The following is a 144,179-nucleotide window of genomic DNA, read 5'->3' on the forward strand; positions in this document are numbered from 1 at the left end:
GAGGTTATAATAATCAAAGTAAATAATAGTAGCTATTACTGTGTAGTCTGTGTAGTTCATTTATGTTTGTCTCTTTGTTTTGGCTGCCAGTGCCATGTCCTGTCTTTTGTTTGTCTTCATAACCTTTTATTTTCTGCTCTGTTCAATTATTAAATGCTGAGCGAAAACAATCGCTCAGCTTCACCAAACTCCACCTCTCTGTTTATTCTGTGTTGGTTCCTGGTTCTGGTCTGACATCACCCACTACAGCCATCTTTGTGACAGTTGGTCAGAATACTCCCTCAGCAAATAAGATTCTTGATTAAGAATTTTGCTGATTCACAACAGTTTCCTTTTCCTAATTTTTCTAAGTAAGACAAAATTGATAACCTGCATACCCCAAAAAGGTATAGTAGAACATATTTTTTGTTGGCAATACCTTTCCAGAATCTTCTTTGAAAGGTTTCTATTTTAGATGTATTGACATTGTTTTTAAATAATAGTGGAGTGTTTTTCAATGACACAAGGATGGGTTGTGTATTATTTCACAATATTCCTCATTTATATTATAAATACATTTTTGCTATAAATGCATTTTGTTATAAATGAACATTGATATATTGTTATTTCAAAATAATTAATTTGGCATTTATCTGGAATTCAATTTAAAAGTTTTTTAATGCAAATAATTTTGAATTTGGACTATTAGCAGTTTTGGTCTGAAGTAATGCTCAGAGATCACTAATGACGGAAGTTTAATAAGGTAGGGAAAACAAGTGAGAAAACATATTCCCAGACTGTTTTGGGTTCAATCCACAGAATGTAAACTGACTAGATTAGTCAATGACTGCAACAGCACCTTCAAGTTGCATTGTTATGTGCTTTTCATAACAGTTGTGCAAAGCAATTAGGTGACTTTACAATTACCCTATATAGTGTGATTTGGGGAATGAGGGATGGTAAGGTATACAGTTTTTTCATTGACTCTCTTGAAAAGCTGAGCACATTCACCCAGTCCCTGTACAGGAAAAACTGATTAACTGACTTACATGAATCACAACATTTGAGGCAAACATGCTCAGTGTAAGGCATCTTCCATTAGGGTGGGTAATCTGAAAAGGGTCTTACATTTTGCTTATAAAAGAACCAGTCCAAAATCACAATTACCTGTAAGCATAGCCACATATGCCCTCCATTCCTCCAGCTGGTATATATTATCTACTCTGGGTTTCAGGGCTGGATTAAGCTATATTCAAACTGCAGTATCGCGTAGGGCCCCTAGCAGAATTGGGGCCCCCAGCAGAATTGGGGCCCCACAAGGTCGTCGTTTGTTTGGGACAGTTTACAAAAACTGTGTGTTGGTGTACTGTCCCACACACACAGGAGGAGAGGCATACCTCTGCTTGCTCTGTGTTTTGTTATGGCGGCTAACTTTTTTTATGTCTGTGCTCTATATTGCATTGTTTTGTGTTCTATATTCCCACAGATGTTTGAATGTTAATTAAAATGATCATTAACAACAGTGTGATTTAATTATTATCACTAGCATGTGATTTCTATCATATGGTACAAGGCATTGAGGCATACACAGTTTAACAAGCCTCATGCCCAGCTATGATCAGCAGAGAAACAACCCTACATAAAGTGCTTCTATAAGTTATCTCCATCAATTCAAAGACGCTCTCTCATTGTATTTATTTGTACTGAAAAAATGCATAAATTGAAAAAAAGTAAAAGTTAGGAAATATCATCTTGCATTAAAACATATTTTTCACAGGCTCCTAAGATGTTGTGTACAGTGTCTCACATATTTCAAACTTTGCATATGATTCATATCAAATTAGCTTTTTACTGGGCTTGTTTGTATCTGACTATCTCATTTGGAGCTCAAAGAAACCCACAAACACATGAGTGAGTCTCAACGGGCTAACGGACCACCCTGTAGTGTATGAACTATCCTTAACTGTGCAGAAAATATAAACCGTGATCACAGCGCTGTATTGGGGCATAATTGTGGAACTGTATAAGAACAATATAGGCTATGTAATAACCTCAGACAGACGGACACACTGATGAAGTTTCTCTTATTTTTATATAGCAGCTCCACAATTGGGAAAATATATATATTTCCCCTCCATAATAATTTATAAAGTGCAATTCTCAAATCTGCAAAATATAGAAGTCCCTAATTTTGATTTAAAACTGGGAAATTAATGGTTACCATGCACAGGCATGATGAGAAATACTGTAAAACGACTGCATCTATATTTGTCACCTTCTTAGTTTGAATTTTTTTGTGCAAACTTCATGGCCTAACATGTATTTAAGAAAAAATAAAACCATGCTCAGTTCTACTCAGTGTTGTGAAAGAGCGGGCTGGAAATGTCCCCCTCTCCATTGGCTCACTCCACTCCCTGCTGTCTCACTCTGGAGACACACTCTGTCTCCAACGCGGGCCAGATTAACCAATATGCCAATAACACCTTTTGCCATAATATGCATAGGACCCCCAGAATAAGGTCAGTGTAGGACCCCACATCCTGTAATGCGGCCCTGGTTTGATTTCCTACCCTAGAAGGCTGTCATGTGTTCAGTTGAAATAAAACATAGCCTTTGATGCCCTTAACATGATTTATTATCGTACAGGACATTTATGAGGAGGCTATAAAGAAAAGGCAGCACAAGTGATTTTTTCCCCCTTCATACAATTTCAGTCCAAGACCTCACAGCCTTCTATTTGGTGCCTGGCTGTTAATTACACTTTACTCAAAGTGTGAAAAATATGTATTAATATCACATATTAGAGGATGTGAATCAGAGATTATAGCTATGGATCTGATTAAAAGTGTTAGAGTACCCTTGCTCTGAATTCAAGTGCTTCTGAAGCTTTACATGTAGAAACTACACAGAATGCTGATTGTGAAATGGCACTTAGCTGCTTCATGTTGCTAGAGGTATTAATAAAGCCCATTGAATAAAAGCACCTTCCTTCCCTTTTCCAAAGAGAAGACCTAAAGAGTCCTCTTGCAGGCATTTAGACTTGCAATTGTCCATCAACTTCACGATTCCAATGGGATGGCCCCTCCTAAATGGATCTGCTAAGCCACTGTAGACAGGAATAGATCTGTAACCCTGAAGCAGCCTCAGGGTCTCCCTGACTGATTCCTCCATCAAAGCACACAACCACAGACACATGGACATTTTTTTTCAGTAGATTTTGTCTTTGTTTTAAGTATCATTTTAACGGCTTGTTTATATCATGTCCCTTTTACAATGTTTTTAAATCATTCTGAGTGGTTCCTGGTTCGATTGCTTCAATATTATCATTTGTTTTTCATTAAATCTACCGTTACCTGGCTTGGACCTTGTCTGAAGAACCCTAACTCCTGGGACTGAACAGATTTCCTTATTTCATCATTACTGTGACCTTTCAACTCTGACAGACCCTCTAGTGTAGACATTTTCTTTACATAGTTGTGGCTGCATAACGAATAGATCAACAGGTAACTGTACTCAGTAATTTCAGGTTTCATTATATCATAGCTGACGATGTCTGTCAGCTGTACACTCATATAAAATTCAGGATACTTCTGCTTGACTAAGGCTACCCTCTAGAGACAAGCCACACAACACCCACAGATGAAACAATAATTATTCTTCGTTCATAAAGACGCATGAAGAATTGATATTTTCAAACCACAATCCTAACATATAACTTAGCTACAAACTAAATGGTAGTTTATTGATTTTATAGGTACCAGGGTTTGATCTGCTGTACTGGCATTGGATTTCTGTTGGACCTTAACTGTAATATTATAAATGACTATAGAAGGGAAAGTCATCCTTCAACAAATGATGTGTGTTATATTTCTACAAAAGTCTTTCAGTCTGCAGTAAATAGTTGAGATGCAGCCCTACCTATGTTTTATATCAAGCACTTTCCCTGAATACAAACCAGCCTCACAGATAATCACGTTTAACTCTAGAGGGATGAATCAGGAGTAAACGAGCCTGTCAGTGCTGCAAAATGGAATATGAGGGTATATATATAGATCTAGATCTAGATCTAGATCTAGATATAGATATACATACAGTCTTCTTTTCATTCACTGTGGTTCCGGGACTTTTTTTGTTTAAAAAAATAAATTTGTTAATAAATAAATAATGTTTTCAGGTTGCATAGATACTCTCACAGCATTGAGTCCTATCATATATCTTTTTTTCACAGAAGTAGTCAGTAATGGAATAAAAGTGCTCTACAAGTAACCTATTTTGTAATACGACGGAAAAAGTTTGACAAATCAGACACAGATCCCTCCTCTATCAATCACTAAATAAGGGTACGTCGGTCTCATGACTTTTAGGATTCTGCACGTGTAACGTAAAGTAAGTAAGTATATATATATATATAGTATAATAATCTATATATATAGAGTATATATATTATATATATATATATATATATATATATACAATATCCATACCGATGGGACGACAATGCTTTTGCAGAGAGCCTTTTAAAAAAGTGGATACTCAGCAAAACTGTTGACTGGTACAACAAAAGCACAGTTAAGTGGAGGTCTTTGGGGTCACAGAACAGATTACCAAGTTTAACAGGAATGTATTTCCTGGAGAACTGCATAATTGCTTTAACAAACAAATACTCTGTTTCTGCATGCATAACATTAATAGAGATACTAGAATGAGAATTTGTACAGGACTGCAGCTTTGTGATCTTGGACTAGTGAACTCATGATCAACGGTCAATCTCTGTTCCATCTTTTCTCCCATCAAACAATGAATGTAACTGAGATTCTGAACCCCAGTGGAAAAGACCCAGCCTGACAAATCTCTGCCTGCCCAGTAGAGGTCAATGACACATGGTGAGGCAGACTAGACCAACCTGATTTTCCTATCTAGCGCAGAAAGAACATAAAGGCCAGTGCTCCCTGTTGATCCCCAGCCAGGATGGGAAACCTTGGATGGAATAGGATTTGAACCATGCTTTCATAACTTCCCCCTGCACTGCACTGCAAGTGCTTTGGTAAAGTGAGCTACTGGGGACCATTTTTCCCATAGTTTGTTTTTTGCCTTGCAATTTATCATCAATCAACAATATTATTTTCTGCAATTGTCATGCAAACAATGGAAAATACTTAATATTTAAAAAATCTAAATTTTGTAAAAAAATATAATTAGGGTCACAGTTAAATATTACAACGCTGCCAAATCACTCCGTCATCAATACAAGATCTCGATTGTCAGATGCTGCTTAGATTGGGTCAGTATAACATTTATTTTTATTTTTATTTTTTTAATTCTAAATTAAATTGTGTTTTAAGCTTTATAGATTATTTGGACAGATGGAGACGCAGATTGCAGTAGATACTTTTCTGAATGTGTCTTGCCCCCTTCTGAAATAATTCTAAGGGATTATAGGGATCCAAAGATGGTTTGCTGCTTAGGACTGCTTGTCATTATGTGAGTAGCAGCCTGACAGCAGGTGAAACTCAGTTCTAACAAACATAATAGAATGGACACTGACGAGTTATCTGACTAAAACATGGTGAATTTGTCACACACTCATTGAGTTTACCTCTTTGCCACAGTTTATTGTTTAATTCTTCACCCAAGACAGGCCAGCACACATGTCACATCTTGTTAGTCCTGAACAGTTATATTTAAATAAAGGTAGGGTATTGCAGCAGTCCCCCGGTATCACACATCAATATGCTGAACTGCAATTGGAATTAGTCTGCACAAACCTCAGTTAAAAGCAGAAGACTTATCTTGTCAAGGTTAAATATTTGATCATGTTGGCAAGAGGTGTTTGTGAAATACTTCTTTCCATTAAAGGGCAAAGATAGACAATGTGCTCAAATGTGAGCCCACAATGCAAAAACCCCAGCCGCACTTGTCAGGTCAAAACAAACACCATAGGCCATGGTGAAAATAGAATGAAACACCTGTCAAAGTCTCCAGTCAAAAGAGGTAGACTCCCTGATCATTGAGCCTGGTGATAGCTGGATTACTGGTAAAAATGACTTAATTTTATACCTTTGATAACTGATTAGTTTGTGTCATTCTCTCCCATAAATTCAATGTTAGCTTATCAATGAAGTATTAACGCAGAGCAAATCACTCTCTATAAACTATGCCTTTAGGACAAAAAAAAAAGACATACGCATTTTGCGAATGAAACCTGGTAAATAATATTATGCTAATATATTGAATTACATACTGTTTTGTAGTTTTTCATATGCTTAATGAAGAATGGACAAAAATGTAAAAATTTGACCTTTCAGAATCTAACATGAAATACTGTACTACTAGTATGGCTTTGTAAATGTAATATATATATATATATATATATATATATATATATATATATATATATATAATAACTACTGAAAAGTCATCCCAGTTTCATTGAGTCCTAAGATCCACTATGTACTTTTTTTTGAAAAAGCTATACGGCCACTAACATCACGGTTGGTGATGCAAAACTTTTGGCCATATCTGTATGTCACTTTCAATAGCAATACAGAAAAAAAAAATGCAATTCTGAAAAGAGACATTCCATAAGCACAAGCTGCCTTTGAAACAAAGGAAAAAACTTCAAGTGCTTTTATATCACCCACTAGCAAATAATGATTAATCGCCTGTAGGTTTAGTGCCATGTCAAGTTGATGCGCTCCCAGCGTGAGCAGTATGAAATGAAGCTGTAGCGCCTATGAAAGAGCACACGTTTCAAGGTGTACACATCATGAAAGCCATAAACACCACTCTACTTGCAGTAGGTTACCTATTTTCTGGGTTATCCAAGCAAAAATAAATGCAGGTCAGCCTCTAACAAATTTTCTGCATCTTACTAGCGAGGATAGCTAGAGGTGTTTCGTCTGTACAAGCACATTTGTTAAACTAACTTTCCTGCAACTTCGCAATAGTAGCTTACAGGACGTCTAAGTTTATTGCAAATGATTAACCCTTTTGTACCCTCTTTGTTTCCTGTACTGTATATGTAAGGGGACAATAGTTAATATTTGACTTGTGTAATATTACACAATCATGTACAGTAAAAAAAAAAAAAAGAATAATAAAATAAATAAAATGATAACCTGAGAATGCTATTTAAAAACATTTATTTAAATTTAAATTTCTTACCTATAGGGTAGCCTGATTAGTACTATATCATAAGAGACCAGCATAACAGGATTAACAACTTGTACATCTGACCTGTCTAATAACCAGATCTCAGTTCAAGGCACTACAGTAAAACCTTTCTCTTACAAGACATGACCACATGTTGTGTCAGTATGTGACTTCATCACATAGACCCCTACATGTTCTCTTTCCTTTTCCATGTGCAGGTATAGCGGTTATTAAACTATTAGCTGGCTGTCTCCCACACAGTCATAGCGGTTATGTGTCACACTTGTGTTGTGGATATTTATTTATTTATTTATTTTGAATTCTTAATCAAGGCCATGGTCCAGCCTTAACTGATAGATCATTGCTGTTACGATACATGGTCTTCAAGATGCTAGGTGTAAAAAGTTAGATACTTTCCTGTTGTTATCATTAGCCAGCAGCACTCTGCAGCACGCCATCTATGTTAGCGGCCACATGTTGGAGACACAGAGAGAAGCATGCAGCATTAAGACAAGCCTCTTAATAATAAAGCTTATTGGTTCATGTCACAGGGGGGGGGGGGGGGGGCGGGGGGGGGGGAGGGGGGGGAGACGGCCGAAGTGGGCGGCGTCAGAACCAGGAAAGGTAATGCAATACACAGAACACAGGACGGATGAAATGAAATGATGAAGACGCCTGTTGGCGCCGGTTTAATGCAAAATAAAAGGTTTAACAAACACGAAACACACAGGACACGGCACTCTACGCCAAAATAAATAGACAAACGAAAACAGACTAAACTTAACACAACGGTGCACGGACAGACACTGACAAACACGGTGAGCAGATACTTTCTGTTATTATTATTATTACTACTACTACTTACTTATTTCCTCCGTCTCCAATCCCGTTCTCCGCTCACCGAACACCCAACCGCCAGTATGTGCCAACGTGCATCTATATATACTATTGTGCTGGGATTCAATTACCAATTAATTATTCACTTGAATCCCAGCACGTGAATTAATAAAGTGCAATTCCCCGTGCTCACATATTACTACATTTTACTTGCACGTGAAGTGCTGTGCAATCCTCGTGCCTAAATACAAATATACATTTTTAAACACTCGTGTTACACAGACCCGTTTATATCCCGTGTACCAATGTCTATACACCAACATTTAACACACCACACGCAACACATAACAGATAATATACACAGGGGCGGGCACTTTGTTACATATACCCCCTCCTGTGCAAAGCACACATGGCCTCAATGGCCACCTCCCCCCTTAAAAGCCCAAAAGTCCCGCCCAAAGTCCTTGGCCAGGACCAGAGGCTTCCAGGGGCCCACAGGTCGTAATGCTGTCAGCAGGGTAGCATTCTCCTGCCAGGGTAGTCCTAGCAGCGGAAAGGCTGCTTGGGGTGTGGTCTCCTGACCTTCCCCCTCCTTCGGCGCCGGCAGCTCCCCTTGGTGGGGCTTCAACCACCGTTCTTCCTGCAGGGAAGAAACTGCAGAGGGAGCAGGTCTCCGGACCTCCCCCACGATCTCCGGCGGAGAAACTGCTGCTGGGGTTGGCGGTCTCCAGACCTCCTCCCCCTTCTCCGGCAGCGAAACTGCTGCTGGGGTTGGCGGTCTCCAGACCTCCTCCCCCTCCTCCGGCAGCGAAACTGCTGCTGGGGTTGGCGGTCTCCAGACCTCCTCCCCCTTCTTCGTGGCCGGCAGCTCCCCTTCGTGGGGTTCCGGCCACAGTACTTCCGGCTGTGATGCGGAGCGGCGGGCAACCCCAGGCGATGCAGAGCGGCGGGCAACCCCAGGCGATGCAGAGCGGCGGGCAACCCCAGGCGATGCAGAGCGGCGGGCAACCCCAGGCGATGCAGAGCGGCGGGCAACCCCAGGCGATGCAGAGCGGCGGGCAACCCCAGGCGATGCAGAGCGGCGGGCAACCCCAGGCGATGCAGAGGCATCCTTGGGCGAAGCGAGGCTGGCATCCTTGGGCGAAGCGAGGCTGGCATCCTTGGGCGAAGCGAGGCTGGCATCCTTGGGCGAAGCGAGGCTGGCATCCTTGGGCGAAGCGAGGCTGGCATCCTTGGGCGAAGCGAGGCTGGCATCCTTGGGCGAAGCGAGGCTGGCATCCTTGGGCGAAGCGAGGCTGGCAGTCAGGACAAGCTGGGGTGCGGGTGTTGGCCCTCTTTTCGGCCACTGCAGCCGGGAGGTTCTTCCCCGTGCTTCCCTCAGCAGCCTATGCAAGGGCTGCTGAGGACCGCCAGCATCTAGTCCTGGTCCTTCTGGTGCAGGGAGAGGCAGCTCCTGCTCCTCTCCCCCTGATGGAGGTGGAGGCAGAGGAAGCTCCAGCTCCTCTCCTCGTGATGGTGGGGGAAGTGATACCAGCAGGCATTCACCCTCTGCTGGTGGGGGAAGTGATACCAGCAGGCATTCACCCTCTGCTGGTGGGGGAAGTGATACCAGCAGGCATTCACCCTCTGCTGGTGGGGGAAGTGATACCAGCAGGCATTCACCCTCTGCTGGTGGACAGGGACCCAGCAGGCATTCACCCTCTGCTGGTGGACAGGGACCCAGCAGGCATTCACCCTCTGCTGGTGGGGGAAGTGATACCAGCAGGCATTCACCCTCTGCTGGTGGGGGAAGTGATACCAGCAGGCATTCACCCTCTGCTGGTGGACAGGGACCCAGCAGGCATTCACCTCTGCTGGTGGACAGGGACCCAGCAGGCATTCACCCTCTGCTGGTGGCGGAGGCAGAGGCAGCTCCTGCTGCTCTCCCCCTGCCGGTGGAGGTGGCGGAGGCAGAGGCAGCTCCTGCTGCTCTGCTCCTGCCGGTGGAGGTGGCGGAGGCAGAGCTCCTGCTGCTCCTGCCTGCCTCTGAGGTGGCGGAGGCAGAGGCAGCTCCTGCTGCTCTGCGCCTGCCGGTGGAGGTGGCGGAGGCAGAGGCAGCTCCTGCTGCTCTGCTCCTGCCGGTGGAGGTGGCGGAGGCAGAGGCAGCTCCTGCTGCTCTGCCCCTGCCGGTGGAGGTGGCGGAGGCAGAGGCAGCTCCTGCTGCTCTGCGCCTGCCGGTGGAGGTGGCGGAGGCAGAGGCAGCTCCTGCTGCTCTGCTCCTGCCGGTGGAGGTGGCGGAGGCAGATGCTCTCCCCCTGCCGGTGGAGGTGGCGGAGGCAGAGGCAGCTCCTGCTGCTCTCCGCCTGCCGGTGGAGGTGGCGGAGGCAGAGGCAGCTCCTGCTGCTCTCCGCCTGCCGGTGGAGGTGGCGGAGGCAGAGGCAGCTCCTGCTGCTCTGCGCCTGCCCATGGAGGTAGGAGCGGCGTGTAGTGCTCCTGGTGGTGGAGGTGGGAGCGGTGTGTAGTCTCCTGGTGGTGGAGGTGGGACTGGTGTGTAGTCTCCCTCCTTGCAGGGGACTGGTGCGGCTCTCCCTCCCTTGCAGGAGACTGGTGCGGCTGTGGAGACAGCGGTGGGACCTCTGCCTTCCTCTTCCCCTTTCCCCTTCTCTGCCACCTCCTCACCTTCCTCTCCTGCGGCAGTTCCTCCTCTCCCTCCTGGTAGGGGCAACGGAAGGGACAATTGGCAAAGAGATGGTCCTGGTTGCAGAGGAGGCACCCCGGCAAGGACTGGTTACATCGCCGGGGATGTCTGGCCCTTAGGCGGCACTCCTCCTCCCTGTCCCTCACCTCTTTATCCTCTTTCCTGCTTCTCCCCATTTACTTTTTTTTTTTTTTTTGTAATCCAAAAACGCCCCTTTTTTTTTTTTTTTTCTCCCACACAAAAAAAACCTCTCCTGGTCTGACGCTTGGAGGCGCTGTTATCCCACGCAGGACACCACGTGTCACAGAGACGGCCGAAGTGGGCGGCGTCAGAACCAGGAAAGGTAATGCAATACACAGAACACAGGACGGATGAAATGAAATGATGAAGACGCCTGTTGGCGCCGGTTTAATGCAAAATAAAAGGTTTAACAAACACGAAAACACAGGACACGGCACTCTACGCCAAAATAAATAGACAAACGAAAACAGACTAAACTTAACACAACGGTGCACGGACAGACACTGACAAACACGGTGAGCAGATACTTTGTTGTTGTTATTATTATTATTACTACTACTACTTTCCTTATTTCCTCCGTCTCCAATCCCGTTCTCCGCTCACCGAACACCCAACCACCAGTATGTGCCAACGTGCATCTATATATACTATTGTGCTGGGATTCAATTACCAATTAATTATTCACTTGAATCCCAGCACGTGAATTAATAAAGTGCAATTCCCCGTGCTCACATATTACTACATTTTACTTGCACGTGAAGTGCTGTGCAATCCTCGTGCCTAAATACACATATACATTTTTAAACACTCGTGTTACACAGACCCGTTTATATCCCGTGTACCAATGTCTATACACCAACATTTAAACACACCACACGCAACACATAACAGATAATATACACAGGGGCGGGCACTTTGTTACAGTTCACCAAAGAAGTTGTCTTCATTGTTCCCAATCCACATCAAAACATGGTATCAGAAGTGTGAACTTGGAAGGTATGTACTAAAACCAGTGAAGGTAAAAGCAAATAAGTAGTACTTACTAAAACAAGTACCTGTGTAGGGAAAAAAGATGCCTGCAATTGCGACAGGCCTAGACGGTAAAGATGCAAAAATTAGAGTCATAACACTACTGACTGTAATGGGGAAAGACTGCCACATGTTACAGTGGCACTTAGACATGTCAGAAGTTAATATAACAAATCCTCAAAAAATACTAGATGCACATTGTTTATATGAAAGATGTAAGAACAAAGCCAGTCTGAAACAACAGACCAGTACATTGCTAAAATGGTCAGCTCGTGAATATGGGGCACTGAAATAAGACATGATCGGAGACAGGCTAGTCATAAAAACGAAAGACCCTGGAGTAAGACATAGACATGTGTAAAGCAAGTGAGCAATTATACCTACAACTAAAAAAAGCTAAATTCAGCAGAGCCTGAGACAATGCACCATGCAGTGCACAAGAAGCATGCAGAACATAAAACACAAAGCTACGTCGCAACATACAACAAAGCAAAAAGCATTAAGCAAAGCAGCTGCCATTGCTGAAGCGCAGTGTATGCCAAAGCACCTGCAAACACTGCAGCAAAAGAAATCGCTCTGTGAAAGTCTGCTAGCAAAAAATAGAAACAAAACAACTGTACCTAGTCAAAAACAAATCAGATGAAGAAGCAGACACAGAAACGCTCTACATTTTGATTAAATTAAATTAATTTCATAAAATATAGTATGAACAAATGATACGTCAATCAACAGCTATTGCCAGACAGCAACAAGCAGAAAGACTATGATGCCAGCTGCAACATTGAATGCAAGCTAGACAGCAGATCTACAGTCAGTGTTACGAGCTACTAGAATTTCCTATGGAAATGTGAAGCTGCGACCAAGCAAAGCACGTCTTCATCTGTTAGAGAAACTATTAAGCGTCCTGAAATAAATGAAAAATTATTTATTTAAACCTTTTGTGTACATCCTTAAAAAAAAAAGTTTTCTTTCATTTTCATTTTTGTACACAGCAGTTATACCTCCTTTCAAACCAACAACTCAAATAATTTGTTCTCATCTGCTTTATTGTTTTATGTTGTCCTAATTAAACAAGTGATTGATAAGACTGAATGGAGATAAAAATGTGCCCTTGTGTTTGTATTTGCTGCTTTGAGTCATTTTTTCCACTGGTTTGGTACTATTTTCAATTGTGCATTTGCTAACACAACTGAATCAGAAGTATTATTTTGGCAGATAAAACCACTTAAATGCTCATTACATATTCATGTAGAACTGCAGAAATTATGGATGAAATGTGATTCGCCGTGGGATAAAATGGATCACGTAAAAAAAGAGGCAGATGTTTTTTTTAATGCATTAACACTAGAACTATCAAGGTGGTCATTTTGACTATTTTTGGAATTTGAATTTAAATTGCAGTGCCTGTGTTTAACCCTTTGCAGTCCATTTATTAAGCGGTTATCAGGCCCCCTTTTATGTACTTCTTGCACTGTCACAGACTTATATTCAATTGTTTGTCCTTTCATTATAATATTTATGTTGTTTTTAATATGCCGGTCAAATCGACCAGTCCTGGTAGTTTTTGATATGCCTATAGACGCAGTTGTTCTAGTGTTAACAGGTGGAAAAATTCTGCAGATTTTGACATTTCCACCCAAAATGAAACCCCTTTCGGAGATCGTGCCCACTGTATTTTTGTGAAAACAGTCAATGCATAGGGGAGACCAGAAAGCTGACAACACCACATGACTGGGAACATGGAAGTAGGAAATGGTGGGGTTCTGTTTGTTATATTGCAAGTAAAACCTCACAGAAATGTATAGTCTACCAGATGGAGCCACGCTGTTTGATCCTAGCAACTAGTTCTTTTGACTTATTTGTCTACAAAAATATTTGTCAATTCTTCTATATGGTAGGGATAAGTCTTTTTTTAAGTACTTTGACTATGCTTGGATCAGAAAGAGATTTACAGCATGTAATCCAATCCAAACAATAAAGAAATCTCACCTACTGTTGTAAACATTATTATGGTGTTGATGGCCTCATTATAACATGATAACTGTAAGGTAGCACTGGATTTCTTTTGATCCCTTTTAGCCAGGCAGAGTGCTGGATTGGGCCAAGCCGTTTTATAAAATAGAAATTATAAAGGATTAGCAAGTAAGTGCCTACTGAAGCTAACAAAGGGACAGGTTTAGATGGTCTTCGATATATTTTCATATCCCTCTAGAGAATGTATTTGAAATATGAGTGAAAGTCCTTTTCCACAGAAATAAGAAATAAAACCACACAGCAGTATGAAAGGTAGTACATTAATCATTACCTAGAAGTAACGGTCATACCTTTGGAAAACAGGATATATGAACAGTACAATATTCTTTCAGAGAACACAAAGCATTAAAGAGAGATACGAAAGTCAGAGGATCTAATCATTATTATGTGATTTATACAGGATTCCAACTCAGCTGGCTAGTATATACAACCTGTGACTAGGTCTTAGGCGGTTATCAACTTCGGATTTAGTTAATTTCCTTGTACACCCCACCAGCCCAAGTTATTGTTTAAATAATCAGCAAATATATTCTGTTAAAACAAATTGGTTCAAAACATTTGTCAATCAGTAAAATTGTCCATTGTTTTTTCAATTTTTGGTGACATTAACACTAAATTGAACTGATTATTTTGATCCTGTAATTTGGCCAAACCAAATTTTGAACATTCAGCCCCATGTAGGAATTGTAATGATTTGGCATCACAGCCCATTGAATTGAATGGAAAGGCAAGGGCTGGACACGAACAGCAAAACATATAGCTCAAAGACAAATGTCTTACCCTTTGATGAAAGAGCAAGCTCTGTAGTCGAAAGGCACGCACGGGTCTTATGCTGATGTCAGTATTCTTAACTCATCAGCCACTAGGAGGAGATTCAATATAGCACATACTGAACACATACAAGCCTTAGTGTACTACCATTAACATACCTGTAGCTCATCAAGCGATCAAGTGTGCAATGTGGAGACATGTATTTGGTGAGTAAAGAAGCTACATGATTTAATATAGGTTTTAAGGAAGAAACAGATAGTATTATAACAGGACGTGATTTATTGTGAATCTGACCAAATAAAAGGTCATATCTGATTCTCATGCTGTCTACAGCTTCAGTCTTTGGTCAATTGCAGACCTAATGAGGTAAAAGCATATTTTGCCGACATGGCTTAGAAGATTGAAAGCATGGTAGATGTATAATGGGTTAAGTGATATACCCAAAATGCACATATTTTGCACCAACTAGACAGAAAGTAAGAAAAGGTTTATTATTCTGCAGCAGAGACTCCAGGATTTATACTTTAATCTTTCACTTAGATTCGCTTGTGTGACAGGGTAGCCAGGGTGGTGAAGTCAGACCAGAGACAGACACTACACACAGGCAAAAGATTTGAACAAAAAAAAAAGCATTGCTCACAGAGTGAAAATAAATATTAAAACAAAAACAAAGTCTCGCACACAAAACACAACCCAGGTCAGGCTGGGTAATTGCCTTCACTGATCATGTAGTTTCTGTCTTTCCTACTTTCGATTTTGTTCTCCGTTCTCGCTCTCGCTCCAAAACACCCCACTCGAACACCTACCTCGAAACAGGGAGAGCTCCAGGGTTTTATACTGGTGACCATCTCCTGATTAGCAACAAATTAATAATTTAATTAATTTGGGAGATGGCCACCTTCTGCATAAGGTTTTGTAGGATGGGGCTTCCCCATCCCTGCTGCCAAACAATAAACAAAATGCACAGCTTTTTAACCATCATATTTATTAATGATAAATCATAATAATACAAACACTTTACAGCAGGGCTTTGCCCTCCCCTTTACCCTCCCTATAGTGTGCAGGGCTCTCTCCTACTGCCCTGCCACAGCTTCATAGATGGTTTTAGAGCTGAATCCATTTGGCTGTCCCTCTGGTAAGGCTCTGACTCATTTACCTTCAGAATACAGTTATGAAAATAAAAATAGAAGTATAGCAATATAGATGCATGCCTTTTCAAGCTTGGCAATTTGGAAGAAGCAGTTTGTGGCTTTTCAAATCAAAACACACAAAAAAGAGCAGATGTCAAGATGAAATGGTTGGTGTTTAAATAAAACATGTACATTTGAGTCCAACCAAGTTAAATATCATATTATTAGTTTATCACTGCTTAGCATTATATTTTTTAAAGGTGTTGTACTTGGGTGTCTTATTTCAATATTATAATAAATATTATAAAATATCTGAAAATTACATTACTAAAACAGAAAGCTGAGAGCCAATGAACACATGCAGCACAGCACAGACCAACACATATACCATATAAGGTAAAAAAGAAAAAATGCTGGTATCCATCTATTAGATCAGTGAATAATGTTAATTATTCTGGTTAATGGTGGGCCATTGCAAAACCTAAATAAGTATCACTGTATTTTAGTGTATTTACCGTGGTTATTTTGCAGTAAGAGTGAGGCAGTAATGTTGTAATCTACCACAAATGGCTTTTTGATACCGACTAGATTTAGTCTAATTCAGACAACAGAATTAAGAAATAATTTTACTTCATGAAGATATGGATTACAGGCTTTTTCAATGTGTGTGTCTATCAAGATCAGAACCAATTCATATATATGGAAGCCTTCAAACATTTAGTCCAAGTACGATTTGAAGTGAACCAATATAGTACACGTTTTAAACATATATTTAGATCTGTATTTTGTGACTGTCTGGAGATAATCATGGGAATAATCAACCTTCAGCACAGTACAGCAATGATGATAGTGATGAAACATGACACCTGGAAGCAGCATGCAATCGGTAAAGATAATGGATCCTGAGATTAAGTGATGCAGCATCTACCAATGGGGAGAGAAGAGATTCCCATCCCTGCCAATACTCTTACAATCGTGTTGTCTCTCATGATTCTTTTATTAACTTTTTTTTTTAATCAGTTCTTTACTGTTTAGTACATGTTTGCTGTTCCATTGTAAATAATTCTCTCTTGTAACACTTTTTTTCTATCACTGCTATGCAACACTGTAACTAAACCTGTTTCAGTGATTTGCTTTGTTTTTCTCTCACTGAAGTTACAGGTATTTTTTTAAAATTTATTTAATTAATCCATAACTTCAAATACCTACAACATCTGAATACAACATTTGTATCAGAAGTTGAAAAGTAAAGAAATCCAATATTTTCTATTTGGCGATGGAATATTAGATTACATTTTTTTTAAATGTAAATGCAAATTTCACAACCTCCCACTAAACAGCCCACCTGGCATATATAAAAAGACATATTTGTCACTGACTTGCTGTAGAGTTTAAACATAAGATAAATGAAAGATAGTCAACTTTTTGCAGCCTACTGTGTACAGCTCATAACACCCACATCTTATTCAATATACTTAAAATAAGTTTTGGCTTAAAATGTAAAATATGTATATATTTTTTGGTTTCAGAATATCGTTGTGGGGATGGACACGAGTTACTGGTAGAATGGGACTAGAATGATTCCATATCAGAAACACAGTATAACATCCATTGTGTTGTCATTGCTGGTAATGCTGTACTCTATTCATATATTCTGCTATGATTTCTTCATTGTAATACACTGATATTCTCTCCAGTGGTATTCAGTAATCAGTAATACTATACTGAGCAAATTAGAAACACTTCTGACCTTTAGTTGTGACTGAAAAAAAATGTCACTTAGGATTTGAAATATTGAACATTCAGAAAAGAAAAATATTCTCATTAAGAGTGAAGTAAAGTGTAAATTACTTTTACCGTACATTAGTTAATGGATCTTGGTAGGAAAAAAATGATTAGTCTTAGAACTCAGATTGAAACAGTTCTTCAGCAAATTATTTATTCCTTATACATAAAAGTTAAAGTAAAAGTTAATAGGGCACATTGAGAAAGACCTGAATAAATAGTAAAAGTTAAAAGTGCATTAGATTGTTTGTTCTTGTTTAATAATTTGTCTGATGCTCACTCAGTACTGTACTGGTGGAGCCATAGTCAAGATAGACAAATTCTATAGTGTAATTGTACAACATATCGAAACGTTGGGCAGCTGGCTCTTTGAGCTATATATATATATATATATATTAATTATGGCATATATATCTATATATTATTATATATATATATATATATATATATATTCTTTGCTGGTTTTCACAAAAGTATTATAGGGTTCACAGTTTTCAGATAAAATTGTTAAAACTCAGTTAGGTTATATCATACTAATGCACCTATAAAACATTGCAAACCACTCCTCTCTGGCAGCTGCAATTCTGTACTGAGGGCAAATAGATTTCTAAAATCAGATTTAAATTGTCCCCGCAGATCACAATTGACAAAGCAATGATTTAGAATGGTTAAGATGCTCATAGTGGGCTTGTTTCACTTTTCTGTTACTTTTCCATTATGGATGCAATGTGTGTGCTGTAATGAGCAGTGGTAGGCAGATGTACCATGGTTCTACAAATGTATGTTTTCAAACTTTATTGTATGCAAATACATATTAACTACTCACTGCTTCTGCAAAGAAGGTGGAGTGGAAAAATACACTTCACAACAGTATGGAGCCATGAAATCCCAGCTTTCAAAAGATTGTAAACCAGTGAGGGAAGAAGAGGAAGACTATTCTCTAAAATGACAAGCCTTTAAATTGTTTTTTAAAGAATCAAAAGCCGGGAACCATTTACTGTTCAATTTATATTAATTATTTATCAGTTAGCAAAGTTGGGAGAGTTATATTTTGATTTCAAAACAATGCCTATCTTTCCTTAACCCTTTGTGGTCCATTTATTTAGCAAAGCACCACCCGTTGTTCATTATATTTGTCACATACCTCTTCATAGTTGTGCATACTGGTAAATCCTCCCCTGATCACTCGTTTTATCACCAAACTCCTCAATAATGCGATCCAAGTCATTATTTTATTACTACAACATCTCAAAAAGATCTGGAAATGCCCTAGGTATTCTTTAAGTGCTGGATGCGGAAGCAGCTATCTCCTCTGTTTGTGTCTGTGCTATCTATGTGGTGCGGGAACTATGTGTATTGTTCAGACACGCCCCTTTTTTCTGTCTTCATTCAGCTCCTATTGGTCTCACTCGGCCATTGAAAGGTTTTCTCGCTTTTTCTGGATTTTCTTCCAATTTGGAATGCCCAATTATTATTATTATTAATTTTCTCATATTTCCCCACACAGCTCAGGGACCCAGGCTCAGTGGGCATCCTCCAATCCGTCGTGCCAGTTGTCATCTTTTTACATTCATGAGCTCGACAGCGTGTGTCTGCAGGCTACCGGCCCCTGGAGGACAAAGACCAGCCCAGCAAATTTCCTCCCCCAAGCTCACTCAGCACCTCGCCTGTAGGGGTCATCGCAGAGCAGTGAGGAGAAACAGTCTAAGCTGGATCCCTCCTCCCCAACCCCAGGATCACCAAAGCCAATGTGGCGCCCCCCTGGAGTCTCTATCAAAGACCAGCTGCCTCGCACAACCAGGATTCGAATTTGTGACCGCCGCGCGCAGTGCTTTTACTAGATGAGCCATTCAGGGAAAATCCTTAGAGGTTTCAGTTATGATGCTACTTATATTTATTTTCCAGGTAGTCAGTGTTCACATTGCAATTAATTACAAGAGGAGGCAACAAAGGAGATACAAGAATTTTCACAGAATAATGGTTTCTTTAAGCCACAGAATTCTACTTGCACTAAACGTTCTTGGAAAATGTCCCATATATGTCAAAAAATAGAAAAGCAATGGGTACCTACTAAGATTTATTTTAATTAGAAATAACACAAATATCAATGTTAAGGGTACATGAATTGTTCCCACATTCTTTTTCTCAACTTCTTTATCTATTGCTACCTATACCATCTTTTATGTTCAAAATAAAGTCAATTTAATGTTAATATTGCTTCAAAGTGTTATGTTCTGCTGTTCTCTTTCCTAGTCCCTAAATGTCATGTTGGTTGGTGGTGTTGCTCAAGTTTCATTGTTCAAATTATTCCTATTAAAAGCAAAAAACATGCTTTCATGTAAAATTAACCCCATCCTTCCAACCCCAAGTTCTTGCCAAGTAATCTAACAATGACTTACTGTTTCTTTACTGACTTTATTAAAGAAATTCTCTAGTTACTGTGTAATTACATACTAGTAAATAAATGTGTACATTACAGATACTTACAGTGTTATTATACATAGTTACAATTTACTTCCTTTGTATTTTTTTTTTTGCATGATATAACCCTAGCCCTATATCTAACCCTACCCCTAAATCTAAACCTAAAACTAACCCTAACCCTAAACATAACCCTAACCCTTTTCTGATACAATTGTATGCTTACATATATCGAGCAAAATGTACATGTTAAGTACAACTATGCATAATAACACTGTAATTATGTATAAGTTCACGTGTATTTACCAAGTAACTAATATGTAAATATACAGTGATTAGAGACACAATGTAAAGTGTTACCGAAATGTTTTTCTGCAGGGAGGCTGTTTTAAAGCCAGCTCTGCTCATAACTGCATACGTATTGAAACTGAAGAGACTTTGTTTTTTTTCTTTGGCTTTACAGTGCTTGTCCCGAGACATACTGATGTGTCAAATCCTGCAGAGGAAATCAATATAAAATGTAAATTATAATTCTGCTGGGATGGCGAACATAGAGTAAATGTCCTACAATATTACACGTCATGCTCCCATTTGAATTTATAACTATTGATTATGTTTATAATTTATCAGAGTGATGTCTCAGAATTACAAATCAGAATAGTAGAGATTAAACATAGACATGCATTTCTCTTGTTTATCTTCTGGTATGTGTTGCTTTGACCTCTAGTTTAAACAGTTTTCCATATATTGTTTGAATTCATGATAGTTATATCTGACATTCCTTTTTTATCTTTTAATGTAATTACTTATAATTGTAATACAATTATTCACATACTTTTTATCAGCATATAATACCTTTATAACCTCTGCCCAGTATACATACAAGTATAGGTCCTTAGCAGGTCACCTTGCTAGTGATTAGCCCAAAGCAATCTAAAACTAACCAATATGTAGGTGATTCAACTTAGCAGGTAACCACCCCAAATTATACAAGCTGTAATCCATGCAGGCCACATCGGAGGGGCAGAAACTAGAGACTTAAACCCACCCAGCCACTCGCTTCTTAAAATATTGTTAATATTAATTTCATGCCTGGTTCTAAAGACTGTAGATAAATGAAAGCTGAAGCCAGTATTGTAACATCCTCTACCTTCAGTGCTACACACAAGCAGCATTTCTAAAGTTTACATAATGATATTAATCAGCTCTTAAAAAAAAGTACATTTTAACTGAGCTTCAGGTCTTACTCAATCTTTTTTATGTAGCATAACTTGACACCACTGTATTCAGAGCTGTAGGCTGTTTCCAAAGCATCATGGATGGAGGGTGTTTATATTTTGTGTTCATCTGACCTCACCAGGGCAATGACAAGAAACAGTCCCTCAGGAATGCCAGAGCTAATGTGACTCTCCCTCTAGAATCCCCAGCAAAGAACAATGGCTTTACACAGCTGGGACACAAAGCTGCACTCCCCTAACTGTATAACTCACCCTGCACACCACATAGCTGTGCTTTTACCAGGTGAGCCCCTCTGGGACCCCAGAACATTGAGCTGATTCCAAGTCAGATACCCCTTGGATACGAATATCCTGAGATAAGCCTGATGTCACAACTTTACTTTTTAAAACTCAGCACATCTAGCCTCCAGTGACTCAACGACCTGTACTTTTAAAGGGCCTGCCTATTATTTAAATGAAACTGACACGGACCTGCACTTTCAAAATATGTGTCTATATGATTTTGAAACAGTAATAACAATAAAAAAAAATAAAAAAAAAAACACACTCGTACTTGATGGCATCCGGATACTGAGACAGGTTTGATATCTATTTCAAACTGTCAAAAATGTCTGTATTGTGTTGAAATAAAAATGTGGTCTCTGATTCTATTTTTTCAAAACTCAAAACCTAAAGCATTTTACTTCCAGCTAAGTCTACTACTCTGCTCTTGACATGTTTTGTCAACACAATTCGCTTTTTTAAAAGTGTGATGAAAACACTATAACTAGGGCTAGTTGCGTGTAACATGGAACTCACACTCGTAACCGTTCCTAAAATTCTCGCTAAAATAACCATATTCTGATAGAGTGCATGGAAACCAGTAAATAACCACCTTACTATCCGAAGCACATGCGACAGCACTACGTGTCTTGGGAAAGAAATAAAACCATTTCAGGGTCATAAAACTAACAAGAAGCTAATCAGACACAATAATTGGTCCATCTCTGACAAAAAGGAGGCAACCCCAGCACTTGCTTCAGAATTTGGGCCCCATGACTTGCATACAAAGTACTTTATGTACCAATACATACCCATGTTTCTCTACAGGTTTGTAAAAACAGAGAACATACTGCATCTATCCTAGTACAGCTTTGAATTGTACTACCAACTGAAGTCATAACTATGCTGACCTGATTGGTACAGTTGGCAGGTATTAGCTGGTATGCAAGCCTTTATTTCTGGAAAGCACAGCAGATGGATTTGGGGTGTTTGAATTCAGTTCAAATCTCATTGACCTATTTAATGTGTACACGTATATTAACAATCTACTGTGTTTGCTCTGGCCTATGCTTCTATTTACAGTACAATCGTAAATCTCGAAAAACTACTCACTTCTAAATCTTTTGTAGTCATTTTTATGTTACTTTAGTATAAATACATGTTAATTTGGATTCATATGTTGTTTTTTCTGACTTTATGTGAACGAAAAGACACACATTTGCCCGTTTTCCCTTTGGAAATAGTGATATTTTGAAATATCACTGTCCTGGTCACAAAAGCAAAGTTTGTGGGGAATAATAGCCATTTTCTATACTTTTGAGGCATAAGCAATTAGGAAATAACACTTACTACCCAGGAACAAAAATTTTGTTACATAGTGTAATATGCATATGCATGCCAGATAACTGTTTGAGTAAATATGAGTCAGTAAATGCTTGAAATACGCTTCAGATTAATTGTAGTTAATAGGATACTATGAAATTTTACTTAAAACTATATCAATCTGTTGTTTATATATATATAGATATATAAAAGCCTGTAGCTCTTGCAAAGCTTCTTAGTAGTCTCTCTGATCAGTCTCTTTCTTGCTCTGTCATCAAGTTTGGAGGGACGGCCTGATCTAACAGGTTCTTGGTGGTGCCATACACCTTCCACTTCTTAATAATAGTCTTGATCATGCTCCAAGGGATATTCAAGGCCTTTGATATTTTTTATACCCATCCCCTGATCTGTGTCTTTCAACAACTTTGTCCCGGAGTTCTTTTGAAAGAGCCTGAGTCTTTGCTTCGAAAAGCACTACCCAGCAGAGGGAACCTACAGGAACTGTTGAATTTATCCTGAAATCATGTGAATCACTACAATTTAACACAGGTGGAGGCCACTTGTTGTGTGATTTTGAAGGTGATTGGTTACACCTGAGCTAATTTAGGATTACTGTTACAAAGGGGGTGGACTCTTATCCAGCCAAACTATTTCAGTTTTTATTTTTAATTAATTTTTTACAAATTTCTTGAATATTTTTTTTCACTTGGAGGTTGTGGGGTAGGATGTGTAGCTAAATGAAACAAAACAAACTATTTTAATGCATTTTAATTCAAGGCAACAAAAGGTGAACATTTTGAAAGGGTGTGTAGACTTTCTATAGGCACTGTACAGCACCCACTAATGTATTCTTAAAAACAACTCCAGCACCTCTCATCCAATTTCATAGATCCATTTGTAATTAGAATAGCTGTTTAGCTGGTTATTTACTTTCATGACAAGCCCTTTTGTTATAAAGCAAGGTATGCCACACCTCTTACATTTCACAACACCAACCTTTGTATAAATATACATTTATTATATCCCCCAAGTATAGTTTCTGTAATCCTCTATTCTTTAGTCCAAATGGAGAAAATACTTAATTCAGAGTGCAGCACTGACACAGTGTGTGACAACTTCAGGCTTTGTTTAATAAGAGCAGATGTTCTTCCAGTAAATCTGGCCAATTCCAGGTAGACCAATTCAGTCCATTAAATGATTATTTACTTTGCTTTCCTCCAATGAAGATCCCAGCTAATGCAGCTCTTTTAAGTCATTTAACAATATTTGAGTTTTTTTCCAAGTTTATTTAATCCTTCAGGATTTTATAGATGTTATTTGCAGCTGGCAATTCAAGTTGGTAAAAGCTGCTCTCCATTTTTCTGACTGACTAGACACAACTCAGTACAAAGAAACATAATTTCCCTTGTAATCTTGACTCATTTTTTCAAACTTACAAACATATCTCATTACTTATAATAGCTTGATTGAATTACCAGAGATGGAATTCTAGTGAGTCAATCTTGGTTGAGCATGGGCCTCAGTGTTGCTATAGTTACCAAGATAGTCCATCTCCTTTTCTCATCTTGTTAGAATTGTGAAGGTGCAGTACAGTTATAAATACGTTGAACACGAATGAGTTACATTTATTATTTGACCTCAAATGAAAACAGTGCTTAACATGCATGTTCAAACTACCTTTGCATTTACCTTTACCAGGACAAGAGTATAATTTTTCCCAAGGTTAGAAGCTTTTATTATTTGGGTGTCTGAATAAACCATACATTAGTCTTTGCTTTGAGAACAATAAATAGGACATATTATCATATTAGACGATGGAGAAGATGTCAGTGTCTAATGGTTCTTGATACCAATGCAACATTCTGTATAACAAAATGTTGAAATTTGTATTACTGTTAAACACACCTTGAGATCATGTACATATGGGCTGCTTTACACATGAATGTCTTGTTCAACATCAAGGACCTTGTGGCAGGTTGCCCCACCCCTTGGCGTATTTTGAGTTTTATGCTGTGTGTTATATGTATGTATGTATTAGTGGGTTATCACAAGTGATTTAAAATATACAATTTTATTTAGGCACAGGGATTGCACAATGACTCCATGTGCAGATCAAAGTGGGTATTAGTATAGAAGCACAGGGAGCACAATTAGTTCACGTGCAGATGTACCAAGATTCCAACTGAATGACTGATTAACAATTGACTTTCTGTACAGCTGCATAAAAGATGCAGTGTTTCACTGACTCGGGGTTGGTGTACATTGAGGAGGTACGAGAGAGAGAGAGAAAGAGAGAGAGAGAGAGAGAGAGAGAGAGAAAATTAAAAACAAAGAATACCAATTGCTACGCATGGTGAAGGACAAGCACGGTACTTGTTGTTTTGTGTCTGTTTTGTTTGTCTATTTATTTTGGCCAATGTGTCATTTTGTTTTATGTTTTGTGAAAGTCTTTTGTTTTAAAATATATTGTTTAATAAAAATCTGAGTGCTGTAGCATCTCAGTTTCACCCTGCAGTTGCCACGTGTGTTGTGGATTCATTTCCTGGCCTGACGTCACCACTAGTCACCCTGTTCACAGACAGTCATACAATCAAGATGATTTCACTTTATCAAGGGTTTTCCTTTTTAAATAAAGCAAAATATAGTCAACTACAGTTTTATTGAGAATAATATGTTCACTCTCTTGTCAACCACTGATGACTAGCAACTAGGCATGTGCAGAAGTGTCGCTAATTGTATACTCCATACATCCAATCAAAGGCAAAACAAACGGTTTGCAATATAAAATATATAATTAAAGCAAAAGATATAAGCCAAGATGGGTTGTGGCAGGTGGTTTATTTTCTTACATGACTGACACAACATGATTAACATAACACATTAAATCAGAATCAGAATAAGAGCGCACACACACACACACACACGCGCACACATGCACACACAGACACGCACACCCGCACGCATCCACACACAGACACGCACACACACAGACAACCACACACACGCGAGCCCATGCTCACGCACACATACACACATGCACACGCAGACACATGCGCATGCGCATGCGCACACACACAAACACACACCTCCTGGCCCCATTCTCCTGCCCTGTCAAGTATCCACCAATAGGATTGTTGTTGTTTTTTCTGTGGGATAATAGACAAAGTTATGATAAATTAGATCCCGCAAAGGAAAGATGCTGAAGTCGTGGGCAATATATATATATATATATATATATATATATATATATATATATATATTATATAGATATATATATATCACAGATAACAACCTCGAACACATTCATTAGATCTGACAAGAGCAGCTGACTGTTCATCTGCTACTCTTAATACTGTACTAACACATGCCAGTTGCATCCTGGCTTTAATGTATCTCATCATTACAATAAAATAAAATAAAAATAATAGATTTCAAAAGAGATTTGCTTAAACCTTACTTAAACTATTAGTATCAGAAGATACGTCAGTTGATCATTTTGGCCCGAATGGTAGACAATCGGGTAGGTTTTGTTTTGGCCACTTTGAGTAAATACATGTACACTTGTACATAATTCCAATATTATTATGCATAGTTATAATGTACTTAATGTGTAAATCTTTATGTCACAGGTGTGATTATGTTTCCAAAGCACTTTATTATTATTTATATTATAATTATTGCACAAATTTATTTTTCTTTTTTTTTTGTTTTGTTTATTTTAATATGTGTGATTTGCTTGTTTTATAATTGGTTCTTTTATTTAAACTCTCACCTGAACGAATTGAGTGATGCCTGGCCAAAGGGAAACTTGATTCACATCAATTAGAGACCGCTGTTAATTAGATACCTTTTAATGGGGCGTGGTTTCTGCTTTATAATACCCAGGAGACATGAAATTGGGGGGAGGGGGCGGACGACAGAGAGTGAAGAGAGTGATGGAGAGAGTGTGAACCGAGAGAAACTGGATAGGGAAATTGGATTATGCATAAAACAAAACTAAAGAGACTAGCCACACCTGAAGTGAGCGACGAGACAGAAGGGGAACAGTAAAGCACATAATCAATGCGAAAGGCGAGATTGGACTCTGAGCACCACCAGTGAAGCAAGAAAAGCAAGCGAGAGAAGGGAGGGAATCGGCAACAGAAGAGACCAAGATCCTGGACCGCCACAGTCTCTAGAGATGGGGAATGCTGACTTTACCCCCCCTTAAAGTTAAGAGCTGCTTTTTTTTACTGAATGTAAAACAAGTAACAATAGAATGTTCTGCACTCAGTTTTTGTTTTGTTTATTTATTTTGTAGAGTTCTGCCCCCCCCCCCCCCCCCCCCCCCCCCCCCCCCCACACACACACACACACTTCACTGCAACTCCATGAGCAACTTTGCACACTATTTCATGACTGTCAAGCAATTGAATTGAGATTGATTAACGTTTTTTTTTTTTTTTACATGAGTTGGACCGGTTCAGCATACTAAACATGCTTTCACTTCTCAAAATACACTCTAGTAGTTTTTTCTGCTACAGACAACAAAACTACAACAATAAATGAAACCTGTCAGTTTCGACAGAGTACTCTTAGAAATTCAGCATCGCTGCAAACGCATGAATCAAGCTCAGTATGATACCATATCAGCATTGTTGGATAGCTACCGACTGCAGACACTGTAACATTGTAACTTTGTTTTATTTCAACAACTGATATTATTTACAGTTATGGAGCATATGTGCATTACTCAGTGAACGTTTTGTTTTATTTAGGCAATTTCAAGTTTTTAGTAATAGAGAATTTATTATTATTATTATTATTATTATTATTATTATTATTATTATTATTATTATTATTATTATTTAAACAGCAATGAAAAACATCAGTTTATGAGTAAAGGAAACTGTAAAGAAAACTGATAATTGTAAATTCAGTAAGCTGACTAATACACTGCCTCCATGTTTATTTAGCAGTTGGTTGAAACAATTTCACAACAATGCTGGATTGTAAAGAGAATCCAGAAATAGGAAAACATAGTTTTTAAGTTGATGATTATGATGATGATAATTAATAATAATAACATTGTAATAAAACAAACTTAAATGAGATGGAGGCAGCAATTGTATCAATTAAATATGCAATTAAAATCAAGATTAACTGAGGTACATTTTTTTTTTAAATATCAAGATTAATTGCAATTCATTTTTTTAAATCTCTTAACAGCCCTAATAGTTGTAGTCAAAAGTTTACATACCCCAATGGAAAAAGAAAAGTTACAAGAAATATAGAAAGTTACAAGAAATAGAATTATTTTTTTTGCAAAACTCCAAAAATGCTAATTCAAAAGTATTCATACTCTAACAAGGACAATGAAATGAATAGCTACTTGAGGCACCTTTAGCAATAATAACCTTATTCGGTTTCATTTGGCTCCTATCGGTCTCACTCGGTCTTTGAAAGGTTTTCTCAGTTTTTTCCGGAAAAAAAACACAAAGGGTTAATCTTCCTGTCACAAAGACGGCCGGAGTGGGTGACGTAAGAACCAGGAAGGGAATATACCGGACAAAACCGATGAAGTGAAATGATTGGGACACTTGCTTGCGCCAGTTTACACAGACAAAAGGCAGGACACGGCACTTTACGCCAAAATAAATAGACACACAAAATGGACTATACTAAACAAACGGTGAGCAGATCGACACACAAACAAACACGGTGAGTTTTAAATAAACAAGTATCGTGCTGGTCCCACCAGCACGCAACAGCAATTAATATCCAACTCTATTCCTCCTCCTCCTCTCTCTCCCGTTCCCTACTCACCGAACACCCAACCCAGAGTGAGTAAAACTTGCATCTATATATACTGTTGTACTGGGATTCAATTACCAATTAATTTACTTGAATCCCAGCACATGAATTAATTATGTGCCACCTCGTGCTCACATATTAACTATTTTAAATGCGCGTGAAGTGATGTACAATCCTGTGTCTAAATACAATTATACATTTTTAAACACACGTGAAATACAGACCCGTTTATATCCTGTGTACAATGCCTATACACCAACATTTAACACACCACACGCAACATATAACAGAAAAATAGACACAGGGGCGGGCACTTTGTCACACTTCCTCACAATTCTTCTACTTGTTCTTGGTGAAAGAAACTTCTTTCTTCCAAACTGAGAGAGTGTTGTGACAGTACCATGAGTCTTGTACTTTTAGATAATAGAAACAACAGTTGAAATTGGGATACTCAAATGCTTGAAACCCTTCTCCAGTTTTATGACAATAAATCATTTTCTGCCCAAGGTCTTCAGAAAGCGCTTTACTTTTTTCCATATTGATGTCTAACCCTTTTATACTCTTTGAGAATGTTCACCTACAATCCAGCATTTTCTAAAATTTTCTAGAATTAGGTTCTGCATTATCATATTGAAATTTCTAGCACCGTGTAGACAATACTATCATAGCATCAAAGGGTATGAATACATTTGAATTAGCAATTTTTGAAATAAATAATTTTTGAAATAAATAATTGTAGACATCTATTTCTTGAAAATGTTTCCTTATCCACAAAAGCAGTGAGAGAGAGAGAGAGAGAGAGAGAGAGAGAGAGAGAGAGAGAGAGAGAGAGAGAGAGAGAGGAGAGATTTAAACAGGGAGATTTATGACCACTTATAGTCTCTCTTCTTTGAAGACCAGAAACACTTTACATTAAGTGTCTTTACATATAGATACTTGCACATAATTACTTACACATTACAGTGTTATGATGCACAGTTACAATGTACTTAATGTGTAAATCTTTTGCATGATATATGTAAATACACAATTCAGAAAAGGGTTAGGGCGATATTATGAAAAAAGATTTTACACACTAAGTACATTATAACTATGCATAATAATATTGGAATTATGTGCAAGTATACATGTATTTACTATGTAACTATTATGTAACACAGTAATTAGAGACACATGTTGATTTTCAGTTGTTTTATTTAGTTGGCTCAGGACACATAACTCCAGTTGTGATCATTATCGTTTATAAAAGACAGGTCCAACATTCTGACATGGGGTAGTTACCACAATACCCGTAGAAGAACTGTGAGGTTTATAACACTAGTTATAGCCCAACATGATGAAACATGCTAATAATGATATGATCATTTATTGAGAACATGACTATACATAAAAAAAGTTTTGCCTTTTGTAGTTGGTCTGGTGAGAGATGTAGCCGTACAATCTTGGACAAATGCTTTTATGAGGTGTGTGTTTTCAGCTGATTTAGTTCTTTGTGTTGTTATGGTGCATATGGCTTATTGTTTTGTCTGTTTTGCCATTTTGGTTTGCAAAGCAATGTGTTCTTTTGTTTTAACAAGGAAATGTGGGCAGGCATTGATGTCAAGGTGACATTGTCTTCTAGTAACAGTGTGTATTCGGGTGCTCTGTAATGACTGCTCATAGAGCTTGCAGCATGATATAATAATAAAAAAGCAACAATTTTTTCTGGCATATAAACTGTTTTATTCCTTGTGTACTCACATCAAAGGGAATACAAAGTATAGAGATTTGGTAGACTTGGTATGGATAGTGTTTGACCCAGTAATCAAAACAGAATAAAATTCAGTACTGGCACAACATGAAATGGGAAGCAGATGGACGACACTAAGATTTACTTTGGAATAATGTGTTCAGTAAAGTCTAGCTCCTTTTTAAGATATCTGCAGTGTAAATGGTTGTAGGAGTTAAATGACCTGCAGCCAATTAAGACCGCTGATGAGAACATAAAGCAGGATTGATAATTGCAAGAGAAGAATAGCAGGTTTCAGGGTGATGATCTCTTTGCAAGTTTCCTCTTCATTTTATCCTCATGTCGTTTTAGTTACTTTCATCTTCCTCTTATTAATCTTAATTTGAATGTTAACCTATTCCACGACTGCATGTGGTTAGTCAAAGGCTTAGTCTATTTTAAAAGAAAAATACTTCATAAACACCAAAAAATATGAATCCTTCTGGATTTAGGATTTAAATACTACATTATTTACATTTGTATAAAATAGAATTACCAGCAGGTAATGTAGTATATGGACTAAACTATCTGAAAAAAAAAAAAAATCATTTAGCCCTGGGTTAATAATTTCTATCTCCACATACCATTTGTTACCTATACCTCTGTTCGGGTGAAAATACATTTGATTTGAAATACCCTGTAGATTTTTGAGTATTTAGAACTAAAAAAGACTAAGGAAGATGGGTGATTTTATGCCTCCCTCTGTGCATTAATCCCCTCAGTTTATTAAATCAATTATATCAATTAATCACAATACAAAACAAAAAGCCTTCTCATCAGCTAAATTACCCTTCAGTAAAAATAAGGCGTTTAGCAGTACAGAGGTGATGCAGCTGTGTGAGTACGGAGCACTGCTGCAGCACCATGGAGCACAGATAGTTGCACCCTGGAACTGTATTTATTGTGTATTGTTTATTGTTTTGGGAATCTTTTTGTTTCAGACTGCAAGCCCAGCATTTAATCCCTAATACTGGTAGAGGGGATTGTTTTGAAATTAAACATCCCATTGCAAATAGACCCACTGTTGTGGACATTGTACCCTTACCCGCATCTCACATCCTGACACGTGTTTACTAGTTTGTAGTGGATTGCAATGTCACGTACAGTAGCAGTATGTCAGTTATTCACAGGGACACAGTACAAAAAAAAAGTTAGGCAAGACACAATTAGGGCATTTGCAAGCCTAAAACTCAGCAGCGCATGAGAATTTGTACAGAAGCCCTTCTTTGCAGATGAGATAATGTAAAGTACTCTCTCTGTAATTTTTCAACTGCTGAGGTGATTTGAAAAAGTTACAACTTGGGTTGTGCATGCTAAAAATTCTGCACTCTACTGCAATTTTAATTTAGTGCTTTGGAAGGTAGCGGTGTTGATTTAATGGCACTATCAGAACAGTACCTGTTTGGTGAATACATTTGTAAAAACCTGGATAAATGGGTTAAAGATCATTTAAATCTTATGTTCTAGTTTAACCCTTTTGTGTCTGTGCCATGTGCAGCAGTATTGTAAAAGTGGTATCTCTGTACACACAATAATGTTTCAAAAGAACTTCCCTTGTTTTTGCTAAGGAGTGTGCCATGTGTTACAAGCTCCTATCACTAAATATTTGCATTTAGTAACTGAATTCAGACTGTATCTGATTAGTCAGGCACGTCAGGTCCAATTTTGTTTGTGTCCGTGTTATATCTTTGGTGCAGGGGCTATGTGTATTGCTCAGATATGCCTCCTTTATCTTCGGCTTCATTCGACTCCTATCGATCTTACTTGGCCATTGAAAGGTTTTCTCAAATTTTTCCAGAGAAAAAATGACTAAAGACCTGTGCTTGACATAGGACCGCAAAGGGTTCAGATTATTGTTCTTTCGGGTATAGAATTAATGAGAGTCAGTATTACACCATGTAAAATGGATCCAGAACAGCGTGTCTGTCTCTGTGTTATACTTCATCTCATTCTAAACTAAACTGAACAAGGGAAATCCATTATAGGTAGAACACAGGCAGAAAACCACAGAGAAAATTGGGCCACTTTCTACAGAAAATATTACCTTCTTTGAAATTCCATGCTGTCTCAGCCAAAAATTAGGTACAAAGTTTATGAGAAAGCACTTTCTATACTTAGATCCTAATAGTTTTCCGCCCCTCCCCCCAAGTACAGACAAAACCTGCTGATCCAGAAAAAGTACTCCACAGTGGCAAAAAACAATATAGCGATGGTCATGCAGTCAAGACAGAGCAGCCTTGCACAGGAATACATTCATGTGACCTGTCAATCATCCACTTCTGCTGCCTTGGTAACATCCTTTAGCACCCGGACCCTGGACCTGACTGACAGCATCTATCAGTGCTTTGTAAGCTCCATTGCCTTCCTTTCCGTTGTGTGCAGACTGTCCATCTCACAGTTCTACTGCATTACAAGTTCTTTCTCTCTCAGCTGACACAAATCTTTTACTACGCTTCTTACAATTTCAGTTGAAAGGGACACATTAACAACAGCTAATGTGACTCAACGTGAACAATGAATGCAGTGGAAGTAAGGTCACAGGCAACCTGAAAAATTCTGGTTTGTGAACGGGAGAGAATGAATCTGAACTGTAAATCTACCTCCTGACCTGGAAGGGTGCTAAGTAAGGTTGGTGGTACGGTAAGTGGGGTAAGCTTTGTCACTTGCAGGACAGGGATGCAATATAAAAAAAAAAAAAAGTTAGACCTGACACAATTAGGGCATTTGCAAGCCTAAAACTTGGCAGTGCATGAGAATTTGTATGGAAGCCCTTCTTCATAGACTGAGACAATGTAAAGTACTCTCTCGGTAATTAATGCTCTTTTTCAACTACTGAGGTGATTTGAAAAAGTTACAACTTGGGTTGTACAGCTAAAATTTCTGCACTCTACTGCAATTTTACTTAGTGCTTTGGAAGGTGGCGGTGCTGATTTGATGGCATTATCAGAACAGCACCTGTTTTCTCATTAACAAACTATTGTAGGACGTTTACAGTTTCTTTCCATGTCCCATGGCCTATCTTATAACATATCAGACAATATGCCAAGTTGTTTTTCTTGTGAGGTGGACAATAAGTCTTGGAACTGCTTTGCAGCCATCATATCTCCATTCATTGAGATACATCTGACCTGTATTAAAAACCCTCAACCAAGTTCATTTATCAATCCTCTCAGCCTCCCAGCAACAGTACAATCAGTTCTTGTAGAAATAATGATGAAGAGACTCCTCTGTCAAATCTAGTGAGATGCCAGCTAGATCTGCTGGGTTATAGTCATATTATTACTCTGGGACAAACAATAAACCGTCATCTGCAGCCCTGGCTGCTCTTTAAATCAGTGATGATCTCAGAGATTAATGTACCTATAACATTTTCAAAGTACAATTACACATGCGTTATGTTTCCATTTGAAAAATATAACTGTCTCTGTTTTAGCATGTTGTCCGGATTACTTGATGACCGGAATTTAATATACATTGTTTTCCCACAACCAAGAAATGTGACACAATCAGCAGAAGTCATTTTTTTTCTGTTGTGCTACAATCTGTATTGTAACAATGAAAATGTCACTTCTAGCTCTTTTCTCTACATTAAGAGGTAGATGTACTAAAGTGTTGTTTCTGTCGCAATTGTTGTAAACCACATGCAAACCAGAAGGAAGTTTAGATGGGATTAAGCTGCCTTTAATTTTTTACATATATCGGTATTAAAATAGGTCAGATGAAGATGGAACAGAATTCAATGTACAGATGACATTTACATTTAAGAAAAACAATGTTATTTTGATTCTTGCACACTTGCATGTATAGACATTATCCTTCGGGTACTCTAATGCAGCAAACCACAACTCAACTGCTGAAATTTTATTTGAAAAAATGTCGCACAACCCTCACTAGAGATCTTGGTAAGATGACGCAAATAATATTTAGTATATTGCGGCTCTCTTCATTGACATATTTGTTCTTAGTACCTTCGACAAAATGTGCACTTTGCAAACTGTTGCAATGAAAATGCAAGGTGCAGTATGTTTGCATTGCTCCTTGCCCATCTTAGTACATCTACTCTTAGTGTCTCAGCTTACCATGTATTTACAGTACATAGTAGTTACATTGTAAATAACTGTGTACTTACATGCAATTGCAATGTTATTATGCATAGTTTGGGTAAGAAAAACTGAGGTCCTATTGTAAGTGACACTGCAGCAGCAGCTGCTGTTGTTGATGCATAGTTCACCCCCTAGTCTCAGTAAGTTGCTTTAGATAAAAGCGTCTGCTAAATGACTCATTAATAATAGTTACAATGTACTTTATGTGTCATTTTTTTTTCATGATATAACCCTACTCCCAACTCTAAACCTAGCTTCCCTAACTCTAAACCTAACTATTTTCTGATACAATCGTGTAATTGCAGATTTCGTGCAAAAAGATTTACACGTTAAGTACATTGTAACTATGCATGAAAACATTGTATTATGTGTTTACTAGGTAACTACTATGTAAAAACTACTATATAACTACTATGTGGATACACAGTAATTAGAGCCACTTAATGTAAAGTGGTAGCCTTTTCCCTCTAAAAACATGTTCTTCTGTGCAAAAGGGTCAACTTTAATCAGACTGTCTCTTTTTATGCTACATAGTCTGCATGATCTTATTAATACAAATGCAGAGCTGCAGGCTTGTATTGCCATTTTAGTTGGCAAGGGAGAAACTCTCAAAAAAGATTCAGAAAGGGTCAACTAAAAAATGGACAGAAATTAAATAGACATATGACTTGAATCTTTAAAGTCCTGGCCTCCTGCAAGAAAACAAAGTGCCACAGCAGTACCTTTCAATTTTTTTTTACCTTCTCTTCACTGTGTGCCAGTTAACATGCTTCAAAGCAATTCATCTCCAAACTGCTTAAGGAATATCAACAAAAAAAGAAAGAAAATAACCTTTGAAAACAAAAGGCAGTTAATATCCATTGTAGCAATGCATTGCACAGTGTGTGTTACACTACACAATCCCAAACGCTCCCCATCAAGGCATCATATTTTGTATTTTCAAAAGGTCATTAGTCTACAAGCTGGAAAGAAAGCCCTGCAGATTTTCAATTCAGGGCTTGGTATAAGCAGCCAGCATGTCAGATCCGGCCTTTAGAGACTGGTCTGACCTACTGCAAGAGGGGCAGCTCAGTTGCCATCTCTTAGGAGGGACACATCTGACAAACAACTGGGCTTAAAGGCTCATAAACAAACAAACAAAAAAGTTTAGCCTGGCTTACAAGTACTTTATCTGCCTTTTGAGGTATTATGTAGAAATACATGTTGTTGTCTTTAGGCACTGTGACATTTAATTAGAAACACATGATTTGTGCATACATATGTGAGCATAGCAGAATTGTGGCACTATTTAAGAGTAGATTTAAATGTGAAAAACATTTAGCTATTAATTCTGCCCATTAAGCTTTCTTACACCTAAAGCAATGTTCTTAACAACAAAATAGCAGCCAAAAACATTAGCTTGATTTTTGTTCTAAAGGATACAAACAAGCGCTCTTGTGTGGGGACTCAAACAATGTTCCAGGGCAGAAAAGTGTAATAACGTATGATTTTTAGGGTTAAAGTATGTGTCATTTAGGAAAAGGCCAATCATTATTATCAACCATCATTATCACAATTAGTTGAAACAGCATAACATAAGAACATAAGAACATAAGAAATTTTACAAACGAGAGGAGGCCATTCGGCCCATCTTGCTCGTTTGGTTGTTAGTAGCTTATTGATCCCAAAATCTCATCAAGCAGCTTCTTGAAGGATCCCAGGGTGTCAGCTTCAACAACATTACTGGGGAGTTGATTCCAGACCCTCACAATTCTCTGTGTAAAAAAGTGTCTCCTATTTTCTGTTCTGAATGCCCCTTTTTCTAAACTCCATTTGTGACCCCTGGTCCTTGTTTCTTTTTTCAGGCTGAAAAAGTCCCTTGCGTCCACACTGTCAATACCTTTTAGAATTTTGAATGCTTGAATTAGGTCGCCACGTAGTCTTCTTTGTTCAAGACTGAACAGATTCAATTCTTTTAGCCTGTCTGCATATGACATGCCTTTTAAGCCCGGAATAATTCTGGTCGCTCTTCTTTGCACTCTTTCTAGAGCAGCAATATCTTTTTTATAGCGAGGTGACCAGAACTGCACACAATATTCAAGATGAGGTCTTACAAGTGCATTGTACAGTTTTAACATTACTTCCCTTGATTTAAATTCAACACTTTTCACAATGTATCCGAGTATCTTGTTAGCCTTTTTTATAGCTTCCCCACATTGCCTAGATGAAGACATTTCTGAGTCAACAAAAACTCCTAGGTCTTTTTCATAGATTCCTTCTCCAATTTCAATATCTCCCATATGATATTTATAATGTACATTTTTATTTCCTGCGTGCAGTACCTTACACTTTTCTCTATTAAATGTCATTTGCCATGTGTCTGCCCAGTTCTGAATCTTGTCTAGATCATTTTGAATGACCTTTGCTGCTGCAACAGTGTTTGCCACTCCTCCTACTTTTGTGTCGTCTGCAAATTTAACAAGTTTGCTTACTATACCAGAATCTAAATCATTAATGTAGATTAGGAATAGCAGAGGACCTAATACTGATCCCTGTGGTACACCGCTGGTTACCACACTCCATTCTGAGGTTTTTCCTCTAATCAGTACTTTCTGTTTTCTACATGTTAACCACTCCCTAATCCATGTACATGTGTTTCCTTGAATCCCAACTGCGTTCAGTTTGAGAATTAATCTTTTGTGCGGGACTTTGTCAAAAGCTTTCTGGAAATCTAAATAAACCATATCATATGCTTTGCAATTATCCATTATCGATGTTGCATCCTCAAAAAAATCAAGCAAGTTAGTTAGGCACGATCTCCCTTTCCTAAAACCATGTTGACTGTCTCCCAGTACTCTGTTACCATATAGGTAATTTTCCATTTTGGATCTTATTATAGTTTCCATAAGTTTGCATATAATAGAAGTCAGGCTTACTGGTCTGTAGTTACCTGGTTCAGTTTTGTTTCCCTTTTTGTGGATCGGTATTACGTTTGCAATTTTCCAGTCTGTCGGTACCACCCCTGTGTCAAGAGACTGCTGCATGATCTTGGTTAGCGGTTTGTAAATTACTTCTTTCATTTCTTTGAGTACTACTGGGAGGATCTCATCCGGCCCAGGGGATTTGTTTATTTTAAGAGCTCCTAGTCCCTTTAACACTTCTGCCTCAGTTATGCTAAAGTTATTTAAAACTGGATAGGAACTGGATGACATGTGGGGCATGTTGTCAGTATCTTCCTTTGTAAAAACTTGTGAAAAGTAATCATTTAACATATTTGCTATTTTTTTTTTCTTCCTCTACGATTTTGCCATTTGTATCTCTTAAACATTTAATCTCCTCTTTGAATGTTCTCTTGCTGTTGTAATATTGGAAAAACATTTTGGAATTGGTTTTAGCTCCCTTAGCAATGTTCATTTCTATTTCTCTCTTGGCCTTTCTAACTTCCTTTTTGACTTGCATTTGCAGTTCTGTGTACTCTTTCTGTGTACTTTCTTTTTGGTCCTTTTTTAATGCTCTGTAAAGTGCCTTTTTTCGCTGAATATTTTTTTTAATTGATCTATTAAACCATTTTGGCAATTTAGTTTTACATTTAGATTTGTCTACTTTAGGGATATAATTGTTTTGCGCCTCTAGTACTACGTTTTTGAAGAACAACCATCCTTTTTCTGTGGGTGTTTTCTCTATTTTACTCCAATCTACTTCTGTTAGTCTCTGTTTCATGCCTTCATAGTTTGCTTTTCTAAAATTGTAAACCTTAGCTTTAGTCTTTACTTTTGAGGATTTAAAAAACACTTCAAATGAGACCATGTTGTGGTCTGAGTTTGCCAGTGGTTCTCTGACCTCTGTTTTAGTTATTCTATCTTCGTTATTTGAAAAGACTAAATCAAGGCATGCCTCCCCTCTAGTGGGTGCCTTCACAAATTGTGTTAGGAAGCAGTCATTTGTCATTTCCACCATTTCTATTTCGTCCTTCGCGCTACCCACCGGGTTTTCCCATTTTATTTGGGGGAAGTTGAAATCCCCCATTAGTATGGCTTCTCCTTTGCTACACACATTTCTAATGTCATTGTATAACAGATTATTGTGCTCACCGTCTGAATCTGGCGGTCTATAGCATGCTCCTATTATTATGCCTTTTGAATTTTTGTCTGTTATTCTGACCCATATTGATTCTGTTTTATTTTCTTTGTCCAGGTTTAACACCTGGGCTTCAAGACTGTTTCTTATGTATAGCGCTACCCCTCCTCCTCGTCTGTCCTGCCTGTCTTTCCTATACAGTGTATACCCACAAATATTATATTCGTCCCCATCACTCTCAGATAACCACGTTTCTGTAACACCTATCACATCATAGTTACCTGTTAGTGCAGTAGCTTCAAGTTCTAGAATTTTGTTTCTGATACTTCTAGCATTTAGATAAACACATTTAACGACCTTTTGAAAATGTCAGTCAATGCCACATATAGATTTTGTTCACTGATGTTTGAATTTTCTTTATCTTTATTATTATTAGATACAAATTAGAGGTGAGGGCCAAAAGGACGTTATTATGGTCATGTGGCCTGGGACAAAACTTGCTCTGGCCAATGGAGAAGCTTGAGAAACTGTTTGAGCCAGCCAGAATACATTTTCTATGTAGTTTTAATTTTGTTTGTATGTAGCCGCTATGAACTATTATTTGACGTAGAATGCAGTGAATGCGCGAATATCAAATATCCACATGTATATCCAATATCAACCTAACTTCACCAGGGTTAGTGCTTAAGAGATTGTGGTAGCCTCCTTTGATTTTCTCTTGTTTTATAATTTCTCTCAGCCTTTGCAATATTGCCTTTTGCACCCACTCTGAGAACAAAAGCAGGAGTGGGCTCAATCGTCAGTGTGTCGGTCCAGTAATATCTCACAAAGCACTGAGGCATGGATCAATTTACTCCTTATCATGAAGACGTTCATGGGGTAAAATAGCTTTCTTTTGCAAGTTAGTCTTCCGGAGCCTACTGTATAATGTAAACGGCATATATGTGCATAATTTTATTAATTTAAAAATTGAGATAATTAAGACTCCTTTTACATGTTCTAGACTGTAGGAGAATACAATGGGATGCAATGAATAATGTACATACGTTAAAATAGCATGAGCCTAAAGGCACACCAGTTTTGCATAGTTGTTATGCCATGAGGAAAATACAATAATTGTCTCCTAACCTATCCACCGAGAACACCAGGTGTCTGCAGCAGGCAGCAAGATAGTAAGTCATTTGCATGAGATAGTAAGTCTAAACCAACATATATTGTTATCAAAAAGAAAATAAAAGAGAAACGAAAAAGGAAAGAGAAGGATGTCCCCTGCAAGCATATTGTAACAATGCATGGATGGTGGGCTGCACTCAAAAGGATTAAACACAGGCAGGTATTCAAAATAAACCAACAGTGGGCAGGTTACATTATTGTAATGAGTTCTGCTATTATAAGGGGTAAGAGACTTGATGTTATTTGAGATAGATTTGTATAGGTTATGGTTTTAAGATGTACAGTAGCTTCTTTCATACTCCATAGCTTGCCCTCTGGTTTTATCCATAACAATTCCCAACTATAGATGACATTGGGACTTCAGCTCAGCCCAGACAGCCATCTAACACCCATAGCATCTATTCTTTATTGCAGTCCCAGATGCCGAACCAATATCAAACAAAAAACTCTGTATACAAGTAGAAGCCTTTTAAAATGTTTATTTTTTATTTTTGAGGTGCTCACAAAATACTGTAAGTAGAGTCATTTTGAGAAGACTAGGGCTCTTCATTGAAATTCTAGTTAATAACACAGCAATAAATGTTTACAAACATGTTACTTTTCAGTTCTATACCAGAATTCAGTATTCTCTGCTCTTACATTTGTTTAAATATATGGGCCCTGCTCTACTATTGAAGACCTTGAATGTACAGCCGACAATACAGTATACAAGACTTTGTTAAATGTATTAATTTTTAAAGTTTTTAATCTGTTTTCCAAACTTATTTTTTCAGTTTAAAAGAAACATTACCTTAAATTAACAAACAGTGACAAGGTACCTTACTTCATTAGTTTAAGTGACTGTGTCAACTCCTGTAGAAACTCATTATCTAAAAGGATGTTGGTGACAGAAACACACTTATTTGACACTGCACTCCATTGTTCTGCACAGAACACCTGGGGAGCAGAGCTTATGGGGATTAAGCAATGACTTCTTCACCATGTATGTGCTTTGGGCATTTTTCCAGGGAAGCAGAATGTCACTGAGAGTAAGGAATACTGCAGTAACGAGCTGCTGATTGGGACTGTAAATAGCAAAGAACAACATGCTGTTACCTAACCCTTGATAACTAACGTGCTGTATGAATTACAATATCAAATGAAAAAAAACAAAAAACATTCCTATTCAAGAAAGTATTTCAACAATGTAAAAGCAAAGTGTCAAGGAACTTTTCTAATAACACACATATCAGAGGTGAGATGTTTATAATTTGTATAGCCTTACCTAAATACCTTAGACAGTTCAACACAAGGAACAATGACAGGGCTGTTCCACACTAATTTAACACTTTTATTTTGACAATGAAATCGTATTAGTAATGTTTCATCTGATACGCTTCAAATTCATATAGACAAGTTTGAAACTCAGAGGAATTTGTGCTGTATAAATTAATGCTATATAAATGCTGTTTTCAGACAACACACTTTTTTCCAGTAATATACCCCAAACCTCTACTTTGTATGCAAAAAAAAACTCTTCTAGACCATTTTTAAATAAGCTGAGAATAGTCCACCAAAACAGACATTAAATAAGATTGAACACTATGTCAGTTTGGCCCATTGTGTGCATTAGATATATGAGGAATTAAAAGTATCTGGTCTGTCTTGTTTTGAGTGTATTCATAACATCCTCCATATACAGACTACATAGTTTCATGGGTAATAAACTGTAAACAAAAAGAAATAAACTTAAGTCCTGTAGACAAACATTCCAGCTAGCAGTTGTTCCAGCCTTTTACAAGATTGACTACCATAATGTTAATTCCCAATAGCCCACTTATAAACCAAAGAAATGGCTACATGTTTCTAGAAACAAATGCTGGTAGTTAGAATTGGTGTTTTCTTTTTTGGCAGCTTGTGGTTACAGTTGGAAAAATCACAATCATCGTAATAGATGGAATGAATGCCAACAGAAATCCTAGGAGTCCCAGAGTGTATCGGTTGAAATGCAGTTGTGTTGTATAGCAGATTAATGGATTGGGAGTGTGGTGCAGCAGCCAAATGTGGCAGATTGTTCAGTGACTATCTGGCAATTACTTTCGAGTGCTCCCCAGACCACAGTTAGTACTTTCTCACTTTTATTTAGTTTATGTGTTTCCTCCTACTATTGGCTGGTTGTCAACAGCCCTCGATGTACTAAGCCTCTGTTGCTACACTCTGGTTTTGTATGCTATCCTTTAAGGGTTGACGAAAATCTATGTATTCTTGAGGCTGGCGCATTTTAATATTCAGTCCAAAGAAAAAAGACTAAGTGACCATTATAAAAAAACTACTGCAGAGTTGACCGTTTCTTTCCCATAACTTGTCATGTCAGTAGAATTTAAACATACGCATGCTTCTTGAGCGAAGAAGACATAAATGTATAACCCTCTTAGTTATCAGCTGAAAGACATCCATTTCCTTAAGTCGTGTTGCCAGAGTCCTGCAGCGAATCACTCTGCAAATAAAGTTCTCTAGGCATCCTTTCTCCAGTGCAATGCTAAAGCCTGGCCCTGTTCAGCAGGAGTTCTCATTGAAATGCTGTTGCATGACCTGGATTTAATTCTCAAGGAGACCCCTCACTGTCTACCAAATACTTTGTGCTCTTAGCATACCATCAGTCCAGTTTTTCTGGCCACAGGCTTGTAGAACCACAGCTGCCTTTTCACTGCCTTCTACTCTGTCTCCCAGTGCAGATCTGTAGACACAACAATGACTGCTTTTCTCTCCCTCTCTTCTCTCTCCAGGTATGTGAATGTGACAGCTGTTCTCGTGGGATCCACTCGCCACACTAAGGTAATTTCTCCATCATAAAATACATCTTGCTACGAATACCTTTAAAACTTTGTTTTTATTTACCATGCAGACATGTCCCCCTGTCATGGTGCATCACATTCATGGACATTTGTAGCCTAGGGTGTAAATCTATTTTAAATTTTGGCATCCATCGTGTATGACACATTAAACAGAAATAATTCCTATCACCATCCTGAACAAGATTTTTTTAAATAAGAAAACATTTAAAAATGTTACAAAATTTGTCTTCTCAACTAATGACAACATAAGGTGCCATAAAACCCAAAATGGAAGATTATGGGTTTGAATCCAAGACACTTCAATGCCTTAGGCTTTAACAAGCTGGCAAATAAATAGGTACAACCTGAAGGGCTAGTTTCACAGACCCTGATAAGTGGTAATCTTGGACAGTGCTGGTGCTAGGATTTACTGGGCCCTGGTACAAGACCTTCTTGTCATACGTTTTTCTTTTCAAAATAAACACTTTTAGACACAGAATGCCAGGAAATGCCATAGCGTGTGTTTATTATGTTCAACAAAAAGAAAATAAACAAAACAAAACAAAACTAAACTCTATCGACTGGCTGTCAGGCAACTGTAAGGACAAGATAGTTAGTGGGATTCAAGAAACTGATACTCTATCTGTTATTGAAAATATTGTATATTTTCATTAGCCCCAAAAGCTTTTACTTAAAATGAATGCTGTGAAAATGGTAGCCTGATGTATACCTTGAACACATGAAACCCTTTATTACAAAAGGCAGAAAAAATGCAACTTATTATATTCTTCTTTCTTGAACTAGAATGTATGAGAATAAATGATCAGTATCACTGATTTATTTTCCTAGTCTCCTAAGTATCCTTGCATACAATTGCAGTAGCAATTTACTGTGAACAGAAAACAGGATTACCATTGTCCTAGGTACAATTATTTCCAAATTAAATAAATGTACTGGAACATATAAATGTTTTAACTCCTTTCAATATTAATAGTGTTTATAAAGATACAATATATTGATATCTGTCTAATCTGTTTTATGAATGTGGGAATAAAGGAGTTTGAGATTATGGTAAATTAGGAATACATGGAATATAACCACTTACACAACTTTTAACTTTGAATGACCCAGAGTTAGTGTGCAGAACTTTTACATTCATGTTCTAAAGTCACCTGAATAGCCCAACTCAAGATTTAGGATGATGTCTCAGATAACACTGAGACTTGTGTGCCCTCAACAGTACATTGGATGCCATCATTATTATTTCAACGATATATACTTCTCAGAGCTGAGAACGTCTGCCTATTTTAAATCACCTAATCAATAAATCAATCAATCTGCCTTCTTATCGTCTCTATAGCGAGGATTCCTGTCAATCTTCTACCCCTTCCTTCACTGATTTCAGGGGTGCTACTCAAAGGCGGCTCTGTCATAGAAAGTTGAAGGCACTGAAGTTGAAGTCCAATTAGGTTGTGCTTGTGGGGTTTTGTACGAGTGGCTTGTATGGATTGGGCCAGGGGTCCCCCTCCGTCTCTCAGTGAGTCACAGTCAAGGAGGTCAGACCCGATGTGGCTCAGCCTCTCAGAGGGAGATGCAGTTGAAGAGTTGGTGAACAGGGAGGGGCCTTAAAAAGCAAGCAAGTAAAGATTGGAAGTGGGAAGAGCCCCTCCCCCCAGAACCACACAACATTACAACAGCAGTTCAGAACAATGTAAAGCATATCATACTTTATTTAACACAACATCAAATAGCCTGGATATTACTTTAAAGTACATTTACTGTGTAACGTCCCCTAAAATTGTTTTGCCTGTAAGCTTAGCATCATTATCCAAAGATCATTATTTAAAAAGGATAACAAAAATAAATCAATCATAAGCTCTCCACAGTCTTTACTTTGAAACGTTTTACCCCTTGTTAATATTACACCCTGTATTTCATTTTTTTTATTTAGTTTTTTGTTAAAGTTTGAAACAGCCAGGATATTAATCATTATCATTATCACCTAACCGTTTCAAGTAAAACCAGTTAAGCTGCACATTAGTCACTATGAAAGGTGCAGAGGTGAACTATACATCACTCTGGTCTATGTTAATAGATTTTAAGCAGCACTACATGATTGATTTCTCTACAAATATCTTTTTTTTTGTATTTTGTAACTTCCTTAGCTAAATGAATTGAGATAAAGAGAGCTTGCAGACTTTAAAATCACTCAGAGCATTAAAATGTTTTTTTTTGTTTTGTTCTAAGGTTTAAGATATAAGGTTTAGAAATTAACATAAACATGGAATTAGATACTTTGTTACGCTATAAAGATGAGACCAGACCAATGTTAACCATTTAGTAGTTCCAAATACACGTTATTCTACATTGAATGTTATTGTTTAGACACTATACATGCTCTACTAGTATTAACAGAGCTAGACAATTAATCAGATTACGTGAACCCCTGGAGAGAGTCTTAAATCCTACACAGGTGGTACATGATGATTCTGGAGGTACTGAAAAAGCTTCTCTATCTGTGTTGCTCCATGTCTGGTATTTACATTATAGTAGGCTCAGGATATATATGACTAAAGTCTGTTTGTGTTATCTTACTAACTGTCAATAGAAATGAAACATTCAGCCGTTACTCCATTCAAATGCAACCAACCACTAACTACTCCAGGTTACTAACTTTACAAGGTTACTGAGCTTAATTGTTTACTGTATTTTCTTTTCCATACATTTCTGCACATGCCTTATCGCTCCCATCTTTTTAATACTAAGTTACTTTAACAAGTCTACTTATGCCAAAGTCACCTCCAGCAAACTGGTTTAACATTACCAGCACATTTCCTTTGATATGACATTTCCATCCTACAAGAGGAATGATTCTGCTGCAAAGCAGATAAAATGAGTGCGTTTTGTATACACAGGTGTTTTGAAATTCTTCACAAATCCGTAACAGTGTCTTATGCAAGATTTCTTATTGCTTTTCAGTTCTCTCACCCAAGCTGCATGAGCCGACATCTCTTATTCAATGAGAGACACTCAACACATAACATGTTAACTTATAGAAACAAACTCAAATCAGCCAAAGTCAAAGTAAATTGAGTTGAGGGGTTTCAGTGTCTCCTTTATATAGCAAGACACTCCGCAGGGACCCGCCCACCAGCCGGTCAAGGAACGCCAGCCGCCCAGACAAAGGGTCTGGCTTTTTTCTGCAGACCATACACGCGTCCCAGAGGCCACTGGTGCTACGTCATCTCTGTTATAGGGCCACTTACAATTCATTCCAGTGGAATCATTTTCTTTACTTTTCAATGTTCATCTGGTACCTATAAAAGTTAATGAGATTTCCACTTATCTCCAGTTATCAACCTTTATAAAGAAACCTTTGGTAAAAATGCATATTTTTAGATTCCCTCTCAAAAAGGGCAAGTCATGGCTGGAAAATTGCATATCATAATGATTTATCATTGACCTTGTACTTTATACTGGAATTGCTCACAGCAGGAACATATATTAGAAAGAGAATAATTATGCTTTCTTCTATTAGATTTTGTAAGACACAATCATGCAATCTAAATGATATCTATTGAAGACTCAGTGGGTAGTCCTTGCAAGATAATAACTATATGGTTATAAAATGAAACATGATGCATGAATTACTTTCATACGACAACTATCACATTGCAGACCATTGGAAATATCCAAGTGGTTATTTGTGGTTTGCTAATTGTATAATTTTTAGGCCTGCTTTGAAATCTTACACAGTCGTCTTTTTTTTTGTTGTTCATCCTCTAAAAAGATGTTGATATGTCAGACAATGAAGCTACTGGTTGTAGGATTCTCCATAAACAACAGCTTGTAATGTGCATGCTCAGTATTTATTGTTATATTAAATTGTGGAATATGCTTACAGTGTGGCTAACTATCCTTTGTTTTACTTTATACATTTCTTCTGGTACTCATTATGTAGATTTTCCTATTATTCTTAATAAGTTCTGTGTTTCTCTTCATGGATTACATAGAGACATATGACACTTAGTGTAACTAATTCTATTATTACCTGTTTCACATTTTCAGGCATGGTCTGCCACTGCTCTAATGAAAACAAACAGAGCAAAAAAGAACTGTGTACACAGTAGAGAAAACAGATATTCAACATCTTCAACAAAAAATAAAGGACTTATGTGAGAGCTGTATAAAAGTTCACCATGGTAATCTTGCTGCTTCCCATGTTTTTTTTTTTTTTCGCGAAGCTGATACATTACTGTGGTAAAGTGCCCATCCCTGTGTATATTTTGTGTTATGTGTTGTGTTTTAATGTTGGTGTATAGTCACCGGTACACAGGATAGAAACGGGTCTGTGTAACACGAGTGTTTAAAATGTATATTTGTATTTAGGCACGAGGATTGCACAGCACTTCACGTGCAAATAAAATGTAATAATATGCGAGCACAGGGAATTGCACTTTATTAATTCACGTGCAGTTGTACCGCGACTCCAATTGAATGATTGATTAGCAGTCGAGTCACAGTACAGCTGCATAAAAGCAGCATGTTTTCACCCACTCGAGGTTGTGTGTTCGGTGAGTGGAGAACAGGATTGGAGACAGAGGTAATATGAGTAATAATAATAATAGTCGTAGTAGTAAAAGATCTGCTCACCGTGTTTTGTCTATATAGTCTGCTTTGTTTGTCTTTTTATTTTGGCAATGAGTGCCATGTCCTGTATTTTTGTATGTTACAACCGTTTATTTTCTGTCTGTTCTGTTCACTCATTAAATGCTGAGCGAAGCCATTTGCTCAGCTCCACCAAACTCCACCTCTCTATCGTTTCTTTCCTGGCTCTGGTCTGACGCCACCCACTCCGGCCGTCTTTGTGACAGTTACTTAATGTACTTTATTTTTCAAGTATCACTCTGTGTGGTATACAGTACCACTTCAAATTTTTTTTTTAAGGGGGTAATGACTTAAACACCAACACAATATGACATTGGAACTGGCACATAACTATTAAATGTAAATTTAAAAATACAAGTCTATTGCGTTAAACATTATCTGTACAGTTTTGATTCACATGTCTACTTCTCCACATCTGCCTTTGTGGAAAGCATTTGTGTCTGATGCACCCCATGCAGTGTGGGCAAGGGAGTCTGCTAATATCAATGTTCCATCCATTGAACAGTAGGTGACAAAAGGCTGTTACAATTGCTTTGTGGAAGAGGAATCAGTGTTTTCCTTTTCCCAAATGCATTTAAGTGTATGTCATGTACATTATGTAAATACACAAGATTCCTAAAGTTTAAAAGTTGGTATTATGCCAAGGGCCTTTTGTCTTTTCTTATTTGCTCCTGCAAAGTTGTTTAAATGGCAAACAAAGAACTGAAGTTCCGTGGTAAATGCATGTGTACTTCCTTATAATTACAATGTTATTTTGCACACCAATGTTTTCGGAATGTCACCACAGAGTATATGTGATGTAACGTGACCGCAGCTGCGTGAGGAAAGACTGAGTTCTGTAGATTTGACCTTGGTTATACTTAAGCACCCCAAGCTTAAAATAAATTATCTTGAAGGCAATTATAGGATGCTGACAAGGGTATTGTCGCTATAATCACTCCCAGACCCCCCCCAAAAAAAAAATCTATACTGTTAAACTTAAGCATTAATGCTATATATATGTCTGAAAGAGATAATTAGAAGGTTTTTGAGACAAACCCCTTCAGTTACAGAGACATTTCCCCATTTACAGCATGCACATTTGCAATGACCTGTACAGCATTTCTTGACAGTTCTTTTCTTAAGGCACAAGCTTAAGACTTTTGATAGTCAGCGTAATTACTAATGAAAAGACTGGCATTTCCAAAAAAAGTACAATTACACTTGGGTTCACATAAAGAGACAGCTCTGAATCAAGTTCAATTGCTTAAAGATTCAACAAAGATAATAAGGAAAACAAGGATACTTTTGTTTTTCGAAGTTCTCAAAAACAGATTAACCTTGTCTGCATTTTCAACATGATAGCTGAAATCACAATTTGATGAAAGTCAGTGAACATACTGTGTATATTAAAAAAAATAAAAAATAAAAAACATATTTGCCATACAAAGGATCTACTGGAAAATGTCACCTATAGGTATATCACCTATAGGTAAGAATATAACACAGTTTCAATTTACATTGATGCACTTGTGTTTGTGGCTCAGTTATCACTGTCTCCGCTAAAATATGTTACAAATTCAAATCTTGCCTGGGAGAAATCTTGACTTATCAAATCTATTTACCAGCACCTTAAAGGCAGCACACTGTTGTTGTAAGGGGGTCTAGTAGTCCCTGGCAATCATGACCAGTCTTTTTTTTGCTGCTTGGCCAGCACCGTTTATGGGGTCCTGGATTTGTTCCTTTCATTCTCTTGATGTTGGTTTTGATCGTGTAAATTTTGAAATTTGTTAAATTTTGGATTTCTGGTAGTTGTGTTTGACTAAGTTTCTTTTTTTCCTGTCACTGCTTATCTGAATCCAGCTGTTTCAACAATCTTCTATCTCCCTGGTGGCTTTCTGTCTGTTAGGGGTGTAAACTTCCATGAATTTCGGGTGTGCCAGCTCCTCAAACTCCTGTTGCTGTCTCATTTCCTGCAGCTCCATTTCTAGCATACTTACTCATTAAGCAAGTCCTGGATGTGCAGAACTTTACACACATTTGGTTTAGCATTGCTGGGTTTTCTCGGATTTCCCACATTATGCAGGTGTCACAGATTACTAGCTAGAAGGTCGTGTTATTTTTATTTATTTATTTATTTATTTAAGTTTAGTTTCTGCAGCTGTCAACCTGCTTTGAAATTGCTCTGCGCTTCTCCCCACGCATCCTCTCTCCACGCTGTTGCTGTTTGTACTGCTTTTGTGTCCATGCCTGCTAGTGCTTTTTTAGTTCCTCCCCGCCCCTTTGTCTCAGAATAGCGCCGAGTTTGAATCAGCTGGCCTAAGTTTCAGCTTGTTATCAGGAAAAGACATGCAGCTGTTAGAATTTAAGATACAGTAATTCCCAATGTATTGTATTTTCTGAGGCAGATTTAATTTTGATTTACTGCTTTTAAACTGCTCTGCACTTTTCCACGAAGCACGAAGCCACTGTTTGTAGCATTATAACTAGATAACACTATGTTTAATTGCTGTTTTATGACAGTGTAATTCCATTGTAATAAGGAACATATAATGTGATGCACATAATGTGACTACTGTTATTATGATTATGATTATTATTATACATATATGCATACATACATACGTGAAATTTTCAACAAAAAAGCACAGGTACTCACATGCACAGCTGGGTGTAAACATTTTTAAAATTGAGACAATTTGAGTGCCAATGAATCAATTCACCATAAACAAAGAAGCTGAAAATATTGACTGTTGTACCCTATGCTTGAATCACTCAGTCATGTACTGCAATATAACACTTAAGTTAAACCTTAAATGACAAACATTAAGGAATATTACTCTGCTGTAGAGAGAGAGTTTTGTGTCAAGATATCCTAAAAAAGGGATGATGTTGTAAAAAATGGTATAAAAAACAACTGTACTATGAGAAAATGATACAAAAAAGGTCTAAGTCAAACAAAGCACAATAGGGGCTGAAATACCTCTCAAATGTATTATGCAATAGGCATTACTACTACTAATGATGTACTTGGCCATTTTAATCTCCATAGTATTCTCTGAAATCATCCCCATACTTTCCAGACTCTGGGTACTCACCTACAACAGGACCTGGCCATGCTACAATAATAGCCTTGGATTAGAACATATATCCCTGTTTCTTTTATTTATTAACCTGTGTAGATGAATTGCCATGATCTACTCCAGAAAAAAATAAAAAAAATTCTACCATAAAGTATAAAAGAAGACTTTTGAATTTTATTTCATCCCTAGTATTGTGGTTTCTGCACAAGAAACAAAGTGTCAAAATACACATTTTCATAAAGCAGTATCATTACTGTGGTTTACTTCTGTCTTTTTTTTTTTTTTTTAGATGTGTACGCAAGTAAAAACTCGCATTTAACTTAAATAAACTCTTCAGAATGTTTCAGAAAAGGGGGTATTGTACAAAGAAAAAAAAAACCTCACTGTTTTGGTTTTCATTTATTACAGTCATAAAAGAAAATACTAGGATCATAACAAAACAAAACGCTGTTCACTATGCTTAATATGTACCTTTCAAGTTGGGCCAGTGTTTGAAAAGCGTGAAGCACACCTGTATTCCAATTCTGACTCACTTACCAATCTGTAGCTGCACTTTGATCCTGTTTTTTATGTTATTATTAATCCCTACTGTTCCACACATCACTTGCCATTTTAGAAAAGTTCACGCAAATTTTGGAAATGTGCTAAATTGGTGCAAGGCAAAACATGTTATAATAATTATTTCTAATATTTATCAACTATGTAATTTACAACGAACACCGACGTGGATTTTTGCCTTCAAATTCATGTGCAGCAATGTTCGTTTAGAATATTTCAGATAGTTTTTCCGCCACACTAAAGACAATAATTATTACTTCATAATAATGATAATTACTCCATACTGCTGTTTTCACGTTTTACTGCTAAAGTCTTCTCTTGTTGATCAATGAATGAGCGCTGACACAAAGCGAAATGGACGGAGACTTGTGACTCATGCCAAAATAAAATTTGATCAGAATGAAAGATCGGCCAATCAACATGCAATGATTTTACTGACGTTAATGGTGGCCAATAGCAGCTAAAGGAAACAGAAGCAGTATGAGGAAACAGAATGCAAGCAGCTGAACTGTGCTGAATGAAAGCGCATTTGAGAAACATTGTGCTAATAGACTGTGTGAGTGGATGGAATGCATCTGCATTGGATGAAAAGCAAATTAAATAAGTCTATGGATAACTAGTTAAAGAGTTAATCTTAACCCATTAAGTACCAAATATATTTCTTTTCTTTGAAAAAATCTGAACACAAGGTGTTTTTATGTAATTTGATACATTACATTTAGACTTAACATTAGAGTAAGTTATCATAACAATATAGTAAAATAGTAAATAAAAATAACAGGTAGATGCCTGTAAAAAATACAACAAAAAATTAGAAAAATGCCAAATGAGGACAATGGCACTCAATGGGTGAATGTTAACGCTGTTTTGCTGGAGGCGGATGATGGGAAGGAGATGAAGAATTACACTTGTGATTTGCCAGGAAGGTTGCTGTGGAAGAGTCATTAATCCTTTACAATCCAAATAAGTTTCAACTCATGACACGATGCTTAAACCCTCCAGATGGCATATTTATTGCAGTGCTGCTGGGCAGTACCAAGTGTTGAGTAAAATCAACCTTGAAAGCTTAACTTAAGCCAAGTGACTTGGTCTGGAAATTTTATGAATTCGTAATAAATGATTTCTGCGCCAAACATGATTCCCTTTCTTTGAAGATGTGTCACGCTATCTGTCATGCAAAGTCAAAGGTCACGTTCGTTATGCAACAATAACAAACGATGTACTGTATGCCATGCCTGCTGTGCTTTGATGCTTCTTATTCCGTGAAGAACATTCTCAGGAGGTTAGACTGAGATGAACATTTCAGTGGGGGAAACCTGGGCTTAAACCCAGCTAAATAAACTGTGTAAATGTACAAATAAATAAGAAGGTTAGCAACTATCTATGCCAGAGCAATACATCATGTCATTCCATGCAAAGGTTTAGGTGATCCAGCAGGCTAATGCTCTTACCTTTCTCCATGAGGGTCTTGGTTCATATGTGGTGCAGCATTGTTTTGATTTACTGCTATTGTCCTAGAGATTAGGAAGGGCCACATAAACTCGATTTACTGTAAACAGCTGTTAGATGAAGGACATAAAACCTGCTAAGAAAAAAAAAAAAAAACATTAAAATGCCATTTGGAGAAGTTTACTCTTAATGTACATACATAAGTGTTTCATATCAAGATAATTTCTTGGTACAAAAAAAAAAATGAATACATAAATTTAATTGAATTAAGCCAATTACTGTAATATGAATAAAATAACAATTTAACTACTGCAAAGGAAAAAAAAGTTATTCAATAGAAATGTCAATTGCCTATTTCAGACACTCTTTTTAATGTAGTTAGGGTGAAACCCCCTTTATACAGCTTCCCCTACCACTGCAGAGACACAGCAGTCATTCAGCTCATGCTAAGAGGGAAGTATCCCAGGCACACTGCAGTGTATTTACAATGACCAAGCCTGTTCTTCAAAGAACTACACATTACCATCCATCAACCCAAGCTGGGCCCCACTGCTTGTTGGAGGGTAGTGTAGTACAATTAATTGCCCAAAACGCCATAGTTCATTTACATATTGCATTGCCCCGAAATAGCAGCTTCTTTTATGAAAAAAGGGAACTGATAATCAAAAGATGAAGCTGCCACCACATCTAATAGCCAGAGCAGAACAACTGGGCATACATTGGCTTTCTGACTAAGAAAATGTACTGCTGTCCCTTTGTAAGCCAAAATGGAATGCATTTGCTTCATTATAAAACTTATCAGGTGAATAATAATAATAATAATAATAATAATAATAATATAATAATAATATCTTTATTTTTACATAGCGCCATTCATAGTGGATAGGGCAAATCATGTAACAAAGCTACCTTTCAACTCCCCTATCTACTCTCTCAATATTTAATGGTACAACTATGACCAAAGGTTTTGCATCACCCTATCGAAGTAATTAATTAACTAATAGAATTAACTAAACAATTAACTAATTTTGCTTCAGAAAATCGAATGAAACCTGGATAAGTACCCCTGTTACATTAACCAGGATAAGTCAGTACTTAACAGAAAACTGAGCTCCAGGGTAGTTGGTTCCAGACCAAACTTTAAATTGTTTGTGCTAAAAATAACTGATGATTCCCCAGTAAGTTAAATGCACTAATTAAACCCCCTGTAACATCCTGGTAGGATTTAGGCTGACTAAGTCAACCTTAAGTATTTTTTTATAATTTATGACTTAGAAAATGTATCTTAGTGTAACAGAGGGGCAATTTGTTATGTGATACTGAAGAGGTTAAATGGGTATAATATGACAGAAAAACATGAAATGAACACAGATACAAAAGAACCATTTTTGAAAAAAACATGTTAGTTAAGTGGATTGCCCTTAAAGGATTGGGAATATGGGTATTTAAGTGGTGTGAATATAAAACAAGAATATAGACTAAAGCCACTGCTAATAGAAACTCCACTGTTCTGTAAACTCAATAGGGACTTTTACTGTGCAGGAACATTCATAATTAACATTGACATTTAGTCACTGGATAATATTCAGCACAGCAGGAGACTTGATGAGCTGCTATGATAAAACTGTAAGTGGGCCTAAATTAAGTAGAAGGAAGAAATGATTTAAAGGCAAAGGACATTGTGTATAATAACTAACAATAAAGGTCATTAGATTTTTACATATCAAGTATTATGTTGAGATTTGAAAGGTAGGGTTTTTATGGTTAAAAATATGTTGTATTTTAACTGATTTAATACCATATTATAAATCAAACAAGGGCAGGTATTTGAAATGATGTCCTGTAATCTGGAACCACAATAGGTTAGATTCAAAGCTATTTCCTCCAAATATTCAATAACTGGAAGACAAGAACAAAAAAAACCCCCATTATAATTATAAAACTAATAAGAATGAACTTATGATGGTTTAAAAATCCTTAATGAGATCTGTGAGTTGTTATTTGCTGGTTTGGTAACTTTACTGTGAATGCTTTTCCCTGCTGAAAAGAAATCATCCAAAAGATAATTTGGTGTAAAGAGGTTTGAGAATATAAACCATTAAACAGGTATCTCAAGATATCTCATGATCAAACATTTATTGAAGCAGACAAAATAGCATTGTCACAATCAAAATGGATCATTTTCTCTAGGGTTATTATACATCAAATGTCCCTAAATATTTAAATGCTTACCTGAAAAACAGTAAATGCTTAATTGTAGAAAATTTAGGTTTATTTATTTTTTTAATCTCCACCTTTAAAAGGCATTGTATTTGCACCATCAGTGAATTATCAAACAAAATAAAAACATAAATAAGTGTAAAAATAACAACAGACACTTGACAGTACACAGGGAAGAACATGACTTGTATCTTTAGAAATCTCTAGAAACATATATATATATATATATATATATATATATATATATATATATATATATATATATATATATATATATATATATATATATTCACACTTTTCTTTCAGAAATGGGAATTTTCATGGAGAACAAAATATTACACAGCAATGGGTAAATTTAATGGAAATCATAAAATCTGTGATAACCATGAAAAAAAAAAGCCTTATCAATGAGTATTCGGCAAAAACAAGTATCACCTTGATTCTTTAAATTCTCCAGTGACGGGCCCATCTCCACTATGGAATTTGTAGTAAAAATGTTTAATAGACGTGTATTTTATTGATTTCATTTTGACAGCCTACAGTCAGACAGTTGCGTGAATATCTATTCATTATTTACCTGCTGTATTGCCTAATTAAAAATAATAAAATAGTGCCACTTTATGTTTTCTGGAGTGCTACCGGCTCTACTGGACTGTTAAATGTAGAAGCTAATACTGTACACACAGTATCCCACATCAAGTGATTGTTGTATTTGATGCAGTTTATACCACGTGACAGGCAGACGAAAAATGAATCTGTAATTAGTCTGACAGAGAAGGGACATGTTTTTCCATGGCATCTCGAGGGTGTTTATTTAACAGAACATAATATCTAGTCAGGATACACTTCCTACAACACAGCAGTCTTCAGAAATATTTACAAGCACAATAAACCTGAAGAATAATAACACCTCCTATGAAATCAAAAACTCTCCTTCATTTAGGCAAAACAGAGGTTTTAAACTTCTGGCAAGATTTAACATTTAACTAAATCTTAAATCTCTTAACAAGATTTAACATTTAGCTAAATATCTTACTGGCCAGCTAAATCTGGACCTTGTATGCAAATAAAGTCTGTCTGCTTTGTGGTTCCACAAGATTTGATTGGCTCATGTAATGCTAATCAGGGAATATGCAAATTTCAGCATTACAAGAGCCAATCAAATCATGTGAAAACACAAAGCATACAGAGCTCATCTGCATACAAACTCCAGATTCAGCTGGCCAATTAAATATTTAGCTGAATGTTAAATCTTGTTGAGAGACATTGGATTTATTTAAATATTTAGCTAAATGTTAAATCTTGTAACTAGATTTATAAATTCTATCTGAATGTACACATTTATATATGTGTGTGTGTGTGTGTGTATGTATATGTGTATGTGTATATATATATATATTTTTTTCACAAGATTTATAAATCTGAGGAAAAAAATACAAGATTTAAGTTAAGTCTGGAAAAAAGATAAAATATTAAAATATTAACGCTTTTTTTTTACACATGGCACCCAAATTCCCTTAATGTCCCTTAAATTCCCTTAAAATTTTTTGGACTTATTTCAATAGAATTAGTGTCCATATGTTTTTCTTTAAGTAAGCAGCTCATGCTGTATTTTTTTTCCTTCTGTTTCATTTAGCTGTTCCTCATCTACTGTTATGTGTCTATTCTTGCTGGTGCACTTATTTTTTTATTTTTTCAGATGGACAGCTGTCTTCACTCAAAGTTGATTTTGTACCAGTTATGTGGCATTTCATCCCCAAATATATTAAAGGAAATTTTGCAGTGGTTTTGTAATGAATAACAAATAAAATGGCAATTTGTCATGGAATTTAGAATGTAGTGGTGCGTAGTGATTTATTCAGTGTGAAGTGGCTCATTAGTATGCAAGCCATGCTATACACTATATATATATATATATATATATATATATATACACACACACACACACACACACACACACCCTCCCTATAATGAACCTGTTCGCTATAGCAAAAGGGAAATTAACATGAATGATAAACTGTTGGAGTAAGTTAATGAGATGAGATTGTGAATAAAAGTAGAATTACATGTACCTGTTAATCTCATGTATGCAGTATTCTGCCTTTGCAGTACAAAAAGCAAAAATCCCAAATTGAAGCTGGACTTTTATTCCAAATCAATCTGACATGAATCATTTCAAAGTGAACCAAATCTTAATCCAACATGCAAGAATCCTATTCTGAGCTTTTATTCCAAATCAACCTGACATGAAAAGTTTGACATAAGAAGTTAATCAGATCCTCAAGTTTTTTTTTTATTGTTTTTTTCTTTAAACAATTTTGCTTTGCCACATGGTTGCTGAACAAGCCAAAAAAGAGTGCTTTTTGACACCCTGTATTCACGACGGAGATATGCCTGCGTTACTGCTTTTTTAAAATGATAGTTTTCAGCTTTGTTGCAACATGAAACGATTTTCGTTTCTGAGGCAGTTACACAGCACACGCTTCTTATTAAGTCAAAAATGTCGTCTTCACTGTGGAAGTGGCATCCCGTGCGTACAGATGGGGATGTTGAGAGTGTGTGCTTCTATTATCTTTTTTTGTATTTATTAATTTGGTTTGTTATCTGTGAAGGTTTGTTATAATGAAGGCTGTTATAGCGAGGGTGTATGTGTGTGTGTGTGTGTGTGTGTTTATATATATATATATATATATATATATATATATATATATATATATATATATATATTATATATATTTTGTGCCGCTATTATTATAAAACACGGCTACCTGTCATTTGTGGGAATAAAAATAATAAAATTAATTAAAACACATTTAAATTAAGACAAAACCAGAAACTTTTATTGTGTATACATCTGCAATGTAATATAGTCTCAAATGTTATTTAATTCATTGTTTGCTTATTAAAAAATAGCCCATGTTCTTTTAGTGTGAATTTCTGCATCGAAAGTGCCATCTCACTAGAAACTAGAGCACAAGCTGTGATGATGGGTTTCAATAACACTAAGGAAGGGGAGCAGCTGCAATGGAGACTGAAGCCGAAACTTGAAGTGAGTTTGTGAATTCATTATATGCGGGGCACACATATTCTAGTACGTGTTCATCCTTTTGGATCTCAACATATGTTTTTGTTAGTTGTTGGGCACCCTCAGGTCCAAGCAGTGTCAGATTAAATTGACGATCACACCAGACTTTACGCACTAATCTGATCGCGGTGTCGGGCGACAGTACCTCAGTTTCCCACAGACACCTCAAATCTAGGCCGGTAATTCAGGGGGTGGTGTCTGGCCTTGTCTTTACCTGTTTTTCTAAGATTTTTTCCTGACTCACTTTCAGCAGAGATGTTCTGACAGTAATACACTATTGCTGGTTTTAAACTCGCTGTCAGCAGAGACGTTAAAACTTCTACTGTTAAAATATGTATTTAGTCCAGCTCAGTGTTATAAAACTGGAGTCTGAATGCTGGTCCCCACTGGCATAGAATTGCACTGGCATAAAATTCCCTTAATGTCCCTTAAATTCCCTTAAAATTTTTTGGACTTATTTCAATAGAATTAATGTCCATATGTTTTTCTTTAAGTAAGCAGCTCATGCTGTATTTTTTTTCCTTCTGTTTCATTTAGCTGTTCCTCATCTACTGTTATGTGTTTATTATTGCTGGTGCCTTGTTTTTATTTTTTCAGATGGACAGCTGTCTTCACTCAAAGTTGATTTTGTACCAGTTATGTGGCATTTCATCCCCAAATATATTAAAGGAAATAGGTGGAATGTCACTTATTTTTGCAGTGGTTTTGTAACGAATAACAAATAAAATGGCAGTTTGTCATGGAATTTAGAATGTAGTGGTGCGTAGTGATTTATTCAGTGTGAAGTGGCTCATTAGTATGCAAGCCATGCTATACGCTATATATATATATATATATATATATATATATATATATATATATATATATATATATATATATATATATATATATGCATGGTCATGAAATACTATTTAACCAATCAGAGGTTGTTATTTTTCCAAGCCGTGTCTAATGTAATATACATGCTACCAGTACCAGGACTTGTTGCTTAATATAATGTCTGTTATATGGCCTTTATAAGGTCTGCATGGCAAAGTAAACTAATACAACCTTTTCCTCATTAATGCTAGGAGTTCAAGGTCTCCTAATGGCTCAGGTCACAGGCCAAATGAGTTTTCTGAAACAAGCTGAGCCCTGAGCCAAGACACTTCAATAAACCATTGCATATGTGAAGAGGGTTTGCAAGAGGACTGCACTCTATCAGCATATTAACAATAATAATAACAACAAAACTAGCTTTGAGTCTTTCTTTCTGTTCGCTTGAGGTGAACTACTTGAAATATTTTCTTCTGTAAATTCTGCATCATGAATTTAGTACTGATTGGCAATCTGATGTATTTGATAAACAGAATCAGCAATAATGTGTCATTTGCCTCATCCTAGTACCCTTTTAAACAGATTGCAGATTGCAGATACATTTATTTATCATTAAATTTTAGTTCCAGAAACTCTGAAATAGATTCCCTATTGATTAGCATTGAGTGCTTTTCTAATTGAATAGCAACAAACTAGGGCAGTCCCTCTAGCCAGATGGAGGTGTTTACTTTGGTTGAGATATTTCTGGGAATCAGGCATTGATTCTGCAGTTTGTGCTGTCTCTTCTTTGTATCTGATTCACTGAGCTACAAAGTTGTTTTGCTGTTTAAAGGGAGAAATGGTAACGCTTTCATTGCCTTTTCTCCTACAGCACTATTATAGCGTTAGTATTTATTCTAATTGCTATTAAGAAATGAGAGCTGGAGACTATAAATACCAAGTTGAATCACTCTGCTAACCAAACCAAAGTATCACATACTGCAGCAGATCACATTTAGGGGAACACAGCAATGGCGATCTGCTTAATCTTTTTTCCTCTCTCTTACACCCCTTTCCCATCTCTCTCACACATGACGTTACCTGTCATTCACCCTCACTCAACAATCACGTGAGATTAACTAACCTATTCCTGAGTTTACACAATTGTCAAGTCAAGACAATGCTTCAGTATGCTCAAAAAACTGTGCTGTACAGTACATCACTATCTCATTGACAGTGACTAATCACCTGACTGGATCTGACAATCATTGGGTCTGCTTCAATTCCCTTTGCACAGGTATTCTGTCTATTCACTTCTACTCTACCATCTTCTTGTCTCTGTCTGTCCTCTTGTGTTCATTATTAACCTGATGCATCTATCAGGTGGATGTCAATATAAATATATGCAAGCTAATCTGATTATTATCCCCTATCTCAGTATTAATAACTTAAAAAAAAAAAAAAAAAAAAAAAAAACGCATTTCTAAGATCTGCTGCACACAATGAATCCCAACAACAGTTATTTTCTGTTACTGATTTAATGTTCTGCACTACCATTCCCCCTATTCCACATGGGAACAGAGGTGACATGGTTGAGTTTTGCCTATAATAATATTTAAAGATGATGTTGTTTTACCTACAGGTATCTCTCAAGAAGCTTTTTACAAATACAACTGAAACTTTTAAGCAGTTGCAGTTGTTTTTACAAAAACAATAGAAGCAAATTTGTTCTGTGTACATCACAGGAACAGCTGATTTAATAGTTGCTGTAATTGTTTATTATTAAATGCATTTCATGATAGAATATGAATATTCATTTAACCTTCACATGGTAAAAATAAATTACAACAACAACAAATATTGTGATTGATAATATAATGAAAATTGCCTTAAAATCAAGGTTGCTCAGATATACTTCCTGGTAAAGGCTGTGAATATGGGCCATGTTTTCAAAGCTTGTAAAACTACAGGTTAATTTGAAACCCCTTCTAGCTCCTGGGCAAACTGCTTGTCACTGATTGAGTGTTCTCATGAGCAGTAATCCTTTAGGATTTCTCAGTGTGTTGCTACGGTTAAATCTCAAATAAAGGACAACACAGAGGTCTGAGGAAACAAGGGCATGCTTTCAAAGCATTTATAGTTGATACTAGATGACTGTCTATGGAGTGCCATTCCTTATTCACCATATGAATAATCCACAGCCCCAGGCTGACTCATGAAACTTGATATAACTTGCAGGCAACTTGTTCTGACAACTGCTGAAGCACTAGCTGATGATTAGAATCTTCAGATGCGTTATTTATTTATATGATTATGTTCACTAGAAAAGGTATCGTAAATACAACATTTAGTGTACTTATGATAGCTGAGGTAGGCAAAACCGTTGCCATTCTTCTTCTAGATTTTGATTTCCCTCTTCAGGGAGATTCTACATATGCGTACAAGCCTGTCTGTGTGGAAATCCAATTCACTTGGCCTCTGGCATAATTTGTTTTACCCTTTTCAGTCCTATGTCAGACCAGGTCCGACATTACAATTTTCCCTTTCCAGTCCAATGTTGGACCCAGTCCGATATCCTCAAAAAGACGTAAAGCACAGGTCTCTTTGTTTTTTTCTCCAGAAAAAGCAGAGAAAGTACCGAGTGAGACCGATAGGAGCCAAATGAAGCCGAAAAAAAGGGCATGTCTGATCTATCCATTCACCACAGAGATAACACGGACATAAACAAAGGAGATAGCTGCTTCTGCATCCAGCGCTCAGAGAATATCACAGACATTTGCAGAGCTTTTTGAGATGTTATAGTAATAAAATAATGACTTGGATCATTTGGAGTTTGGTGATAAAATGAGTGATCAGGAGAGGATTTATCAGATGCACGTCTACAAAGAGGTATGTGAAAAATACAGCGAACAAGGAGTGGGGCTTGGCTGGCGATACAGTACTGATTGTCCTTTTGCGATTCAATGCCTTTTAAACCTGTTTTACTGTGAAAAAAATAAACAGTGCATGTAAAATAAACAGTGTGTGTGAAAATAAATTGGATCTGATGCTCCTGATAAGTACTGAATAAATGGACCGCAAAGGGTTACAAAGTGTAGAAATTGTCTGTTATCAGTAAGTTTGACACAGACTGCTTGTGACTGAACCATTTCGTTGATGTTACAAAATGGAAAAGAAAATATATATTTTATGCTTGAAGGACCAAGTTGCTGATTTTAGTTTTTAGTAAAATGAATTTAATACACGATTAAATGCTTTGAAAAAGATGCTCATCTAGACTTTTTCATTTCTAGTTCAAAATAACTCCATTCTCAGAAACACGTATTTTATCAATCACAATTTATTGAACAACAATGTTTTTTTGTTTTTTTTTTGTTCAAAGCTTTAGTTTAACAAGCTTAAGTTTTCCTTAAGGCAGGAAAAAAAGGGTTTTGTTTTAGTATTAATTGTTTCTTTTACAATCTTTGGAAATTGTGCAAATATGTTCACATGCTCCATGTATCCATCTATCTAGCTTTGAGGGATTTTAATATATCATCTGCACATTTGTCTAGGCTCTACATTTTAAAAGAAAATGGCAGCTAAGTTACATTATTTAAAAGATTGTGAAGTCCTACATTCTCTGTACTAACACACTTGGTCAATTTGATTTCAATATCAAACAAAACCACACACTCCCATTTTACAGCTAATTACTGATTACCCTTTTATTTGCTTGCAAACTGAAATGGCAGCTGGCTGTATAATGTACTGATTACTAAGCAGCAATAGAGTTTTACTTGTTTTTCAGACTGATTTGAATACCCAGGAAGGTGTATTGCGCGTACATTTCATTGACATACAGTACAGGGTTTATCAACAGTATGTAACTCTGGCCTTTGGTGGTTATGTCTTCCCTCACTCCTTGATTTTTTTTTTCATTATCCACTTTGTACCATTAAGTACCTTCTATATGCCTTTTATTATATGTAAACTTATGGAAACTATAAAAAGATCCAAAATGGAAAATTATCTAAATGGTAACATCATCCTGGGAGACAGTCAGCATGGTTTTAGGAAAGGGAGATTATGTTTAACTAACCTGCTTGATTTTTTTTTTTGATGATGCAACATCGACAATGGATAATTGCAAAGCATATGACATGATTTATTTAAATTTCCTGAAAGCTTTTGACAAAGTCCCGCATAAAAGATTACTTCTCAAACTGAACGCAGTAGGGATTCAAGGAAATGCATGCACATGGATTAGAGAGTGGTTAACATATAGAAAACAAAAAGTACTGATGAGGAGACACCTCAAAATGGAGCAAAGTAACGAGTGGAGTACCACAGGGATCAGTATTCGATCATCTGCTCTACATTAATGACTTAGATTCTGGAAAAGTAAGCAAACTTGTTAAATTTGCATACAACACAAAAATAGGAGTAGTGGCAAAAACCATTGCAGAAGCAAAGGTCAATCAAAATGATCTAGACAGCATTAAGAACTGAGCAGACATATGGCAAATGACATTTAATATAGAAAAGTGTAAGGTACTGCAAGCAGGCAATAAAAATGTCCACTATAAATACTATATGAGAGACACTGAAATTGAAGAAGGAATCTATGAAAAAGATCTATGTTGACTCAGAAATGTCTTCATCTAGACCAGTGGTCCTCAAAGTCGTAGCCGCGGGCAAAGCCAGGCCATCGTGCCTGCGAAGCCAGGCCATCGTGCCCACGGCAGCTGTTCTTAAATTATGGGTCATGAACACATTTCTGGTGGGTCGTAGCGTGGGAAAATAAATAAAGCTTTAAACAAGTTTTCCAACAAAAGTGTCAGAGCAGTCTGTTGACACCGCTGCTAGCTTATGCTGTGCTTGTACCACGCAACATTTATTTTTTTTTTCCTGAATGGCTTTTGCGATACGATCAACCAATTGAATATCTGCATTGTCTCGCGGAGGCCCAATCATAAGTTAGCTGGGTGGGACATAAACTGTGTCCGTTTCACATGCAGGTAATGACAGTAAGTTTAACCAATAGGAGAGCCAAATATCTGCCAAGTTTTACGCAGCTGTCCAATCATAAGCAAGCAGAGGTCGTTTATGGTATTCTGCATGAAAATTGAAGGCGAGTGAGTAGCCAATGGGAAAGTAAAAGATCTGACAGTTGTCCAATTATTCGTGAGCAGAGGCAGGTGTTAATATGCCAAGTAAGCACTGAATTTCTCCGACTGTTATTGAGAAAAATAATACATTTCAGTATTTAGAATTGAATTTTCTATCTCTATATTTTTCCAAACAAGAGAAACACCATAGTATATTTAGTTACAAATCCACGTTCTCTAAATAATTGTACTGGAGATGAGCGATCTTTAAGTAGTGTAGAGTAGTGTATGTATGTTGCGAGAAGGCAGTGTGTAAGATAAGAACCTATGCAATAGTCAGCATGCCCGCAAACGTCCAAATAAGAACAATTTATGCCTGTGCCAAAATTACTTTGAGGACCACTGATCTAAACAATGTGGGGAAGTGTCACAGAGACGGCCGAAGTGGGCGGCGTCAGAACCAGGAAAGGTAATGAAATATACAAAACACAGGACGGATGAAATGAAATGATGAAGACGCCTGTTGGCGCCGGTTTATTACAAAATAAAAGGTTTAACAAACACGAAAAACACAGGACACGGCACTCTACGCCAAAATAAATAGACAAACAAAAACAGACTACTACTACTAATTTCCTCCGTCTCCAATCCCGTTCTCCGCTCACCGAACACCCAACCACCAGTATGTGCCAACGTGCATCTATATATACTATTGTGCTGGGATTCAATTACCAATTAATTATTCACTTGAATCCCAGCACGTGAATTAATAAAGTGCAATTCCCCGTGCTCACATATTACTACATTTTACTTGCACGTGAAGTGCTGTGCAATCCTCGTGCCTAAATACACATATACATTTTTAAACACTCGTGTTACACAGACCCGTTTATATCCCGTGTACCAATGTCTATACACCAACATTTAACACACCACACGCAACACATAACAGATAATATACACAGGGGCGGGCACTTTGTTACATATACCCCCTCCTGTGCAAAGCACACATGGCCTCAATGGCCACCTCCCCCCTTAAAAGCCCAAAAGTCCCGCCCAAAGTCCTTGGCCAGGACCAGAGGCTTCCAGGGGCCCACAGGTCGTAATGCTGTCAGCAGGGTAGCATTCTCCTGCCAGGGTAGTCCTAGCAGCGGAAAGGCTGCTTGGGGTGTGGTCTCCTGACCTTCCCCCTCCTTCGGCGCCGGCAGCTCCCCTTGGTGGGGCTTCAACCACCGTTCTTCCTGCAGGGAAGAAACTGCAGAGGGAGCAGGTCTCCGGACCTCCCCCACGATCTCCGGCAGCGAAACTGCTGCTGGGGTTGGCGGTCTCCAGACCTCCTCCCCCTTCTCCGGCAGCGAAACTGCTGCTGGGGTTGGCGGTCTCCAGACCTCCTCCCCCTTCTCCGGCAGCGAAACTGCTGCTGGGGTTGGCGGTCTCCAGACCTCCTCCCCCTTCTCCGGCAGCGAAACTGCTGCTGGGGTTGGCGGTCTCCAGACCTCCTCCCCCTTCTCCGGCAGCGAAACTGCTGCTGGGGTTGGCGGTCTCCAGACCTCCTCCCCCTTCTTCATGGCCGGCAGCTCCCCTTCGTGGGGTTCCGGCCACAGTACTTCCGGCTGTGATGCGGAGCGGCGGGCAACCCCAGGCGATGCAGAGCGGCGGGCAACCCCAGGCGATGCAGAGCGGCGGGCAACCCCAGGCGATGCAGAGCGGCGGGCAACCCCAGGCGATGCAGAGCGGCGGGCAACCCCAGGCGATGCAGAGCGGCGGGCAACCCCAGGCGATGCGAGGAGGCATCCTTGGGCGAAGCGAGGCTGGCATCCTTGGGCGAAGCGAGGCTGGCATCCTTGGGCGAAGCGAGGCTGGCATCCTTGGGCGAAGCGAGGCTGGCATCCTTGGGCGAAGCGAGGCTGGCATCCTTGGGCGAAGCGAGGCTGGCATCCTTGGGCGAAGCGAGGCTGGCAGTCAGGACAAGCTGGGGTGCGGGTGTTGGCCCTCTTTTCGGCCACTGCAGCCGGGAGGTTCTTCCCCGTGCTTCCCTCAGCAGCCTATGCAAGGGCTGCTGAGGACCGCCAGCATCTAGTCCTGGCCCTTGTGGTGCAGGGAGAGGCAGCTCCTGCTCCTCTCCCCCTGATGGAGGTGGAGGCAGAGGAAGCTCCAGCTCCTCTCCTCGTGATGGTGGGGGAAGTGATACCAGCAGGCATTCACCCTCTGCTGGTGGGGGAAGTGATACCAGCAGGCATTCACCCTCTGCTGGTGGGGGAAGTGATACCAGCAGGCATTCACCCTCTGCTGGTGGGGGAAGTGATACCAGCAGGCATTCACCCTCTGCTGGTGGGGGAAGTGATACCAGCAGGCATTCACCCTCTGCTGGTGGGGGAAGTGATACCAGCAGGCATTCACCCTCTGCTGGTGGACAGGGACCCAGCAGGCATTCACCCTCTGCTGGTGGACAGGGACCCAGCAGGCATTCACCCTCTGCTGGTGGACAGGGACCCAGCAGGCATTCACCCTCTGCTGGTGGACAGGGACCCAGCAGGCATTCACCCTCTGCTGGTGGGGGAAGTGATACCAGCAGGCATTCACCCTCTGCTGGTGGGGGAAGTGATACCAGCAGGCATTCACCCTCTGCTGGTGGGGGAAGTGATACCAGCAGGCATTCACCCTCTGCTGGTGGACAGGGACCCAGCAGGCATTCACCCTCTGCTGGTGGCGGAGGCAGAGGCAGCTCCTGCTGCTCTGCTCCTGCCGGTGGAGGTGGCGGAGGCAGAGGCAGCTCCTGCTGCTCTGCTCCTGCCGGTGGAGGTGGCGGAGGCAGAGGCAGCTCCTGCTGCTCTGCTCCTGCCGGTGGAGGTGGCGGAGGCAGAGGCAGCTCCTGCTGCTCTGCTCCTGCCGGTGGAGGTGGGCAGAGGCAGCTCCTGCTGCTCTCCCCCTGCCGGTGGAGGTGGCGGAGGCAGAGGCAGCTCCTGCTGCTCTCCCCCTGCCGGTGGAGGTGGCGGAGGCAGAGGCAGCTCCTGCTGCTCTCCCCCTGCCGGTGGAGGTGGCGGAGGCAGAGGCAGCTCCTGCTGCTCTCCCCCTGCCGGTGGAGGTGGCGGAGGCAGAGGCAGCTCCTGCTGCTCTCCCCCTGCCGGTGGAGGTGGCGGAGGCAGAGGCAGCTCCTGCTGCTCTGCGCCTGCCGGTGGAGGTGGCGGAGGCAGAGGCAGCTCCTGCTGCTCTGCGCCTGCCGGTGGAGGTGGCGGAGGCAGAGGCAGCTCCTGCTGCTCTGCTCCTGCCCATGGAGGTAGGAGCGGCGTGTAGTCTCCTGGTGGTGGAGGTGGGAGCGGTGTGTAGTCTCCCCTTGATACAGGGGACTGGTGCGGCTCTCCCTCCCTTGCAGGAGACTGGTGCGGCTGTGGAGACAGCGGTGGGACCTCTGCCTTCCTCTTCCCCTTTCCCCTTCTCTGCCACCTCCTCACCTTCCTCTCCTGCGGCAGTTCCTCCTCTCCTTCCTGGTAGGGGCAGCGCACCACCGGGTGCCCAAACTCCCCACAGGCAAGGCACCAGCCCTGGTCCTCCAGACCACCGAGGAACTCCTCCAGGTCCTGGCAGCCATCTCTCCAGTCCCAGCCTTCCATGTTTTTTTTTTTTTTGTTGTTGCTGTGTTTTTTTTTTTTTTTTTTTGACAAAACACCTCTCCTGGTCTGACGCTTGGAGGCGCTGTTATCCCACGCAGGACACCACGTGTCACAGAGACGGCCGAAGTGGGCGGCGTCAGAACCAGGAAAGGTAATGAAATATACAAAACACAGGACGGATGAAATGAAATGATGAAGACGCCTGTTGGCGCCGGTTTATTACAAAATAAAAGGTTTAACAAACACGAAAAACACAGGACACGGCACTCTACGCCAAAATAAATAGACAAACAAAAACAGACTACTACTACTAATTTCCTCCGTCTCCAATCCCGTTCTCCGCTCACCGAACACCCAACCACCAGTATGTGCCAACGTGCATCTATATATACTATTGTGCTGGGATTCAATTACCAATTAATTATTCACTTGAATCCCAGCACGTGAATTAATAAAGTGCAATTCCCCGTGCTCACATATTACTACATTTTACTTGCACGTGAAGTGCTGTGCAATCCTCGTGCCTAAATACACATATACATTTTTAAACACTCGTGTTACACAGACCCGTTTATATCCCGTGTACCAATGTCTATACACCAACATTTAAACACACCACACGCAACACATAACAGATAATATACACAGGGGCGGGCACTTTGTTACAGGAAGCTATAAAAAAGGCCAACAAAATGAAATATAGTGAAAAGTGTTGCTAAAAAATAATATTGCTGCTCTAGAAAAAGGCATAGAAGAGCGGCCATAATTATTCCGGGTTTAAAAGGCATATATGCAGATAGGCTAAAAAAATTGAATCTATTCTGTCTTGAACAAAGAAGACTAGATGGCAATCTGATTGAAGTATTCAGAATTCTGAAAGGCTGACAATGTCGACTCATAGGACTTTTTCGACCTGAAGAAAGAAACAAGGACCAGGGGTCACAACTGGGGATTAGATAAAGGAGCACTCAGAACAGAAAGTAGGAGGCACTTTTTTACACAGAGAATTGTGGGACTCTGGTACCAACTCCCCAGGAATGTTGTTGAAGCTGACAGCCTGCGATCCTTCAAGAAGCTGCTTGATGAGAATCTGGGATTAATAAGCTACTAACAAACAGGCTGAATGGCCTCCTCTCATTTGTAAACTTTCTTATGTTCGTATGGTCATTGTGACAGAGACAGAATAATTCTTGGTGATAAATCTCCCTCCCAACCTGTGAGGAATCTGTGTAAAGGGAACAGAGTGGCCTGGACTGGATCCCACGGTTAGGTGATAGTCGGCCATCTAAAAAGGAGGCAGAGCTACGGTGCACTAAGTCATCAACCCGGAAGGGAAAAGCGATGTTCGCGGATTGGAGGAGAAACGGTTGCAATCGCTAGGCAAGGGGGCGTGACTGACGGTACATAAGGGGAAATAGGAGGACATATTGGTATTGTGAGTGCTTTGTTTGTTTTGTCTTGCCTAAAATCTACTTCTTTGTTGTTATTAGATGGCTAACAGGATCTGGAGCTGTTGCTACAAGCTAGCACTAAACCCGAACAACACTGCACCTTATTCATGATAAACTATATTTTTTTTACCAAGAGCACTACATCACTCACTTTGGATTTGTGATCGTGTTTGTGTATATTGTGTTTTTGTTATCATGCCTATTGTTTTGGGACTGAACCTCGTGGATTTAACTGGGTAATACGCATCATTACATATTGCCAGTTATCATTATTATTTATTGTTGTCAAGTAACGTTGGATTACAAATAAAACCATCATTTCACCAGTAAGATTGCTGTTTGTCATTTTCTTGAGCACTGCATCACCTCTGCACTGCAAACCATTTTGTCACAGTCTTATATCGTAAAGCATCTAAAACAAAATGTGGCTGAATATGGTAAACATAAACATTTATGGTAAAACATTGAATATTTAAAAATGAGTGAACAAATACAGTAAGGACGTTTTGTATGAAAATTCCTCAGGATAGATACCATGGGTTATGCTATATCTAGAGTAGTTCTGTTCTGGTATTGTTTTGAAAAATGCATGCAAGTGTAGCCTAAGTGCAAAGGCTTTAAACTTGTCATTTCCCTAAACGTTTTAGTTTGTTTTCTTTGATACAATTATTTTCCCTTTCATTCATTAACTAAGCTTGTGTTAAATTAAAAGTGAACATTTACATCTATTGTGTGGCTGACTCCTGGAATTTTCTAAAACCCAATAAACTGAACGTTTTTTCAGCTGTAACCATAATTATTTTGCTGGTGATCATAATCATTTGTAGTTTATCACATGTTACTGTTTGTAAATGTTTTCCTATTCAAATTTAACCGTGTGAAATGGAGACAGGATCAATACAATTATTAAACAAAACCCAGGGGTTAACAGCCCGTAAAATGAAAGCTGTGCATGCTCTGTGAAGAAATGAACCCCGCTGCATCTGCCAAGGATGTCAAAGGAATTCAGACTGCACTTGAAATATAATGACGCATTCAGTGTGTTTCCTGGTTTTTAATTTTTTATGATTTTAATTTTAAATGAAATCTGCTCTTTGATATGCAGATATATGTGTGTTGCCTGCATCTTCAAGGGCAGTAGCAATGCCTGTCATTTAAAGGTAAATGTCTCTTGACATGAAATGAATGCTTGTAAAATATGTTCTGGAAATTTGACAGAGTTATTTTGTTTACATGCATAAACAAAAATGTTATAAAACATCAAAACCTCTCTATTGTGCTCCTCCTGTTCATATAAATAAAACATATTAAAAAGCTGTGTTGGGAGAAGAACCTGAAAAAAAAAGGATATACAAACAGCAGTTTAAATTCATCATCAAAAAGGTTGTGACAAACACAATATTCATTCACAAGTTCTGTAACAACGAGTTTCATTGTAACAACACATCCAGCTTCAATACTTTTACACGAATATTAGTAACAGTAATCCACTTGCTCTCCTTTTATTAGCATTAGTACCAAAAAAAAAAGACGTGACCTAAAAGATATTTAACAGGAATGGGGGACCGATGATAATGCTGCAAATTTTGTTAAGCATCAAATAGAAAACCCTTTTAACTTATAAATAGCAGGGATCTGTCTATTTTATTTACAGAAGAAGTACACACATTAGATTCGGCCCAAATACTTAATTTTTGAGCCGGGTTTGGATTCGACCAAATACAATATGTGCGTTTCTTCTTTAAATAGAAGACACGAATCCGGTATTGAACTTAACTGTTGTATCTAATAACAAGAATACATTTGATGAACTCTGTCGCAGCTCTCAACTCCCTGTTACTGGTGGCGCACGCATTAAACATGTCACGCAGCTGCTGAATGCAAACATACCCCAGTGCAACAGTACATTCACATCACACTTCATGGAGTAAAGTTATGCAGTAAATAAATAAAAAATGCATGACCCAAACCTGACGGGGCGACCGGGGCAACGGCCACGTTTGGCCACACCTTGGCTAGTGATTTTGTTCTTCAATAATTAATATTATCATGTTTTGGAAACATAAACTACATTTTATTGTTATTATTCCATATTAGACAGTTTCAAAATTAATAGACCTGCTGTATAGCTCTGGTATTCTGTCCATTCTTTTTCAAGATTCCAGATTTTGGTGGTCCCTGAAAGTAACACAGTAATTACACTTAAGTATGTGTAGTGACAGTGCAACAGTATGCTTATTTACAAAATGAAAATTGTGAGAAGTGGTCTTTTGTAGTGACACTTTGTTTACATGTGTGGTCTTTACAATGTCATTAATATGTAACCACACATGCAATTTAAGTGTAATTAGTGACAATAGTGACCCTTAATGTTTATGTAAAAGTGTCTTTTTAATACAAAATGTATTAGTCAGTTCAAATTTAAATTGTTTTGGAGAGTGTGGCAAGCTGGCCTGAGCAGTGACATCAGACACGGAAGAAACACACACAGCAATGGTGAATGCACTTGCTGGCGCCGGTTTTTGTAAAATAAAAACTTTAAACAAAACAAAACATGGCGCAATGGCCAAACAAACAGACAGACAGAACAGTGGACGAACAGACAAACAAGTTCCTTGCTGGTGCTTCCAACATGTCGTAGTCAATTTTTATTATTTTACTTTTTATTTCTCCTCTCCACACCCATTCTCCACTAACCGAAAACACACAACCCCAAGTGAGTGAAACACGCATCTATACATACTGTTGTGCCGGGATTCAATTACTAATTCATTATTCACTTGAATCCCAGCACGTGAACTAATTTGTGCAATCCCCGTGCCTAAACAGAACTATAATATTTTATCACTTGTTCTAATTTAAATGCCTGAGCACTTTTGATAACTTGCAGTTTTTTCATTTTATCAAAGTGTTTTTGTTTCAGGTATACATATGCATGGATTAAAACTCCCTGGGCTCTTCAAAAAAGTTTTTTTTTTTTTGTGCCTGTGATGGGTGCGACTAGTCCATTTAAAAATATTAATAAATCGTTTAATATAAATGGTACAGACATCAATATAAATGTGTTCTCTAGTATATTTCCATGTTGACAAAATAAGTTAATTGTCATTAAACCTGGATGTCCTGTAATATACAAAACATGGATAAAAGTGCCTGGGGTCTGCAAAAATCTGCAACAAAACAACAAAAAGGAGGACATTTTTACCTTACTTTGTGACTTATTTCTCTTATCTATTATATGATGTATTGACATTTTTTTGTACACTTCACCTAGGTGTTGGGAACTACAAGTGAAATAGTTGGCTGATTTACTTGCTGCGCCAATACCCTGAAAACATGTAAAATATCCTTGCTGTATACAGAGTCAGGCAGTTCTCGTACTTTGCTGATAACTTGGCACGAGGAACTACCGTCCCTCTCAATTACATTGTATCTTGTATTTGAACTTGATAGTCTTAAGCCATTTTTTTTTATTATTTTGTATTATTCCCGTATTTTCCTACATAGAGTGCCAAAGAAAGAAATATGATAAGTCAAATCCAATTCTAAATCCAAGCTCAAGCCCTGCTTGGCAATTGCAAATCCCACTTTCTTCAGACACAACAATCAATAATCTTGAAGATATGAAGGGCGCAACAATGAAAATATTCTGATTGCTTTTGCTATCCACTGTTCAAGACTTCAACAGAAATTCATATTTTTTTCACCAGTTTTACAAAAGGCAAAACTGGTACTTATCTCTGTGGAACTGTTAAGAAATGTGTTACGATCATCCTGATCCTTTTGAAAGTAGTGTTTTCAAGGACAGAACAGTTTGACGGTAATCCAGACCAGAAGGCAGCATGGAAAGAGTAGAAACAGATTGCTGGTACAAGCACAAAGTAGTCAAATTCTCAAGACCATACATAGCCTACAGTTCCACAATTTCACTCTATAACATTGTGGAAACAGATACTTCTATTTTTCAGCCCTCAAGGTAACACATATTACTCCATATTTACCCAAAGCACATCTTCTTCAACATCTTCTTCACAATGGAGTGCTATTCAACAGTATACAACCAACAAGGTGGCACTAAACAACTATGAATATTAATTAAAGGAACAGTAACCACTTGCAGTAGCAAAGTATCATTACAATAGGAATGCATGCTAAAAGGGGTAGATTGTTGTGTACGGGTGTAGCAGTTCAGCTTCCTGTTTTCCATAGACTGCTTCATCAGTACGCACATCTGCTATGTTATATTTCATTTTGATTTACAAGGAGATGAAAATACATTCCTAGTCAATGCAGGATGTGTTTAAAATAATTTGCTATTTCTATCTATAGGGCCAAGAATGACAGATGTATTCAAATGTTTTTTGGCTATATAATTTCTGACAGTGACCTAGAAAACTCCATGGCAATGCAAATGCTCTCTCTAAACATCTAAGTGCTGTGAACTACATGTTCTGCCAAGAATGCTTTAGCATGAAAAGGTATTTCTGTGTGTGTGTGGGGGGTGGGGGGTTTGAGGAATGCCAAGACTTTGAGGAAAGCAGATGGATTGCAGAATCACAATAGATGCACCACAGAATTGGATGATTCATCAGGTTTTTTTTTTTTTTTTTAATGAAAGATGTGGATCCAGTATATGAACATTCAGGGTGACACAGAAGGGCAGAACGGAAAGGTCTACAGAAATAAACAATGAAAGAGTATTTTCTTTACTGACTGTACCCATTGAACTTCATGTTATTGTATTCTGTGCATTGTTGCATTAATTTGTTTGGTAGAGCAGAAGTCTCTTGTTGGACTTTGCATAATTTCACTTGTTCTCTCTTGAATTGCGGCAGTGGTGCTCAGTTGGGGTGATACTGTCAGATTTGTACATATACATAGATGTTTTAAACTCATGTAAGTGGTTTTTGTTTGTGTAATGGGTGTGCTACATGTCCAGACAGCTTTTTAATTAGCAAGGAAAACAAACTGACTCATTTAATTTGAAGTTTTAATGAATCAGAGCAGTAATAGTGCTCTTTTCAATTATTAAAGGTTTTAAAAATCAAATTGTTTGGTTGTGCAAACCACCGTAAATTTCAAGTTATAAGCAATCTGGGTGATCCAGTGCCTTTACAGGTTTAACAGTATTAATACTTCAATAAACTAATACAAATATGGTTATCATATACTTAGCCTTTAGGCCATAAAATGCAAAAAGATAGAGCACCCACCGTTAAATCCTACAACCTACAATATATCACTCTTAAGACTAGAACATAATTTCAATACCTTATAGCAATGTATTCAATATAAACAAGATATAAATTAAAATATATGTTTACCTTCCAGTATATGGAAGTGTAGTGTAGGACTTATTGAAAAATATGAACTGTCTTCAAAAGGCAGATTTCTAAATATGACCAAACCACAATCAATTTTTCAGAGACCATGTCAGCTTTCAAGATCAAGTTCAATGGTGGTGAATGGGGTCTTGCTCTGGGCTTGTAGGATTTTCCCTCCATTTAATACATCAAGAGTCTCAATTAAATCTGATCATCAATCTGCCTTGAAAGTTTGTATCTTTGAGTTAATGATATATTCTAAAAGGTTAAAACTAATTTGAGCTATATAACAACATTAAAAATTAATTGGATTTAACTTTCCAAAAATATAGGAACATAATCTCATAGTTTTATATATTTAATATATAACATCAACTTTCTGTATGATTATATTAACCTGGGTCTACAATATATTTTTCCTCTGAGCAGTATATCTTGTCAACTTTTGAGATTAGTTTACTTTCATATACAGGTGTGTTAACAAATAACAAAGACTGTAGGGGTTTATCATACACCTTTGAATATAAACCAGTAAGCATACAGTGATCAGTTAAGTTATTTCCATTTAAATTTAAGCTACTAAGAACATGTTAAATATAATAGCTTTATTTAACTGTGCCATTCCTGGACTAAGCCTGACCTCTGTTTATAAAAAAAAAGCCTGCACAAGCAGGTTTCAGACACACTGTTTACTTGCCAAGACTAGTGTTTTAATTAATATGAAATTCAACTGTAAGCACTTTTCAAAATTCACTGCATGAAGTAGTTTTTGGTTCACAGACATCATCCCAATTAAAGTTCTACCTGTCTGATAAGAACTGATACTGTAGACTTTTCTAATTTATATGAAATGCTCGCTTTGGCTTCCAAGTTTTCATTCATTTCTATGATATAATGAAGAGAGTTAAATTTGCTCATCATAGAAAGGCCTTGGATTAAAAAACTGCTGACAACAAGTAAATCTTGCTTTGACTGGCAAAAGGAACATTCCATGTCTGGCACCGCACGGTTGCAAGCAGGTACAGGCAAGGTTATTTTTCTTCCAGTAAGTCTATTGTGTAGTAAAGTTAATTAAATACAGTTTACACTTTATTATCTTATATTCAAACGTAACAGTTCCTGTTTTTTATTGTAGTAAAACATTTATATAAACTAAACATTTATATTCTTTAGTTTAATTCATATTGTAATGACTAAAAGACTTTTTGTTTAGTTGGAGACAGAAACTAAATTAACTCTTAAACTGATTATAGCAGTCAATTTATTCAGTGCTTATCAGGCATGCCAATTTATTATCACTCACACTGTTTAAAAAAAAAAAAAAAATATATATATATATATATATATATATATATATATATATATATATATATATATATATATATATATATAGATATTAAAACAGGTTTAAAAGGCACTGCACAGCAAAAGGACATAAATACTGCATCTCTAGCCAAGCTCCACCGCTTGTTCATTGTATTTTTCACATACCTCTTTTTAGAGGTGCATACTGATATATCCTTTCCTTTTCACTCGTTTTATCACCAAACTCCTCAATAATGTGATCCAAGTCATTATTTTATTACTATAACATCTCAAAAAGCTCTGCAAATGTTTGTGATGAATGGTGGATGCGGAAGCAGCTATCTCCTTTGTTTGTGTCCGTGTTATCTCTGTGGTGCAGGGGCTATGTGTACTGCTCAGATACGCCCATTTTTTCGACTTCATTCAGCTCCTATCAGTCTCACTCAGCCATTGAAAGGTTTTCTTGACTTTTTCTGGAAAAAAAAAAAACATCTAGAGACTTGTACTTGATGTCTTTTTGATGATGTCGGACAGGGTCATTGGACTGGAAAGGGAAAATTGTATTGTCAGACCTGGTCCAATATAGGACCGCAAAGGTTTTAATTAAATGAAGATTATCTCAAATGTGTTTTAACAGTTTGTTCACAACATTGTCAATGTCAAACATCTGTTATAATGAACTCTCAATATGTTCTTTCAACAGTTTAACCTTAAATGACATTATAAGATGAATTTCTGATTCAGTTACTTCAGTATAACAGTCGCTCCTAGAAATTGTAATATTATTTTACTCCATTGATCTGTTATGAAGTCTTTTTAGCTTTTAGTGGAAGGTCCAGTTATTTACATCTAAATACAGGCTACCATTAATATATTGGCAATAGTATTATTCTGACTGAACTAAGTTTTACCTATTTTGCTGTTCATACAAAATCCAGTTGAAGCAGGTTTTAAGATGACCTACCCTCTGGCCACTTTTAGTTTTGATTAATATGAAACCTTACCTTAAGCATTTTCTAGTGCTCATTATTTTAGACCAAATTTGAGATTAATGCAATAAACCATCGTATGCTTTTCGTTCCCATTTCTTCTTGCCAGGTTCTAATTAATTTCTATGATATATAGCAAAATGTTTATTTTAATATAAACTACCTTCTATTATCCAAAAGGTATTTTGTTTGTTAATATTAACGAGATTGCTCATTATAGAGAGGATCTTGGCTTTTAAATTGCTGACCTTCAGAAAAAATCCTTGCTTCATCTGCCAAAACCAATTAGTCATCTCTAACACTGCTTCTACTACAAGAAGTTAAGAATGATATTACAAACTTAGTTATTTTCCTTAAATTGGTTCACAATATATTTAAAGTATATTATTTTGTGTTATTTTCTTGCTTTTTCAAATATAACATTTCTAACAGCTGTATTATTTCAGTCTTTCTAGAATTTGCTTGTTACTCAAGGGCACATTTTAGATCAAGTCTTAAAACTTATTCCAAATAAAACACCTGACTGATATTGCACTTAAACTATACACGTGTTTCTTTCTTACTATAATCAAACCTAGTTTGATTGCTTCTGGCATATTAACTTTGTTCCATAGAGTTTGGCATTCTACTGTTGCTGGATCAGAATGTTTTGAGGCTCTGAGTCTAATTTAAAAAGATGCTTTTGCCCAATAAGGGAAGCTCTCTACATTCTCATTCCCATCGTCAGTGGGCAAACATTGAATCTGGGTCCATCAAAGAACCATACATCCTTGCAACCAAGGCCTTCCATGCAAAAGGATCTAATTACTTATAGCACAAAAGGGATGTGCCAGCACTGTCTGTGACAATACAGTAGCTGATAAAGGCTGTGAAGATGGCTGCTGATTGGTTTTTCATCAGCGGGTAGGTATTGGAGTCTGCTACTACTTTATTTTGAAACACATGCTGTTGTGGAGTAGGCAGAATCTATGGTTTGTGATGTGTTAATTTCCAGTACATACTTGTATTTTTTTTCTATTGCCAAACTGGAATCTGAGATACTCTAAGATTCACTGGAATGCAATGACTGAGGGGTACAACATGACTATCTTAAGGACTGCCACCATCCGATCCCTATGGTTATAGTATACCTACAGGACATCAGTAAATCCACCAGCAGGTACTCTCCAGTATTGCTCTTCTATTCAGGAATCTTAACGACAAGTCCAAAGGCTACTTTTGTTACTTGAGAATAATCTGACGCTGCAAATGGGACCAACTGTATCTACTCTTGTTTGGCAGCAATTCCAGTACTATCTCTGCAGAAGTAGGCAGCACCTTGGCCTGCAATGTGTTCATTTTAAGTACGCACTTGTAGCTTTTAGTGTCCTCATAAGGACACTAAAACACACTCTGGGAAGAAACATTTTCAAAAAGGAAGGGCCAGTACCAGCAAGGGGGTAAATTATTGGGCTAGTCTGTACATCATTGATGGAAACACTTGATCAGGTGATCTTGCCATATCAAAAATGAAACTATTTTACCTTATACTTCTCAGCTAGACATATTGGCAACTACACTCCCAATCGGCAACCAAAGACAAGCATGGATTGATTTTCGTTTTTTGGGGGGGCACTGGATAGCAGACAAAAAGACATGCTACAATATGTTTTAGTTAATTAAGGTTTATTTGGGGTTTTACGTTTTGCGCCCTTGCTAGGTCCATATGTAGAATTTGTTTTTGTCTTTTTGTTGTAAATGCCCTGTGGGTTTATATCTGTTTAACTAGCTTCGCTCTGGTTTCAGCTTGGTGCCATTCCTAACCTAACTAAAATATCACAGACCTAGTGTGATTGTCATGAAATACATATAGACTACGTCAATGGAATGTGATATTTGGAACATTTTCAGAATAGCAACTGAGAGGCAGAGATGCAAAGCTGGAGGCATGAACTTATCCATATATTTGCTCTTTGGAAGCAATGTTGCATGTCTCATGGGTAACACTTTACATGAAGTCTCTCTAATTACTGTGTATTTCCATAGTGGTTACTTAGTAAATACATATGTACTTATACATAATTACAATGTTAGTATGCATAGTTACAATGTACTTAATGTGTAAATCTGTTTGTGCAATATATGTAAATAGGATCAGAAAAGGATTATAGTTAGGGATAGGTTTAGAGTTCGAGTTAGGGTTAGGGTTACGGTTAGGATTAGGTTTAGAGCATGCAAAAAATTATGCATAATAACATTGCAATTATGTGTACCTACACATCTATTTACTAAGGAGCTACTGTAAAGTAAACTTAATGTAAAGTGTTACCTTCTCATGTTTAAGTTCAGAGTGACCCAGTCAAAACTGTTAGATGAATCTCAATCAATGATTTTATAATTTACTTGCAAAGTTATACCGTTAGATAGTGGATCAGCTAAACAGCCTTTAAAACATAGCTTGTTATTTTTTGCACTTTTGCAATGCTTGACCTAAATATGTTTACACTGAGTAAAATACGTAGGGTGATTGTTTTAGTGTTAGCCTTTACAGCCAACAGTAACTGTCTTACAGTTATCAAAACTTACCTTGTACATTATATGAATCTTTGAATGTCACAAAAATAAAATAAAAAAATAATTTGCATCATTTCCACAGCTCACTTTCTCATTTAAGGACTCATTAGGACTGTTGTGAATATTGTTTGGTGTATTTTTCCATCCCACTCATTTCTGTTATCCTGTGGCTACCTACACTTCTTGTTCTAGCTAGGCATCATTAACTGGCCTCCAGTGTGATGCTGGGTTTTTTGTTGTATCTCATTACATGCTTGCTCCCCATTAATATGAATCATCAGTACTTTCTACCTAACCTTAGATCTCTATGCATGTCCACTGAGAATATGACCCCCTTTGCTTCGATATTTGTTATATATGTTTTTTTAATCATATTTGACTTTTTTTAACCTGATTTTCTAAAGAATGTATTATTTTATGAATATTTTATGTGTTGATATTAATACCAGGTTTTGATTCTCAGAATTGTTTTTGTGATATTATTTAAGTTTACAATTTCACAATTTCGATCTGCACCATTGTAAGGATAGCTCTCCTAATTGGTAACACTTAAGTGCAGCTTATTATTGTTTTTAAAATGTATAATATGTGCTTAATAACTATGTTATAGAATATTAATAAAGCATTGTATATAGTTGATAACCATGCAATTGCCATAGACATAATTACGATTAAATATCCCAAAGTAGATTAGTTGGCTAAAAAACATATACAGTGCTGTATTAACACTCTATAACATAGTTATTAAGCATATATTATATGTGCACAAAACATTTATAAAACATTAATAAGCAGCACCTTAATATAAAGTGTTGCCTTTTAATCTAACCTCTTAGTTAGGCACTTCCTCTAAGATGACATATTCTTTTATGAACTGCAATCTCCGCACATGTTCCTTTCCTGTTAAAATGTTTTAACTTGTATCAGTAAGAAATTGACTTTATTTTACCCAGACTTTCTTTTCTTGTTAAAGTACACTGTTCTTTCAGATACGTTAACATATTGAATTACTTACCGTTTGTAGTTTTCCAAAGACGTAGTTTTTCAAAAAATGACAAAAAAAATAAAAGACATTTAGAAATCTAACATGAAATAATGTAGGTCTATTGTGGCTTCTGGTAGACTTATGCATTATCATTTTGTTTCTTTGATTACATTATGTTAAATAAAAGATCTCAATTATGTTCATAATTGTTTTTTTTAAGTATGTTTCAATCCTAAAATTCTAGGTAATACTAAACTTCTGGCCATAGCTGTATATATTTTTTTCTTGTTGTGTTGAACACTGTACCTGCATTGCTAGAAAGACATGGGTCTGGTCTTTTCTAGACAGCAGTCCATGCCAGAGCTGCTGTTAGCCTGGTTGTTGCAATCACTTGTTAGATTCATTCTGCAGTGGTGGACAGATGTTGAGCTCCTATTCATTGCTGATTGATGACTTTGAAAGTGTTAAATTGACATCACATCTTTGTGACTGAGATGCTCAGCTTGCAGCAAAGATCAGTAGCAGCAAGTATGATTCTACCAATTGATATTTCTAGAACTAAGATGTAACAGCCACCTCAAGTCAATCCTACATTCTTGTGACAGGAGGACTTTACATTTCTTAACATTTCATTAAATTTCCAGCTTTTCTGTCCCTATTGAAGCATGAACACTATACTTAATGAATGTAGACTGCCTAAGATAAGTGTTAATTTGTGTACTATTTAGATTGTAGTGTAGCGAAACTATTATATGCTTTATTATTTGTGTTTATTTATTTTTAAAGCATTTTTATTATGTTATTTACTGTAACAAAGGAACACACATGTACAAATCATTTGAGCATCTTATATAAAGTGATTCAAAATAAAATACACCTAATTAGAAACAAAGGTCTTTTCTAAATCACAGCAGCCCTTTATAGAGAGCCAAGATCAGTGCAATCGTAAAAAAAAATAATAATACTAACAAAAAAAGTCCCTATGCTGCTGTCAATCCAATACAAAACTAGTAAAAAAAAACCAGCAGTAACCACTTTACCACACAGTAAGCCTGTTATTGTACATTTTGTACACCTGCTATATTCACTAACCAGTGGCAAATGACACGCAAAATGAATCGCATGGAAAAAGATACCATGTGAAAGTCATTTACATACAATTAATAATGGTAATCCGTGGAAACGTAATCAAATTCTCTCCCCTAATACCGCATGGGAGGGACTTGATATAAAAAACATATTTACTTAATGGTGCTAACTTTCCTAAGTGTCTCAGCATGTGTTAAGTTTACCGCTTATTGAAACAAGGCTGTGTCTGTCTAAATCACAATATAAATAGAGCAGACCACAAGTAGTGCTGTGTGGGAAACATGATAAACACGTATATCTGCTTTCAGGTACTGTATTTAATTTTTTCTAGGGTAAACGATTGCCCGTGTTCCACAGAACACTACAAATTAAATGTCAAATATAGGTTACATAGGATGTATTTCATTGTTTTTGTGGATTAAGATGGCAATATTTTACATATGGTGTTGTAATACTGTACATGATATGATTCTGAAAATGCAACTTACCAAAAGATGACTGCACATTAGCTGTGTTACATTCCTTTATTCCGATTCCAAAGATGTATTTCTCAATGCAAGATGTATTGTGGGGGGAGGGGGGGGGGGTCATAAGCATCATACACATGGGAGGAGTCATACACAAAAAACATGGGGGAAGTCATATGCAAAACACACTCTCTCATATAATAGACGTATCCCCCAACTCAACACGACACAACCATCATTCTATTTTTCAATAAAATGCTTCTCCTGCAGGCATCACCAGATGATTATGCAAGTGGTTGTCAATGAATATTACCATGTAAAAGGTGTACATTGAGTTTCATTCTGTGCACAGGCATTATGAAGGAAGTGAAAAGGCCTGGGCTGGATTTATTCTGAGTTGAGATTGACAGCCCTGTTATTTTCTGAAGCAGAAAAACACATTCTACAGTTAAATTACAACTGTGCAGCAGAATATAATGAAATACTTTCAAAACACAGGCACAATATCGAACACAAAGTCATGGACAGCTTATTTCCACAGATAGAAAACGTGTTTTGCTTCAAATAGCCTTTATTGTGTAGCTTCTTGTAGCAAGCAAATCAAATTTACTTTAAGAAAGTGCCATTGTCCAAGCTGATGCTGTAGAGAGATATGTTAATGTTTAAGAAATAATAAGAAAAAATAATAACAAGATTTATATTAAAAGCAGGATACCCTGATTAAAGAAGTATACATTTAAGTTTCACTCATGTACATTTCACAAACAAACAAAGGAAACCAAAAATCTACAAGTTCCTCTGAAGCAGGCTGAGATGGCTTTTCTCTCTGCACTGCCAAATCTTTCTCCGCCCTTTAGACAAGTGCCCCTCTCAGTGCCGTCAGATACACACACACACACACACACAAAAAACTACCAGGAAGTGAATGTCAGTCCCTCCCTTATCCAGTGATATGTGTTTCAAGTCTGTACTGTAAAGTATGGTGGCCCTGTATGTCACCAAAATGAAGTGGGTTTTTTTACAAGATTGCGCTTTTAGAAGCCCACTTCAGTATGATCAGATTTAGACGATCCTGGTCCTTAAAGGGTTAAATAACATACCTGTCATTTTTATTTTCCTTGTTAAAATCCTGACAACTTTTTACTCTTATAACTATAAAGTTTGTTTCAAAGCTATTTTCAAAATGTCCGCTCTAGTACACTGGGGTTTGAGATCTGTCTCCTAAATCACTGCAGGAAGAGCGATAACATTTTTTAAAAAAAGACCATAACAAGTGCTCTGGCTTTTCTGTTCTGTCTCACACCATGGAATGTTATTGCTGGTTACCTGTTTGACAATGTGGGCAATAATCCTTACACTATCAATGCAGTTCACGAGAGCTAACACTTTGAAAAGAGCATTGAAACAGACTTTATAGTAAAAAGTTGTCAGGATGTTCACAATGAAAATATAAATTACAGGTACTTTATTTAAACAGGTGATGCAACACGTGAGAATGTGTAACAGTATATATTTTCTGAACCCCACTTATTCTTTAAGCATATATATCTTTACCATTCCTGTTTCTTTGCGACAGTTAATTCAAAAGGACATTTAATTCCACAAGCAAAAGTCCTGTAACTAAACAACTAAGTCATGTTCTGAAAACTAACAGCTGACCATTAGCATAGGCCTGTGGAGGGTGTGGAGTTCTTACCGATACCAATGAGCAATTAAAAACCAATATGCTGATTAATTGGAAACCAGCTAAAGTTCAGACAGGATTGGGAAAACAGGTCATATTTCCAAGCTCTACAATGCAGTCTCAATGCAATCTTTGAGTTATCTGCGAGAACTAATAAAATGTCACTGACAGCCCTGCAGTAGTTTGATAATGCTTCTACTGTCACCTTCAGCCATAGCATGTTGGATTTTCTGATAGATAGATTGTAAAGGAGTTTGATTGGTTTATTATGCCATGTGGTTTACGATGTGATGTCACGACCTGATCATCTATACTACAAACCACAAATTCATGGAAAGGGGCACTCTAATGAAGTATTTGTCTTTATTAAGCTGCGGTGTTGAAGGACTGGGTAGAGTTTGTATTAAAGAGCCAGTACCACCTCCATCTAAGTTATAACAATACTTGTAAGATGTATTGGATATTGCTGTGCTGTTTCTTATCTTCACAGATGCACCTACTATGCAGTAGATGCACCTTTTATTGTCACTTGACAGTTCCCTGAGCTAATTTCAAGACGGTAGCTTCTCAGGTTGCTAGAATACAGTCCATCTTGCATCACATGTAGCAGTTGCATGCAGGCTGAATGTTTTTAAATCTAAGCTTAAGGTTTGTTTTTTTTTAACTTTTGGTCATTAGTTAGCATATATTTGAAACACTTTTTAAGAGCTCTTTTGTACATTTATAAAGTAAAAAAAAAAAAAAAAAAAAAAAAAAAAAAACGGCATTATTGCACGTTTACAATAAGTTAAACTAACACACCTATTCATAAATTAACAAACCAGGCAATAAAAAATTACAGGTTTCAAAGCTGTCTGTGGGAAGGCAAGGACCTGTGTATAGACAAGAATGTGGTGGACATTAAAACAAAGTATATTAAATCTGTGATTTGTGTATATTTAAAGTCAGTAAACTGGATTAACATTATGTTAAGCTTAGTTAGTGCTCCACAACATGAGCTAGGGTTTATTACATACAAGTATCGTCCTGCTTAAAACCCATCTTTTGTTGATGAGCGTGTTTTATCCACCAAAGACATGTTACGGATCCATAACTGTGTTCAAAGTTATACTTAAATAAAGAAGCTTAGTCACAATTTGTAATTATGAAAAAAAAGTTGTGGATTCGTAGCACTTACTGTTGATTTGCAGCACTAACTGTGGCTTCTTTAATCAACAATATTAACCCAACAGCAAGTGGAAGCGACAGTGAGTAGGAAAAGTACAGGCGTGGAAAAGTGCAGAGCAGTTTAGAAGCAGTAAGGAGAAATTGCATCTTTAATTGCTTTAATCAGAAAACACAGGACATTGGGGAAACATTGCAGCTCAAAGTCAAATAGCCGCTTGTGTTTTTCTGATAACAAACAAGCTGAAACTCGGAGCAGCTGATTCAAATTCAGCGCCGTTCTGAGACACGGGCGAGGGGAGGAGCCAACAGCACAGCAGAACAACGCAGTTAAACGAGGCAGTCTTCCCAGCAACAGCGAATGGGAGAAGTACAGGCGTGGAAAAGTGCAGAGCAGTTTAGAAGCAGTTTGAAAGAAGAAACTAAACTTAAAAAAAAACCCTCAACATGGTCTTCAAGCCAGTAATCTGTGACACCTGCATGATGTGGGAAATCCGAGAAAACCCAGCAGAGCTAAACCAAGTGTGCGTAAAGTGCCGCATGATCCAGCACTTGCATAAACTAGTAAGTATGCTAGAAATGAAACTGGAAGAAATGAGTCAGCAACAGGATCTTGAGGAGCTGGCACACCCACAATTCATGGAAGTCTGCATCACCCCTAACAGAATGAAAGCCACCAGGGAGATAGAAGTTCAGAACAGCTGGGTTCAGGTAGGCAGAAGCAGGGAAAAAAAGAAACTTAGTCAAACACAACCACCAGAAATCAAAACAACCAACAAATTTGAGTCACTTCAAAATTCTGATGAGCAAAACCAACAACAAGAGAACGAAAGGAACAACATCCAGGACCCTATTGACAGTGGTGACCAGACAGCAAAAAGAAGGGAGGTCATGATTGTTGGGGACTCCATATTGAGAAACACAGCAAGTTCAATTCGCAGTTTGGACCCCCTTACTACAACAGTGTGCTGCCTTCCGGGAGCCTCGGTCAAGCACATCACTGAGAATGTGGACAGGCTCCTAGAACGAACAGGAGACGACCCGGTAGTAGTCGTCCACATCGGTACAAACAACATTGGAAGAGACAGACCAAAATCCCTGCAAAACAAATTCAGAGAGCTAGGAAGGAAATTAAAAGAGAAAACCAAAACTGTGGTATTTTCTGGTATACTACCGGCACCTTGCAAAGGACCATATGGACAGCTGGAAATAATTAATCAAAACGCATGGCTGAAGACGTGATGCACACGGGAAGGCTTCACTTATCTTGATCATTGGACCACATTCTACAACGAGGACTATCTGTATAGACGGGATGGACTGCATTTAAATAACAAGGGAACCAGTCTACTTGGAGAAAAGATCCTCGAGCAGGTTCAGAAGCATTTAAACTAGAAAGGAAGGGGAGAGAAATCAACAAAAAAACAGAAGGGAGACCGCATCAAAACAAGGACAACAACTCAGGTCAGACAACCATTAAATGTATTTATCTAAATGCTAGAAGTATCAGAAACAAAATTTTAGAACTTGAAGCTACTGCACTAACAAGTAACTATGATGTGATTACAGAAACTTGGTTGTCTAAGAGTGATGGGGACGAATATAATATTTGTGGGTATACAATGTATAGGAAAGACAGGCAGGACAGAAGAGGAGGAGGGGTAGCGCTATACATAAGAAACAGTCTTGAAGCCCAGGTGTTAAACCTGGACAAAGAAAACAAAGCCGAATCAATATGGGTCAGAATAACGGACAAAAATTCAAAGGGCATAATAATAGGAGCATGCTATAGACCGTCAGATTCAGACGGTGAGCAAAATAACCTGTTATATAATGACATTAGAAATGTGTGTAGCAAAGGAGAAGCCATACTAATGGAGGATTTCAACTTCCCCCATATAAAATGGGAAAACCCGGTGGGTAGCACGACGGATGAAATAGAAATGGTGGAAATGACAAATGACTGCTTCCTAACACAATTTGTCAAGGCACCCACTAGAGGGGAGGCATGCCTTGATTTAGTCTTTTCAAATAACAAAGACAGAAAAACTAAAACAGAGGTCAGAGAACAACTGGCAAACTCAGACCACAACATGGTCTCATTTGAAGTGTTTTTTAAATCCCCAAAAGTAATGACTAAAGCTAAGGTTTACAATTTTAGAAAAGCAAACTATGAAGGTATGAAACAGAGACTAACAGAAGTAGATTGGAGTAAAACAGAGAAAACACCCACAGAAGAAGAATGGTTGTTCTTCAAAAATGTAGTACTGGAGGCGCAAAACAATTACATCCCTAAAGTAGACAAATCTAAATGTAAAACTAAATTGCCAAAATCGTTTAATAGATCAATAAAAAAAAAATATTCAGCAAAATAAGGCACTTTACAGAGCATTAAAAAGGGACCAAAAAGAAAGTACACAGAAAGAGTACACGGAACTGCAAACGCAAGTCAAAAAGGAAGTTAGAAAGGCCAAGAGAGAAATAGAAATGAACATTGCTAAGGGGGCTAAAACCAATTCCAAAATGTGTTTCCAATATTACAACAGCAAGAGAACATTCAAAGAGGAGGTTAAATGTCTAAGAGATACAAATGGCAAAATCACAGATAAAGAAAAAAAATAGCAAATAGATTAAATGATTACTTTTCACAAGTTTTTACAAAGGAAGATAAGGACAACATGCCCCACATGTCATCCAGTTCCTATCCAGTTTTAAATAACTTTAGCATAACCGAAGCAGAAGTGTTAAAGGGACTAGGAGCTCTTAAAATAAACAAATCCCCTGGGCCGGATGAGATCCTCCCAGTAGTACTCAAAGAAATGAAAGAAGTTATTTACAAACCGCTAACCAAGATCATGCAGCAGTCTCTTGACACAGGGGTGGTACCGACAGACTAGAGAATTGCAAACGTAATACCAAAACTGAACAAGGTAACTATAGACCAGTAAGCCTGACTTCTATTATGTGCAAACTTATGGAAACTATAATAAGATCCAAAATGGAAAATTACCTATATGGTAACAGGGTCCTGGGAGACAGTCAACATGGTTTTAGGAAAGGGAGATCGTGTCTAATTAACTTGCTTGATCTTTTTGAGGATGCAACATCGATAATGAATAATTGCAAAGCATATGACATGGTTTATTTAGATTTCCAGAAAGCTTTTGACAAAGTCCCGCACAAAAGATTAATTCTCAAACTGAACGCAGTAGGGATTCAAGGAAACACATGTACATGGATTAGAGAGTGGTTAACATGTAGAAAACAGAAAGTACTGATTAGAGGAAAAACCTCAAAATGGAGTGTGGGAACCAGTGGTGTACCACAGGGATCAGTATTAGGTCCTCTGCTATTAATGATTTAGATTCTGGTATAGTAAGCAAACTTTTTAAATTTGCTGACGAGTGGCAAACACTGTTGCAGCAGCAAAGGTCATTCAAAATGATCTAGACAAGATTCAGAACTGGGCAGACACATGGCAAATGACATTTAATAGAGAAAAGTGTAAGGTACTGCACGCAGGAAATAAAAATGTACATTATAAATATCATATGGGAGATATTGAAATTGGAGAAGGAATCTATGAAAAAGTTTTTGTTGACTCAGAAATGTCTTCATCTAGACAATGTGGGGAAGCTATAAAAAAGGCTGACAAGATGCTCGGATACATTGTGAAAAGTGTTGAATTTAAATCAAGGGAAGTCATGTTAAAACTGTACAATGCACTAGTAAGACCTCATCTTGAATATTGTGTTCAGTTCTGGTCACCTCGCTATAAAAAAAGATATTGCTGCTCTAGAAAGATTGCAAAGAAGAGCGACCAGAATTATTCCGGGCTTAAAGGGCATGTCACATGCAGACAGGCTAAAAGAATTGAATCTGTTCAGTCTTGAACAAAGAAGACTACGCGACGACCTAATTCAAGCTCAAAATTCTAAAAGGTATTGCCAATGTCGACCCAAGGGACATTTTCGACCTGAAAAAAAAAACAAGGACCAGGGGTCACAAATGGAGATTAGACAAAGGGGCATTCAGAACAGAAAATAGGAGGCCCTTTTTTACACAGAGAATCGTGAGGGTCTGGAATCAACTCCCCAATAATGTTGTTGAAGCTGACACCCTGGGATCCTTCAAGAAGTTGCTTGATGAGATTCTGGGATCAATAAGCTACTAACAACCTAACGAGCAAGATGGGCCGAATGGCCTCCTCTCGTTTGTAAACTTTCTTATGCTCTTATGTTCTAATATATCTTCCCTGCACTCCCCTTTTCTTCAAAGACACTCAGCCACTTTTACTTAGTAGATTAGTAGAATTAATCAATCAAAATATCAAAGGGTGACATGCAGAAATGTTTTAAGTAAAATTATTCCTAACATGATCACGCAGCCAGTGTAAGAATTGCATCAGTTGCTTAATTTAGCAGACAGTAATGAGTATTCACTGCAAGGCAAAGACGAATGGAGTGTTGTGTCAGGAGTGAGCTTAAGAATTCCTTCCTGTAAATAGTTATTACAATGAGAAGATCTGTTTTCTACAAACATATGAGTTAGCAAGGTACTCTATTGTGCAACATTATGTCTGAATTGTGATATAGTACCTTATGTTTTAGAAACCAAGCTTTGATTTAAAAATTCAAGTAAGACCAAATAAAGAAAAAGAAAAAAAGAGATGCATTTGATATCTGTAACTCGAAATCAAACACTGACATAACTTATTCTATTTGAAAAGAACAGTTCTTTATCCGACATGGAAAAATGAAATTGCAGCAATATAATTGTATTTCTTTGCACAGCAATATAATTGTATTTCTTTGCACAGCAATATAATTGTATTTCTTTGTTTCTGGTTATCCCTTCTTGTTATCTCTGATTTTTCTCTACTTTAAAAGAAAAACAAAAATAGAAACAATGGCTAAAAATAATGGGTGCTTTATGAAACAAGCCCATGTTTGGGGACACAGTGCCTGCTGTTACTTCAAATAATGCCAATATAATGAAAACACAAACTGGCTGGACTTATGATTCCATCAATCTACAAAGAACTCCATTGAAAGACAAAGCATACTATGCACACAGAGGCTTTTCCTTTTTTGTGACAAAAATGGACTGGTTGATTGTATTACATACACAATACACTAATAGCCATTCTATACTATATTGGAGTGATACACGAATGAACAGACAGGTGTTGAGGACATAAGGATGGAAAACTATGTATTAAATGGTACTGTATGTATTGAACTGTACATATTAAATCTGCCTGTGGAACAGGAAAACTGCATGTATTAATCAATATTTTTGTTATAAACAAGTTAATTTTAAGCAGATTAATTCCCTATTAAAACCCATATTGTTTGGCAGGGACATGCCTCCTCAATACATTATAAACAGAACTCTGTTCTAACAAGATCCGTTATAAGTGAGGCGCACCGGTATATTACCGTATTCCTTCGAATTTCAGATGCCCTTGAATTTGAGACACAGCCCAAATTTAGCACCCTTAATTTGAGGAAAAAATAAATCTGAGAATCAAATAAATGTGCATTTACAAAGATACAACCCTCAATTACACTGTTGTGTCATACAAAACTGATACGAAACAGTGATGTTGTAGATTAACCACGGAACTTGTTTATTGTCCTGCGCACTGTATAATACTTAAGATGGCAACTCTGTAGTACACAGACAACCACTCACTTATGGCATCACGCATCCCGGCAACAGCAAGCACAACACAACACTTCACGGAGTCAGGGCACCATGAAACCCAGCAGCCACAACAGCACTGAACTGTGGTATTGCTTGCTTCAAAAAATACTGGGGTCTAATCGTCTTTTTCCGATCTGTCCAAGCTGGTCCTGTTTATTAGAATTGTAAACATTTCTCTTCGAATTCCTCAGGAAGTTTGGTTTGTCTCTTCTTAGCATTAAGTCACGTTGCTGCTTGTGTATTCAGGCAGACGCCTTTGTTGTCTTTTCTCGGCAGTGAAACATTACTGTTTGTGTACTCGGATAGTTACATCTTTTGTTGGCAATCATTATGCAGTACTCAAATTTAAGATGCAGGCTATTTTTGAGAAGCAGAAAATGTTTAAAAAAGGGCATCTTAAATTCGAAGGAATACAGTAAATACTATTGGATTAATCCATTAAGTGCCATTGACCTCATTTTGGTGGAGGATCCAGTCAAGAGAAACAGAGATATTAGCTAATAGCAAAGGTCTTTTTATTCTGTTGGATAACAAAACTATGTTTGGTGGCATTGTTTGAATGAACTAGCAAGGGGAGGGATCATATTAGACTTCAACTGGCCAAAATGTATGATTAATGATACTGAAATGTGGCCACAGTACATCAGGTAAAACACTTTTGTATTTCTTAACAGAGACTTGCACACACATATCATGTACTTGCACAGCAATTTATGAATTCATTATGAAGGTGTAAACCCAATATAGTACAGAACTTTATTGCTATTAACATCCTTTTGTTTATATTAAAAAGAAAAACACATCAAACAAAATAAACATAGATTGCTTTTATATTCCATTTACCTGACATATGTCTAATTTTGTTTCCATTTTAGAATGAGAAAACGTCTTTGGATTTGGGTTGTATTTCCAGTATGGAAATTGTGAGCCAAGATCACTAATTGGCTCCTTTCCACTTTTTTAACTCCATAGCTAATCCCAGATCGATTTTTTTTTTTTTCTCATTAGACATTTTGAATGAGCTCAACTCACATTAAACATATAAAACAAATGTTTTTTCTCTGATGATAATTGCCAAAATGAATCACCCTCACAAAACCCCAGGTCTATTTTATCATGAGTTTTTTTTTTTTATTATTTCATTTCCTGCTAAGTGAACCCATCTTAATTCAGTTAGGCTCTATTAAATCTTCACCGGGTGAGATTAGCATCTTCCCCACTTCAAACAATCCACTGCCCAGAGAAGATTGTGTGCTCAAAGTGCTCAAGTAGGAGAGGTGGGTAATAGCATCATTAATGTGAACACTGCTGTTATTTGTTTTTGTTATAAAGAATTAGCGATCATACTCAAATTACTTGGTAAATGACACACTTCTGGCACAACAGACTATATTGACCTTCAAAAGATGGCTACAGTTGTGCTGAACCCTAAGAGAATGTTATACTAATAAGATGGTTGGTAAGACGGTAGGTAAGGTTACTTTCCTCCTTTCTTTTCTGCAGTATTTTTTGTGGACAGGGTGACAGTGATTGTACTTGACTCCTGTGGAAGATTTATTTTAAACTGTATATTCACAGTTTCTTTTCATGTCACACACAGAGTAAATTACATAATGGCAGGTTTCAGTTGACTCCATTCCATAAGCACTGTGTAAGTGTAGTGTACAGAATGTCTAGTGTATTTTGTGGGTGACTGAAGTCATTACATTTCAATGGCTGTTAGGCCTGTGTGAAATCAACTGTAGGTGTAAGGGGGAGAAAACTATTACCTTTTTTTTGTACTTTAGTAGAGCTTAGGGATTGAATGAGAATGTTGAAGAACATGGTTTCAGGAAAAGATTGATGAACTGGCTATGCTGTGCATTACAATCTCTATGATTAGATAATAGACTGTTGTCAATTTCTTAAAAGGTCAGTATGATATTCTGAACGGCTATTGTATAAAAAATACATTATTATTATTATTATTATTATTATTATTATTATTATTATTATTATTATTATTATTAATAATAGTAATGTATTTATGTTTTTATTTTGTAGCAGTCACCCTTATCCAGGGCAACTTACAGTTGTTACAAAATATTACATTACAGATAATGGCAGTTACAAAATAAAATAAAATCAGTAGTAAGAGCTAATTCAAATGAGAGAATTAAAAATACAGCAAATTTAGTTTGAGAGTGATTATGACTATGAGCAGAGAAATTAAGTAGCCCTGTTCAAAATGAATGAGGGCCATGGTTCGTAGTTAATTATTTTTATTTCCTTGAATGTTTTACAGTACATGTACTCAAGGAAACAGATATCCTTCAATATGGTTTAAACTATTGTACAGCAGAGGAAAGTTGCACTTATAGCAACTGAATGGATGCTAAGGATGTTAAACGTAAGCTATTAAGATATGATATTTTTAATTAAAGTTCAGAAGGAGGGGCATGCACCAATCTCCACATCACCAATTGAATCATTCATTTTCCACAGCAACAATTAATACCTGCAAGCATTATAAATACCCTCTCACTTACCCCTCGTATTCATTTTGATTCATTCATTCTCGTACAGTCATGGAGAATTCAAAGAGTCATTACTGCGCTTCATCGAACGATTAATTGTTTGCTTTTTCCCCGGAGTAGAAATCCCTTCCTTTGATTCAATCCGCTCCTCCCATATCTGATGTATCTACTGCGATCTACAGTTTTTCCAACTCCAGTCTTTTCAGCCCAGATGTCCGGCTCTCCATCTCCTTCATCAGATCCCTTACCTGCTCCACATGCCACTACCTGCATTATTAACACTAGAACCGCTGGATTTTCTAACTACCTAGAACTACCATGTGGGTCACTTTGACCCATACAATTTTAAACTGCTTTGTTACGAAAATGAAAGACATATTATCAAATATTATCAAATTCATGAACATCATATCTAACATTTGTATCGCAGAAACACCAGATTTAAATGGAAAATTAAACATAAAATGCTTTATTTGTATAATGAGCGCAAATACAGCACGATACAAACAGTGAAAAAATATAATATGTATCCCAAAGGATGTACTACACGACTTCGGACAAGAGGAAACGCGTTTTGATTAATTTCGCAATTAAGAGACCTTTAATGGACCACGTCACAACAGACAAAATCAACGCCTGGACTTTCAGGTGTGCTGAAGGTGCGAAAAGTCGCAAAGAGAAGCAGCTGCAAGGTCTGACGTTATATTGTGCTCTTGGTCGCCTAAAAGATTGGTGATCTCTTATGGTACCACCCAGAACACTGGGTATGTTAAATTGACCCTGAACAAGTTAAATGCTTTTACGAAAATTTCGTTATAATAGTTTATAATAGTTTTTCATGAACATCATAGCTAACATTTGTATCGCAGAACTACATTTCAAAAGAAACGTCCTATCACATTTGACATACTTTTCCAGTGCATCTCCTTTATTCATTCCGGTTACTCATCACAGTCTCTAGACAAAACTCTTGAAGCTCTGTTCCTTCTATCTTTTTTAGGGGTTTCTGAGGTTTGGAGTTTACAGCACACACTTATAAATTTACCCATGTACAGATGTATTTAGTATTGTTTCTAATACAAAAAAATAAAATATAACACTACTTCCAGTATGAGGGCTGCATTGTACTCTATGGAGGAGCGTACGCGTCTGCCAGCTGACTGTGCCTGCATCCAGGAGCTGTGCTGTAAACACAGACGCAGTTCCATTGAACACTATTGTGTAAACTGGTACATACAAACCAATAAAACTGAATTTCTTTAGGGAAAGTCAAAAATGGACACACACATACAACTTACAATGGAAGAGTAATTAATAATTTAAGCACAACATGGGTCACAATGACCCTCGTGGTATTTCTAGTGTTAAGCAGCTAGGTTGTTGGTCTTCTGGGGCTTATCAAGGCTACATCAGGACAAACATGGTAGCTCTTAAAAATGTTTTTTTCACAGATATGCTTTGAGTTTTGATAACCCCTGTTAGGTCTAGTCCCTCAATGAGCTAATTACTCCTACTTGCGACATTGTGACCTATTTATTTTTCTCGGGTCTCTGCCTCATTCTCACGGCCAGGCGTTAGTCCTCACACCAAGTTAGGTATTTACGTACAGGGGCATATGTAGGAATAAAAATGTGACTGCTATTGGGGGAGGTGACATTAAACTATATATATATATATATATATATATATATATATATATATATATATATATATATATATATATATATATGCATCCAGGAGCATGTACTGTACATATATATATATATATATATATAGATATAGATATATATAGTAAGGTAGCAGGGAGTTGGTGGATTTTTCCCTGCTTAAAGAGGGTGTATGCACGTTTTGTTTAATTTCATTGTATTTGTTAATTGTTTAATTGTATTATTGTTTATTTAATTATCACCCACACCTGGTAAGTATTGCAAATTAGTGCCAGGTGCAGACGTTTAAAGAGGGTGCAGTCAGTCTGCTCGAGGCTGCTGTGTGGAGAACGTGAGCAAACCGAGTACACCTGCGTCCGTAGCAGCACGTTATGGGAGAACGTGTGCAAACCAACTACACGAGTGTCCGTAACTGCACATTATGGGGGAACGTGTGCAAACCAAGTACACGCGTGTCCGTAACTGCACATTATGAGGAATGATATTCAGTTTGTGAGTGTCAGTGACAGAAAGGGCAAATGCAATCCATTGATAAGCAGATAAAATATTCTGGAGATGATCATTGGAGGGGCAAGATCCCCTGCTTGCCCCCCTTTGTGCGCGCCCCTGTCTAAGTAAGTCATGTATTGTTATTTCACATACCCCTCATTTCTTCAATAAATAGCTTAATCAAAAATGATTTTGTGATGGGTGCTTTGTCCCTAACTACTGAAATATTGTTATCAACAGCATCCCGGCCAAAAATTAAGGTGACCAATATGCTCTCATTAAATTGCAGTGCACTTTCATTCAGGACATCTCTTCCTATTACAAAAACAGCTGACAGAAACATGTATCACAGCATTATTGACTTTTTGGGTAGTTTTTGCACTTGTCATTTACACTGGTGAGGCCTCAAAATTGTGATTGACATGTTTCAGTCAGTGCTCACAAGCAAGGAGGCACCTTTGATGAGGCTGTAAATGAGGCTACAGATGAATACTACTTACACAGTGTGTGTGTTTTGTCTGATTCTCTTTTGGTGGTTCTGGTTGGATCGTTACTTGCCATGCTTACCAACTAAAAATATGGGTTGGGAAAATAATTCTCCAGACTTATTGTGGGAAAGCGTGGTGGGAAAGCATATTAGCATCTTCAGTGCACAATGGATCATCACTGGGATTCAGTGAACAGCTCAATTAACATTGCCTTATTATCAAACCCTGTTTCTGCAAAAATAAAGGAATGTTATGCAGTATTTTAAACTTGCAAACTGTGGTTGATAAATAAATCATGACACAATAAAAGCATTAAGTGTTGTTTGTCGGAAAAGCAAAAAAATACATAATGCCAGATATTATTTTATTTGTGCTGTGTTTATATCATTACAACTCCAGTACTGTCTAGATAAACTAAACTGCTTATTTGCTCCATGTTTTGGAATATTTTATAAGGCTGATGCTAAATTAACTATTTCAAATTGTTTCAATGAAATTAGACTGACTGAGCCAGGAAGACAAACCTTTTACTGGCTTTATCCTACTTTTGAGCGTGCTGTGCTTATTCCAGTTTGACCTTGATTTAACTTAGTCAATAGAATATTAACCTGCTGTTTAAAAGCATGGCTTTTAATAGGGAAGTAATGAATGTCCTATTAAGCTTTGAAATGCCAGCAACTGCTTAACAATTGATAACAATATTTGTTCTGAATGTTGTGTGGATCAAACATCGAAGAATTGCATACGACACATTACTTGTTGAATTTCAACATCTTCAGCGTCTTTATTCAAAATAGTAGTTCAACAAGCTTTACACACTCCATTATGAAGTAAGATATTCAAAAGCATTGCAGCCTAAACTAAATTCCTCCAACTCAGTCTGCCCAAACTTCCCCCTCTCGCAACACTTAACTTGACGCTCTTTAAAGCGACAGTGTTCTATTTCTACTAACTGAAATTATACAGAAAGTAAATAATAAGGGTAGAAATATCAAGTATATTTCTATATTCCACAGTATAGAATGTCATTTAAGGTATTGTAATTCATCTGTCTTTTCCAGAATATTTTGAAGACCTTTACTCGAGCCACTTTAAGGCACATCAGATCACTCATCAATTTAAATTAGGTTCATACATTATAAAGTACTGCTGTCAGTTTTAATCAGAGTCTAAACCCAAATTCCTTCCCTCCAACTATTTGTGTAGCTCTGTGATAAGCATTCAATTTGAATTTCTCTCAACACTTCAGCATTCTCTGGTTATGTCCAGACATGGCCATCCTAATAAAGTCACTATTCAAAAGTAATTGTAATGCTCTACGGACAGTGGACCTTAACGATATAGTTTAAATATCCCAGTGTTGTATTCATCTTTTTAAAATAATATTTTATTATCTATTGTGACCAGAGATGTGGGCTGGTCACGAATGGTAAATATGTGGGTCCTAACATATTATGCTATACAGGACCAGGGCACTGGAAAGTGCTGGATTGAGCAGGGAAAGACTACATTTCCCAAGAAACAATGCGGCAGGTGTAGTTAATAGGGCCTACAAAAATGGCAGCCACCAAAGAAACTACAAGGGCCATGAGCACATAGGGTTTAATTGAAATGTAAACCAGCACAGCTGCAGGTGTTTAAGAGGTGTTAGTTTTGTAAGTGGCTGGGCTGGTTGACAATAAAAGGAAATTATCACCTTTGTTCAGGGTTGAGCTGGGGGAGGCTTATGGTGGTTGCAGTTAGACTTTGTGGAGAAAGGCGAAGTTAAGGAAAAGACAAAAAGAAATAGGGGAACAGATTTAAAACTGGTAAGTAGCTTAGCTACCCAGTGTATAAGATAGATACAAGGGGGAGGAGAGAGAGTGAAGTCAGATCTCCTAACAGAGATAGATATTGTTTAGGTTTTGTTTTGTTTGGTACAAATAAATACAGACACTGTACTGTTTTATTGGTCCTGTGATTCTATCTTACACCAAAGAAGACAGTGGAAACGGTCCTGCAAGTGGCACCCCGGTGTGTCACACTATGCATACTACAATTCATCAGCATGGTTTGTTTTGTACTTTATCACAGACAGGATAGACAAAAAAACAAACAAAACTATTGTACAGATCTATATTTTTCCATACTGTAATGTGTACAAACACATTTATGATTAAATATTTAATATATACTGGATGCTATATATATATATATATATATATATATATATATATATATATATATATATATATATATATATATATATATATATATAACAGGCTGTTTTATGAATAAAGGTAGGGATACATGAAAACAAGTCCTTGTGGGTAAGCAGCTTGTTATATGATCATGATCATGATTATGTTTACTCAAGGCTGCAGAATCCTATTTTACTACAGTATACTTGAGAAGCGATCATCTCATGAGGGTGCCTAGTTTAAGTGCCCTGCAGTATTATGTGTAATGGCCTTGAATCATAATTACAGTACAGTATTTTACTGTTAGAACTACCACTGCATTAAAGCATCTATGGCTTACTTATTTTCAGTTGTGATGCAAATCTCACAGTGTTTCATTAAGCGAAGATGCAAAGCACTGCAATTCCCTCCCCTCCTCCTCATCCCCCTCCCTCTACATACATATCACACAATAACACTGCTATACACAGTATGTATTCAATGAATGTGTATTCACTTTATTGAAACAAATTTACACTAACAGAGAACACAAAAAAACATACCTGCATAATGCAGTTGCGCAGTCACGTGTGATTACAAACAATGCAGTGTTTCCTGCACCATTGCATGATCCACGCTGCGTAGTGCCTTATCACGCGAGATGTGATCAAATTCAACTTCAAAAACAGCTTTTATTTGCTGTACACATCATTGCACTTGATCAAGTACCGTATAACATGTAGTCAGTTTGCTCCGAAATGATTCTTATAAGTAGATTATTTTACATTGGTTGGTATAGGAATGATTTGGTTGCAGTGGTTTTGATCACTATATGCAGTTGATTCTTATAGCAATGATTCTTATAAATGGACTGAACTGTATCTTTGGTATTTAAGTTTACATTAGTGTGTAGCATATACTTCAAAATATCTACAAGCATAATGCAAACTAATACATGGAGCTAGTGCCATATGAAGTGTAGTTGTCATCACAACTGGAATATAGTATACCTTACAACATACTTTCAGGAGGCTGTGTGGTCCAGTGGTTAAAGAAATGGGCTTGTAACCAGCAGGTACCCACTTCAAATCCCAGCTCAGCCACTAACTCCCTGTGTGTGACCCTGAGCATCACTTAACCTCCTTGTGCTCCGTCTTTGGGGTGAACGTTGTTGTAAGTGACTCTGCAGCTGATGCATAGTTCACACACCCTAGTCTTATAAAGGTAAGGATTAGTACTCTATTATATATAAATAACAATCCAAACTAAAGCAATGCTAAGTGGTTGTGCCTGATTGAATTGAACATTATGTCATTTAGTTTCTTGTGATGTCCCCTGGTAGCATCTCAAAAAAGGACTTTTTACAAATCCATCAGAGGTTATGATTGTACTTGAAAATTTGCTAAATGTATCTGTGCAAATTTATATTTTTTATAAAAGCGATTTTTCTACAAGAAAGGAAAATTGTTGGATCAGGTTTTGAGACTTAGAGTCCCTGGTGGTGGTGTACACTCTTTGTAAATTTTTTTGGGTGACAAAAATATTTTAGTAGGCTCTTTTATTGATGCTCACAGGGGTGGCATTGAGCTACAGAAGCTTGCATACAGTACAGAACAGATGCCGACAATTGGAGACATACCCCCACTGCTTTGGGAAACTCAGAGACAAGCAAACAAGAACGGTTCAGTGCAATGATTCTGTCATGTTGCTTCTTACTTCCTAAGACGGTTACAGAGACTGCATAAGAGACATTAGAAACAGCGATACTCTTGGGCATTCTTTTTGAAAGCTCTGACGATAAGCTGTGAATTAGATCAAAGTGAAAATCAATAATGATTAAAGGGAAATACTCTATCCAGGCAACTTGATGGAACACAAAAGAAAGGACAACTTTATTGAAAAATAAAAATAAATAAAATATACTGCTGAATTAGTGTCTGCATATGGAGTAACATGAAAAGCACAGGTTAGAGAGGTTTACGCTTACACTGCGCTGAACCCAAGCACCACAGGCATTACAGTACTGCTGTCATATTTCCCAAGGTAATAGTCACATCTCTGCCTGCTGACTAAAAATGATTACACACAACATATTCCCTTCTGCTGTGAAATCCTGAGGTGCAGCAAGCTAATCGTGTGCACAACATCACTGGGTTCCCAAGTCATAAAAATGTGAAAGCATATGGCAGGCTTAGTACAAGTCTAATAACTTTAATAATGAAATTGAAGGCAAAACATAAAGAATGTTAGTTGAAATAAAAGGTGTGTGTGTGTGTGTGTGTGTGTGTGTGTGTGTATATATATATATATATATATATATATATATATATATATATATATATATATATATATATAAAAGTTGAAAGATGGGACACCTAATTTTCAGCTATTTCCTTAACAACCAGTATGCTAGAGTACTCACACATACACATAATTTTCATCAATAACACCCATACCGTTATGCAAGATATGACAAAATACAAAATATTTATTACCCATTTATTGAAACTTTAAAAAAAAATCATAATTTTACAATTAATAACGAAAATGTAGAAAATCTAGAATTTGTTATTTTTTCAAATTTAGAAAATGTATAAAGTGTAATTTTCCTTCATGTAACTTTCAAGCCCCACAGTACCATCTCAATCAACAGTGCACGGTTTGGTGCCCTCTGATTCTGGACATCAACTTGTCGACGAGTGCGGCCACGTGGAATGTGCTTGACTTATCCTCCTCAGTACTATCTGGTCAACAGGTTATATCCATGGTAGCAGGCGTGCAAAACTCACAAATTTTGTCAACTACTTCCTTTTGCAGTCTAAACCAGGTGGTCTGATGTGCTGTGGTCTGTCCACTGGTGGTAGGCATCTCTCAGGAGAGCAAACATCTCTTCCTCAGAATCAGAATACTCTTTTCTGAACACCATTCCAGGGTGTGAAGCATCAAACCTGAAAAACACAGCAGTTCGAAATGGTATCACAACTGTCAACTACAGCATTTTAAACTGATTGGGCTTTTACTTTGTATTTGTAAGATTGGAAATCCGTTGATTATACTCTACAAAACAGTGTGCACCTGAAATACTGATATTGTTTTATGCCTGACATTACCCTGAAGATTGGTTTAAGGAATGCCTTCCAGACTGTGGGACCAGAACTTCATCATCCTCAGTTCCAACCTTCTGGACGATATTGACGCTGGCAACCATACTGGATTGCAAAACAGTGGCAATGTCATCCAAACATGTCAACATGTGGCTCCGATAGGTTTGTTTCACTAAACCAAAACACCAATGGGGGGCAAACTTGGTGTGTCCAGCTATCAAAAAGTTGAGGGAAACTGATCTGTGCAGCCCATTCAGAACTCTCCATGCCAGATACCAAAGCAGCCAACTGTTCTTATTTTGTCACACACAGTTGTCACAGTGCAACTAAACCGTGGTTTCACCAAGTCCATACTTCATAATGTAATGGTCCAGGAAGCTTATGACTGAGTTTGAACCCATGGAAATTGACATGCCTTCATCAATTAGACAATTGACCCGTTATGGTATTCCTTCACAGGCAATACCAAACAGGCCACACTTTCTGGGAGTCAAAAAGCACGTGGGGTCAGGTTGCATGGGATCAGCGGGAAAGTGTACCTGCTCTGCCTAATCGAAGCTGTGATGCACACGTCTACTTTGATGCTGGAACATTGACACTAAGCCTGCCACCACTGTTTTTAATCAGGACTTTAGCTGCCCTGACCATTTCTTGGTACAGTGAACATTCTAGTGTGACTTTGTTTATTGGGGTCAGCTGATTTTGAAAGGTTCTGATTTTTGCTCATCAGGAATGTTGGCATTTGTCTAAGTTGCAGAATTGTTCTTTTGGCAGGTCCATCAGAAGTCTGTCATGGGATGAGAGTCCACCACAGCCTACACAATGAGTCAACCTTTACAACTCGCTTACTTGCAAGACATGTTTTGGGTAGTACTATCTCCTCTGATTTGCAGGTTTTCTTTTTTTAAATTTAAAAGTCCTTTTTAATAAAGTATTTGTATTTATACTGTATAACCCTTATTAAGGGTTACAAGTAAATGTCACACATAAAATCAGCACACACACCTAAAAATTTTGAGCTATATTATTTCCTCTGATTTCCAATAAATAAAGATTTTTTATTTATATAACCCTTATTAACATTAGAACCACCATGTGTGTCAATTTGACGTTTTAGGATTTAAAATTAAACGACTTTGCGTTTGTGCATGTACTTTTTTTTTTTTTTTTTTTTTTTAACAGACAACTGTATTCCATTCACAAACTCAGAGTAAGAAAAATTCCTCTTAAATCTCATGGTGGTTCTAGTGTTAAGAGGTACAAGTAAATGTCATACATGAAATGGGCACAAACTCCTAAAGTCCTTTAAGAGTTGTAACTAAAACACCAAGTAGTGACAATATCCATGATAATAATAATCTTTAAAATTAATAATTGCTTACCTGTCGCCTACACAGCAATCTTGTATTTTCTTTAGATGATTGCCTTGATACGGTTTGACCGCAGTACTTTTGTGTCACGCCGCTTGAACACAGGCACTCATCCAGGTAGCACCATAGCATGGTCTTCAGCAAAATTCACAATGAATGCTACCACTCTGGATATATCAGCATGTGTCAGCAGCCTGATGTCTGTTGCTTGTCAGCCTCCTGACTTCTTGTGCCAAGGTACCAAACCAAACTCTTTGTAATGTTTCAGCAGTGCAGTCAGCTTATCCTGGCTGACGCTGAAAAAGATTAATACAAATATTTTTTTCGTAGTGAGTATTTTTATTGATTTATTGCATCACTCAAGCTATCTGTCAGAGACTTTAAAACATCTTGTTCATTTTGTTCATTGCCACAACAGGGGCACAGCCCCAGAAGTCATTGTGCATAGATGCATTCAGCCAGTCGCTGGACATCACACATAGACAAATGACGTCACACATAGCAACAAGCAGAACTGTTCACACTGAAACCACTTAAAACTGTTATCATTGGCTAAATATGATGGCAATCTATTAATGACCTATGTATCAGGAAAGAGGCAAGCCACAGCTTTTAAAAGATACCCAGATGTTGTGGATGTGTGGACAAACCATGATGTGGTGAATTTAGTCTTTGTTTCAACAAATTTTGCCAGTCTACAGGTGGCTGTTTTTATCAAACTCTCAATTTACAGTATAATATTTATCAACTCTTTTTTATGCAATTATGCAATTAACTTTGTAATCATGTATTTTACTAGTCACATTCATTACTAAGGAAGCACCCAGTATTTAAAAAACAGTGCAGGCTTGTAGCGGGGTATCCCCGCAGCTGTGCGGGTTATGTATTATTATGTTGTATTATTATTTAAATGTGCTGTTTTGTGTTTATTTAAAAACACACTGTTTTATTTTTATTATAGTTTACAGCCTGGGTGGAGTTAAAATGGCCCGTCCAGCTAAAACCATGAGAATGCATGTCCAACAGTGAGTGATTATTGACAAACAGGCTACTTGGTGTATGAGAAAACCTGAGCCGAATGTGGTCGAGGGATAATCTAGGTAATTAATAGCCAGTTAATCCCTCGGTCACAGTATAAAAACAAGTAGCTTTGGCTGAATGGGGTTAGTGTGTTCAGAGGCAGATCGAGTCGGGAGGTAAAGAAAGAAACTAAAAGGTAACAATTGCTACCCGTGCTGGTTTTAAAGCAGCAAGTTACTTGATTTTTCCGTGTTTGCTTTGTGTGTTGTTTGGCCTCTGTGCTGTTTACTTTTGAAAAGTGTTTTTGTTTTGTTTAAATCTTTTCTTTATAATAAACCACGCATCAGCGCTCCCATACCCCAGTGCTGTCTGTGTCTATTCTCCTTTCTGTCTGACATCACCAGCAAGCCACCCATGACAATGTTATTTCTGGGGAATAATCAGCTAATATTTTTTGGTCAATTAGAGCTATGAAAAAGAAAGCTATAGAAAAATCGATCTTAAAAAAACAACCTGATGCTCGTAGGAATTGTGTATGGCAAGAAATGTGATAAAAGCAATCTCAGATAAGACACATGCCTCACATTCTGTAGTTGCATCTGCCATATGTGCTATGTTTTACAGTTTTTAATAGGAATTATTACTTAAATGTTTGCTGTTTAATCTGAGTTCATATGGAGATCATACATTTGCAGATTTTGGAAATGGAGTGGGCAAATACTGTGTGCATATATGTGCGAAAGATTTCCATTGTACTGCTAGCAGGAGACGTTTTCATATCGGAAAATCATGACAAGTTTTTGGTGTTCACTTAAATGGAAACTATCAGTTGATTAAGAGCCTATTTTTTCATGGATTACTGTGGGATGTCCTCAACTGTATCTATCATATTCGATTTATCTTTCCTCTGAATTTTCCACCACTATAAATATATGTATTATATAGAACCTCCACAAGGAGCTTTGAGAAATGAGTGATTGCCCAAGAGTAGTATTCCAATGATTATCTGCTAGTCTCTTTTTCCATAATTCAGTTTGTTCTCCAGTGTTTCTTTGCATGCTTGGGCAGTAGCTCTTGGGTTCCACCTTCTAATTAAAAGGCATTCCTTTCACAAGCATATAGTTCTTTCAGTCCTAACTGGCGTGTTGGTTCAATTACATAGATCTATTGATTAATTGTCCCTCAAATGTTCACAGAAATCAACCACTGAATTATATTTCTACCATAAATACATAACTGACAAGTCCACTACAGCAAGTTCAGCTTAAGGCGTCATTGGTACACAATCTGTATTTATTGCATTATTTAGGATCACAGTAGAAACAGGAATTGCTCAAACTACTATCAGTTTGTCGATCAGTCCTGTATTAAAGGAGCATTCGCATGACACCTTTTGCATATCCACCACCAGTGGAAGTTTATTCTATCACCATATGGGGGAATGAATACCAATTTTGCAAGTGACTGATAGTAGCTCAGTTGTTAGAATAAAGTTTATGTTTATATGCATTGGAATTCTCCAAATGTAGGCTTCTTAATTTCCAATTTTGAAATTTGGTACTGTCCATGTAAACAGGCTGATAGTGCCCTGCTGAGTCATTAACCCTTTAAGGACCAGGATCGTGTTAACACAATCATATTGAAGTGGGCTTCTAGGACGACGATTGTGTATACACAATAAAAAAGCAATTCGTTTTGATGACTTACAGGGCCACCGTACCTTGCAGTACATGCTTGAAACACATATCATTGTATAGGGGCGGGACTGACGTTCACTTCCTGATAATCACTGAGAGGGGCATCTAGTGTCTAAAGGGCAGAGACAGTTTACAGCAGACCACAGAGACGAGCAGAAACAAAACATCACAGGAACTTGTGTATAAAAAAAGGACACCATTTCCAAGATGCTACTTTAAAAAACAGATTGTTAGTGAATTTTTATAGCAAGAGAGTCAAATACAGCCAAGAAAACACCTAACCCCGGAGGAGCATCCTACTGAAAGATTCTTGGCTCTGAAAGGGTTAAGGCAGTTTTACCTAAACCATGCCCAAATTGCTTAGCAATATTGGGTAACACTTTACTTAACTTCCTATCCTTCAGTATTGGCAACATTAAAATACATTTAATTAAAACACTATTAGAAAATCTCACTGCATTCTACATTCTGTCTGGAGCCGCCATTGCAATATAATAACTCGTTTAATCAGATCCCAGATTGCCTTGAAGTGACAAGACTGTAGGTTACAACTGTTTCAGGTGGTTCACAACATTATACCGTTGTGTTAGTAAGAAACTAGGCTTACTGTCAGATCATTTTGTCAAACTAGAAAATAAAATGCTATCAGGTCATCTAGAAAACAACTGTCAGCCAAAGAATGTGTCCAACATTAAGAGATCACTCGACAAGACAAAAAAAAGGGAAGAATAGCTTGTCATGAATCTGTAACTGGCAGATATTATCATTTCCTCCAAACTGGAACAAAATATGGCAAACCACATTATCATTTAGAGATCTCAAATTCATTAATAGATATCTCTAAATATTTGAAGATACAGTGGCTCTCAAAAGTATTCACCCCCTGTAACAGGGAGAGATCTGTACTGACTCTGCTGGCGTGTTCACGGGCTGCAAGAAGAGGGCGGCAGTCGCCCAACAGCCGCCTGTGAGTCATGGCAATGACATGGGGAGGTGGGAAAGGCTGTGTGTGGACTTTCCCCCTCTCTGAATGGCTGGGAGGCGGGTCTTGGGTGATTGTTGGTCCTATAAAATAACGCTCTGTTGTTTCCTCAGGTCTGCCCACTTAGACGCACCAAGAGTGCGGAAGCTTTGATTCAGGACCGGGAATCAGCCGAGAGAAAAAGAAATTCACAGCGAGAGAGAGAGAGCGGGGAACCCTTGGGCAGACCCCGGCATATTGTAAAAGAGCAGGCTAGATAGCCGACAGAGTAGGACGGTGATCCGGGTCGTGCGGGTAGCGGCGACCGGGATAACGCTGCCGAGTGCAGCACCTTTTATTTGTAGTTTTATTACTGTTTTATTTTCCCTTGTTCTTTTCGCCTTCTGTTTTCATTATTATTTCTTTGAGCACCTGCGAGTGCATTTCCTGTTCACATACCAGCTGTGGTATTTCCGTGGTGCTGTCTATCATCGGTGATAGGCAGCCCACGGTCAACAGTGCCCTCTGCCGGAAAAAGTAAGAACTGTCTGAAAATAAAACTGGGCACCTGTGTGGTGTTTTCAAGTACACCTGTCTGTCTCCTAGTCAGTGAATTACCCACACCCCTTCCACACCCCCCTTGAACTTTTCCACATTTTATTGTGTTACAACATGGAATCAAAATGGATTTAATTGTTGTTGCCACTGATCAACACAAAAAAAGTCCATAATGTCAAAGTGAAAAATAAAATCTACAAATTGTTCTAAATTAATTACAAATATAAAACAGAAAATAATTGATTCCATATGTATTCACCCCCTTTGCTATGGCACACCTAAATAAACTCTGGTGCAACCAATTGTCTTTAGAAGTCACATAATTATACTCTATGGAGCGTAGACGTCTGCCAGCTGGCCCTGTGCCTGCATCCAGGAGCTGTGTTGTAAACACAGACGCAGTTCCATTGAATGCTATTGTATAAACCTGTAAACCTGTAAACAGTGAAAAATATTTTTCTATATTCAGTTCATGGAGTATTTTTTTCTGTGATGTACATATTACTGTTGATCAAATAGTATGGATTGTCTTTTCTAATGAAGAAGGCCACTGAAGGTTTCAAGAAATTTAACTAATCTTGATCAAGTCTTTCATATCTCCTGCAATTCCTTTGATATTGCAAAGCATAGTTCAGTCAGTCCTTTCGGATTGCACATTAATTAACTTGTGAGGTGAGAAATTACTGAATTAATTATGGCCTATTTAGGAACTTGGTGGATTAGTTTTCTATGATTTAAAGATGTATTCCCTTAGGTTTAAATATGTTTCATTAATCTGTTTATTACTTTTTGCACCAATTACAAAAGTGGAAATGTGTGCAATGTTGTAATCTAACATATAAAGAAAGCTTTGCAGTATAGCAAATATGCATTTATTTATTGGTGCCAGCATGATTCACCATTATTATATACAAAAAAGAAAATTCTCAAAGAATAAAAAGAATAGTGTTGTGTGGTTATGTTGAATTTCATGAACAAAACCTGTGCAGCTGATGTAAATTGTGTAGGCAATCGATCAAACAAGTGACTTAAAAGAGTTACATTCAAACATTGAAATGATAATCCACATAGAAACGAGCCCAGTACTGCTGTTGTAAATGATATAAAGAAAAATTAGCCGGTCATACAAAATTGTTCATAAGAAGAAGGATGCGTCTATCTTTGGTAGAAGGGGTCCAGACAGATTCATGACCAAATAACATTGCAAATGAACTGACTGATTGTGTTTTATTTGTTTGCATTATATGATATATTTTATTTGTTTAATTTTTCATTATATATATATATATATATATATATATATATATATATATATATATATTTCTTAGCAGATATACTGTATATATGCCTCCAAGTTCATTGTAATGATTCTTAAGATAAATTATTTGAAACATTATTCATTACTAATCACGTGACTTACCACTAACGACATCTGAAAAACAATTTGGGAAAGAGCAGTAAAACACATTATAAACCACTTCAACACCATGAAGTACGCATGTACATCAAATAAAGTCCATTTACAGTACCATGCTGTACGAGTGGATGTCAAGTTTCCTATTCTGTTCTATGATCGGTTTCTCAGGCTAGTGTTTCAGGTTTCATTCTCTAAGGCAGTGCTAGTACTGTGGAATGTGCAATGAAAGTTGAGGGAGAGTCAAGTGGCATTTGTATCCAATTGTGTGTCATGTAGTGATTCCAATTTACCTGTGGGCTTTTAGAAGACTAAGATATATTGTGGGAAGCCATTCAAATTTTACAAGTATGTGTGTGTGTGTATATATATATATATATATATATATATATATATATATATATATATATATATATATATATATATAGTTTTTAGCGAAAGCTAAACATAGCAACGTATGTGGTCTTTCTATAGTGAGCAATGGGAGTGAAGTTTGTTTGGAGGATTTGATACCAGCGACAGTGATGCTGACTTATCACTCAGGGATGATAATGAAGAGGATCGGGATACAAGAACAGTACAAACTGTACAAACAAAAGACAGCTGCAAACAGGAAGCTGTTTGTTTTGAAGTGTTTGTTTTATTCATCATATCTTAACATTTTATAGCAATTACAGGTTTGAAAACATTATTATTATTATTATTATTATTATTATTATTATTATTATTATTATTATTATTATTATTATTTTAAAAATCTGGTATCTGGGAAGGGGTTTCATTTTTACATCTGGAGTTGAAGTGGTTAACCAACCAGGCACGAGGTATTTTGCTTTATTAAAGCACCTCGAGTACCAGTTCTCTGCGCATGGAAACCACATTTTCACAAAATTCCACTAGTAGTCTTCAAAAACAGCATAAGTACTTTACACATAGCTAATTTACATATCAACCCCCGCCTTTCACTTTCATTTGCATGACGTCGGGTGAAAAGCCTGGTTTACTCAAGTAAAATAAACTGAGCGAACGGAAACCCCAAAAAGTATTTTACAGAAGACATTTTTCTCGTGTAAATGTCTCAAGTTAAAAAAAAAAAAAAAAAACTTGCATGGAAACCCCATGATTGCTACACATAATGTTCTAATGCAAAGCAGCAAGAGTGAATTAATATTATTGACAAACACAAATCATGACAAACAATCTGAAGCACTGCAATCTGTGTGTCACTGGCATTGTTTTTTCTAAGTGACATCACCCCCCCCCCACCCATTGACAAAGGTATCATAGCACATCAATAGCTGATAAAATGATAAAACACTCTTTTAAGAAATGAAAAAAGGCAAATTATTACCTCAGCAGTAGTTATACCATTCAGTTCAGCATTATCTGATATTTCAGGTAAATAACTATTAATACAATTCATTGTATTTCTCGATTTTAACTGACAGGTGGAAAGGAGATGAAGAACCTACAATAACCATGATGGAATAGATCAATGAATTTATTCTGAATCGTTATATTTTCTGAAGCTCCGAGCAACGATTCTTTCAAGTTGAAATTCTCTGTCAGCTGAAATAACAGTAATCTCTTGATCATAAATAAGACAATCAGTTACTTTCGATGCAAACACAGAAGAAAACAGTGAGATTGAATGAGACTTTCAAATCTTGCTCAGCATAGTTAGTTAAGTTATCATGTGATGAATTATAGTTGAACTTGGTATCAAATATTTGATTTTCGTTGTGTTTGTCATTAATAGATTACTTTGCTTACTAAAAAGAGAATTTGGTGTTTCATGTATGCAATATATTGGTTAGCTATCTGAAAACATAGTTTTAACATCAGAAATCTACTTACCATATGACATGGTTTATTTAGATTTCCAGAAAGCTTTTGACAAAGTCCCGCACAAAAGATTAATTCTCAAACTGAACGCAGTTGGGACAGCCCATTAGAGTGGATACAGCATGTTTTATGGTAGAAAGGGACAGAACAGTACTTTAATTAAACTATTCCCATACCATCCTCAAGATTTCAATTTATGTTTGTAGTACATGAGCAGTTTCATAGTACATTACTGGTTGTTACTAAATTGTTTGCTTTTTTAAACTATATAACATATAAAACATAACTGAAATGAAAAATGGCTACCTATTTCCTTAACAAACAGCAACATTTGCATGCAAAGAAGAGCGAGAAATTCCGGGCTTAATTATTATTATTGGCGACACCTAATTTCAAGCATGTGAGGGTCTGGAATCAATTCAAAAATGTTGTTGAAGCTGACACCCTGATTTTATTACTACGCGGCGATCTATTATTATTCTAAAAGGTATTTATTATCAGCCTATTAGTTTATCAGAACATTTTTTACACAGAGAATTGTGAGGGTCTGGAATCAACTCCCCAGTAATGTTGTTGAAGCTGACACCCTGGGATCCTTCAAGAAGCTGCTTGATGAGATTTTGGGATATTGAGCAAGAGAATGGCCTCCTCTCCTTTGTAAACTTTCTTATGTTCATTATACACATTTCTTTAAACAAAGACAATTCAGAAATTCACTGCTGGAACATTTTGAAAATGTATTATTCAAACTGTAAAATGAAAAACAATCTCAAACAGACAAGCTGGTTTCAGTTATTAGTAGCTTTGTGATCTTTCTTCCACTGTAGCTGCCCTATAAAGTCCACCTACACACACTGTTTATATATCCATCAGCAATATGATTTAGTCATTACACAAGACAGTTTGCTCCAGCCATATAAATTGAGTCACAGAAAAGCGATGACGTTTGATAAAATGCTCTACAGATATATCCAGTGAACAATAAGGAAGGCATACTGTTGAGTTTTTGTCTGATGTGCATTCAAAAAATCATTATCAGATTTTTGCATATCACATGTTGAATTTAACAGCAGCTTTCCATTGCTGTAGCAAAATGTAAAGCAAATAAGGACATTAGATAACCTAATCCCAATCCATTGGCATACGGTACATACTGTACTTCAATGGGTTTTGAATCAGTTGTGGGTGTTTGTAGTGTTTTGCTAACACATATTCAGTAATGAAATCAAATAGAACATCTTTTTATCAATATATTGTGAAAAGGGTAACCAATAATTTAGAATACAAGTTGAAAATAAAAAAGCAACATGCCTTTCTACAATGCAAAACATATGCAATTTTAAATAGTGCTAATGTCTCTAGCTGACAATGTAGTCTCCTTCTTACACATCTCTGCATTACTCCAAACCTTAAAATATACAGTAATACAGTGTGTGTGTGTGTGTGTGTGTGTGTATATATATATATATATATATATATATATATATATATATATATTAACATCTTTACGAGACGTCTCATTGTAAAATGCTCTGCCAAAAGGAACAGGAACTTTGCTTAAAAAAAAACACCTTTTGGCACTGCTACAGATTCATTCACAAAATATAGTATTTTTTTGTAACCTGATAACTTAAACTCAAATGGTTTATTCAATCTTTTCAAATGTGACTTGTCATTGTGAGTGTCTTGTGGTACACTGATCGGGTTATTAAATATTTCCAGAACCGTAGTCATATTATTGCTTTGATTTCTACGCGTGTACCTCATCGCAAAAAAATGGCATGTACACAAATGGCGAAACACGACACTACAAAAAGTTGCAAATTGTTCGAGCTCCTAAAACAAATGTAAATCAGACACAATTCACCAAACAATTTGGTGTTTTCCGTTCTTGTAAGTTGCTTCACTATTCTGTTAAATAATGTTGTGCATGTCTTGAATATTGCTCCTGTAAAGGTATTCATAATATAGCTACAGCAGCTGCTGCTGCATTTTTAACTTTGTGTTAATTTACTTTGACATTTCGTTTATTAACGCTAGTTTGATTGTTACTTTTGTAGTAAATCTATGGGTAGTCATTTGTTTTGCTGTGACTATGATCTCGTGAAATGGTGGCTCCAGGAGGGACTACAGTCCACAAAATGGCCACCTGCAGAAATGTCGATGCCCAGAATACCTTGCAAGGCACAGGCTGTGGCTACGGATGGGTCGGTATACAGATGTTCTGGTTTAGGTCCATTAACGTATTAATACAGTTTCTTTTATTCTACACCGCAATTATCGTAATTCCTTTAAACAACCGTTAACGCATTTTTCAACTGCAAACACGCCTCTTTTAAATCAAGCGACGTACTTGCAGCCATAGCAATGTGTCTGAGGAAGATCTTTTTGTGAACTGTTACTGTATTTTGATAATGGTTTTGAAGGAAACTGTCAACAACATAGAATACACGTTTCAATTGCTTCATTCTGTTACCCAGAGCTTGATGCGCCGGCTGCTCTTGGTTGCTGTCTTTCTGACGTCACACGCAGCTTTTAGCGAAAAGCTTTCTCCAAACCTTCCAGCATAGCACATATTTTCAACGTGCTATATTTATATTTGTCTGGATTATCAACAGTTAGTTTAATGTAAATGATTAACGTTAACTTTACTGTAAAATTATGCATCACTTATCACGGGTTTAGTACATTATGTTAGTTTAAATTATTTATTTGTTTAATATAGCGTTAACAAGGCTGTTCACGGCTTCATTGTATAATAAAATGTTGACCGCCTCCGCTAACAAGGTGGCAGCAGTATTTCTAGTGGTTATTTGCATTACGATTAGCAGGTCACGCGTGTTCTTTGATTCGTCCCGTTGGTTCACAGCCGCAGCCAGCCTCCCGCAGTAACATTTCAAAGCTGCGCTGGGCTCTGCAGAATCTGCACCGATTTCTGTGGATGTCGACTGACGTCTACAGCGCATCAACTGTGGAAATCTGCACTATAAGAACACGACCAATGTCTCAAACAAAATTAGCGACTGCAGCAGGATAGCTTACTTATTATTAACGTAGTTTTGTTTAAACAAGTTATAACAGTATTCCAATTTTCTTAGGTAAATTAAGAAATCTATTTTTTTTTACAAACTCTTCTAATCATTAGAAGCTTACTTGTGCAATGTTGTGACCTGTAGCTGTAAATCCAACAAGTTTAAGTTTTGCAATATATATATATATATATATATATATATATATATATATATATATATATATATATATATATATATATATACACATATCTCTGCTCTTATAATAACCTGTGGTACATGTTTGTGTTTTAAGCAATAAGCCCAATAATTTCTCAATTCTATTTACCATCAGCTAAATAAAGTGTTTATTTAATTATTTAAATAATAAATGTTTTAACAAACTACAGCACGTCATTTTGAGCAAATAATAGATCTTAATAATGTTGTAGTGTAACATTGAGAGTTTATTTGTTTGTTTGTTTGTTTTGTTTTTTTTAATTGTGATTGTCTTTATAAAAAAGAAACGTACCAAGTTATTTGGTAAAGTATACTAAATGTTTAAATCATTCCATGAAAGGAAGTGTGATTTTTGTTTTTATTTTTGTGAATTACAGTAATTTAAGTGATTTGCGTTAGTCTTTTTACATGTAAGCCTTTATTTTATAGCATGCATGATGTACTGTATACTGTGATATTAAGGTTACCGTGGTATTTTTTTAACAGTTATCATACCGTGCAAATGATGTACCATCCCGTCCCTAGGTGTGGCCAGCCCAGATATAAGAGACAAGCTGACAACAGCATAGTCATAGAGGAGTAGAAGGTGGTGTTGTGCTGTGGTTGCTGAATTGCTATTCTGAAATACCAGTATCTGTATGACCTTGGACTGTTCGGACTGCCCTGTGGCTGTATAACTCTGCTTTGGATGAGTACATGATTAAGGTTTTGAAACCTTACAATGCTGTGTATTGGATTCCTGGCACATAATAAACATACAGGTACAGTAAGTTCTTTTGAACTTACTGTCTGTGGCCAGTGGGTTGTTTCCTGTGCCTGTTTGTGTTCAAAGTATACTTATAAAGAGGAAGTTTTGTCACACTTTATTATTATAGTTTATTAACACACACTTGCCTATTGCTTTTCTCTTATTCTGTTTATTTCATATGTCGATGCACATGCGTCATGACAAGTAATAAATATTTATTGATTCATATTGTGTCTGGTGGTCATCTCCGAAAAGTTTTATATTATATAGTTTATTATTTATTATTATTATTATTATTATTATTTATTATTATTATTATTATTATTATTATTTCAATCACAACGCCATCTTACAAGGGAATATGCACCCAAAATATAGTAAATTTTCAAGTAATAAAGATGGGAGTGGACTTAAAGGTCATTAATGCCCCTCCCCTAGTCATTCTGAATTCAAAGACAATGCTTTTGTGAAATTTAATGTGTAATTTTTGTTTGCATGATATAATCCTAACCCTAACCCTAACTCTAAACCTTACCCTAACCCGCCCCCGTCCCATTCCACCCCCCTAAGCCTAATTATAACCCTAACCCCTTTCTGAAACAATTGTGTACTTCGATATATAATGCAAAAAATATTTACATTTTAAGTACATCAAACTATGCATAATAACATTTTAATTATGTGTAAGTACACATGTAGTTACTGGGAACTAAAAAATATAGCTTTTACCAACAGATAACTGAAAAAACAAATGTATAACTAACACTTAAATATAAAGCATAAAAATAAACCAACACACTTAAATAAAATACATGCACCAGTGAAAGCATCTGCCAAATAATCATATTCACCAATACATTACAGACTTCCAATAAGCACCAAGCAAATCCACTGATGAAACAATGTAACAAATTACTTTTACCACAGATCAATAATAATTGAGATAAAGCAGTTATACATATTACAGATAAAGCACATCAATAAGGGTTCTACAGAGCTTGCACAAACCCTCAGTTTAAAGAAAGAGTTAATTATAAAACCGTTAACTGCATCACAAGGACGATGTACCAACATTTATCCCATAAAGGGGGCAGTTGGGACAACACTGATAAAGCAAAGCACAACATTTTTACAAAATGTTTCACAGGTTGCCTATAAGCAAATAAAACAAATACACAATGTGTTATTGTTGGCTGTATTTACACACTTAATTAAAAATAACGGCACTGCATGTGTGTGCAGGGTGAGTCACCCAGTCAGGGGGCATCTCTGTGGGAAGTTGACGATCTTTGCTGGGGATTCCACAGGGAGCATTGCTTTGGGTCTGTTACTCCTGTGGGGTTTGTGAGGAAAGACTGACAGGTACAATTTCTCCTCGGCACACTACAGCAGACCCTACTGGCCAGGCATCAGGTAAACTCAAAGACTGGATTTCAAAGGAGGTGACATGACATTTTTTACATATCCTGGTTTAATGGTGCATATGGTGGAGATGTGGCACTAGTAAGACAAGACCAGGACAAGGGTTTTGCTGTTGAAAGCACTGATGCTTGTCACTTAAATCCTCTGCACACTTTAGTATGCATGGTTCACATATGCTGTAGTCATTGTCTGGATCAGATCCCCCTGGTGGAGATTTTTGGTTGATGGTTGCACTGTGCTTGACCTTAACAACACCCAATGTTCTCCAGCACTGCATCAACCATCCTAATAAAAAGTAATAGATTCTTGAAAGCACAGTATCTGTACCAGGTTTATTAATTATTTTATTGTTCTTATTTAATTATTGTATAAATATAATTCTAGACCATTGTTTAATTAAAACTTAAGATGTCAGCAACATTTTTTTTTTTTTTTTTTTTTATATTTATACTATAAATTAAGCTACTGGGAGAAAATGAAAACTGTCAAAATAAGTTACTGTGATGGATGGCTGATGGGTGACCTCAGACCAGGAAATACATGCAACACAAGTGCTGTGGGTGAGTTGCATGTAAATAACAAATCTTCACGGTGTCCAAAATAAGTAGATAATAAGTTAAACAGGTAACGTGCTGGTTTTAATCCAGCACGAGTAGCAATTGTTATTTCTCTTATTTTATTCTTACTTTCTTTCCTCTCTCTCTACCCTCATCAACTGCAGTGCTCAGCTGCTATACTTTTTATACATGTTGACTTATTCTCCACATCTTATTGTTCGCAGGGAAGATAACGGTCTGCTTCCCTGTTAACCCCAAACATTATTATTATTATTATTATTATTATTATTATTATTATTATTATTATTATTATTAATAATAATAATAATATATAATAATAATAATAATAATAATAATAATAATAATAATAATATAATAATATATTTAACACTAGAAGGACCAGAGATATATTCATACCTAGAAGCCCCTCAGCAGCCTTTCTGACGGCTGTATTCAAAACACTGTAAGTAGTGTAACGAAAGGAAAAACAGTCAGATTTTTTTTTTTTTTTTTTTTTTTTTTTTTTTGAGCATGTTACATAAACATCTGAACAACCGGAGCATATTATATACATATGAACATTTATTTTACAAATCAAAACAAGAAATTGTAAATAAATAATCATCTGAACAGACATCGATTTACAGCATACATATTTATAAAACTGAAACGATAGCAATACATTTTTAACTTTTAAACAGAAATCGTTTTTTTTATCAGATGCGCAGAAGCAACTGAACAACGTAGATAAATAAACTTAGAAGAGAACATTTTACAGAAGTGCACAGCACAAGAAGTTATAAAAAAATAATTTATTTTTCTTTTTTTCGAAAAACAGGTATTCCTTTACCTTGAGTCTAAGGCGGTTCACAATCAATACAGATAATGCACTTCTCCACGCTGACTTTCTGCACAGGGCACAGCTGCCTGAAGTTTTATTTTTGTTGCACTTGCCAACAGCTTCAGTTGTGAGTACACGCTTGACAGTATCCCTCTGTTCCTGTGCTAAATGTAAAATATATTCTCTCCTTGGTAAATTCTTCTCTGTGCATTCTTAGTAAAGTACCCAGGAGATGATGGCTGCTAGGTCCAATACATTGTAAAACACCTGAACATGCCACTGTTGGGTGCCAGCTTTCACGGAATACTTCTGTGCCATCTGATTCAAAACATCAACTCCATATTTTCTTGCGTTGTAAAACTCCACAAACTCTGGTATTTATTTTCACTAGTCCCGATGTTAATTGACCGACCAAAACAGCACAGCTGGCAAGAAGGCGCCAGCCTTTGAAAAGGCTGATTGTAAAGCAATAGACTGTCACTCCTTCACTCAGGCAAAAGTCTGGTAAATAAAAACAATAAAGTTGAATACTGTTCTGTATAATCAAAATACTATAATTGTTTTCTGTGTGGCCGTCAATGTGACTGCTCCCGTGGCTTTTAGGTATAATGTAATATATCTCCTTTATTTCTGCACTACCAAGTTTCATACTTTGTGAGAATATTTAATACATGCGGACAGAAAGATACACGAACACACAGCCCCATATGTGTTACACGACTGGAGAAAATTACATTTTAAAACCAAAAAAAGCCAAAATGACTGCCGCGAGGCTTCTAGTGTTAAACAATAACATTAATACAAAACGCACATAAACACAGGGGTGGAGTACACCCCGTCACAGCTACTTAAGTCAAACTATATTTGTGTTCAATGTAATTTTTTGTTATTTGTAATTGATCATTTACTGCCACAGAATTTATATCATTTGCATTTTCGTTTTTATTCATTTTACATAAGGCTTAAAAATAGCAGTGCTTATAGTCATAATGTTTTAGCAGCATGTTAGTAATACTTTGTTCGAGAAAAGTACTAAGTTATTTGTGCTAATGACAATGCACCATTCTTTATTTTGTGATTGAAACACTCACATTTCAGGGCTAGAGTTGTCCTTGCTAAACATAATTATTTTTAATTTATTTTTTTTTTGCCAGTTAACAAAAACCAAAGATCTATTAAAATGCAATTAACCCTGACTTGACATATGCACTACTTACTGATGCATAATGCAAAAGACCAACGATAGTGCTATAGATAACTGACCTTGTCGTGTTGATGGATTACCTATTGGGCAATAGCCGTTACATTAGTATTGCTAAAACTGTGATAACTGTTTTGAGTTGTGCCATAACCCCTTTGTCTTCTGTCAACTTCTTTTGCCAGTCTGATCTATTACAAAATGCACACTATATAACATGTCATAGATTCAAAACCCATATACTCTGAGGTTACAGGCCAGGATCCACTTCTGATATGACAAGGGACATCACAAATTTAAGCTACACTTAAATTACTTTTTTGAAAAATTTAAATCTAAGACTTTAGTAACTATGACTTCAGGACAAATGTAATGTACTTGGACAGGATATATTGAGCTACAATTCTTAGGACTCAACTGTCTCCCTTGCCAATGTAAAAACCTTGACTTGTATTTACTTAATACTTCCCTGTGACAGCTGGGCTGCTGCCGTGCGCGTGGGTGCGTTCACTGTTGAGTGACAGGCAGGAGATCGAGACGGAGGTTGAAATTGATATGCCCCGCAGGCTAACAGGATTTATTTACATATATACAGGAACCCCGCATGATGCTACAGCAATGGTAGCTCACGGGAGACATACAGCCAGCGTACAAAAAGCTAAATAAACACTGTACATAAACTATCAAATAAAAAGTGCCGAAGACGGTGTGCACTGCTCCCTAAGGCATGGAGGTCCTGCTTATTCACCACTAGCATGGCCTTTGGTAGTTTTGCTTTCTTTATCATCTGATCCTGGGTCACTCTTACTGTGATCAAAGGATTACACAGCCAGGTCTCCATGTCCGGTTAGCATGGACGATATTCAGTCCGTTGTCCTTGACTTTGCAGCAGCCCTGAGGTGAACAAACAGGATCTTTTTATACCTGATGCCCTGCTGGAACACACCTACCTGCTGATTATCCACAGCTGGCAATCACACGCAGCAAGCAGGCTCTGCCAGGAGTGTCAGGTACTTCATTAATTAATTACAACAGTTACAATAAACAAACACTATTTACAATACAGTCACACAAAAAAGAAACCTCTTCATAGGCAGGGCTCCTGCCCGTCCACATTCCCTTTAAGAAATTTTACTTTGTTAGGGTTAAATAAAAGGAATAAAACATGTTAATGGCTAAACACAGAAGAAAGCACTCCCTCGGGTGCTCATGTTTATTGAGTACCAGTCAACGAGGTCTGTCAGAACACAATGAAATGGCTGACAGTGAAATTACAGTAGCCTACTAAAGGACCACTGAGATGGCTGACAGTGACCCCTAGCCATGCTGTATCAGTCTTTTCACCCACGCTTTATCACATGAAATCAAAGGATATAGGTTGAGTTTCTCATTCAATCCATAAAGCTCCAGTGTTTGTAACGCTGTGATCCAAGGTGCTTCTCTGTGAAGTAGTTTATTAACTATATTCCCTCCCACATAGCATCATGAGTGTGGAGATGCTCCATGGCCAGCACTTATATAGTGTTTTGTGATGGAGTAATCTTTCTTACTATTTCTTATTGCGGCTTTATGTTGCACTATGCATATCTTAAGAGGTCTCTTTGTTTGTCTCATGTATACAAGACCACAAGGGTAGCTTAGCATATAAACAACGGCAGTGGTATTACAATTAATAAAGCCATTGATCTTAATCTTTCTGCCTGAACTCAGCAGAAAGATTGGAACAGTTTACACAGTGGCCGCATTTAAAATTCCCATCTGGGATATTTGATAACCATGTTCTATTTTTTATTCTAGTGCTAAACAAGAATAATTGCTTGTCTGAATGTTACATTAGGAGTTCTGTCATGTACTATTCCCTTTAACGAATGATCAGTTTCCAAAATGTGCCAGTGATAGTGTGTATGTGTGTATGTATGTACATACAGGATGGATAGATAGATAGATAGATAGATAGATAGATAGATAGATAGATAGATAGATAGATAGATAGATAGATACTTACTTTTTCAAAAGACTTTATTGACTTTTGGTACAAAACACAATAAGAACAAAAAAAGTTACATTATTTTTCTTTAAATATTTACAAGACAAAATTTAAAACATTAAGTCATATAAATAAATATTATAAATAAATATTAAGGGTTTCTCCTTCAGTCTCACTGAGCACACCCCCAATACACCAATTTAACTGGAAAGAGTCTAAGTCATGTATCACGCAGTGATAGCTGAAATCCAGCTTGATTCTACTAATCACTAGAATTCTGAAAACAGTAAGAGCATCTGCTTCCCAACCTGGGCAATTTGAGCTTTTCTAGATTTTAAAATGGAGAGGTTGGTCTGCCCCAAAAGAAAGTTAAGTAACTGGCACAGATGCTTATTTTCCTTAATATCACACCAAAAACAAAAACACATTCGGAAAAGAGCACATTCAGTTTAACAAACACATTATTGTGTACAGAAAAAAGAGAAAACAATCTTTTACAAAAGATAAAACTATGAAAGACATACTCTCTTTGTAAACAAAATGGACATTTATCAGATACTATTGGGTCTAGTATGCAGAGGTAGGCATTAACAGCGAGAATCGTGTGCAAGAGTCTCCACTGTAGATCTCCCAGCTTCTTTGACAGGGGGGGTTTATAGAGGCTTTTCCAAGCCGGCCTGACCTGCTCTTCCACCTCCAACCGCACTCTCCAAGATGTATCTGGAAGACCCTGTAATTGCTTCTCGTGTCTTAGCTTAACACATAATTCATACAGTGTGTCCCCCTTCACACTTGACAGGGGGAGATCTGTCAAGTTCTCAATTTTAAACAACAGCCCTTTGTCTCCCGTGCATCGGCTGATAGCTGGGGAGATCTGTATGAAGGGGAAAGGGGTTTCACAGGGGGAAGAGATACAGTTAGTAAAGCCCTTTCTTAGAGTCTCATTCTGTGCATTTGATAATGCTGCATGAATCTGGGAAAGCAGCAACCCAGCTACCCTCACAGACCGCAACCCCAAGGTTAAAGACAAACTCTGTGGACTTTTCCAATTAAAACTCTCCAGATCTAAAACATGGCGTAACTTAATGACCCCTGTCTTTATCATTACATTTGTAAAAGCCTTGTGATTTTAACATTTCTACTTTAAAAAGAGAATTACAAACCAGAGGTCTCTCCAAAAGCCAGTAAAAATCTAAAGCTTCTTCCTCCAGACCCACCCTCAGACTCTGCCATACTTTCAACACACTCTGATAGTAGGCTGGTAGTTTGGAACAAACAAACAGAGTAGTGTCTAAAAAGAAAATATGCCTCCCAAGACCCATCCTCCAACTTGACGTAAGAAGAGTAAAGCCACATCAACCCAGGGAGGCTTCTCATCACTATAAAGCTTTTTTTGGACAGCCTGCAGTCTGAAAACAGCAATCCTGTTGGACAGGTCCATCATTCCCTGACCCCCTTCATCCAGAGATAGGTACAATATGCTTTGCCTTAGCCAATGCAGACCATCCCAGAAAAAACTTAAAAATTCACTCTGGATTTTTTTCAAAAATGCCTGGTCAGGTTCTACACATATGCACCTGTGCCAGAGCATGGAAGCAGCCAAGTTGTTTATTATTAAAACTCTGCCCCTATATGAGAGTTGTGGCAAAACCCAGCGCCACCTCTGCAAACGCCCCCGTATTGCCTCCAAAACTCCCTCCCAGTTCCTCTCAGCTGTTCTCAAACCCCCCCAAAAAATTCCTAGGTGTCTAAACTCTTCCCGACTCCAGAGCAATCCACCGGGCAACACTGGAGGCCCAGGCTTCGTCCATTTCCCAAGTAAGAAAGCCCCACTCTTCAACCAATTAATTCTAGCAGATGAGACTCTTTCAAAAAGCTGTTGACTATCATAGAGTTTATCAACATCTGCCTGGATGGTTATAAAAACTGAAATGTCATCTGCATAGGCAGATACTTTTATGGGCTGAGACAGACTACCTGGGATGGAGAGCCCTGTTAGAACATGCCTGAGCCTACAAATAAGGGGTTTGATGGACAAAGAATAGAGCATTCCCGAAAGAGGGCAGCCTTGTCTGATGCCCCTGCGAACTGGGAAAGGTGCACTCAGCTCCCCATTGATCTTCAGCAGGCTGAAAATGTCACAGTACAGGAACTGTATGTGGGATAAAAAAACTCTGGCCAAATCCAAAGGCTTCAAATAACTTCCATAAGTACTTGTGATCAACTCTGTCAAAGGCTTTCTCCTGATCAAGAGAGATAAGCCCAGCAGGGAAACCAAAGAGCTTAGAGGCAGCCAATGTGTCTCGGATTAAAAAAATACTGTCAAAAATGCTTCTACTGGGCACGCAGTAGGTTTGGTCAGGATGAATAATATTTCCCATTACAGTGCTCAACCGATTAGCGAGGGCTTTCTATCTTATTTTGTAATCAGTGGCCAACAACAACACAGGCCTCCAGTTTTTGATATGGCACAAGCCCCCTTTTTTTGGCAGCAAAGTTATCACTGCCCTTCTACAACTCAATGGCAGCTCCCCTTTCTCTAGACTTTCTGCATAGACTGCATGTAGATCTTTCCCAAGCAAAGTCCAGAAAAACTTGACAGGTAGTCCGTCCAGTCCTGGAGTTTTCCTCCCATCAGCCCCATGAGAGGGTCAGAAAGCTCCTGTACTGTCAGAGGTCTGTCTAAAAAACTTCTCTTCTCTTCAGAGATCTTCGGCAGAGTCTCCAAGAAGTGCCGTGTCTCCTCTGGCTGTCCTTCAGCTTCTGCTGTGAACAGCTTTGTGTAGAAGTCCACAGCACATCGCCGGATCTCTCTGGGCTCCCTCAAGTCATCCCCTGACAGTGTATTCAGGCAATGAATTACTTTGCGCTGCGCACTCTTTTTCTCCATGCCAAAGAAAAACTGTGTTGGCGCATCCACCTCTGCAAGGTATTGCACTCTAGACCTCACCAGCCTCCCCTGTACTTTGACATTCAGTAGCTCAGCCAGCTGCTGTTTTTTTTATTTTTGAGGTCTTGAATCGTCCTACTATTGGGATTAGACTGTAGAGCTCCCTGAAGCTCTAACATGTCTCTCTCCAGCTCTTCCAGAGTCTCAGTCATCCTCTTTGTGGTTCTAGCAGTGTACTGCTGACAGAACAAACTGACGTGCACCTTCCCCACATCCCACCACTGAGCCAGAAATAAAAGCAGATTTCTGCTCTCTCCACCGGTTCCATAGAAAAGTTAGGCATTCTCTAAAATGCTTATCTTTCAGCAGCTGAATGTTAAAATGTCAGTAGGAACGTTTTATCATTTGGGAAGGCAATAAAACATGAACTGTTAAAAGACTGTGATCAGAAAAACCGGTGGGAGAAATAAAACACTTGGTAAATAGGCTAAAATGTTGCTTAAGTATAAAAATGGACTAATCTCGCTAAAGAGACCATTTTTTCACACACTTTGACCCATGTGTACTGTCTACTTGTGCTATTGAATACTTTCCACACATCAGACAAGTCATGCTTATTTAAAATCATTAAAACCTCTTTGGCAGACTGTGGGTGCGGCTCAGGGTGATTTCAATCATCTGAACAATGTAAAGTGCAGTTAAAATCACCAGCTAAAAACAGGACTTCCTCACTTCCACAACCATTCAGAACTGTATCTAACATCTGAAAGAAAGCAATCCGTTCTCTGCCCTCATTTGGTGCGTAAATATTAATAAAGACAAGCGAGATTTCACCGTCTTTCGCTTGCACTTTGAATAACTGCCCTTTCACTACCTCAGTGACATCATAAGAGACTGGTTTAAAGTCTTTTGAAAAAAGGACTGCTACCCCAGCACTCACACTAGATCAGTGACTAAAAAAAGTCTCCCTCTTCCAATCCCTAGCCCAGTCTATTTGATTCTTAGAATTAGTGTGTGTCCCTTGCAACAAAATTACTTTCAGATCTTTCTGCTCCAGATACTCAAACAATGCGGCTCTCTTTAAATCATCCCTGCACCCATGTTAGGGAGAGATAGAAAAATACAAACAAGAAAGAAGGAAAGAAACCAGTTATCCATGAGAGAAAATTGAAAGAAACGGTCAACTATTTTAAGCAGTTTTTGACTGCTTATTAACCTTTGCAATTAGGTTCTTTAGACACCAGCGCTCCTGTTCAGAAAGACCAGAGCCTGAACTTTTCTGTAACAAAAAACGTGCCGACAGTACAAACATTTTAATATTAGGAAAATGGTCTTCAACGCTGACCCCCCTCCTACCTTTAATAAATTCTAAAAACGTTTTAATACTACCCACGCTCTAACCAGCCTCAGTGCAAGGGGGCTCTGCTGTCAGAGAACAATCAGTCTGACTCCCCTCCTCCTCACTGTCAAACTCTGAGCTCTCCTCGGGCTCCTTACAGGCAATACTAACACTCCACAGTGTGCTCTCGTAACTTTTTTCAGGTTGAGAGCTATCGGATATACTTGAACCATCATCCGTGTAAGTTGCTTTTTTCTTAATGACGACATCTACAGTCATTTTTCTCTGCCTCTTTTTTCTCGGGACTTTAAAATGAAACGCCCCGCCACTCGTTTCCTGCTCCTCACTACGCTCCATTCTCAGACTCTTATCGTCTCTCTTAGTTTCTGTCAGTTCGTCTTTCTCTACCTAAGTCTCCATTTCTGGCTCAGCAGAGACACCTGCTTTCTTAATCAGATCGCTCCTTTTCTGTTCCACATTGTCGCTTGCTGCAGCAGCTGCTGCCAGTGTGGAAGTCTCACCAGTATTAGTCAGTAAGCCCACTGCCCGGTTTTTCAACCCCAGCCGACTCACTCACACTCTCTTCAGCGTTACTGTCCTGATTCAGGCTCCCACTAGCCTGCACTGTGTCCTGCGCCTTACTACCCTTTTTAGCCGGGGTTTCAGAAACCATGGAACCGCTCTCAGCTCCACGCATCTCCGGCTGTCCAGCTTCCTCTCTCTCCCCTTGCTCACCCTCATTCTCCTCGGCCCATTACCTCCTTTCTCAGGACAGTTCTTAATAATAAGTGTCCCTCCTTTTTACAGTGAAAACATTGCATTTCATCAGTACTGGCAAAAATGACATATTCAATATCATCTGCCTTGAATTTAAGTGCAACGTTCAGTTCCTGATTCACGTCATTAAAAATCATATTGGCATGTCTTCGGAACGGCACTATATGCTTTAGCTGCGGGGATTTACAGCCAATCGGTATTCTCTTGGGGCTGGATACAATTGTACCATACCGGGAAAGCGCATGCTGAATTAAATCATTTTTTAGAAATGGAGGGACATTCGACTCTTCGGGACGGTACAGACAGCGGTGTAACCGCAACAAAAGTATCATTTAAAACAATGCCTTTTTCAACAGCCTTTGCAACAAGACTAGTATCGCATAAAAAAGCAACAATTTCTCTATTCATTTGAGATGCAGACACGATATGCTCACACCCAACCACATTACCTAAAGCTAACACACACTGTTCCAAAGAGGTAAACCCCTCCGTCACCATTTTTACCCCATGGCGGCGGCTTAACTTTTCAAACACAAAGTTTGGGGGAGATTCCCTCTCCTTTGAATTGGCCATACTGGCCTATTCAGCTGACAAAAAGTCAGCTTATTTGTTGACAAACACCCCAGAAAACAAAACCCAGTGTAACACCTATAAGAAAAAGTAAATAACGATAAAGAACAAAAGTAAGGAAAAAAAACAAACGCTCACCTACTCACTCTACACACCTCTTTCTCTCCCGCAGCAGTACACACTCACTCTTCACTCTCCCAGCATGCACCACTAGATAGATAGATAGATAGATAGATAGATAGATAGATAGATAGATAGATAGATACAATTCTATCACAATCCTAAAATTCTAGATAATGCTAAACTTTTGGTCATAGCTGTATATTCAATTAAAAAAACACAAAAAGTTTATTGCAGCAGTCTCGATGCATTCAGTAGTGTATTAATTTAGCCATGCAAGTACTATATATAAAAATGGTTGTAGACTGCTGTACAGATTTAAAGATGTATCCCAGGTAATGCTTAGTCAGTATAACAAATTGTATAGTGCTTGTACCATTGCTGTGTGTAAATTGGTTTCCCTTATACTGCACTTGTATTCATGTAATAGATAAATCAATACCTGTGGTCAGATAAAAGACTTGACACACTGTAAGATTTCAATTTCACATACTAATGTATTGTCCACATGACACACAGACCCCTTTATTACAGCATGTTGACTCATCCTTGCAAATTCATCTGTGAGCTGTGAGGAATATAATTGAAGACCAAAGGCAGGAACGTTGCTCCCATTACTCAATAAATCCTAACCCTGTTCATCCTTCACCTCCTGTGTTTCTAGTAGGTGTTACGTCCAGGATACAATTCTTCTATCCATACCTGTAGCTCTGATCTAATATTAAAATATTATCTTTGCTAAGCACATACTACACGTGCAGGTGTATCCAGGATAAAGGTTAATCTTAAGTCACTGGCAATCAGACCATTGAAAGATTTGCTTGGTCCCTAAAGAGTTTAGACTTGCCTTAATGCATTTTTTTGTTTGTTTTGACTCACGCAAGTACTGTATAAAACTGTCCAAATATGAACCTCTGTGCCACTGGTAAACAAATGAGTACCATGTGGTCCCTGGACAGAGCTGGTATCTGAAGTTGCTTTAAGGCCCCTAAGGAATTATGTTACAAAGGAAGTTTTCTGTGCACTGCATCCACCTGGTTCACTCACATGGTCACAATTAGTCCCCATTGGGTGTAGTATATAATTATATACCTATGGACCTCTCGTGTCCATAAGTCTGTACTCTGTCTCCAGTGGGCAGATAAAGCACTATGGACTGTAGAATGACAATTTCAATCAATATTCACTTAAGTCCAGCCAACTCATCCTTTTTAGGGAATGATAAGTCAGGTCACCAGCATTTAGGTCTTGCAATACAACATTCAATTGTGTAGAGGTTTACTACACTGCCATCACCCCGTTATTTGTGGAATACCAAGCAGGTTGACTAGTATCTTAAAGTCAAAGAAAACGTCAACACCTGTATAATCTGACATTTAGCAAAAGCAATGGTTTGTATGTTCTCAGAATGGAAATGCTATAGCTGAAAGCAATTTCATTCAGAGTTAAGTTAAATCTATGGCTCAGAGGACATTAGGAATTCCATAAGAAGAAAAAAGGTCCGTTTAGATTGATTTCACTCCTGGTTAGTCCAAGGGAACAAATGTATTTCTCTGCCCTCTTGACTAATGCATATTGTACTATATTCTATATCTGGAAACAGCAAATGATGCCAGGCATGTCTTCAACATATCAATGAAATACCTCAGTAGCAAAAACATTCAGAGTGACAGCAACTTTAAAATGAATCTACAGATTGTTCGAGTTCCGTGTTTCTGGCTATCTATATCCCAAAAGCTACTAACCATGGCATTTCATGAAGCACGAACCCTGGAATTTACAAGGTGCTCAGCATTAGGGAAAAAAAAAAAACATTCACTAGCTGAATTAAAAGACACCATCTGTCAAGAGATGTTAGGTGTTTTTTATGCAAATGCTGCATCCTTCCATTTTAAATTAAACCCTTTCTAAGGAACCCATCCTCAAGAAAAATGGTGGCTTTACTAAGCAGATGGGGAATGTCAGCTCTGTTCAAGCCTACAAACTGAAAGCTAGACTATGTTTATGATGTTGACATACTGTAGCTTGGAAAACATTGACTATGTGCTGATGCAAATTGCAGTTGAAAAACATTTCATAACACATCTTGATATGCAGTTTGAACACCCCAAAATTCCAAATAAGATATTACAAGAATTATTAACCCTTTTTTGTTCTGTTTCACCAAAATAAACATAGCAATCTTTGCAAAGCTAAACAATGGCCAAAGAAGAAGCCATTAAATTAAGGGTGATAAACCTGTATTCTAAGAAGTAGGGTCCATTTTAATTAATATATTTGTTATCTTTAGTGTTGTTATTAATAAGTGAATAAACCAGGGAGGGAGGGATGAAAACAGCAAGATTCATATAGAGTTACAGGGCAGTGTTTATATGATTAAAACAGACCCAAGTTACTGATGATGACGCAGATGCTTGGAGAAGTGCAATCTGTTAGCTCATATTACTGTTTCAACAACTATTCCTTACTTTTAAAACCAATGCTTTCACATGAGAAGGAAATCATAAAGAGGAAGGGTATCTTTAGCTCTTTCAACACTGCAGACCTGCAAAGATACTTCGGAAAAAAATAACACCATTCAAAACATCAGACTTCTAGTGCAATTGAATACTGAATCTCCATAATGCTAATTAAAGTAATAAAGTGATTTCAATCTCCTCCTGCTCAATCGAAATGCAGGTGCCAATAATACCCTTACTGAAATCATTTTTCTTCTAAATTAACTCAGAATGCTTATCTGTCAGGACCTTGAAAAATAATGGTTTACTTTAATTAACTTACAATTACAGCTGCCTTTTGTTTGTCTTTTGTGGTTGAGAGGAAGTCCTTTCATTGCTTGCCTGGCCATTGTTCATCTTGTCCCAAATTTCTGAGACCTTCAGAAATTACTGAAAGAAGATAACTGTCAACATCCAATGCAATACTTCAATAAATCAATGCCACCTGTTTGACTGCTGGAAGTGCTTTCAATCAAAAAAGCAACAAAACAACAATCTATGTCTTTCCCTAAAACAAAATAAATCTGTTTAACCTTGTTTGTATCAAGATAGGGAGCTTCAACTTTTTATTTTTTTTATATTTCTTGTGAACTGCAGTGCTCATGAATGCTTTGGATAAAGAGCACAATATACTCCACCCTCCAGTAAGTACTGGAACAGTACTGGGGAGCAGGTTATCCCCATATTTGTGGTGTATTCACACTGGAAAATGCATTATCTTCCCACAGCTATTGGAAAAGCCTAGTGTAGATGTGAATTACACATTTATTCTGAAGAATTTAATTTATAGTTGTGGATTTTAAGATGGCTGATATTAACAGTCTAAAAGAACTCTACAGACTCATCAAACCTTGCTGACTACAAAAATGTTATGTTGACTGTGGCAAAGTGGTTAATAGTGTGCAGGTGCAGGTGATCAAAGAGCAGACAGACAATTGTAATCCAGGTGCAAAAGGGTCTGTTTTATTTTATTCCTTATATCCAGTGCCTGACAGCAAAACAAACAGTAAATAAAAATGCTGGTAAGTAATACAGTGGCGTGTAGTACTTACATTTATACTCCCTGGGCTGGTCCTGAAATAATAGTCCCTTTATTGTATCCCATCTTAAACACAAAACACATACACGAGTCCTTGTAGTGTGTGAATTAGTGATTGTGGTACAATACAATTTACAGCAATACAAGTGAAAGTGCTGATCCGGCTTTGTGGTGGCCCAAGACGACAGCTCTGCATACGTATTAGCAGTCTGGTGGTTTATAAACACAGACAATTACTAACAGACACAAACAAACAAAAACACTCATGAATATTCTTAAAACACAGGTTAATTTCAGTAGTGGTTACTGTGTCTCTCACGGTCCTTCAGGTTCAATTTCACAAAGCGAAGAAACTGATTACAATTCTCTGCCCCCCTTATATGCTGTCACGCATGACCTCTTGGTAAACGAATGCAGCTGCCTTTACAATCTGCGGCTGCTACATTGTTTCCCTTCCAGGTCGATACGTTCTTGTAACAGAGACTCGCCTTTTTTAGACTGACAGACTTCCCAACCCGTGGAAAGAACTGTCAAACCAGCCCATCAAAAAAACCCTGTCCTCACTTAGTACCCTCACAGGTCAGGAGGGAGATTTACAACCAAGGTTCACTGTATTTCTGTCACAGTGACGTTATTTAGTGACCCTGAAAAACAAAATGTATAGCTCAGCAGTATGTGATTATCTGTTCATGCATTGGCAGTTTATTTCAATGTTTATATCTATATGTGTTTTACATTCAGGTTTACTATTGTGAGGAACTGAAAAGGCTTAGTTGACACATAAAGTGGGTATTCTAATGACTCTTTTAAATATGAAATGGAGAAAAGCAAACCCTTTTACTGCATTTAAAAAAAAAAAAAACCTGAAAATCTATAGACAGCTGATTTATAAGTGAAAGCTGGGCGAGAACTGGCAAAAATGCACTTCCAAAGCAAGGTAGGTTTGTTTGCTCAAGCAGCTGTGGTGTTTTTAATAATAATTTTGCAGGCTGGGATAGACAGTGTATAGATGCATAAGCAAAACCTTCTCATATTTAAAACATTTTAAAATCCATCACTAGTCCTTAAAAACGGGAGATAAAATACAGTGAACAACCGTCCCGCTTCAGCAGGCGTTTCGCTAAAGAGAAGTGCAGTTAAACCACACGAGAAGTCGGATTAGTCAATTAGCACAGCAGATAAAACTCACAGAAACACACGTGAACAAGTTTTTAAAGCCAAACATTTATTGCTAATTATGGGTTACTTCAGTGCTGTAATTTTCTTTACCAAATATATTTACATTATGTGCTGTCAGATATTTACAGTGCGGTTTACTCCTCATGTCCCAGGTTAAACTCAAGATCTTCCAGTGGTAACTCTCACTGCAGAGGACATCACTTTCATGGAAAAGCTCACTTGTTGATTCTGGTGCACTTTGCGTAAAGGGAACATTTATTGGGCTTGAAGAGGTAGCTGCTCTGGCTTGGAAGAAATCAATGATACTGAGCTGCTTTACCTCTTGGACCGATTGTTGGAAGATTTCACTTTGAATATCTAACAAGCGCTCCCAGCAGGATAGCTGCCCTCTTTGCTGGCACCACACCATGGCTGTATGTAGCCCAGCCATTGCCTCTGAGATGGGCACATTGTGTACTGTTTCATCCTGTCTGTCAGATGATCCATCATCTGATGTCTTCTCCTTTCATAGCAGCGCTGATGACTTCAGCGTCATTGAGTTTGCCAAAAGTGGGCTCATCATGGTGCATAAAAGTGTTGAAAACGGCTCTGTCCATACATGGTGGGAGCGGTACATCATCAAGGGCTCACTGGATTACAGGCTGTGTTAAATGTGTATCAACACAAAAAGTAACTGATTCTGCCAGATTGTCTCGGCCCGCCCACTCAGTGCGTTTCGCAAAAAATAAATAAATAAATAAATAAAAATGTTCACAGTTCTCCTGCCAGCTTGCTGTTGTATGTATTTTTTCGTTGCTCTCTTGCAGTTAAAAAAAAGGAAACACAAGAAGCAGAAACACAAGAAGCAGTACATTTTCTCCTAAAGCAGCTCTTCAGCATGTACTCCACCCCTACGTACGCTACGCACTGCCGCGGTTGTGTGTAACTGCACGCGGTTCAAATCATTGCCTTGGTGCAGCACCATGTTTTCTGTACTGCTCCCCTTTGCCTAATTGCAGCCACCAGATCTTGTTTATCCACCCCGGCATATGCTACGCGCTACTTCAGGTTATGTGACTGCACCCGGTTAAGGCTAAGCTCCTGCCCAGTACCTTGGTGCTTATGCCCTCTGTGCCTTGGTGCTTCGATGCCCTCGGTACTTCGGCGCCACTAGTGCCCTTGGTGCTCTTGGTGCCTCAGATCCTCAGTACCTTGGTGCTTCGACGCCCTTGGTGCTCAGACACTCCATCCTTCAGTGCTTTGGCACACCAGCATGTCCCTGGTGCCCTTGGTGCACGTGCCCTAAGTGCTCGCTGCCCTCAGTACCTTAGAGCCTCTGTGGCTCAGTGCTTCGCACCCTTGGTGCTTAGATGCTCTGTGCCTCAGTGCTTAGACACCCCAGCACAATGATACCATTTGCAAGCATGGATAAGTTCCACGCTTGCATGTCCTGCAAGACAATACTTCCTGCACAGGACAAGCACCTCCTCTGTGTCCGGTGCCTGTGCATGCAGCACCCTTCCTCTGCTCTTCGAGATTAGAAATTCTGCTCTATTTGAGCAGCATTCCAGCCTCGGGTGCTACACAAGAGGCTTGATAAGTTTACGGGCGGCATGTTCCCTACTAGCAAGGCTGAGCAATCTGTGATGCTGGGAGCTCCTCCCTCCCTCCTTCCTCCTCCCTCCTCAATCTGTCCCTGAGCCCCTTGCAGAGCATTTCCTTTCCTCAGGCTCAGGTGCCTTTGCCTCTCACCTGCTCTAAGTCTCCAACTTCGGAACAGCCTAGTTTCAAGCACGCTGCTCCAGATATCAGGCTTTCAAGGGCAAGCCTCAAGGTAGATCGCAGGCATCTTTGGCTGTCCCAAATGAGGGTCCTGGACGAGGACAAGGGAGCGTTGCTGGATGCGTTGATATCCCCGGCCATACCTTTGGGCCAGCTGTGGAGATATTGCAGTGCTCCCACCGAGAACGCAAGACTTTCAGTGCTTCCTTCCCATGCTCCGGTTCGGGACAGAGTGAGATGCTGGTACTCTCCTGCAACTGGGAAGGTCCCGACCCCCGCAGCTCTGCGTAATGACTTGAGACACCGCCTTCAGGCTTCTACGGCAACAAACAGCCAGGCCCCCCTGCAGCGATGGGAGGGAGCCAAGCGTGGGATCCCAGCTCAGCAGTGATCTTGAAGGCAGTTTCAATGCTGCCCTAAGCAGCCCCCACAATGGGCTCAGGCTCAGCAGCCCCTGCAGAACCCCTAAAGGTTTGCAGCCTCAGACCCAACCCTTCACAGAACATAAGCTACAATATTGGTGCACAACGTACTCGCCAACGTACACACCGGTTATGCGCTTCAATTCCACGCAGGTCCTCCTCCCTTTCAAGGGATCACAATTTCCATGAGCAACAATCTCCAGGTCTCGGGCCTCAAACAAGAAGTAGCTTCATTATTTCTCAAGCAAGCCATCCACCTTGTAGAACCCACCTCCCAAGGGGAGGGGTTCTACTCAAGGCATTGTTTGGTACCGAAGAAGGATGCTGGCTTTTCACCCAATCCTAGACCTGAGACAGAATCTTGAGGGAGAGGAGGTTCCAAATGGACACACACCACCACATTCTCCAGTCTGTCCAGCTGGGTAACTGGTTTACTATAGTGGACTTAAAGGATGCATATTTGCACATCCCTATTTGTAATTCTTTCTTTCTCTCTTTGGCACAGGTAAGTAATTTTGGTACTATGTTTTAAATAGTTTTTTTCATGTTCACTTAAGCAATGGGGAAATCAGTAATGCAGTCACTTGAGTTTATCCAAATTGAGCACTAGACCTGTTGGAAGCTTGCAAGGTAAGTTGGAGAATGGGCTCATTGTTTCATTACACAATTATATAGGAATTAAAACTAAGAATAGTCTAACGTTAAATTTCTGAAATGTCATTGCCCGATGCAATACCTTGGGTGACGTTCCCAAAGTCTTTTTTTTTTGTGGAAAATTATTAAAAATAATTATTTAGAGACAAGCAATATGAAATTAAATGCAATTTAAGAAGAAAACTAAAGACCATACTTTGTATGTATTTATTTGTGTCTATGTTCACCTTTCATTGTGCTATATGCTTGATCACCTGACCAAATATTTTATTGCTGGCTTACAAATCTAAAGGTCAAACTCCCCAAAGAAATCCCAATAAAGCTACTTTTTATGCTGATGTAAGTGTAACATATTTTCATTTCTACAATTAATTCATTTTCCATAGGAGTTAGAACAAAGATGACTGTTTTTGCTTGAATGTAGGCTCCCATAAATGTAGGAAGACTTTGTAGGAGGGATGACCAAATGAATCCAAAGAGCCACCCTCTTTTTACATCTCCTAAAGGTCATGACGAAGGGGTGGAAAGAAAAATCAATTGCTTAATTGAAGCTTTGAAAGCTGTCACTGGCTGAAATAATTCAAGTAAAATTGCATTATCCTACATTATTGAAATATAGGAATGAACAGAATTACCAATACATGCATATATATATATATATATATATATATATATATATATAATATATATATATATATATATATATATATATATATATATATATATTATACAGAAAACCTTTACCGCAAAGGCAAAATTTCTAATATTTAGCACAAAAAAAATATATAAAATATAAAAATAATATTTGAGAATTGACTGTTAGTCAGAGAGCCATGTTATAATTCTGAACCTCAATTCACTGTACACTATGCCTATTTTATCTATTTGCCAGTGGCCAATCATCATTGCCATGTGTCAGATAATTGTATATCAATTAGGTCTGTTTTTAAATCCTTTTAACTTGTTGATATAAATCTTGATCTGGAGCTGATATGATTATGTAGCGTACATATCTTTCTTGCTGCAAATCTTATTAGTTACAAATAGTCAAACAAATACATAAATGCATACTTGTTTTCACTGTTACTCAAATGTGATTAGAAAGCAAGGGATGCGAGGGAGTAAGTGCATTGTGATGAACAAGACTGTTACCAAGCAACAGCAAACATCACCAGAGCTCTGATATCCCAGTCTTCATACGAGTACACATGAAATCACAGCTTTATTAAGGAATCATAATACAGGGTCTATAATGCTTTCTACTTAAAACTATGTAGTTAACATTCTTACTTTTCATTACATGTCCCCATAAACGACTGCTCTAAAATATCAGCAAGCAAGTGGTGAGCGAATGCCAATTCATTTTGAAAACAGTGACATTTGCATAATAGTTTGACTGGATTCTAATTTGAAATCACACTCACAAGAAGTGTTGTCAAAAGAACACAACAGTCAGAATTACTCACTTCACGAAAGAACCCTTTTCTAACCTATTTTTATAGAATTTAACAGAACAGCATGCATTTCCGTTGCAGTGTGATCATTGGATGTCTTCTTTTTTAGGGTAACATTTTGCCAGTGATTTCAATATCCTAGCAAAGAAAAAAAAAAGGTGTATACCATATGTAGTCAGTATAGCTTTACACAAAGAACCGTCACCACTTTAGGCTTCTATTTCAAAACTATTCTCTTTTGTTTTCCTTTTTTCTGTGGAGTTGAAGATTGACACAAGAGTAATTGTAAATTCCACTTTTGAAACCAATTACACATTATTTCATTATGTAATACACTTTCATATATTTCCTTGACATTTTCTGTCCAAAACAAACACATTTGAATTTCAAACGAGTACTAACATTGCCAATGTCAACTTCAAATTCTCAGTCTGAGCCAGAAAAATGACAGAGCACACTGAAGTAAACCACCTTAATATGCAAACCCCAGAGCATGACAAGTCATATGGATATTAAATGTAAGCCCCTGGAGCATTTTTGCCTTTAATATAATTAAGTTTGAACCATGGTAGCCTAGTGCTGGTCTGAATTAAATTTTCTGTTCTGCATTCACAGTTCTGTAATGGCATTGTGCTTCACACAATGTGCTGTGTACACTACAGTATATAGAGAATAGGTGCTAAGCTAAGCTTTCAACACTCAGTTAATCCGTTTGGACATATTCACTTATTTTATACTCTCATCTTCAGCATAGACTTTTCATACTGTATGCATTTGATATCTAAAAAAACAAACAAAGCACAAATACACACTACTTCATGCATGCTGTTTATTGCTTTAATGCAGCCATCACAACCACACCATGGCAGACTGCAGACAAAGAACTTGCCAAAAAATTATACTACTGACACTACGGGCTGAGACTGGGGCAGGTCATTGAGTCACAGAGAACTGAGGAAAACAAGACCCCCCAGAAACGATTATCCATTTTTCAAGGAAGATGGGAAGGAAACAGTGAGCAGTAAGAAAGGCAAGTCTAGTAAGGAAACAGAAAGCAGTAAGAAGGGCAAGTCTAGTAAGGCAGATGGGTGGGTGTATGTACGTGTTAAGCTAAGAATAGACCTGGACAAACTTCCAAGTTCCTTATTCCATTACTGAAACTACAAAAAAATGCAGGGGCTGTCAATGTGGTTAAACAGAAGGAGGTCTATAAATATCATCTAGCTCATGTTACCATGATATGTAGAATTTCTGAGACTATGTGAGCAAGGGCTGGAAGAATTTAATCTAGTGGAGTTTAGGATACATCCAAGTTTCGATTATTGCAAGACCAATCCTGAAACAAATCTCTGTGGTGTTGTCATATTTCTAATGAAGAGCCTAAGATCCTTACCTATATATATTTCTAGAGAGGAATATATATATATCTATATATATATATATATAGATATATATATCATATATATATATATATATCTATATATAATCTATATATATATATTCTTATTAGACTTTATACTATCAGTCTATATATATATATATATATATATATATATATTATATATATATATTATATATATGATATTATATATATATAAATAAAAATTTAAAATCATTTCAATCTTTAATTTAAAGGAATAAAAATTTAAGAATACGAAATTAATTCAATCAGACTGAGATTCTTACTCTGGATTTAGAACAATATAGCTTCTAAACCAAATGGAGACCCAAAACAGGGCCTTTCATTAAAGCTCTGATCTGCCCATTTGAGTATTCAATCACCAAATCCATAGTGTAGTTCATTCCTATTGACACTATGAGTAATTTATATAATGATCATGTGTAAGACACACACACAAAAATAATAATAATGAAATGTTTGTTTATTAAAAAACAGTTAATTTGGTTTATAGAACTGCTGTCAGTTCAGTTCATCTTCCAAGGCATTCAGAGAGGTTTGGCATTAGATCAGGGACACAAGATAGATAGGTTAATGAATACTCTTGAGAAGCCCCATATACCTTGGTGTCTCTGCGCTGCACTTGAAATAGGGGGCACACAATATTGGACAAAAATATCACACCCAAAATTTAGCTCTACTTCAGCCACAGCATGTGTAGATAGGCTCCACATTATTTTATTCCTTTATTCTTTATATATGTGTGGCAGAGCAAAGCTCTGCCCTTTAAATTGGCAGGGATGGGGTTAATTTCCCCTACCTGCCTGGGTTTATTATGTTCAGGTGGCTGGGGTTGATTAGTTGATTAGGTTGATTAACGATCAATCAGCGCCCAGCCACCTGACATAAAAGGAGGCCTCTGCTTCTCATTTGGAGAGAGGGAGCTGAGGAAGCAGGTTGTTTTTTTTTTGGTTGCTTGGAAAGTTTGAATCCAGTGAAGGCATTGCCCAGCCTGGAAATTGTTATTTTTGTAAGTTTTGCTTTTTGTCTTTCTTTGTGTTGAAATTGCTTTGTTTTGGCCCTTGTGCCCTTTCATTTTTGTGTTTATTTATAATAAAATAGTTATTTTTTTGAACTGCAGTCTGTCTCTGGGCCTCTTTTCCACTCGCCAGCCTGCCACATTTGGTGTCAGAAGTGGGATAGCGCCACCTAGAGGCTCAGAGCAGTATTTTTGTTTTGTTTTGTGGAATTTTTGGGATAATTTTTTTTTTTTTATTTTATTTTTATTTTTTTTTTTGAAAAAAAAAAAAAAAAAATGGGAAAGAAGAGCAGACAGCGGCAAAGGCAGGAAAAGCAGCAGCAGCTGAAGAAATGTAAGCTGCTGCAGCCACCGCTGGAGGACCCGGCCAGCCTCTTCCCCTGGTGTTCCTGGTGCGGGAAGGAGGACCATCGTTGGCGGTCCTGCCCAGACGTGCCACCGGCAAACTGGTGTGGCCGGTGTGAGGAGGACGGCCACAACTGGGCAGGATGCCCCTACAACCAGGCCCAGGAAGAGGTGCCGTGTTCACCCCGGGCATCAGGGGCCACCCCACTACCTCCAGCACCACCACCTTCACCACCGTCCCAGGAGATCTGGGACTGGTTGATGCACCCTGAGGCAGACCTCGTCCACGATCTCCCCATAGTTATCAACACGCTGTGGCGTCGAGATGGGGAGAGGTGGGAACAGTGGGAGGAACAACACCACCCGGCGTCCTTCCCAGAGGTTGCCCTCATGGTGGTTAATTACCTGGCGGTAGACATGGGAGATGCCCCGGTCACTCCAATAAAGAGGGGTGAGCCGCCGTCGTCCCCAGAGCCAGAGAGGGGTGAGGAGCCGCCGTCGCTCCCAGAGCCAGAGAGGGGTGAGGAGCCGCCGTCGCTCCCAGAGCCAGAGAGGGGTGAGGAGCCGCCGTCGCTCCCAGAGCCAGAGAGGGGTGAGGAGCCGCCGTCGCTCCCAGAGCCAGAGAGGGGTGAGGAGCCGCCGTCGCTCCCAGAGCCAGAGAGGGAGGAGGATCCGCCGTCGCTCCCAGAGCCAGAGAGGGAGGAGGATCCGCCGTCGCTCCCAGAGCCAGAGAGGGAGGAGGATCCGCCGTCGCTCCCAGAGCCAGAGAGGGGTGAGGAGCTGCCGTCGCTCCCAGAGCCAGAGAGGGAGGAGGATCTGCCGTCCCTCCCAGAGCCAGAGAGGGAGGAGGATCCGCCGTCGCTCCCAGAGCCAGAGAGGGGTGAGGAGCCTCCGTCGCTCCCAGAGCCAGAGAGGGAGGAGGATCTGCCGTCGCTCCCAGAGCCAGAGAGGGGTGAGGAGCTGCCGTCGCTCCCAGAGCCAGAGAGGGAGGAGGAGCTGCCGTCGCTCCCAGAGCCAGAGAGGGGTGAGGAGCCTCCGTCGCTCCCAGAGCCAGAGAGGGAGGAGGAGCTGCCGTCGCTCCCAGAGCCAGAGAGGGGTGAGGAGCTGCCGTCGCTCCCAGAGCCAGAGAGGGAGGAGGATCTGCCGTCCCTCCCAGAGCCAGAGAGGGAGGAGGATCCGATTAGGATCTGATTATCTAATAGGTTGATTAACGATCAATCAGCGCCCAGCCACCTGACATAAAAGGAGGCCTCTGCTTCTCATTTGGAGAGAGGGAGCTGAGGAAGCAGGTTGTTTTTTTTTTGGTTGCTTGGAAAGTTTGAATCCAGTGAAGGCATTGCCCAGCCTGGAAATTGTTATTTTTGTAAGTTTTGCTTTTTGTCTTTCTTTGTGTTGAAATTGCTTTGTTTTGGCCCTTGTGCCCTTTCATTTTTGTGTTTATTTATAATAAAAGTTATTTTTTTGAACTGCAGTCTGTCTCTGGGCCTCTTTCCACTCGCCAGCCTGCCACAATATGTGAGAAACATTTTGCAGTTAGGGACATTATAGAAAAAACACTTACAAGAACAACACTTTACTATTCGAAGGACTCAGCTGTGAAATGGGTAAATGTAAGTTTCATAGACTGTTGTGGGTTACTGGGCGTCTGGTGGCCACAATTGAGAATCACTGATACAGGGATTGTTTATTTAATTTCTCTTTATGTATAGTGTCAAGGCTAGCCAAAAACACAATTGTCTGTTTTAAGCCATGTACGCACTATAAAACCAAGGAAGGGGTGTTGTCATGACTCCATTAAAATGTAATATTTTGAATATTTAAGGAGATTATGGCAAGGAATTATTGTTTAAACACTGTGACAGAAAGTGAATGAATCCTAGTCACCAATCTCCCTCCTGATCTGTGAGGATGCTTTCTAACATGAACAGAGTGCCTTGTACTGGTTGGTCTGGCAGTTCATTCCAGGGTCAGTCGGAAGCCAGCCAGCCAGGAAGGGGCCGAGTCACAATGACTGACGTAATCGCCTTAAAGTGGTATGCGATATGTCAGTCATGGATTGGAGGAAACGTGACTGAAGAAGCTAACGAAGAGGATGTGACTTAGGGTATAATTGGGGATGTGACAATGTAATCTGTTCCTTTGATGTGGTTACGAGATTGACCAAAAAGGGAACAGGCTGCGTAAAAGCCAATCATGAGTATTGTTTGTTTTGTGGAAACTGTCTGTGTTTGTCACTGATAGATGGCTAACACGATCCAGGAGCTGTCGCTATAGGGCAGTATTGAGCCCGGACTACACTGCAACACTTGTCACTGTAATTACCTTGCACCTGCACTCAGAACACACAGTCAGGAGAAGTGGCCATGTCTGTGTTGTGTGTTGTTTTGTGTAATATTATTTCAGGACTGAACCTTGTGGTTTTAACTCTGACAATACCCATTGTTGGGTAGAGTCAGCATTATTATTTCACGGTCTCAAACAGAGAACAAAGGAGAAAATAAAGAACTGTTTTGAAGCGTAGCTTTGTGTCTGTTGTTGTTGGAGCACCTGTATGACCTGTTCACCTGAGCACTGCACACCACACGTTCACACACACAAAACATCATTGAAAAAGAAACTGATAAAAGTAACAGAATACCCTGGGATTTAAAGACATTACATTTCACGATTAATTGAAAGCTACTGTATCGAAAAAGTTGCTTGTAAAAAAGCAGCTTTTTACAAATCAAATGTTATACCGTTCATGTAATAAAAAATGGATTAGAGAGATTTATTTAACCAGTCAGGAAAGATATCATAAAAACCATAAGGGAGTTATGAAGGTCTTTCCTGGTGAGCAAGATATTTCTGTATATCCCTTTCAACCCCTTTAAAAAATACTCTCATTTGGAACATACTATACAATAACAACATATCCTGGATAAGTTATTGACATTATGTTCAATTTATTTAAATTCATATTGAGGATTCGAAAAACCGAAAGAGCAGTCATTGAATTTCTCCACATTTCCCCATTATCATCCATCATGCCTTATCTGTAGGGCTTGTTTATGTAAAGTTTTGAAAGTGGGAGAGAGCAAGAGATCTGCAGCCTTAAATACTTAACATAAGAAAGGAAACCACTAGAAGATGTGTTACCGACTATTATACAAAGAATTGATCAACTGCAAGCACAAACACAAAAGAAATGATAGAAATAGTCCAAAAAGAGTTTGCAACATCATAGAGTGCCAGGTAAATTACAATCGACCAATACAGAAAAAATATTCAATAAAAACAAACCCTTATCATCACAATGTCCTTTAGTCATTATTGTTGTGCTCTGTGCAGTGTGTTCAGTTGATTTGTAATAAGCAAAACAGCAGTGTGCTTGTTCATGTAACAGTAACTATTCAGAGGCACCTTTGAAAGCTTTCAGTTAAGATCAGATGGATTGATAGGTCTTAGCTGATTTTAGTAGATCCATTATCTGTTGATGGTGCTCATTGATATTCTTAACTGGTATAAGCTAGGATACATTCATTCTCTATTTCCTTTTATGTATCAAGTGTACACAGTGTATGTGAATGTGTTTGTGTTTGTTTTGATAGACTGTGTCTGTGTCATTTAACCCCTGCTGACATTCTGTGAACCTCTTGACTGGGTAAATACATTCAATTGATTAATTGATTAAAATATTGAACACCAGATTGACAAGCCAAGTAATTCATTAATTATTAGAACATAACAACATAAGAAAGTTTACAAATGAGAGGAAGCCATTTGGCCCATCTTGCTTGTTTGGTTGTTATTAGCTTATTGATCCCAGAATCTCATCAAGCAGCTTCTTGAAAGATCCCAGGGTGTCAGCTTCAACAATATTACTGGGGAGTTGATTCTAGACCCTCACGATTCTTTATGTTGTAGTGCTACTGAACCATTCTGTTACCCTTTTTATTTGTCAATCAAATTTGTCGAATTTGTATTTTATGCTTTCTTCCATTATACAAGCTACATTGTTTCTGAGGATGTCAAGCACACTGCTCTCAATACTTATCTAGTATTTCTGAGTTATTCATAGGGGACTAAAACCAGTTGTATCATATTTAATTGTCAACCTAGAATTGTGCTAACCTCGAAACTTTAATTTAAGAAGTATATCAAATTTTGTTAAACATGTCCTCTATATTTTCTACAAGAATATTTACAACAATCCATGCTATATGTGAGAGTGCTGTTTCAGCATAATTTGAGACCGATGGAAACCAGGGGTCAGTTGCACAAAATGTCTTAAATGCTTTTAAGACCAATTATTGGACTTAGACTTAAAATTTAAGCCCCAAATAAATAAGACCTGTTGCACAAAAAGTCTTAATTTTCATTTTTTAAGCCTCCCTCTCACCTGGCTTAAATGGGAAACAAGTATCTGTTGCTATAGAAGCCAACATGGCAGCACCACCGATATCTTTTGCTGATTTTAATTTAATTAAAGGGCATTTCATAGGGGTAGACTATTTAAGGACAGACACAATCCCTTAGACAATTTAAATAACATTTTAGTTTTTGAAGAACTGCGTTTCCACAGCGAGGAGATATTAACTTTAGTGGAAATGTTAAAAGATGACTTGGAGCCTGCAACTAACAGCCACAGCATCCCCGCATTCATTCACACTGGTGTGGCAATTCATTTCTATTCCACTGGAAGTTCTTTAAATGTCATTCGAGTCTTCATGACGATTCACAAATTGTCAGCCAACAACATTAAAAAGCCGCAATGGTTGATTCAGATTCATTTAACCCTATTCATGAATGTTTCCTGCACAAACTCTGATACATGTATAGCCACTTAGTTTTAACCGTTAAACTACTGTATGTTTTTTGGCAGTTTTGTTGCCCAGTTGAGGTCAACAACACATATATTAAAAAAAAAAAAAAAAAATGTGCATGCATCTTTTCCCAAAATATAAACAACCTAAGCATTTCGGTAAAAACAACTGGTCTGCGGAAGTTATCCAGTTACTTTTTCATGAACTTCATTCCTTACTTTTCTGTATTCCTGTAACAGCCACACATACATACGCTGCTGTTACACAAAATCATGATAAAAACATGTAATTTAAAAATACAAAAATTAGTACTCTCTTGAATTTTTTTTTTCACAAGACCTCTACTAGAACAGTGGGATTATAAGAATAGTACCGATTAAATACATTTTTAATTAAACAGTATTTGAAAATATGTAGAGACTAACTTATTTCAATTTACCTGCTATGACTATCACCGTGACATCCTCTATTGATGTCTGTGCACCTGTTCAGTGCCACTGGAAATGGGACATGTTTCCCCATGAATATCAATTATTAAAGAAGTGTACTGGAAAAGTTTTTCAAAAGGGCCACCTCCAATTTTTGTTTTCTTTTTTTAATATTCTTCCTCGGCCAGCAGATTTTTCCATTGTTTTAAATGTCATTTAAGGTCCGACTTATGGCTGGGCTGATGGCATCTACTCGTGCAGTCATTTGCAATAATTGTGATGTTACTCTGTCTTGAATAACCAATGAATGTAATCAAATGTAAAGATGTAATGGTTACAATCATCTGTTAAGAATCTTTTATTTAGCAATACACTGTGTAATTTGAATAATAACAAAAGTAAAAATTGTCTGATTGATTATAATAAATAATACAGTCACCACAATTCCCACCCTACAGAACCAGTAATGTCTTGCCAACTAAAGCAGTGAGTTCCATAGATATTTTCAATGGTGTACATTCTAGTCATTTTTTTCAGAATTCCACCTTACTCAGGTGTTTGTGATTTATAATTGCATTCTCTTCAGCATCTTGTTCTCCAATCCATTGTTTCATAACTGAATAAAAGGGGGCTTCCATCAGAGGACCACAACAGATGGACAAGAGGTAGTTTTAGGCTTTGTTTAGCCACACATTATGGATATGGGTGGATATTCCTCACCTCCACCTCTGCCTATAATAAATAGGTCAATAATGTGTACTTTTTTATTCTTGTATTGCAAAGAAAACCCCAGACTATTGACTGTAAACATATTGGTGCCATAATGCCAGGACCTCCTCACAATGAAGATCCCAAGGGATTTTACTTTGGAGAACCGTACACTCAATTTGATATTTAAGGCTCTCAAACACTATTCTAGCTGCTCTCTCAATCGCATTACCATTATTGTTTACCTCTTACTTGCACGTGCAGATGGTGTGCCATAACTGGCATCCATTTTCCAATCCGGGGGTCACACCCATTTAAAGGTCTAAATATCTAATTATTCTAATGAAATGTAATTGTTACAGCATGTGGTAAGAAGACTAATGCTATGTTAATGTATCAGCAGTTGTAACACAGCACAGCCTCAGCGGTATTTGTTTCGAGCAGCAGGTGTTCATTGGTGGTTAATCACCCACTTTTAGCAAATCGGGTGGTTTGTTTGTGCTCCTGAGGTTAATGTTTAGAATAATAATCTCAAGGCAAGAAAAACAGTTCACAAATCTAAGGAAGTTAATTTACATAAAGAGAAAGAGGTTGCATTATGACTATATATTTGGGTATTAATAGACTAGGAGAAATACTGCACCTTTTTTATTGTGGTTGCATGGATTAATTTATATGACTAAATCAAAAGGGTATCATATCAGGCTGGCTGCTGTGTCTTTACATTAATATTCACTTAGCTGTTCTTGGGTTAGGGTTAGGGTTAGGGTTAGGTTTAGGGTTAGTTACAATAGCGAGAGGGTGTACAGGACCAGGGTTAATTTCTTACAGACTACCTAGATAATTCGATATTTGAAGTTATCAAAAAAATTAAGCTTTTCCAATGCTTGTGGTTGTGAATAAGATTTATTCACTTGTTTTAATCATTTATAACCTTACGGATCATTGGTTGTATTGATGTACTGTTTTTTTGCACCCACTGTAATGTTTCAGAAATGATCAATGCAACTGAACTCTGAATGCATACACACTATATGACAACTGACCTGTACTGTAGATTTTATTTAAATTATACAAATAAAAGGAGTAAATAATTAAATATGGGTATAGAAAACAGTATACTAGATATTACAATAAAGTTTCCTAACAGGCAACATATCATTGACATGGATTTTGCCTAAATGTATTTGTAATGTTGTCAGACTCCCCCATTCTTTATGCAGAATGCACACTTTCACCTTCACATAATACTGTAAGTGTTCGGTGGCCACTTTGAATCATGTTGAGTTTATTTACAGTGGCTCTCAAAAGTATTCACCACCCTTGGACTTTTCCACATTTTATTGTGTTACAACATGGAATCAAAATGGATTTAATTAGGAGTTTTTGCTATTGATCAACACAAAAAAAGTCCATAATGTCAAAGTGAAAAATAAAATCTACAAATTGTTCTAAATGAATTACAAATACAAAACAGAAAATCATTAATTGCATAGGTATTCAGCCCCTTGAGTCAATATTTGGTAGAGGCACCTTTGACAGCAATTATAGCCATGAGTCTATATCTCTACCAGCTTTGCACATCTGGACACTGCAGTTTTTTCCCATTCTTCTTTGCAAAATTTCTCAAGCTCCGTCAAGTTGGATGGGGACCTTTGGTGAACAGCAATTTTCAACTCTTTCCACATATTCTCAATTGAATTGAGGTCCGGGCTTTGACTGGGCTTTGGCTGTATGTTTGGGGTCATTGTCCTGCTGGATGATGAATCTTCTCCTAAGTCCCAGGTCTCTTGTAGACTTCAGCAGGTTTTCCTCCAGGAATTCTCTGTACTTTGCTGCAT

Source organism: Polyodon spathula, chromosome 5 (genome assembly GCF_017654505.1).
Source record: "Polyodon spathula isolate WHYD16114869_AA chromosome 5, ASM1765450v1, whole genome shotgun sequence".
Classification (NCBI taxonomy): domain Eukaryota; kingdom Metazoa; phylum Chordata; class Actinopteri; order Acipenseriformes; family Polyodontidae; genus Polyodon; species Polyodon spathula.